Consider the following 138,169-nt stretch of genomic DNA (forward strand, 5'->3'; position numbering starts at 1 on the left):
GCCTATGAGGGTGGATAATCGGGTTAAGAGAAAAGAGTGCGGACAACATAAATCAAGTTATACACTTTAATAGTTCGTACCTAAACGGCTATACACATAATATATAATATTAATATTGGCGTATACCGTATATACAATATTATTATATCCGTAGACCATCGTTTATCTCTATAGGTACTTATATTATATAAAATACAATAAAATATAATACCCGTGTCGGTGGAGAGGAAAAAAAGGGAAAATCAGACTGGACCGTACAGGCGCCAGACGGCTGCTCCCACCCGCCTCGTCAGCAAGAGGTACTCGCGTTGTACCTAATACCTATACCCTATACCCGTATATACCGTATACCTACAGCGCCGCCGAAACGTGTTGTACCTACTTCGAACTCGCGCGCGCGTGCGTACGAAACTAGTCCGTTCTCGCTACAGCGACTGCAGTGAGGAGGAGGATTTATCGCCGGCGACACGTCTCGTCCACGATTTACGCTTATTGCAGTGACCACATAATCGTATGAGATTATTGTCCATTAATTACACATTCATACGACGGCTGCGTCGGGCAACAAGCGCGACCACTGTCCCACGCAATCATACGTGGTTGCATCGTACCAGTAGCGCTTTACTGCGCTGTCCGAGAGCAGTACCGCGCGCAAGCTCGTCGTCGTGTATAACGGCCGGTAAAAGTTTCGTCGTTACCAGTGCCCGCGGTTTGAAATCGAACAATTCGCGCCTTGCGGTACGAACGTCCCCAAAAGCGACGTCACGGTACACCTGCTGAGACTCAAAATCCGGCAACGGCGCAGCGCACGCACCGTCCGGGGACCGTATCAAATGTGCGTGTGACACTCCGTTACAGCGTTGCCACGGTTAGCTCCGGAACGTATCCGTCCGAACAGCCCGCCACCGTCCATCGTTGGATTCTAATCAATGATGCGCGTTTTCCTTTCTCTCTTCCACCGAATAACAATAATAACAATAAATAAATAATATAAGAACTTATAGTAGTGTTTGCTGTTGTCTGTTGTACACTTATCCGGTGTCTAAGATCTCTGGTCTTCGAATACTTCCCGCGCGTGTAAGTTCCGTGTGGCTTATTAAGTTTCTGCTCCCGTGTAATGGAGGTGGACGAGTTCGATTCGGGCCGTTCGTCGTCGACAATTTCGTCGATAAACAGCTTGTTCTCGTTTACTAGCCCGGCCGTTAAGAAATTGTTGGGCTGGAAGCAGGGCGACGAAGAGGAGAAATGGGCTGAAAAAGCCGTCGACGCTCTTGTCAAGAAACTGAAGAAAACCAAAGGCGCTATCGAAGAGTTGGAAAAAGCGCTCAGCTGTCCGGGACAACCGAGCAAGTGCGTCACCATACCAAGAAGTCTCGACGGACGATTGCAGGTACTAACAAACCTAAATTAAACCGCCTGCAGATATTTAATTACTATAGTGGTAATGTACATGTTATGTGTTTTTTTCGTTCAGGTGTCGCATCGTAAGAGCTTACCTCACGTCATATACTGCCGTGTTTGGCGATGGCCAGATCTCCAAACCCATCATGAGCTTAAGCCTCTTGACCATTGTCAATTTCCGTTCTCTACTCAAAACAAACAGAAAGATGTTTGTATTAACCCTTATCATTACAAACGTGTTGAAAGTCCTGGTAAGCCAAGCACAATTTGTTTACACAAATGTATTATATTGCTTTTAGCATTAACAAGAGTTAAAAGCAATAATTGTATTTTGATAGAAAACATTGTATTGAATTATTTTTGTTTCAATATCTTCTGTAAAATATAGGTACAGTAAAAAAATTATTGTTGGCAGTAATTTTCAATATGAACTAGGTACTTATTAGATATATTTATTATTATCATCATTGTTTCTCTTTTAAACAGTCCACTGCATTTATGCTAATATTTATTTAAATTAAATACTTAACTTTATTCACATATTATCAAATTGAAAGAGATATTCTTGATTCATGATCAATGATCATACTTACACAAATATTTTAGTTGGTATACTTACCTAGTTTTAAAATAATATTGGTATTCAAAAAGTAATTTTACCTATAGTCTATTCCAAATTGGTCTCAGGTCTCGTGTTCAGTCTCATTGGTTTCAGTTCGTGCGCTGCCAACTAACGGCCAATTACAGTGGTCCTTTTGTTCTAAGGCTGCGCTGCTTTTCCAAACCTATTTCGAATAGAGTTTACAAGTTTTATGTTTTAAATACTTAATTTACTTACAAATGTTGGATCTAAAATTATTTTTAAGTAACAAGCACAATATTTGAATTATTTCTCTTTACAAGTTATGTTATTTACTTTTCAGTCCTACCTCCTGTATTGGTACCAAGACAAAGTCAGCTACCTCCTATGATGTTCCGTCAAATGCCGGAAAATCTTCAGTACAATAATTATAATCAAGGACCCAATTCTCCATCATCAAGTCCTCCGCCAAATAGTCCCTTTCAGAGCAGCGCACTATCAGGTAAATAGACTTATTAATAAATTGTAATTAATACTTGAATTTATAATATTATATTTTTATTTAAAATGTTTTTAGAATTAGGAAGTTCTCCTGGGCCTGATGATAAAGCTATGAGTCCTACATCTGGAACACAAGTTTTATACCAGGTAAAATATAACAATGTTTAAAATTAAGTTTATTTTTAAATAACTTACTTAAAAATTGTTTACCCACCAGGAACAAGCTAGTTGGGCAAGCATAGCATACTATGAATTAAATAGTAGAGTTGGAGAACTATTTCATTGTCAATCTCCTGTTGTAGTTGTGGATGGTTTCACTAATCCAAGTAATAATTTAAACCGATTTTGCCTTGGACAACTTTCCAATGTAAATCGAAATCAAACAATTGAAAACACTAGGCGACATATCGGAAGAGGTAATATAATATTTAAACATAAATGCAAGATCCGAATATGCCTAATAGTAATTTATTTAACATTTCACTGTTTGATTATTATTCATTTATTTCAATGAACTTTGCTTAAATAAATTAATAAATACTCATTCAATAATATTTAGGCTTAGACAGCCGATACAGAATTACAAAACATATACAAAACCAATAATAATTTAAAATGAATAATGATAGGTAATTAAATATATGTAATATTAATAGAATTAAACAAAAAAAGTAGCTTGTTGGATTAATTGGGTACCTTTAAACTTTGAAAGCAAAGATAAATTATTACATTAAATTGGGCAAATGTAAACAGAGGGTTATATTTTGTTGGAAAATAATTGGTTGGAGCATAAAATTTCAGAAAATATTTTTTCTGAATTGTATTGATATGGGACTGTATTGATTAGGAACATATTTTAAATTCAGAATATATATCCCGGCATCGTCAAATTACAAGAAACACAAAACGAAACTGCTAAAACCTATATTAAAATGCAATATTAATGAATTATTTCATTATAAAACTAGAAAAAAATAATTATTAAAAATCACTTCAAAAATTAAAATATTACAATATTAATGATTAGACAATATACATACTTACTGGGCTTACTGTTAAAATAATTGAAAATATTTTAATTTAAATAAACATTGATTTTATTGTACAAATTTACATTTATAATTACAATAATTAAGATTTTATCAAAAAAAATTAAATTCATCAATAATTAAGATTTTATTAAACAAATTAAATACATATTTTAATACTTTTTTCAAATAAAATAAAATAAATACTATTTGAAAAATCAGGGCAAACTCATAAATTTGAGTATTGCGATATGGAAATTATATTATTCATCAGTTTCTCTATAATTTAGGTGTATGCTTCATACATCTAATATAGCTATGAGCGTATGCCACACTCTATGTTAATTGCTAGTGTGGGTGGGTACTTTTTGAATTTCATTGCCGTCCCAAATAAAATTTAGTTTGGCGCAACTGCTATATTGTGTAAACCTATAAAATAATAAAAAAAAGAATTTATTCGATTATTTAATCTTAAAATATTAAATGTATCATCAATAATATTAAAATTGAACACCTTTTTAAATGTATTGTTTACTATTTAATTTAGGGATTCAATTACATTACATTGGCGGTGAAGTATATGCAGAATGTTTATCAGACTCTGCAGTTTTTGTACAGTCACGTAACTGCAATCACCATCATAATTTTCATCCATTAACTGTGTGTAAGATACCGGCTGGATGTTCTTTACGTATATTCAATAATCAACAATTTGCAACTTTACTCACAGAATCTGTGAATTCAGGTTATGAAGCCGTATTTGAGCTTACAAAAATGTGCACAATTAGGTAAGTACTAAAAAATTTACTTCTCATAATAATGTTATAACATGAAATATAATTAATTTGTCTGTTTAGGATGTCATTTGTGAAAGGCTGGGGCGCTGAGTATCATCGACAAGATGTTACTAGCACACCTTGTTGGATTGAAATCCATTTAAATGGACCGTTACAATGGTTAGACAAAGTTTTATGTGCCATGGGATCCCCTCACAATGCTATATCATCTGTTTCATAGGCCAACATGCTTTTTACATTTATTTGTCTAGTATCAAGGTGTTATTTTTTTTTTTGTTTTAACTAAATTTTCAATATGACTTAAATACACAAGTTATATACAATATTAGTAAAATAATTTTGCTACAAAATACCAGGTATTTTTATATTAAATAAACTTATGAAATTTAACTTTTTGTAAATTAAAATTAGTTTATTTTGCTGTACTATATGTTTGGTGCTCGCTATTCTTACTACTATATATTTTTTTTTTTTTGTTAAAGACCATTTATTTGTTGTGTTTTTTTTATCCTAAATATTTAAAGCTTTTTAAAAAAAATTGAAATACGTTTGAGACTTGAGAGATATACTACATATTTTCTTCTAAAATTTATTTGACATATTAGTTATACATTTTGCAAAATAGGTATGGTAATATTGTTATGCTCTCTAATCAAATATATTATATTTGTTTGATGAATTATTACTAGCATCTATAAATAATCTCACTAGAAAGGCGCAATAGTATATAATTTCTAAAATTTGTTTTACCCCTTCCAAGTATACATGAAAATTATAGAGGATAATTTTATCTAAACTCTATTCAGAAAAAGACTGTCCACTTTCACGCATGACATCCGAGAACAGTTGGACTCCTTTGAGCTGTGCAACCGATGTTGTTCCTTGTTTTCAGCGGCTGCTACCATGTAAATTAGAGGGGCTGAGTGACAACCAGTTTTTGCCATTTGAGTGGGCATTATTATTCTGAATAAAGTATAGGTCTGTAGCTAATGAACTATATTTTATATTTTTATTAATTAGTTAAATAATTTTAAGAATAAAATATAAAAATACTTAAAATTTATCATAAAATATTGTTTGTTTAAAATGGGATACTAACAATTGGGAAGATGAATGTAGATAAAATTTTCCTCCATATTTTTTATAGTAGGTATTTTTACTGTAAGACCCTTCTGTAAGCTGTATTTTTGGAAGGCGCAAAATATGTCATTCTTTAAAAAAGATGTGTATTCATTTTTTTTTCTGTTGCTTTTATTCAGTGATGATTGCATACTTGCTTATAATATACAAAATGATAACTATGTCTTGATAAGTTGTATTTTCCGCTATTTTCTTTTTAACCGATAATGCACTCTGTTCTTGAATTGCATACTTATAAGTTATAACGTTCAAATTTTATTATGAATAATTATTTTAGTAAATTACAATTGCTCATTCAAAATGTTCATTTTAGTTTGTTTATAACTTATTAAATAAATAATGGTATGCTGCTTACAATGACAGTATAAACTATATACAGGGTGTTTTATGATGTTTTTTTTCTTTGTTTCTTTTAAATAGTGAGGCAACAATGTACTTTTGTAGTTTGTCTCAATCGGAATAACATAAAACAATCTGTAAGTTAATAATTTTGTAAAGTCGTTATTATTTTATAGTACTATAGTAGGCGTGCAATAATGAGAATATTATGTAAGCTGTATATTTATATTGTTGAATTTTAAATAAGAGTTTGTTCAATGTTCCCAATGCGTTCAGTAATGTAATATTTATGTTTGGTTTATTATTATATTACATATATTTTTTTTAGTTGTATACATTATTCCTAAACTTTTTAGTTTATTGTCTACAAATATTATTCATAAATATGTTATATTGATCTTATTTTATAAATATTTCGAATGTGAACCATAGTTTTTTGTGAAAAAAAAATATATTTTGCTAGAAAGACAATATTTTTTCCTAATGTTTATTTTTTTATCCCTCGCACTTCAAAAATTGAATGGTGAATAGTTATTAATTAATGACTTAACTCATGTTACACTGGTTGATAAACAAAATATATCCACTAAAGTCTAAAACAGGTATATTTTTACGTTCAAAACCACCGCACTATGTTTAATTGCATTTCAACAACGAGTGTCAAGTGTCGTTAATGATAATTAATTATGGCGTTATTTTAATTACTCAATGTCAAGTCGACAAGACAAGTCAAGTGTCCATTGTTATAATTAATTTCTGTTGCGGTTTTTCTTCTGCACCGGTCCACGTGCCCTCGGTCTTTAACTAAACAGCCGACGGCGAACTACCCCGAACAACACTTCTCGCAGACAAGGATTCGATCTGCGACAATGGTGTTAGTCGTTCTGTCGTTCCTTAGCTTTGCGACGTCCACGGTCGCTGCAGGTATGACGTCGTTAGCCGACGCGGTTTCGATGTCGGTGGTTGCTGCCCAAAACCACGGCGGCGGCGGGTACACTGTCGAGTTGTTCGACTGTCTGGCGAACGTTACGCGAACGTACTTTGACCGGCGGACCGTTTACATGTACTTCCGGCGGTCAGGAACAGTGGAGTACGCAGCCGCGGTGGATGCATTCGCCATGGCCGTGCAAAGCCCCAAAGTGATCGTGCCATATTCGTCGTTCACTGCGGACGCCCCCATGCAGCAGCAGACGAGGGGCGGTGTCTTCGCGTTCCTGGCTGAGGACATGCTGTACACTCAACTTCTGAACGCAACGCAGCGGAGCCACTTCGTGGCAGTGTGGACGAGACAGATGCCCATGAACAACATCCGGCGCACATTCCGACACTTTTGGGACGCGGGTAAGCATGTAAACGTGGTCGGGCTGGTTCGGATGGACGGCGGTGGCGTGAACGCGTATACTTACCGGCCGTTCTCCAACTACGGATGCAACAAACTGGGACGACCGTTCCTACTGGACCGGTGGGTGGACGGGCGGTTCGGGGTGGGCGCTGACCTGTTCTCCAGCAAGCCGAAGACCGGTAACATGCTCGGCTGTCCACTCCGGTGCGCCGGAAATGAACACCCACCCGACACGGTGTTGAGGCCGGGCGATGGCACTGCACAGCGGCCGCTATGGACCACGTCCGGCGTCGGTGGCAAGGTGCTAGAGATCGTGGCCAGACACATGAACTTCACGCCGGTCATCATGTCACCGAAGGGCGGTGCTTCCGAGATGTTCAGTTGGTACAACAGCGCTGAAGTTCTAGAGAACATAACGGCAATGCTGTACGCAGAGGAGGCTGACTTGGCGTTTGGCTGGTACTCGTACGCCACGCACAACAGTGCGTACAACACGGAACTGGCTCGAACCACGAGTATCGACTGTCTGGGGTGGGCTGTTCCGTACCGGGCTGGCCCTCCGCCGCAGTCTTGGACCAATTACGTTTACGAGTTTGACAAACTCGGATGGTTGTTCATCGGCTCGATGTTCGTAGTTGTCGTCGGTAATTTATTTATTTATTTACGGATAAATTGTCTAATTTAAAGTACATTTACAGTATGACAACTGACAATTGCAGTTTAAAAATGTTTAAACTAAATGGTAAATTACTATAAATGAGCTTAATCAATAGTCAACAATATATATAATAATATAGGTATAGAATAATATTATATCTTAATATATATATTTATTCTGTCCGTGTGTAAGTATTCAAACTCCTCCTAAAAAGCTGCACCAATTTTGACGAAATTTTTAGTGTGTGCTTGAGTGAGTCTTTGAATAGATTCACAATTGGACCCGGTAAAGCCGGGGAGGTGCTCAAACAGGGATTTTGAGATTTACGATGGAAATGTTTGTGTCTAAATGGTTGCTATTGGTTACAGGAGAAATAATTAGTAGAAATTAGTATTTATTTATTACTGGTTGCTAAATCGAATTTTCGCACATTGTCTACCAAGGTGGCTACGTTGCACTTATAATAGGAGGATTGCCTAATACTTGATATGTTGTCGTACATTGTCCATTTGTCCACAATCTGACGTAGTCGGATTGCTTAACAAGGTGGCTGAAGACTGAAGTTCACCTTACACTTACTGCTGTGCAAGTTACACGAGTACACGACACCCAAAAGGCGTTGAAAATTCACAATCGTTTTAAGAATTGTAATTTTTTACGGACAACGAAGTGTGCGGGATCAGCTAGTACAATATAAATAATACATAAATATATAGACACTAAACAATGAAATACAAGTTAATTGCATGTAGTACCTAGGTAATTATATTTTTTTATTGCCTTAATTATTCTAGCTCTATATATTTATATATTTTTATCCTATAATCCATTACATTAATATTTAAAAATTGTATTTTCATGATATTGAGTTCTGGAGTTTACCAACTTTTGATTTTTATATTTTACATCGACACCGTATTTTTTCATTTATTTAAAAGTAATTTCAAAAGAAGTCCAACAGACTACAATGTTATGATATGTCAAAAAATAATTTGTTAGAATGGTTTTATAGATTAATGTGCTAATTTTGTAGTGTTAATCCATGTAAATCCAACGAGTTTGACATTTGTATTCGGGAAAAATCACTAATATGAAGTTATGTTATTGGTATATTAGTACCACAAACTTAAAAAAGCTCTGCCAGCAAAAAAAGTCCAACAAAATTTCAGAGTATATTAAAAAAGTGTCCAAAAGTGTGTGACTGTGTGTGTAGTGACTGATAATTTGTGTGTGTGAGTTCCCCGAACGCTTTATATAATTAAAGATAAACTACGGCTTAGATTATTTGAAATCAGTAACGTATACATACGCATACTCAACGTCGCTATATTTTGCGATCAAAATATTTTCAATTTTAATGTGTCACAAAATACCCAAAAAGTGGAAGAAATATTAATTCAGCAACAAAAACCTTATTTTAATTTTGAAAACATATTTTAATTCCTTAATATTTTTTTTCTAGGGTATGTAGGAAATTGATTTTTGATTTGTTGTATTGTTTAATTAGTATAGTACCAAATTTATTTTTTTTTTTACCAAACTATATTTTTGTTCCGCTTATTAGACTAAATGCACGAAAAACAACCAGCTTTCAATAGTCTTAATATAGGTAGTAGGTATATACGAATGAACGACAGCAAATTTTTGAAGGAATCTTAGTTCAAAAATATAATTTCTTTATTCAACATTTGTTTAAGTTTAGAATAGTTTGGAAGTGACTACTTATTATAATTAATTATATAGGTATTAGCCACTAGGTAGGTAGATAGGTAGGTACTAGAAAATGTTGATGTTTGCTGTTTGGGTAGGATACTGGATAAGGGTCCCGATTTACTATTTGGGTCGTGCAATTGGCCCCGATTTCTTTCGATTATGCCCTCTAAAGTGTAAACGCACAAAGCTACAATAAAATAATAATAAAGTAATAAACTGCAGCAGTTGTCGTATATTTATTACAGGTGTGTTCCATTTCTTTCGAAAGCTGAAAAAGCTGCACCGTGTGGACTCTGTGGTATTTTTCGTGTACCACACAGCCATTGACCAGCCGCTGGGCGTGCTGCCTGTCTGGTGTAGCCTCCGGGCGTTTATGGTGCACTGGCTCTGGTACTGCATGGTCATCAATGTGGCGTACAAAGCGTCGCTGGGCAGCTTCATGACGGTGCCCGCGCACGGTGCAGAGTTCACTCGGATGGACGAGATTCTAAACTCGGCGCTGATCACGATGGCCACGCCGCGGTCGATGCACATTATGAACGCGACTACGGCCACCACGCGGATATCGCGGACGTTCATGAAGCGGCTCCAGCTGTTGCCGCCTACCAACTTCGAGCTGGTTATCGACCGGCTGGTGGTGAAGCGTGACATCGCTCTGTTTGAGGTCAAGCGGTTCATGTACTACTACTCCATACCTCAGGCTAAGCGCATCAAAGTCAAAATACCCATACGGTTCCTGCCTGGCTGTCTGTTGCGTACGCACACCACGCAGTTCATGTTCAACGGTGGCTCGTACCTCACCGAGCCGGTCAACGCCGTGCTTAGCACGCTATTCGAGACCGGCATCGTCGACCACTGGATCACGCACTTGGGCTCCAACAAGGTGCTACCGCTGGAGAAGATCCGTGGCCGGGTACTTAAGCTAGTCCGGCTCAAGGAAGCGTTCCTGTTCCTGTTTTTTAGCTATGCCGTCGCGTCCGTCGTGCTCGTCGTCGAGATAGGTTGGTCTACAAGATTGCACCGCCGACTGTGGCGGATCGTCCTGCAGCGACAACGCCCAGATCGATCCTGCACGATGACCACAAGTAGTAATAGCACTGGCAATGGCAGTGGCCGCAGATCCTCTAGCAGTAACACCGTGTTTCCGTTCGTCCACTAATATTATGATTTCACCATTGATCGAACGATGACATTTTGGCATAACAGCTAGCTGAAGATGATCAGCTGATTGTAAAATTGTAAAATTCACTTTAAATTAAATATGTCGTTACTCGTTCTACACTAGCTATTCTTATACATAGGTAGTATAAACATCTTTGTGATGTGTTACTTGAATTTCAATTTGACACGTACATTCAATTTAGAAGTAAAGCAATCAAATCAAAAAAATAAAATAGTTAAAAAGAAACGTTTATAAGAGAACAAATGACTGAGCTTGAACAAATTAAAATAGGACTGTTTGATTTCGAAAATTACGACAAACCCAATATTTGGAGAAAATTATATAATAAAACAATAAAAAAAACATTTTTGGGACACGACTTAGTCAAACTCCCCGTCGTGTCTCCAGAGTCCAGAGTAATGCTTATAATACCAGGATACGTAGTAAATTATTATTGCCACAATTTGTACGTCCCTCTCATAAACCGGCCGGGCTGCAATTTTTACGTCCCTCTAATAAACCCGGGCCGCAGCTATAGTACTTGATTTAGGGATTGGGCTTCAACTCACAAACACCGCGGGTGAACTATTAGTTTTCCAATGTATTATTAATATTTATATTAATTTATGTACACTTCATTTTTATTAATAAGTACTAATTAGTTATTACCAATTAGTACTTACACTGATTTTTCGTACTCTATATCCTAAATATAGGTATTTTACAATAATTGTATAATTATTATACATTTTACTTAGTTTTTGATTATAATAATACACTTCAATATAAATTGGTTGTCATTACTTATCAATACTCACAATTAGAAAAGATGGTTAAGTTAATAAAAATAATTAACTGTGGCAAGTTAAGTTAATTCAATTAAGTTGGCTTCAGATAAAAGTTAAATGTTAATAAAAAAAAGTGGGTAAGTGGATGTCGCTCTGCTGTTACAAGTGGGTCACTGAATGGATGGTGTTAAATAGTATCATTGTATAAGAAAAACGATTCTGAGCGAATACGGTCAGTCAGCCTATGATATATTACTAAGTATATATTTGATGATATTATTGTGAATAAAGTAATTTATATATAACATACTTACGCGGAACCTTGTTAAATTTTCAATCCTTAACTATAAAAGTTGAACATTTTATAAATTTCTAACTCAAAATAATTTGCAAATTTTCGTCATTTTTACGTATTTAGTCAATATTTAAACTTTAGATGCTTATAAAAAAAAAATGAGACTATGGATTTTTAATTTTTTTTATCTGTCTTTAAAACAATAACCTAGGAGCCATCTATTAATGTTTCAAGCTTAGAGATTTTGATGCACTTTGCATTGTTTTCCGAATGTATCTATGCAATGCTCGTTTTAAAACATTTGTGTTTCGTATATTTTCGAACCACCATAAGAAGTTTTTATTTTGCAATTTTTTTTAGGTTATTTATTTATTTATTTATAATATATAAATAGTATAATATATAAATAGGTTAGTTAGGTTTAAAATATACGACCTCAAAAGGCACATAAATCACATAACTAATACCAAATGGCTCAATACTTGGAAACAACAAAACACCAAACTCAACACTATTAAAAGATGCACCAACAGGTGGATTAACAATTCTTTAAAAAGAAAAGAAGAATCGGTTCTAAACCGACTGAGAATTGGACACACACGACTTACCCACGGATACCTAATGGCAAAGGAAGAACCCCCCTCATGTGAAGTCTGTGGTGTCCAATTAACAGTGAAACACATCATAACCGAATGCCTAAAATTCCAACGCGATCGTCAAATCATCGGATTAGATTCATCACTGGACACCGCACTGGGACCCAACACCGAAGAAAACTTTAAGATAATAAAATTCCTGAAATTGACAGGCCTTTACAATTTAATATAATAATATTTAACCCGACTGTACACTATGTAACCACACCTATTCTGTAATTTCAATGTTAATACCTAACTTATATATAAGAATACCTTAAAACTGTAAATAACTATTGTATACTTCATATTTGTAGCTAATGACCATAGTTGTCGGGCATTATATTAGATCAATAAAAAAAAAAAAAAATATATAAAGATTAATAACATTATATTGTATTAAATACTTCGCAAACCTATAAGGCGTGATACCCGGCGTATAGTATAATATGCAAAAAGGTACGTACCTATTAAACTTGGCATGGCGAAACGAAGACCGCCTTTGGACTGTTCGGTCTCGCGTATTTTATATTTTTATACATTGCGCTTTTGGGATTAAACTTATAAATTATTTTAAGTCACCCAGTTAACAGATTGTCCGTGGCAATAACTATTTAATTTAAGTCTATAAAGTAAATGTAAAATAGTAATAATATGAAAACAAACTTACCGCCGTCGCCGAAGAAACAGCTATCTTCATCCATCTTCATCTTGTTCCGAACTGAAACTTGAAAGTATCGAAATATTTTATGAAAATAACCTGATCATAACGAAATGTGCTAGTTTGTGTTTTAACTTACATTATAATATATATGGTTTAACGAACTGTCCATCTATATTGATGGCTTATTATTTTTTTGTTCACTGAAATTTAAACACAATATATTATATTTATAATACAATATAGTATTTGGCATTTGCTGAAATTATTATAATTGTTAATCGTCGCCAATGAATTTTGACAATTGACGATTGCCATAGATATTATAATATATATTATTCTCTATGAATTATGATAAATACATAGAACTTAAATATACCAAATACTATAGATTAATACTAATCTATAGTATTTGATTATACTCAGCACCTATACGGTATATTGATAAATCGAATGTTCTTTTACAGAAATCTTTGTGATCTGTAATGTACCTATTCTGGTTTTATATTTCAGTTATAGTTTGCATGCCAAATTTAACTATACAAACTGGTCAGCAAGTTTATAGACATTCTAATATACCTATTCTCCCGCCAGTGTCTATAGACACAGTGTTTGAGAAGTTATATTTTTTGGTACCTAATTAAATTACAATATGAATTATTATAAGTTACCTATAGCAGTAGTATAAAGTCTTCCAAAAATTGCCATTACTGCTATAGAAGGTTCAATGGTGTCTTATGGGAGGATAGATTGTTGTGTCCCCCGACATCTCAGTGGACAGTTAGATACTGTCCTATAGCAGGAAACCTTACAGCAGTACTAAAAACATTACTGCTATGGCAGTGATAAAAATTGAAGTAATTAGGATGGTTTTTTTTTTAAATAGTAAAATTCACTGTCCATCAACGTCGTAGTAGGTAACCTATTGGCTATTGATCCATAAAGTCTATTATAAAATAGAAACTTAACCTACCAATAATATGACTATATAAAATAATTAAATGTGATAATTTGAAGACAATTTCTTAAAAATCCTAAAATATTTTTTAAATTTAGTGTTATAATCTAGTTTAACGCCCTATATATTCAATGAAACAATCGTAACATCTTTCGGACTTAAAAATGATAAACCAAGAAATAATTTAAAAAAATTACTTTTCTCTGAATTTCGTTTTTATAATTTGTATTTAAGCCAAAGCATTGTATTTTTTTCCACCCACTTTGTCCAAGGTGAAAACGACAACCTTTAATATTAATTACTGGCCAAACTTGTGCGGCATTTGAGTCAATAAAAATAACCTAATACAAATAGTCTACAGTAATTGCGTCGAAATACGATTAGTTTTCGGTGTATTAGGACATTTTCTGTAATTCCCCCCCCCCCCGGATATTTCCCACCCTTGCACGCGTTATCATACCTAATGTTCCGTCTATTTCTATAAGTCTATGGCTAAACCGCTCCTCGATTCTAAGATTTTTAGCAAGGTGGATTCACCTTGATTTTTAGTGACACCAATTTGAAAAATATTTTTAAATTATTTACAGTGATGCACGTTAGTGATAAGGCAGTATGAGGTCTATACATACTACCATTTATCATCCACCGGCACTGGTTTGAAAATTTGAATCCTGATAATAGTTTTATTGTGATTGTATTGCACTATTGCTGATATTTTGCCTCCAATTTTACTCTGTAATATAATAAATTGTGGCCTGTGGGATTGTAGATATTGTTCACTGTTGACTGTCACGGCTCACCACGCTCGGCGCTCGGGTTTGTTCTCTGTTTTGACTTGATCTCATGTTCAATTGTTGATTGTTCATGTTTGATGTTTATGTTTTCAGTGTTCACTCTTCGTCTATCCGACTCTATCGCCAGTCTTCACTCTGCACTCCATTATCGTCGCATTTTCACTTTTCGCACGTGTCATGATTTTTAACCACAGATAAGATTGTACCTAACGTTAGAGCTAACATGTGAAATAATAATTTTTCTTAACAATACACAATTCACTTGAAGTTTCATTGACAGAATTTTATTTGTCACCGTGTTTCCGTAATTAGCGAAAGGTCGAAGTTTCTAAATAAAAATTATAAATATGGAAATCGATGAGTCTCCGTATCGTGCTGAATACGCTAAAAGTGGTAGATCAAAATGTAAAGGATGTAAGGAAGGTATTGAAAAGGATCATCTTAGACTCGCTGTTATGATTCAAGTATGTCAATATAATAAATATATCACATATAAACACATTCAAAAACTCAATTTAAATATCTATTATTTCAATTTTGTTTTTAACTTAAATAATTTGTTACAATTTTAATCTTTAAAATAGATTATTTACATAGACATATTAGAAATTTATCAATATTAAATTATAATAATTTTGCGTTATAATTTTAGTTATTAGATAAATAATGTTACACTTGTATGTATTGTCTATTTCACAAATTCATAATATTGCAAATTGTGTTTAGTACAGCCAATTTTGTGTTGTGCTTTACTATTGGAGTGAATTTACTTAATTAACAAATTAAAGCTAAGAAAGCTGTTTAGAGTATCTTATAGTTAGGGTTTTATTTATATTTAGATTTTTAACCAATTTATGAGCATTTTAAAACTGTTGGTAATAACTAGATATTTTACATTGTTATAACTCGCTTTTAGATTTAAGTGTCAAGAAAATTCTATATTGAATCATACCATTCTAATTATCTCTATTATTATAGCTAAGTAGTAAGAACATGAAATTAATTTTGTTGAAAGCAACTTTACTATGACACTATGTTGTACATTTGTTAGATTAATTAATACATAATACCCCCTTATGTGGGTATGGTATCCTCTTAGAGCTAAATGATAACAATAATTTTCATGTGCACCATCACATTTATGTATTTTATTTGTATCATTAACTCTACTATTCAATTGAAGTGGTTTTTAATTTTTTTATTTTTAAAATATTTTACTCAGTTTTGAGAACACATTTTCTGATGTATGTGATATAACATTTAAACATTTTATAAATATATTTCTAAGAGTTAATCAATATTTAATAATCAACAAACCTTTATCAAAAGATCATTATATATTTTAATAAGTTTTGTTGTAACTTTTCAATTGAAAAAAGATGTTTCAATAGTTATTATCATTTATTTTTTTAATTGTATTTATATTTTCAGTCTCCTATGTTTGATGGTAAACAGCCAAATTGGTACCATTTCAATTGTTTTTTTGCCAAACAACGACCTAAAACAATTGCTGATATTGGTCATTTTGATTCAATTAGATGGGAAGATCAAAAAAAAATCAAGACTAAATTAGGTAATTTTAAACAGAATGATGTATTTAATGTATCTACTAGGTATAAAAAAAAAAGTTATACATTTTACTATTATTTTTTTAAAATATATTTGGAAAAAAGACTGATCTATAACATTGAATATTTACAAAATAATTACTATTTTATACCAATATTTTAGACTTTAAATTAGGCAACCACTCTGTTGTACTGTTGTAGGTGTTGAGTGTACCAGGAGCATTTCACTGTAATGTACAGTTTGTGTTAAATTTCAATTAAATTTTTAAACCATTACAGACGAAACAACGATATTGAGCGAAGATGGATAATCCTATCAGCTTTTAGCCTATATTACTATGCATATTAAATAGACATATTTATATTGGTATTAAAGTAATTTATGTTATTAATAGTACTGTGACATGGTACAATTAATTTTTCCGAAAAAATTGCATTTTAAAATGTCATTATTTTTATAAAATATAATAATATACTTAAATAGTTTCAAGCACCCACAATTAATACTAAAATAGTTATTCTTGGTTTAAATATCTAATTTTGCCCAAATTTAAACTTAAAATGTCTATAGAAAGTGTTAATATATTTTTAAGAGTTTTTGGTTTTAGTATGACTAAGCTACTTTTATAATAAACCTTGTATTATATTAACAACCCATATAGCTACAACAATTTAACAATATATACATTTTTAATCAGAAAAATTTGAACTTTAAATGCCTATTAAAAATCAGGGTAATTATGTATCATTAATATATATATTTTTTTTTTATTGATCGTGAAGCCTGGCAACCATGGTCATTAGCGGTTTGTTTTTTTTTTTTTTGTTGGGGAGGAACTGTAGGTTAGTAAACACGTGTGTTTTGGTTTGGAATATTTTTTAGTGGGCACCCTTGGGTATCTGCCATGCCCAGGTGGGGAATGGCGGCACTTCTCTCCAGACACCGTGACTTGCCCGAAGAAAAATGCCACCCATGAACCGAGATTTGAACCAGCGCTGTTGTGCGTCACAACCGACGCCTTAGTCCGCTCGGCCACTCCGTCCCCCCATTAATATATTTATTTAGCCATAATAAAAACTTATAAGGAATATTACATTTTTTTTTGACCTTACAAAGTTGAAAATCAAAGCATTTTTTCTGTTCCAATAAGTAAATGTTAGGACAATGTTAGTAAGGTATAATTATTTTAAGTTTGAGTATAGCCTAAGAGACCTTGGACACAATGTTATCAGCATTTCAAATATACGCAACCGTACAAACAAGTCGCCACTTCCGTTATTCAATATTTCCCTAGCTCGCAACAGCAATAACAACGACATTTTCAAAATAACCAAATTGTTTTTTCAATTGTGAAATTCGAGCATCCAATAAGGCCACTTGGTCCTCCTCAATGTCACTCTTGTCAAATATATGGACATACACGCAATTATTGCCACCAACCTCCGCGTTGCGTAAAATGTGGGTTAAGCCACCTCACCGTATATTGCACTAAAACACGGGAAGAACCCGTTAAATGCGCCAATTGTGACGGTAACCACACTGCCAACTACAAAGGTTGTCAAATTTTTAAAAATTTACTAAAGCGCACCATTTACAAGGTCGCTTACAAAGATGACAAAGTTGAAAAACCGAAAAAAACACCCCAGCCCACCATCTGCTATACCTGTTGCACCACAAATCTTCAACGTCCCCAGTTACAACTCAAATCAAAAACCGACATCTTATGCCAAAGCCACAGCCAACCCTTCATCAGTCAATCAACCTCTCCACATCATCAACAAATTTATAGAAGATTTTAAATGTATTTTAAACCCTCTTTTATTGGCTCTTACTTCCCTAATTAACAAAATTTCACTTCCCATTTCGTCCACTCCATGACATCCTTTCACCCCAAGTTAGAGGGTATCCACACTGGTGGGCCTCCCTCCTCACGTTATTCATATTTTATTTATCATAGCCCATACTCTTATTGTGCCTTATTGTGTATTTTATTAATAATAAAAAAAAAAAAAAGTTTGAGTATGATATGTGAAGAGGTAGAAAATAATTGTATAGTTTATGTCAGTGGTTTTAAATCTTTTTTTTAAGAGGACATGATACCCGCATGCGTTGTCTCCGTCATACAAATGTACAACATAGCAAAAAACTGTTTTGCGCGGGATTGAACCACTCCCTTGGTATTTATAGTGAAATTACCAAAATTTCACAACGCATAGGGAACAACTTCATCTGTGTCATAGCATTTTTATTTTTAGGATAACATAAATAAAACTAAAGTTATCTGTTTGAGAATATTAGGATTTTTTTTTGTTTTTTTCATTTAATTATTAAAAATTATTGGTAAATGCTATAAAAAAAAAAAAAAAAACGCTACGACACAGATAAAGTTGTTCCCTATGAGTTGTGGAATTTTGGTAATTCCAAGGGAGTGGTTCTATCCCGTGCAAAACAGTTTTTTGCTGTGTTGTACATTTGTAAGTCGGAGATAATGCATACGGGTATCACATCCTTTTAAACATAGGACATCTTTGTTTTTCACAAAATTTTCATGGGAAATGTCTCGGCCAACAACATATTTTTTTTAGTTTCATTATTTAATTTTTTTACTTGAATTTAGATAAACAAAATTGCAATTTATAATACATATTATTAAATAAATTTATTTATTTTTTAATAAATTAATATTATTATAAAAAAAGCTTTAAAAAGCTTGTGGCATACCAGATTACTGGTTGAAAAACCACTATGTCCTCTAAATGTTGTCTGTAAATTATTAAATGAAGGTTGTCATATTTCCAAATTATAGTAATTAACTTAAATTTAATTCATCTTAGAGTCTCTAATTGGAACTGCTGATCCCGTATCAACAAAAAAGAAATCAAATGGAAAAAAAAAGGAGGACGGAAATTTTAATGTGGAATATGCAAAATCCGGACGAGCTGTTTGTTGTGGATGTCAAGACAAAATTGTAAAAGTATGAATATTTAATATTTTTTTAGTATTATATTCTTTATCTAAATTAATAAAAAAAAACTGAGTACGGCTCTGCTATACAGTAGTTGTTGAGTATGTCGTGTTAATGGATTTGTTAAAATATAAATCAACGATAAATCATATATTCTAAAAACAATTCTGAACAGTGTGTCAACCTAGCATACTTTATAATAATATTACCATTTTATAAATACTAGATACCAAATGTTACCTTTAAATTTTCATAAAAATGTATTTAAGTTTCCTACAAAATTTTTTTTTTTAATATTCTTAGGACACTTCAAAGTTAGTATATAAAAATTAGGGGAAATGATAAGAGTGGTTATACAATGGTTACCCTGTGACCAAATTGAGGTGGTGTTGCATAGCAAGTCAAAGGATATTTTTGATTTTTTGTCCGAGCGAGTAGCATTGCAAGCATCACTGGCGTCTCACAAAAAAAGCCCAAAAAAGAGGTGTTCCAAAAAATTGAAAAGTTCCAGAACATTGTATTACATTTATAAGTTTTTTGAGTCTGCAAAAACTTATTTATCTAAAATTTCTCATGGCTATAAATAGCTCTTAAAGAATCAAAATATTTTGAAAATTGTTTTCATGTATGGAAAATTGTCATATTTGCATTTAATGAAGATTTAAAGTATCTACGGTTAATTAGTTTTTGAGTTACACCAAAATCGATTTTGTTTAAAACTATTTTCTCACAAAAAATGCTCCGATTAGTCCTAAATTATATTTTTGTTTTTCCCAATACTTTGGGAATTTTATATTTTTAACCCCTCCAAATACTTACTAGATTCCCTAACATACCTGAAAAGAAAGAGCATTACAAATCAAAAATAAAGTATCCGCACATCATTTTAGCCAAATAATTTATTGAGCATGTATTTTATTAGAACATAATTTAGCTGGCAGTGTTGTAGCTAACATATATTTTGGACGACAGTATTTTAGCAGACAAATATTATAGCCAATTTTTTATAGCCTCTTCCAAAAATGATGCTGAAGTAGCAAATTTGATCATTTTTATTACCCCAAAAGTTGATGACAAGAAAAAAAACATTGTTTTAAAATCAATACATTCTTTTGCTCCTTACAAATATGTAATAAAGTTTAATTTTATGGATACTTTCTACTGTAAATTTTATATTTTGCTGATACATATATTGTTATGTTAAAATTTATAAATTCTCATAGTGTTGATCATTAGGTTTGCATTTAATTTTCAAGATAATTTTGTAGTTTGAGAAATTATTAGTAATAATGATTAATTTATCTACCAATCTTAATAATATTTTGAATTCAATATTATGCAAAAAAAATAACAAATTAATTTTACCTAATATATTTAAGTAAACTTAATTTTCTATTGATCTTAAGACCATCTCGCAATTATTATTGATAAGCCTAGATGAAGATATATTTACCATAATCATTTCAAAATCAAGAATTTGATTTATGAAAAATTGTGTCAACTAATTAAATAAATAAAAAAAAACAATTTCAATAATTCCAATTAAATCTGAATTATTATTTAAGCACTTAAGATTAAAACAAATACCAAGTGGATTCATTTGTATTTATTAGTTGTATTTAATTAGGTACTTATGTTTTAATTATTTTTTATTTTTTTAGGAGGATATTCGTATAGGTAAAAAGGATTATGATAGTGATGAAGCTCGTCGTTTTGGGGGTATAAATAGATGGTACCATTTAGAATGTTTTGTCAAACTTAGGCAAGATTTAGGATTCTTGGATCTTGCTTCCTCTTTAACTGGCTATGGTAATTTAAGAGAAGTAGATAGAACTAATATTAATAATGTGTTACCTAGAATGACTATCACAACTACCGCGTGAGTTAATTTTAATTTATTTATTATTTGTAATAATAACGGTAACAATTATTATTGTTTGTTTGTATGTTGTTAAGTGCTGATAATTTAGATGAAACTGATGGACCCAGTTCAAGTAAAAAAATGAAGTCTAATAATCATTCAGATTTAGAAATAAAAAAACAAAATAAATTGATATTCAAATACAGAGATTTTTTAAAAACGTGTTCTATTAAAATATGTAAAGAACTTTTGGAATATAATAAACAAGAAATACCAGAGGCAAATCATGGAGAGGTATGTAATTCAAATTTTTAATTTAAAATACAATTAACTATTACGTATTTGGTGGCTTATATTTTATACTACATTAATAGTATTATTTTTTATTCTAAGCTGTTAAATTATTTCAATTACTTCTGGGACTTAAATAAATTCATAAAAACATACAGCATTAGTTACTCTCAATAAACTTTTACTGTATAAACGACAAAGTAGACTCTGACATAGTAACTCAGTGGATTTACGCGGCGATTTCAATATGCATCACAATTGTTCTAAATCATGTAACAGGCAGCATTTCTCTCTAGGTAGGTAATTGGTCTGGGCGGTGGTTCTCAACCTTTTTATGTTCGCAGCACATTTTTCATAACAAAACATTTTGACGGAACATTATAGTAATATAGTATATATAATTTATAATATTAATTTAAAAATATTAACTATTTTAAAACCACGATTGTTAGAAGACATTGACGTCTAACGACTAATAGTTGGCCATTACACGACAAGTATAATAATTGTATTTAATTATGTAAATTGGCTTTACGTTTGTTTAATTGATATATATTTATTAATGAAAAATTACAAATAATTTAAAATATAGTTGTTACTGATACATTTTGGTATTCATTCTAGATTTATGATAGATTGTCAGATTTACTGGCGTTTGGTACTTTACTGCCTTGTGATGAATGTGAAGGTCAATTGGTTTTTAGAAGTGGTATTGGATATCAATGTTTAGGATATAAAAATGAGTGGTTAAAATGTGACAAAGTAATGGTTGAACCACGTCGTGTAGAATTCAAAATTCCTTCGCATATTCTTGAAAATGATGATTTTCTGTAAGAAAAAAAAATATTTTTGATATTTAATATTTTACTAATTCTTATTTAATTGTGAAATGAAAATTTGTTTAGTATGAAGTATAAATGCAAAATACAGAATCGTTTATTTGAAAAATCAGATAAAACTTCTATAAGACAATCATCTACAATACAAAACGATAAGGGCATGTAAGTTCAAAATTATTTCATAATAGTATGATGTTATTTATTTGTATTACATTATCCTTTCAGAGCAAAAGTAACACGTATTCTGCCACTAAAAAATATGGAGTTCACAACTTTATTGAAAGGCTCAGAACTAAAACAAATTAAACTTAAAGTGGAAAAATTTGGTGGTACAATGGTTACTCATTGTTCTAATAATATTGCTGCTGTTTTCGCAAACCCAGGTATTATATATTTTTTTTATAATGAAAAATTATTTCAATTTATTTAACTTATTTCCTTTTATATCTTTTTAAAAGACCAAGTTTTGTATAGATAAGTACAAATTTGATAAATTAATCGTATACCTATTATATAAAATACATAGAATCTAGGGGTGGGATGGAGCATAATTATTGTTGTCTATTTTGTTAAGATAAATTGAGCTAAGTATATTAAACTTGTGGTGAATTACAATAATACTAAAATAATCACTTATAATTATTTATCATAATCATGTATGTTTCATATCATATAATTAAAATAATATCTAAGATTCTGAGCTAATGTATTGATTTTTCAATGATTTTTTTTTTTTATTTGAATCTGTACATGCAAAAAGTAATACATAATATTAGAATTTTCCGTACTTGATAATATTTTCATAATATTTTTTTTTCTTTAATTGTTGATAGCATTTTTTTTTGTGGGGTCACATAAAATGTATTACAACGTCCGTTGTTATAATAGAAATTCAATATACATTTTTTTTAAATTAATCTCCAACATAATTTAGATGTATGGTGCTGAGCCCCCCACAAAATAGCACATTGAAAATGTATAAAAGAGCTTATCCCCCCCCCCCCCCCAATATATTTTATCTCCCTACACCTATAATTAAATACTTTTCTCATTGCCCAATTTCATAATATAATCTGAAATAAGTAAGTAAAATTGTTATAAATATTAAATATTTAAATATTTTATAGATTGAAATTAAATAGTAATTATTTGATAAAATTATATAATATGATAAGTTATTTAAAGTAGTATAACATGATTGACTTATAAAACCTATTAAATATTTTTTTTAAATTTATTCTTTGAAGTTAAAAATAATTTTTGATGTTTATTTACTAGTGTAGTTTCTAAATCAAATAATATTTTTGTTTTAAACAGACAGCATTATTAAAAAAAGTGTGAAGATAAAAGAAGTTGAAAGTTTTGAAATTGAAGTTGTTGAACCTACTGTATTTTTTGATGCTATTGATAAAGGTGGCAAAGCAATTGAGTTGATAGTTGAACAAAACTCTGCACCATGGGGAGGAAAAGTAGTTATTGTTTTATTTTATTTTATTGTACAATAAAGTATAAATAATTATTTTAATTCAGGCCAGAGAAAGAATCGAAAAAAGGCAAAAAGAATTGGAATTTGATTATAAAAATAAAAGCAATTTAAAAAGTAAAATATCAGGAAAAAGTATGTATGAGAAAAGTGTGCCAACAAGTGTAAAGTTGACTTTAAAAGGAGGCATTGCTGTTGAACCACAGTCTGCACTTGAACATAAAGCTCACGTCTATAAGCAAAATAATGAAGTATGGAATGCAAATTTATGTCTGTCTGATGTGCAGACCGGTAAAAACTCATATTATAAATTACAATTATTAGAGTCGGACAATAATAACAGGTATTCTATACAATTTGAATAAATTTGTTTATTATACAAGTTAATTATCCATTTTTTTCTCAACAGGTATTGGGTATTCCGTTCTTGGGGAAGAATTGGTACCACTATAGGTGGTTTTTTGACAAATGAGCATAAATCGTTACAAGATGCCAAACAAAGTTTTGAATTATTTTATGAAGATCAGACTGGAAATGCATGGAGAAATAGAAATCATTTTGTAAAAATGCCTGGTAAAAAAGTTCCAGTTGAAACTGATTATGGACAGGTATTTTTCTTCTTTTTTTATAGCTTTATATAGACCATTTTAGAATGGTCAGCCCCTAGTTGCAACCACCTCTCCAACTTCATCAATGCTTATCAACAGCCACCTCTTATATATTGTCCACTAATATATTCATATATTTCTTAATTTTATCCATTCGTCTTTGCCTTAAACAATCAAGCAATTTTTGCTCTCTAGTGTTCATTTTTTTGACATTATCAATTAGTCTTCTTTGTGTTCGCCAAACATGATCTGTCCAACTTTCTTTACAGTGTCGCAATTTATAGGTAGACATTTTCTAGCATATCTCCAATTTCTTGGTGAGTCCCCTAATCATTCCATGTTCTGGTGCATTTTAGGGTCTGCCGTAGGACTTTCCTTGTGAATATTGCTAATTCATTTTTGTCGTTACCCAAGTTTCACAGGATATAGCACACAATAGGGGAATTATTACTTAATGTAGTTTCATAACATGGTTTTTAGAGTTCTAACTGAAACTAGGTTAGATTCAAACACTATTTTTAAGCTACTTTCATAGCATTTGTTTTCATCTGAAGTTCATGGTAATTATTGCTATACATTCTTATTTCTACTCCTTAGAAGTAAGACATTACTCTTTCAATCACCATATTTTCTAATTGCGGGCTGTTATGTAGAGGTTTTTGTTTGATATTAATATTAATGTTGTCTCATTTTCATATATGTTTAAATGCATCTGTTTACTTTTTTTGTGGGCAGGTATTAGAAATGTTTAAGTGTTGTAAAACATTGAAAACATGGATATTTATATTTGTTGAAATAATTAATAATTGTTATTATTATTTTGTATTTTAGGATGAATCCAAAACTCTTGATTCTATTAGTAATATACCATGTAAGATACCTGAGCCAGTACAAATACTTATTCGTTTACTTTTTGATGTTGAATCTATGAAAAAAGTTATGTACGAATTTGAGGTAAGTTATCACAATAAGTTAATTTATTGTAAGGGCTTAAAACCTAATTCTATGGTTATACTCACCAAAACATCACTGATTATAAGATAAAGGATGTACACTTAATATATTTATTAGTCTAGGAGCGGCATAGAGATGTGCAGTTATTGGTGTGCCATGTTGCACTCTCTCGCTGGACAAATATATATGTACTGGACAATAGTAACATTGCTTAACTTAAATCAACTTAAATTTAAAATAAAACATTATAATGATTATTAAGTTAAACTAAAAATAAAACATTAATAGTAATTATAATTAAAACCAATATATATATAAATATTAAATACACATGTTCTTATTGGGTTGTTTATTTTAGTGTTTACTATAAAAACCTAATAATTGAACAAATGTTTGAAACCATTCATTATTTATATTAGAAATATATTTTGATTATAAAATGTGGTTTGAAAATATAAGGAATTATTTTTATTACTTTGATTACTGGTAGGCTGTAGTCAATAACCGTTTTCAGCTTTACAAAAATAAAGGAATTATTGTTATTGGTTCTCAAATTATTGATTTTTCCAGTATTTGTTACAAACCAGTAATCTATTTTAAGCCCTGTTTATTGGATTCCGTATAAAAATTATTATTATGCATTTAATTTATGATGATATGTTTTAGTTGGATTTACAAAAAATGCCACTAGGAAAATTGAGTCGCAATCAATTGCAACAAGCATACACCACATTGAATGAATTAAATAGTATGATAGATTTGAGCAATGAGAAGAATAAAAAAGACAATGTGATCATGGCTACTAACAAGTTTTATTCTTTGATACCACACGACTTTGGTATTAAAACGCCTCAGCTTATTGATTCAAAAGAAATTCTTAATGTATGTAATAGAGTTCATGTAATAATGAATAAAAGGTGACTGAAACACTGATTTTTATATTATTTTTGTTTAGTCAAAGTTAGAAATGATTGGAAGCCTGATGGAAATCCAAATTGCATACAGCATGATGGACAGTAAAACGTCTGAAGACTCAATGTTACATCCTCTTGATACTCACTATATGAAATTAAACTGTGCTATTGATGTGAGTTATAAATTGTCATTGAAGTTAAATCAAAAAAATATCAAATTTGTGTAAATAATAAATATCAATATTCTGATTTCATTCTCCAGGTATTGCATTCGGATATGAATGAGTTTAACATCATTCAACAGTACATAATGAATACTCATGCTGAAACTCATAGCTCTTATTCTTTAAATATCAAAGATGTTTTTAAAGTAGTTAGATCTGGTGAAGAAAAACGATTCAAGCCATTTAAAAAATTGCACAATCGTAAACTATTGTGGCATGGTTCAAGAATCACTAATTTTGCAGCTATACTTTCTCAAGTATATTAATCTATTTTAGAATATATTGAATATAGTACATAAATATATTATTATATATTTGATATACGAATTCTGTTATATTTATCATAAATTGCATTAGAAACGAGTATAATTTTTTTCTTTAGGGTTTACGCATTGCTCCCAAAGAAGCTCCAGTTACTGGTTACATGTTTGGTAAAGGTATATATTTTGCTGACATGGTGTCAAAATCAGCTAACTATTGTATGGCGTCTCATGGCAATAATACCGGTTTATTACTATTGTGTGAAGTTGCACTGGGTAACATGTATGTGTTAACTTAACTGGTGTATTTTACGATTTAATTAAACTATGTTATATTATTTATTTTAGGGATGAGTACAAAGCATCTAAATACATAGAGAAATTACCGCCTGGAAAGCACAGCTGTATGGGAATTGGTAGAACAAAGCCTGATCCTGCTGAATCGTTGTTTATTGAAGATAAGATTGAGGTTCCCCTCGGGAAACCGATTTCTTCCAATATCAACGATACATCATTGTTATACAATGAGTATCCTTTTTTTTTACACTTGGAAATCAAACTTATCTTATTTAGATTTATTTATTGTTTAACACGTTCAACGCCACCCATGATTTAAGAAACGACAGAAAAAAAAACTAAAACCACCCATACCTTTAAATTTAGAGTTCATTGTCAATGGCCTATCTTAGTTTCAGAGTTTATTCAAAAAAAATCCGATTTAATTATAACGTATATAAACGTTTACGTTTTTGACGCGTCACCGGCCTATTGGAATAAACTCTGTTGACACGTATACGCGTCTGCGGCGTTGAAAGTGTTTAACACTTGATGTATTATTACAGTAAAAGTACTCTATAGCGGACATCATAGGTGAATTAAAATTGTCTACGATTATGAGTTATTTTCCCATATTAATGTATGTAGGAAAGTTTAGAAGTGTTCGTAAACAGAAGTTCAACTGTATTATAGCTTTATTGCAACAAAAGTTTTGATATATTTCTTTAACATTTACTTTTTCAGATTTATTGTCTATGACATTTCACAGGTTAAACTTCGTTACTTAGTCAAAGTGGATTTCAATTTCAATTACTAGAAGATGAAACAACATAAATAAAAATCTATGTTGAATTACCTCATTATTATTAATTATTATTTTTTTTTTTTATATACTTAAAAGTACCATTTTTTTTATACTTAAAACTTAAAAGTAACATTTTTTTTATCCATTAAAACTAAATTTGTATTCTGTATTTCTAAAGGTTAATGAAATAAATGTCAAATTTCAAAAGAAAAAATTGAATTAACTCGATCTGTAAACAATAAACATATATTGTAATTTATAACTTGACAAGATGTAATTTTTTAACAGCTTTTAGTTATAGAAATACATCAAACCAGTTAGAATAAATTATAAATGCATAAAAGTCTGGTCCTGTGAAAATTGTTTAATATTTAAATTTTCCATTTCATAATTAATATTATGGTGCTTTTTTTATCACCTTGCAATATAACAATTTTTTTCTTATAATATAAATTAAACTAGTGGATTATTATTATTTTAATCAGGGAACAGATGTTTAAAAAAATGTTCACTGGATTAACAATGTTTTATTTAATACTTTTTATCCCCTACTTACTACTCAACTTCTAAAATAATTGTTGATGGCGCTTATTCTTGGTTTGGTTAAAGTGACTTATGATAAAATTAAAATATGCTCAAAGCTAATAATATGAAATTTAATTTCTTGCACGGCATTAATTCACAAAAAGATTTGAAAATATCAAATTTATTTGGTTCCTAATAATGATAAAACTAATTAATAATACTATTAATATAGTACTTGAGCACTTCTTTGAAATTTGAATAATTAAATTAATCATAAAAATGTGCCAACAAAATATTTAAATTTAAAAAAAGTGGGCAAACAGTTCCCTGCTGCACATTAAGATCAATGTAATGTCTGAAAAATAATTCTGAGCTGAAGACGGTCTGTCAGTCTATATTACTAACTACTAATTATATTTTATATGTTAATTTTAAATTGTTTTTTAGTGATTTATTTTACTATTGTAATACTATTGTATAGTAGTTTTGAATAAATTTTGGCAGAAATGCAAAAAACTGCATTCATTAAATTGTTATTTAATTTATATTATACAATTTAAAGTCACCTCTCACAATGTTTGAAATCACGCTACTTTTTACATTCCTACTGTCTACTTTCTTCAGCCAAAATCACCCCATGCACAGGATGCTTAGGTTGGCCAATCAACTGTGATCTTCAATTCACTTCATATCTCATGTTCATTTGCCTAGTCAAGTTTGTACTCAAATCTGTGCTGTTATCCATCTGATTTAAATATGTATGTACTGTATACCATTCTATAAAAGCCGGTTGGCGTGAATCTTATAATTAAAGACCGGATTTATATGTTTTTATATATCGTTACTGGGTCTATGCAGTCTTATGAGAGCAAAAAATGTGGATGATTTGTTCAATTCTGAATGCATAGAAAAAAGTTTTTTTTGCATATTTGAGAATATTTTATGGGTTAAAGAATATTTAACTTATTTAGCATATTTTGGAATATTTCGTAAATTGTGAGAAAAAATTTGTATTTATTTTTAATTTTAATATTACGGTACCCAGAAAAAATTTTTTTGAACATTTACAATTTTTTATTTTATCATTTCCAACTTACTAAAGTGCAATAATATTCCATTAGAATACGAAACTTTAAATACCTAATAATCAACTCACTATTAATATAAAATTGAAAAAAAAAAAAATTTTTAAATGCATATTACAGTAAATATAATGATGTTTATTGATTATTTTTGCATATTTTTGTATATTTTGCATATTTTAGCATATTTTTAAATTTTTAAGAGAATATAATGAGAATATTTTAAGGTTTTTTCGAGAATATTAGCATCATATTTAAGGTATTTTAAGAGAATATAAATCCGGTCTTTACTTATAATAAATAAAAATTATTTATTATTTTATTAACTTTTGAGTCAATAGTGCCTCACAGTAACCTTGCATACATTTTTAGACTTTTTGACAGCAAATATCACTTGCTGACATGTAAGAAATAAATAAATAATGTATGACTTAAAATAGATCAAAAAGAAAAATATTTTGAAAATTGAACCGCTAAAAGAAATCGATAATATTAACTTTTAGTGAAAGTTTCCAAGTATCTACAGTAATTTGTTTTTGAATATCAGAAAATAAATTTTGGTAAAAAATCTGATTTTGTATAAAAATTAGTTTTTATAGGGCAAGAGAACTGAGAATTTTTTACTTTTGACCCCTCTATCTACCAATTATATCCGCATTACTACCTACCAGAATCGACAAAAAAATACTGAATCATATTTACTGCTCCGAAAGCCAAGGCAGATACAAAAATAAATAAATTTATGGGAAAACCTTATGTAAAATCAATACTATTTATTGACCCAGTCTAAAATGCCCTACTGGTTGTACAAAAGCCTTGTTATTTCTATGATTTTAACATATAATTGGCATACTTGTAATGAGTTTATATTTAATATTTGTCTTTTATAATAATATATTTAATATTACATTGCTGTATATTTTTTTACTGAACATCTTTTAATGGGCAACTATAGGTTATTATCACCTAAATACAATTATTAGTTAAATGTTATAAGAAAATAAATGATGTTTGTTATGTATTTATTATCACTAATTACACAAAAAAAAATTGTAAGACAATGAATATTTATTGTATATACCTAACTGTTGTTCACATAATTAGTAACACAAAACTTTGGACAAAAAATCATGTTACACATAAGTAATACAATTGTAAAGAACACTAGTTTTTATTAAGTATTTTTATAAGTTAAAGCAATTATATATTGCCAGGGAATCGATTTTCTTCGATTTGAGTGTTCCATTTGTCAATCCATGCATTTGGGCATATTGACTTTGAGACACGTTTGTAATACTGGCATGCATCAAACTCTTCGCCTCTTATTTTTTTGCAACGTTGATAATCCAAAAAGCTCTGATAACAGTACCTAGGACATAAAAAATTAAAATATTAATAGTATGTTTTCCTGTTTACACCATGTCAAAGATTAATTTCTCCCTTCCGTTCCTAATTTTAATTATTCCATTCCTAGTTTTGACTTTTGATCTTTTAAGACAATTACTTTTTTTTGTCTGTCATTACCATACAGTATTCAAATTATAACTAGAATATAATTTAAAACATTACTTGGTTTGATTGGTATTTGGGAAACGAGGATCCCATGGTGCAGTTTCAAGTTTGACTCCATCTACTTCAAGAACCATCGTGTTTGAATATGCTAAAAAATAAAAAAATATTTATTTTTTGAAGAGGTTAATTTAAAAAAAATTTAAACACAATTTTTTTATTTCTTTAATTTTTTTTATTTTATACTTCAAAGTTTATTAAAAATAGATTTACATTATACTTTTTTACTTTTCAATTTGTAGTTGTTTAATATTTCTTCTGATATATTTTTAAGATAAAATTTACTTCTATACTTTTTTCATCCAATAACTAATAGTCTAGATATATCACTATATTAAATTTAAAAAGGGATAACTTAAAAGAATGTCAGTACACTATTTGTTTTGTCTTTCTGACCTACGCACAACATAGCGTGTTATGAATATTTCAAATTGTTTGTACATCTTAAAACACTCATAACTTGCTTTGAAATTAAAATATAATAAAACGCCTAAAAGATGCCTCAGATAATAATCTTACTTTTGAATTTTATAAGAAGTCGTTTCACTAAAATTTTAGAAATTATGATTATAAAATTTGCTGTTGCGCATGGTTTGAGAGAAAACAAATAGTGCGCTGACATCCTCTTACGGTTGTATTGAAAATTATAACTTACGAAGGAATTTTCACAGTAAATATAATAGTTGAAAGAAAAGTAATAATAAAAACTATTATTTTAAAATCACCTGTATACACACAAACTCAAAGGTTGTATTATTTTAATTACTAATAGAACTCTATTATTTTCAATTATTTTTATTTAAATAAAATACTTAAGCTTCAATTCACTAGGTATATCATTTTAAGTATAATATAGCGAAACCTTGATTTACAGATATCCCTCAATAGCACATTAATTATTTTTGACACAGCTATCTATTATACAAAGGTTTTACAGTATAATATGACCCTGAAAGCATACTATGAGAAAGATTAGATATATCAAACATTTATTTTATAACTAGTAATGGTTATATTATTATTGCAATATTACATTAAAAACTAGAATTCATTATAATTCATCCAAAAACAATGTTTATTAGAGGATTTTTAATATAAGCGTAAAATATAATACCAGCATAGTTTGTTACATATCTAAAATATAATTATTAATTAAGTATACTTAAATGTAAAATAAAACTTTAAAATAATAGTAAAAACATAAAATGCATATACATTTTTTAAACAAACATACATTTAATAGTTTAAAAACAAAAAAAACCTAGTTTAACCATTGTTGTACACTTATATAATTTTATAACTTATTTTTAAAAAAGTAACAATTAAAGCAATAATGTTAAGTAATTATTTCTGATTAAACATAGGCACAATACTAGTTTGTATTTTATAACAAAAGTATTGTATGTATTTACAAATATTATTTATAGATCAGGATTTTGCAATCATTTTACAAGAGGTCTAGTTTTATTATCCTGTTCTCCCACTGTTTCCTGGTAACGTTTAACTTCATCTAAATACAATGACCAAGCATCTGTAGGTTTAGATAGTTTTTTTTCATCGTCCGGCTTAACCTTTTTAACCACACCCGTTTTCAACGCTTTATTTTTACGTTTACCAATTATTGGCAACGTCTTAAGAGTTTCAGATCGTTTTTCTGAGGCAACTGCTGAAGTAGTAGTAGTAGTAGTAGTAGTAGCAGCAGCAGCAGCATATGCAGTTTGAGATACTTGTACTTCAAGTATTGGTAGTTCTGCGGTTCTGGCTTTCTGCTGCTGCTGTTGTTGTTGTTGTTCAAATCGTTGATATACTTCTAGGAATGATCCATCATTTTTAAATGCATTTTGGGCTTGTTGATTGTTATAGCTTGCCATGATTGCAAACACGCTTTGTAATCAGCTTTTTCACTCAACACCTATAATCAAGAAACTCTCGCACATCACATTACGGTTCCAAAATCTTAAAATTTACTACAGCCAAAGGGAGGCCAAAATCCCCAGTTACAAAAAATATTAACGTCTTCAGCTTAAAGTTAACAAATAAGTATATACACAAGGTAACAATTTTATATTTATATACTTAATAACTACATGAAAAATTAGGATTGAACAGCAATTAGTGTTCACTGTAATAGTTAATAATTGTTCTTATCTATGGTCAGTTTGACACAATAATATACACAAAATTTAAAAGCATGAATATAACATACATATTATTATACATCACATATATATTAAAAAGTACCTATAATAAACCAAATTCATCTCAAACCGTGTTGACCTCTGAAGGTCTTCTTAACTTTCAACCATAAGACATATTAAACTAAGAGCTATATCGGGATATTGTTGGTTATAAATAATAATTTGCGTAAGAACTGAATACTATAGATTTGATTGGATTATTTAAGTCGTCGTTTATTCACAATAAATTACGTATAACGATTAAGAAATAAATGCGTTTTTAGGTGTATGGAATACATCCAATACAAACCAAACGCACATACATATTTTATAATTTATGTAAGCTATAAACTTATTGATACAAAATATAATATAATTAATTTACCTGAGGAGAAGATTTGATTATTGTATTAAGTATTTTTAGATGAACTCTGCGTCTGTGCTAACTTTTAAGTAAGGCAGTAAGAAATGTTCTCAATTATGAATTAATGAACACAGTCACAGAACGAAATTGAGAAAAAAAAATGATAGTGTAATAAAAAAGAAAAAATCAATCTGCTGAGCTCAGAAACAATATGGTTAACTGGAAGAGAAAATGTAAACAGTGCTACCAAAAAAACAACTCTCAAATTGAATTAAACCACAGAAATATATTAAAATAAGTATATAAAATTATATAATTTGTTATATATATCTGTGAATGAAACAAAAAAATAATAAAAACATGTTCGTTAAACCATAAAACATTTAAACATCCATTGTAAATGATTTAAGTACCTATCTATATCCTACTCACAAGTGATAAGTGACAAGCGACTGTGTATTTAAGTTATTTAACTACCGTTTACCATCGTCCATCGTAGGCGTGCCTATAGGATTCGTTCGCAGGTATGACCAAGAAAAAATTTCTTAAAAATAAAATATACAAAAGTGTATATAAAAAAGGTGGATAAGTGGATGTCGCTCTGCTGTACAGTAGGTAACGTTATTTCCTCGAAAACAGATTTTGCGTAAAAATTCCCGTTTTTCCATAATTTTTCTTTTGACCCCCCAAAGTACCAACTAGATTCACTTTCCTATCAGAAAAGTTACTATTGAAGAAAATCCAAGCACTTTTACTGTCCTAAAAGGTGATGACAGACACAAAAATAAAAAAAAAAATTTAAAAAATTTAAAAAAATAAAAAAATTTAAAAAAAAAAAAAAACACACATCATTGTAAAATCAATACATTCATCGCTTCGCTCAGAATCTAAAATAAAATTAAAAAGGAGGTTAAGTGGATGTCACTCTGCTGTACAGTTGATGACAAGTGGGTCACTGTATAATGGATGGTAATAAATTTGAATTCAATGATATAATAATATCATTGTATACGAAAAACGATTCTTAGCGGTGACGGTTTGTCAGTGTGGATATTTTATATTAGATTTATATTGTTATTACTTATTATTAATACGGTAGCCGGTAAGTTATATTAATATTATAAAATTACAACAAAATAACGAAAGTCGTTATTTTTTGGTTATTTGATAATATTATGTAATATCGTCCAAAATTGATCGTAAAATAAGTAACTATAAAAAAAAACTGCGTTTTTATATACCTATTTGATATTTTTTGGTAACAGATTAATCTACTTACGCGGAACATTGTTTTAAATTGTCAATCCTTAGCTATAAAAGTTGAACATTTTATACATTTTTAACTACAAAATCATTTTTAAATTATAATTTTGTTAAATGTTGGTAAAAATCGAACTTTAAATGCTTATAAAAAAATATAAAATTTTGTCTATGTAGGTATTTTTATTATTTTTCAACTATCTTGTAACAATATATCTGGAGGCTTGTATTAAATTTTAACGCTTTTTTACCCAACAAAAACCATTTTATTGACAGTTACATAAATACGAAAACTGAAAATGTCCGTAAACCGTTAAAAAAAATAAAAATATATTCAAAATGTTATCGTGTATAGAAAATGCTAATATAAACAACCAGTAAAAATTGCATGTATCTACGGTAATTTGTTTTAGAGTTACATCAAAAACCAAAATTGATTTTGTCGAAAACCAAATTTGCGTAAAAATTTCTTCCTTAAATTTTTTTTGTTTTTCTCGGCGTTTTTAACAATTACTGGGAATTTTAAATTTTGACCTCAAAATGCACCAACAAGATTCACTTTCCCATCGAACAAGATACTGAAGTCGAAGCATTATTTCGACTATTTTTCGTATACACAGACACAAAAAAAATATTAAAAAAACATATCATTGTAAAATCAATACATTCATCGAAGCGCTCAGAATCTAAACAAAAAAATGTTAACCCATAATTTTGTTGATATTTAATTTTAGTACTTACAATAATTACAGTTTTCCGTATATACTGCATAGGTTGGCTTATTAAATACCTACTCAGATTCATCAACTAGTTATCATATTTGATTCTTAGCACAGATAAATAAAAATGTGATTCTTATTAATCACTTTTATCAGATAGCCAAGATATTGAAAATTGTCTGTGATAAGAATTTAATAATATAATGGAGGGCAGCTAATTTCACAGGTCTGGACATACCCGTAAACACGCCTATGTCTACCATTGACATTGACATTCAACGACCAGTACTATAGTGTATTATATACCGGCAACCAATAACTAGAGAGCGTGTCAACCCCAGTGGCTTGGGGGGGGGGGGGGATAGATCCCCAGAACTTTTAGATTCAGAGTGTAGCGATAAATGCATTGATAGCTGTGATTTTTCAATTATTTATTACGTCAAGTACGATGTTCAACTTTGAGGATGGCTTTTGATAGAAAATTGAATCTATATTGTACTTTTAAGAGGTAAAACTTGTAACCTAACCTACTTTGTGAAACTTTTTAAAGTAAATTTCTTATTATTTTCGAAAGCATTTAATGCTAAATATTTTAGGTGTTATGAAAGAATCTAATTCCGGTGTTCAGATTGGGGCGTCCTATACTGTGACAGACCTACAAACAGTTTCACTTAGTAGCGCATTTCTTCTTCCAATTCAAAACCCAACATTGGCAACAGAAGTAAAGCTCGTCTCCGAGAAAATCGACTGAGGGCATACTGCCATACAGGTTGTATAGTCCATCATGTGTGCGATGAATAGAGAGGCTTTGGCTTCAACATTTTATGCGCTCCCAGAATTTGAACGAGCTATAAGTCTATAGAACTATAGCTGAGTCTAGAATGCCGCTCGAGCTCTGTGGTTCCCCTGGCAGACGCCCATTTTACTGGTGGTCTGAGGACATCACCGTCCTCAGCCGGTTAGTCGTAACTTCTAAGAGTATATGCCAAAAGAGGCTTTTAGCCGGGTGTTTGACGGGAAGAAAAGAGTCCACTCCGTGCAGGAAAGAGCCAAGACTGGAAATCAATCGTTCGCATAGGAGAGGGCTTGAAGCTACCTCTGTATACTCAAGTGGACTCCGATTCCTGGGGAAGTCCGTACCGACTGGCCATTAAGAATTTTGGAGACGACAGGGAAGGATGGAAATCAAGGACCGAGATTCTGAAGTGAAAGGACTTATCATCTTCATTCTAACCTAACCCAAGGGCCGGCACTGGTGCTACTATGCTAGTATATAGGTCTATGGTTATACACAAGACCCAATAAGTAATAATAAAGTGTTTATGAAGTTTATTAATATATACTATGATGTATATGAATGCAAAATTTTACAAGTTATATATTTATAATGGTTCACGATATTTTTAAAAATACGTAAAATCGTGAATAATTAATAATATATATTAGTATAATATTACCTACATCTACATGGGTTGAACTGTTGAAATTTTGAATCATTGACTATAGAAGTATACTATATTAAATATTTAATCAATGATTAAAGTAGGTAACAATACTTATGCGACCGCAGCACAACCGGGCATCCTTTAATCTTGTGACTCTTCATTTAGAAACGGAGTTTGTCTCTTTAGTCTATACACTTCTTATAATAGTCGTACTATTCGAACTGGATGTCTGGATCTAACAGTGAGGCTTGAAACAACTAATTTGACCTACTAGTAAATTCACCGTAGGACCTATATTAATATCAATATTACTAGTTGTATTGATAAAATTGCTTTATCTATGTTAGTAAATTAATATTAATTATTATCTAAGTTCTAATTCAAACTACAATAAAATGATAGTATATTGTACATAAATACTAAATACATAATACTTTTTCAGAACCCACTAGGCGAACCTACCCTCCGCCACATTTTTGGCTGTAAGACAATTGTCTCACAATATCTCGTATCACTATATTATAGTAGATAAAAAGTATAACAAAGTTGTGTTCATTTAGTTTTTATATATTCACACAGGGTAAAAAAATTAAGTAACGATATACATGTATGGACAATATTAAAATGTATATCAAAATTTATAAACAAAACCAATACAAAAATAATAAGAGCATATTATTATATATAATTTTTGGACATAGTAAATAGTAATAGACTAATAGTTAAATTTGTATTATATAAAATGAGTAAATCACACTTGAATACACTGTTAAAAATTGAAATGATTGATCAAACGTCTTACCACAGTATAGATTATTTGCAAAGAGCATATTACAATATAGAACATAAATATAAGTATAACAGTATTTTTTTTTCTTGTCAAACTTTTAATATTAAATAATTTAGGTAAAAAGAATAACGTAGTAAGTAATCACTTTTCTTTCACGGCATGTTCTTTGACAGGCTTAAGATTGGTTGTTTCCGCGGATAAAGATCTACAAAATAACATATATAAACTATTAGTCTTTGTAGAAGTGAAATTGTGTATTCTGTTTAAAATTAAATTATAATTGTAACAAATTATGAACTTGGACTCATCATTCAAGAGTATGAGTAATGAACGATAGATTTTTATGTCCTAAACTATATGATGTAATAAATAGATATACCTAACTGTATAAGGTATATTTACTTATATAACTGTGTGTAAATGAATAGCTAATTGAAATTCCAAAATAAATTGTACCTTAAGACAGCAGAAATATATATGACTTTTTATTACATTCAAATAAAATTGTATGCATCTTAAAGAAAAAAAGGTGGGTGAGTGGATGTCGTTCTGCTGTACAGTAGGTTACAAGTGGGTCACTGTAATGGATGGTGTTAAATTTGAATTCAATGATATAATATCATTGTATAAGACAAACGATTCTGAGCGAAAACGGTCAGTCAGCCTATGATATTACTAAGTATATATTTGATGATATTATTGTGAATAAAGTAATTTATATATAACCTATTTACGTGGAGCCTTGTTTTAAATTTTCAATCCTTAGCTATAAAAGTTGAACATTTTATAAATTTTTAACTACAAAATAATTATTAAATTTTGTCAAAATTCGAACTTTAAATGCTTATAATAAAAAATGTTAATATTTTTCAACTGCTATTTTAACAATATATCAGGAGCCTTGCATTAAATTTTCACGCTTTTTTACCCAACAAATACAATTTTATTGATATTTATAGAAAAAAAACTAAAAAAATTGAAAACTGACAATGTACCTACGTAAACAGCTCAAAAAGATGAAATTTTGACTGAATGTTTATATAAGCAATTTCTATACACCATAACATTTTCCAAATATTTTGACTTATTTTGAGCTGTTTACGGACATTTTCAGTTTCCATTTTTTTTAGTTTTTTTTTCTATAAATATCAATAAAATTTTATTTGTTGGGTAAAAAAGCGTGAAAATTTGATATAAGGCTCCTGGTATGTCGTTCTAATAGCAGTTGAAAAATATTAAAAATACGTAGGCACAATTTTTTTTTATAAGCATTTAAAGTTAAGGATTGAAAATTGAAAACAAAGCTCCACGTAAATAGGTTATATATAAATTACTTTATTCACAATAATATCATCAGAGCAATGACACTGTTATGTGTTATAAAATAGCTATTCTCAATAACAATGAAATTCGAATAATAATAACTAATAATTAATAACAACACAAAATATTGTTTAATGCGTAGGTACTGTGTGTCTACTGTCTGTGTAGAATGTAGACAATCATTAAAATGTAGTTTGATAAAAAACCAATAAAATATAAAGAGAAATATATAAAACTATACAATTATACACAATTATAATACAAGGGTTTAATTTGAATAACACACTTTTAAATTTCGTACTATACACTTAAATTTTCGTACTACACACAATTTTAGGGACTGCTGGAGTCTGCTGCACCAATATTATAATTTGTAACTATATACCTACCTATTGATGTGTCTGATAGTGATATACTCGTGTGGGAAAATTGTTTTAAATTTTAATCTTTACCACACACAAAATATGATATTTATACCTAAATTTACTATATTATTATATATAATATATATATACTCATGCAAATATTATTATTGGTAAAACAATAACCGAATCTATACCTTGACCCAAACCAAGAGCACGCTCCGGGTGCGGAATGCGAACGGTTGGATGACTGAAGTTTTCGTTTTGATTCGTCTGCTGCAAACGGATTCTGAAAACGACACGAAAACAATATTACGTAACAATATGGTAAATATAAGTTCAAGTTCAAAAATAAATGTTTTATGTTTGAACAAATGTCCTAGTTCCCCTACCGAGGATCTGTCCCTGTACGTAGGTCCAACATTATCGTTTTAATATCTATACACATAACATACCTAGTATTACCTACTACCTATTAACCTTGTACATTTATACATGATGTATTATAAATTATAATACATAATATGTGGACTCACGAGGAACGAGTGATTCTTCAGCATTGCTTTGATCAATATCAATGTGTTGAGCTTAGGTATGGACTTTACGACATTCATCATTTCCTCCTCGCTGACTTCGACCGGCTCCCGGCAATAGTTGTCTCGCTCGGTGGGTAGCGCCTCGGCCCCCGCCCTAGTCACCCAGTCGTGCCGTTTGACGGCCGGCAACGTGATCCTGGTTTCCGGGTCCTTGTCAAGGAGGCGGTGTAACAGGTGCACTAATTGTGGGGATGTTTCTGGTTCTACTGGCCACTGCACCGGTTGCGTGCGGATCTGCTCGTGCACCGCCAGCACTGTGTCCGCGGTGTACGGCAGCCGGCCGTAGACAAACGCATACAACGTGCACCCTAGTGCCCACACGTCCAGCGCTCGACCGCTGTACGTTTTCGTCGACGGGTCCAGCACTTCAGGAGCCGCAAATGCCGGTGTACCCGCGCTCGAACTCAACAGGTCGTCGCTTCCGTCAAACTCGTTGCACACGCCCAGGTCCGCGATTTTCACGTGCCCGCTGGCGTCGATCAATAAGTTCGACGGTTTGATGTCCCTGTGTACGATCCGCTGAAAGTGTACTGTAGGAGAAAAAAAATAGCTGGACATTAAATAATATTATGACGTATTATTATTTATTGTATACCCAATATTATGACGTTGAGTGATTCTTATTTAGCAGTAAACATGCTCATTATTTCGAAAAGTTCCCACATTATAATGTTAGGTAACTGTTAATTGTGATGGACATTTTACAATATAGTCAAAGATACTTGAAATATTAACTTTTATAAAAAAAATTGAATTTATAAATATTGAATAAATAGTAAATATCCAAATAAGAAAATTTTTATTGGCTATTGTTTAGATATACAGTTTCAAGAACAATGATATAAATTATCATTGTATTATTACTAATTAGTACTTACAATATTCTAGGCCCAATAAAATATCCCTGAAGTATGACCTGGCTTTTGATTCAGACATCGGAGGATCACCAGGAACTTGCATCACTTCCCCACGCTCCAATAATTCAAACACTTGAATACAAAAAAAAAATCGGGTAAGTGGGTAATACTCTGCTGTACATTGGGTTTCTAGAGTGTCACTGTAACGGATGTGTTAAATTTAAATTTAATGATATAAAATCAAAACGATTCTGAGCGGAGACTATATAATAATATTATTAAGTATATTTTATGATATTATGATTGCAGTGATTAAAGTAATCTATTTTACTATTAGGCATATTCAGTACTAAAATAGGATAAATAAATTTGTGTATAAAATATAATTATATAGGTACATACTTTATACGTTTTAAGTAACTAAAATCTAAATTATGATAACTAAAATCGTTATTTTCTATTTAAAATTTAAAATATCTACAATATCGCCTAAATTTGAAGTTTGAACTTAAAATGTCTAGAACAAAAAAACTGTTTTTAATTCTTGAATCTTTGCTTTAAATGTTCAACCTTTAACTATAAAAATGTAACATTTTTAACATTTTTAACAACAAAATAATTTAACTACTTATGAGTTATGAGGAACCTTGTATTACATTTTTAAGCATTTTGAGTTTTGACACAACGAAAACATTTTATTATTTTATTGACAAAAAAAGAAAAAATTTAAAAAAAAAATTGAATATTGAAAATATCTATAATAATGCTCAAAACGAGTCACAATATTTTGAAAATTTTTCGTGTATAAAAATGATAAAATAAATTATTAAATTTTCAAGATTTTTTGTCCGAGTGGATATTTTTTTATCAACAATCGTTAGAAAAAAACCAATAAAAATCAAAATTCTCTTATGCAGTTATGCCTATAAATAATTCAAAAATAGTAAAAATATTTTGGTTTGTAGAAAATGATATTATGAACTTTCAGTGTAAATTTCAGTGAATGTTTCATATTTCTGAGCTTATTTTTTTAGAGGTGCACCAAAAAACAACATCGGTTTTGTTAAAAATCTGTTTTGCATAAAAATCTTAATTTTTGCATAATCTTTTGTTTGTTTTTCCTGAAACTTTAAAAAACTACTTGGAATTTTTTTATATTTGACCCCCAAAGTATAACAAGATTAAACTTCCTTCTAGAAAAGATGCTGAAATAGAAAGTTGAGGCATTTTTACTTCCTCAAAACGTGATGATAGACAAGAAAAAAAAATAAGAAAAAAACACACACATCATTGTTAAGTCAATACGCATTTATTGCTTCGCTCAAAATGTAAAACATAAATAAAATACATATAATAAAATATATTGAAATATTTACCCAAATAAAGATGATCCTCATCTGGATCCTCTAAAACTTCAACTAGTTTCACTACATTAGGATGATCAAGTTTTTTCAACAAAGCTATTTCCCTGTATACTTTGTCTAAAGGATTGGCCCCTTTACGTCTGGCGTTCAGTCTGCCTATAATTTAATATAGAAATGATAAAACTGTAATTATGCAAAGCAAATAATATATAATTTTTTTTTTTTTTTTATAGTAATTTATCTTAGCATCAAGTAGGTAGCTGTTATCTCTGAGGATTTAACTGTAGTATAAAATGTATAATTTCATATAATTATTATTTATCACATTGAATATATACGATATACCTACACATTATGTATAACAACTTACTGCATAATTACGTCCAAAATGTAAGATTTTATAGGTTACGAAAACAATTACATAAAGAGGTATAGTGTGAGTACGTGTGTGATTTATGTCGTATGACTATTATAATAATTATTACCTATGGGCTATGCCTATGACTTATGACTTACAAGACTTATAGTTATAACTTATATAATTATAATTTATAATTTATATTTAGTAATAAATTGTTGTATAGTTTTTATAGCAAATCATAAATCGCTGTCGAAATGAATTCATTCTTCAAAAGGCCATCTTAATATTAATTAGGTATTATAAAACACTACATATACCTACATATTTATTCAAAATATCTAATGAAATATAGGGTTTTCAATGTTTAAGTGTTGTACCTATACTGTTGTTGTTTATTTTACATCAATTTTCGTATTTGAAACATAATATTCATTCTTTTAAAAGAAGATTTTAATTTACATTTTCCTTTATCGTTGAACCTCAATTAAAAGTACAAACGTTTTTCTGGGTATGTGAACATTTTCATTAGAACAAAACTATCGATTTTGGTCAGGAGCATATATGTATGCTATAGTATGTATAGTAAGTTGGAATATATCTACTGAACTCTAAGGGAATACTTGAATACATATTATTGCGCTTCACTTAATAATGAACAAAACTGTACACAAAAAGGTTATCTAAACAAGACATGGTAGTTTATATTTAACGTAGTAAACTGTAAACGTCTATATTCTTAGTGTAGGTAACATAGTTCGTATTAATAGTAAATATACATTATTATGTATTTTACTTACAAAGAAAAATAACAACAATGCGAATATTATAATTAGGCAAACCTTTAGTATATTGTGTATTTGTGTGTATAATACACAGCGTAGTAATACAAAAGTTGAGACATTTAAATTATTTTGAAATTTTGTTTACATAATGTAGATATTACATGAAATCGTTATAAATTATAATATGGTATTTGCCTGTTATATTTTCTTATAATTGTTTACGGTTATTGTTATAAAATACTTAGATGGGTATAAATTATAATACGAGGGAAATTAATTCAAAAATATAAAATTAAATATCATCATGCTTTGATGTAATTATAATTTAATAGTTTAAAACTGTTTAAAATATAATAATAGTATTACACATTAAAATATTCAACTTATATTCTGTAAAACACAATACTACATAGTACCTATTAATTTGTTATTAAATATTTCATTAATTTTGAAAATTGTAGTATTTACTATTTTTAAACCAATGTAAACTTTGCGTTGTTTATGAACATATTATTATCTATTTTTTTTTCTGATTATAATTTATGAATAAAAATTTAATTTTTAAATACATTTGTCAACACCAGTAGTAAATTGTATGAGTATGACCTATTACCTATATATAAAGATTACCATAAAGGCTTATAATATACCTAATATAGATATAATATAAATATATTTTAATGATTTTATAATTACAAGTGTTTTATACTTTTATAATATAAGATGTTTTTATATTGATACCATAGTTGAATAATGTGTACCAGTATTTCCAGGTTATCACGACTACCTATCCATATTTTTACAAATAGACAATAATTCAGACACATACCTATTACTTATATAAATTATATTGAATTATAAAAAATGCAGTCATCGCTGGATTATTCATTATTATCGTTATTACATAGATGATTATGTTATATTTAAATATTCAATTTATATTGTTAATCCGATTGATAAGTAGATATAGCCATATAGGTTACTTTATAGTTATTTTAAATACAATTTCAATTGGAAAATGTAACAGTTAATTATTTGTTTTAAGAATACATTTAATTAGGTACATTTAAAATAATAACATGAGTTTAAATGTAAAAATATCGATAGTACATTATGACCACTATTTATTTTTATAAGTTTTTGAAGTTAAAATGTTGGTTAAGTTTAAACATTTTATGATTATTTTGTAGTTAAAAATGCATATTTAAATTGTAATAGGTACCTATAGGATAGAATACATTTTAATACAAGGTTCCGATATAATATACCAAAATAATATATTTTTCAAATTGCTGTGAGAAAAACGTATAAAATGAATATCATGCGTATAATTATATTATATTATATATGCAGATAGGCAACGTATATTTTTGATATTTTTAAATTGCTATAAGAACGACATTGCGACGAGGGGCTTACATTGTATCAATTTTGTCAAAAACTAGTGTACCTACAGTAAATATTCTCGTTTCACCACTGTTTTTTTTCTGTTTTTCCTAATTATTAACAGTATTAGGAATTTTTATACTTTTGATCCAAAGTTCCAACTAGAATCTATTTATCAAATTTTGCACACCAGAAATCTTTACAAATATTGAAGATTAAAGCAAATTTCCTCCGACAAAACGTGACGTCAAACACAAAAAAAAATTACACACATTATTGTAAAACCAATACATATAGATTCCTTGCTTAAGGGTCTCGGTGCCAGTTTTTCAAATTTTCCACAATTCTATAAAATTTGAAAATTAAATTTTATATTATAGTTGCCACCTCAATTATAAGACTTTTCCACGAATCTACTGCCCGATACCTATTTAGGGGGAGGGGGGTTTATAAGGTGTATTATATCGAAAAAATGACCTTATGGAAATAACTCTCAAGCTTTGTATACTCTGTCCCACGAGAGAACATAACGGTTCTGCGCATCTCCCTGCGTCACCCTGCTATCGAAACTGGTTCCTCTATGATAGGGTGCGGCGTGGGAGGACCAGTTTTGGTCGGTGCTCGGCATGATCTCTCGTGGTACAGAGTATAGAATCGTCGGTAAATGATGACTATTTTTTAATCTGAAAGAAGAAGACTTCCTACAGCCCGCATCGATCTCTGATTTTGTAATTCATTTCAAATAATTGTATTGAAAAAATTGTAAAAAAATGCTTTTTATCTTGTATTTTTTTAGACATATAATAAAGTTTGAGAATAAAATATTGAAAAACAGAGATTGATGCGGGCTGTAGAATATTTTCCTCTAGCAATTAAAAAAAAAATTACAAGACGGTATCGTTATTCCCGCCGAGTGTATTTTTGAGGACAAAATGGCATTGGCACCGGGCGCCTTAACCCAGAAAGCAGATATAATTTTCTGTTAAATTGTTGGTAATAAATGTGAATAAAACATAACTATGTAATTAAAAATAAGCAAAATCTTTGAAAATACCAAATGATACTGACTACTGAATATGCAAATGCCTGATTACATTTTTTTCCGAGCTAAAATCTTTTTAATCTTTTTAATATCAAATTTAATATGACATTTTAGAATGCTATTTTTAAAAGTGAATTACAACGTTTTTCTGTGGTTACAATTTCTTACGTAATAAATAATATAATACCAAACAATCTTCAAGTCGACATTTTAGTTTTTAATAGTTAGGTACGATGCTGGGGTAACGTTACACTGACATCCGGAACTTATAGCATGGTTTTCCAGGGCACGGGCATCGGTGTGGTTACAAGATTATGTTTTGTGGTTACAAATTGTTTCATTATAAATAACATAATACCAAACCATTTTCAAGTCAACATGTTGACCTTTGAGTGCCAAGGAGTAACGTACCTCATTTTTAACATATATTGTAAATAATAAACAATCAAGCATTATTTTATTAATTACGTACAATTTAAACAATTACCTATTATGTTCGTAAAATATTAAATTATTGCAAAAGACAGCAAATATAAATCTTATATTTTTCTATAATTATGAAAATATATTATTTATAATGTAGTTGTTATTTAAAAACTGTACAGTTTAAAGGTACAAAATAATTTATTTTAGTTTAAAGTAAAAAACGCTTGCCAAGTCAGGGATCGGCATGTAAATTTTCTTGATTTTTAATTTTTAGAAATGTATTAACTGATATCACACTTAAGCGGTTTAACAATATGAATCTAGAAAAATGTCGGTGTGAACAGGCCCACAAAAAATCATTTTCATTTTCATTTAGTGAGATAGATTTTGTGAGTGGATTTCGTTGTTTGTGGTCTTGTTAGATTCACATTGGTTAGGAGAAGTGCAATGAAGATTTTAAGAACTTTATTTTTATGGTTATTTCACTACAGAACATAAAAAAAAATTATTGGGTGTTTTTTGATGTTTTTCAGCTTTGTAGTGAATTAACGATTGGTGATAAAGTTTTGAAAATCTTCACTACACTTCTCCTAACCAATGTGAATCTAACAAGTTCCCAAACAACAAAATCCGATCACCAGTTTCAGAAATCTAGCTACCTCTTTAAATAAAAATCTAGCAAAAAATAACTTTTTTTAATCTGTGAAAAAAATTTATTTTCACATTTAGTATCTACTTGATAATTCCTTTTTAATGAGTTATCAACCAACTTTCTAGCTACCATAGTTTAGGAGAAAAAATAAAAAATAGAAATTTTGGGACTGTTCACGCCGATGTTTTTATGGATTCAAGTGGTTATCCCGCTTGGGTGTGATATCAAATCTATATCTCATTAATACTTTATATTAAAGCTAGCTAAATTACCAACCTACTCTTCCTTACTAAATTACATCTTTATTATTTTCCTATTTAATAAAAATACATGAAGTTTTCAAAATTTAGACTTTTTTAATTTCAATTACCATACTTACTTAATTAAAAATCAAGAAAGTAAAAAATATAAAAACAGTATTATAAATGATAATATCCTAAACAAGTTGATAAACGTAATTTATATTCTTAATATTTTTTAACTATGATACAATTTATGTTTGAAATAAACATATTACACAAAATAAGTAAAAAATATCTTGGTTTATTAATGAATGTTTATGTATTATACATTAATACTTAACAAAAAGAAACTTACCAAAGCAGCCAGCCTTTTTCATTAACTTTTTCTTAGATAATATTTTCATAGCCTAGTAAAAATAATTTGAAATATAAATTATTATTTCACATTAAAATAGGTCATATATATTATGTACTTTTAAATATTTTTGTGATTATTCACAAATTTAAATTTAAATCAATGCTAATTAAAATTAAATATCATTCATAAAAAGTAAATATTTAATTATTGTTATAATAATGGTTATTTAATTATAATTTTTTTTGAAAGAATAACAAATGAACACAGTTGGATTTAATAAGCGAGGATACAAGGGCTACATTAGCACAATAGCTCCTTCATATAAATATGTAAATTAACTTCCTTAAGATATTTTAGAAAATATTAATAATTTTACCTATTTTTAAATTTTAAACACGAATTTAAAAAAAATCAATATTTTATAAATTGAAAACTTATAATTTATAAACTTTGTCCATACAATAATAATACATTTATTTGACAAGCCCATTCAACCTAGATTGATTAATTGTGGTATTATATTTTAACATGGTTAATGGACAAAATTACAAAAACTATTTACTGTGGAGGGTTTCGTTTAATTAACTTGCTCTCGATTGTTTACGTTCGTTTTAATTTCATCTGGATGCTTTTGAAACCGATTAGAGTAAATTATAATGTCACCAATAAATAATGATCATGATTCATGACTCATGAGTAATGTGAATGTGTCCTAAATCATAATTCCTTCATACACAATTTAAATAAAATTAAAAAATGTTTACATCTGGAACTAAATATCTGATCTTTTGTCGCTTTGATCACACATTTATCTAATGACCAAATATTTGTCTGTGAAAATTATTCAAAAATGTTTAAATAATATTATATTAATTATTAATACTCACGTAATTTTTGTCATCTAATTCGTTATACGCCAATTTGACAAGCCCATAGGATCCCTAAACAGATAATATAATGAGTATAGTTAAAATATATTATATAGTTCATAATATTTACTTAGGTAATATATACTGATATGCGTGTTAAAATGGTTTTATTTAATAATAAAATCGTAAATTGTACTTATTAAATATTTAAAACAAAAATATTTTGAATTCAAGTTATAAATGTAAAAACAGAATATAAATAATAAGTATTTTGTTTATTGTGTAGGTATTGTCTGTAAAAACAGTTTTAACTTCTAAAGAACATGAAACGTCACGAACTCGACATTTTAAACATGCAAAAACAACATTGTTATTGTACCTAGCTTAAATCGATCAAAGAAATGTTATTTACCTTTTTTTCGTTCAAACGGTATACTGTTCAGAATTTGTTTTCTGCTTCATTAATTTCAATAAAAATATAATTGTGCATACAAGAGTGTTGACTAAGGTGATATTAATATTACAATATGTCATTACCGGTTATCCGGCTATCAGATTTCAACATGGTTAATAAGTATTAAACAGTCGTATGCTTTATTAGATCTACGACTTCTTTTAAATTTTATAAAATACAAAAAAATGTATAGCAACAAATAATAATAAAAATATCTAAAAAGTCAGTAAAAAGTTGATGGAAGTTACGTACTATTATAAACCAATTACTCAATGCCAATTTAGTACCTAAATTCAGTTATGGTGAGTAATATTATGTTGAATTAATACAGGAATAACAGTTTTTAAAAAATGTTATTCAATTTTATGAATACTACGTATTTAAATGTGTATTTTTAGTACTACGTGATATTTCGTCGTGGTCGATCTTGGACGATTTCTAAGTCGATTCTCCTTGTTAGAAATTATTAATTATTGTTAAACATTTGTCATTTAGTAGATACAGTTATCACTTATTAAATACATATTTTGGATTAACTGGTTGGTGTAAAATGGCATTTTCTCACACGAAGGTTATAAAAGCTGAATAGGTACCGGAGCTATACTTTTTGATGATAATTTAGGGCAGCATCTTCGTTTAGCAGTTAGTGACTATTAGGTACCGAGATTATATTAATTGGCCATGATTTGCAATGACACCCTTGCACATCAACAGTACAATGTTAACATATGTTATACATTTTAAAACTATTTAGAAATTTAATGTGAAACCCTCATCTTAGATAACTTAACACTTTTATTTTATTCTTTATATAATAATATGTTTATTAATAATATAAAATAATTTTTAACATTAGTTGATCCTAAAAGAAAAAATATACCCTCAGTAGATCTTAATCAAAAAAAGTTTAGCCACCCCTGAATTCAATAATATTATCAAGTTGTGTCATTAATGATTCGAACAGTTATAAATTCTAACGGGAAAATACTTCTCCTTCCATTCACGGCAACATATGATGAATAATTCACAAAAATATCAATTTCATAATCAAAAATGTATAGACGTGTATAAAGTTGATTGTCCCTACAAAACAAAAGAGAAAATGTAGATGATTATTTTCAAACTTATATTATTTTAAATTGTATTATTTTATTACATCAGTAAAATCTGTGAACGTTTTTAGTAATAATTAATAAACAAATGAATCATTTAGATATTTTATTCGATAGATAAGTACTATTTTTATTATTATTATGTGGGATTGGGATATGTATTAACTATAAATTAAAATCATGATTATAACTGCTCACATAATGCTTAAATAATTTGTAAAAAAAAAAAAAGATTGACAAGATATTTTAGGGACAGTTCAAATAAACATGTATTTATTTTTAATTAGTTAGAAAGAATTATTACATTTCTAAAATAAAACTAAATGAAATCAGTAAAATATATCAGTTTCATCAAAATATTTATAATTTTTTTCAGTTATATTTCTTTAATATTTCATTGATGAACGATTAGAAAATAATTTATTTAGATACTATTACTTATTTTATTATATTACATTTAATCATTTTAATTCGTTTATGTTTTTAATACTTTCAATTTCAAACCGAGGTGTATTAATATAATAATGTATAAATAAGTTGTATTACCGAGTGATTCACCATGAGTGACTTGGTGATTGTAGTAAATATAGTTATGGCGTTTATATAACATAATTAGGTACCTAATAGTTTTCAACTGCATTTGTTATGTTATGAATTATCACTGCTTTCAAATTTAAAAAAACCTGCTGCTGCATTAAGCCACCCAAAATTACCTAGTCTCACATTTTTTTAAAAACATTATTTTGTACAGGGAATGAACTCAATTTAGTCTCTAGCTAATTTTTCAAAAGCTTATACAGTCATACTAATAAATGTAGTTATAGTAATCAATTATGATAAATCAGTTTAAATTAGCAGCAACCAATTAAAATATGTGTAATATTCAAAATTCTATAAAAGAGTTATTGGGATTATTGATAATTTATATATTATTGTGGGCGAAAAAAGTAGCAAAATGTCACATTGTCACATTATATAGATCACATTATCACAACAATTATTTGTGGGTTTAAATTTAGTATAAAGTCACCCCGAACTATATACTAAGAAATTAGGCAAAACGTCATTCAAATATATGAAAACTGTACGTATTAAAAATAATTTAAACAATATTATTGATGTACATTTTGGAATTTAAACAAATAATATAGCCGGAAATATATTTCTTTATTCGTCAATTTACAATTATATACGAGCATATATAATATTATACCTAATACCTATTGTCTGGATTCTTTATGACAATATGACCGATGAGTGATGACAATGAGTAATGACTAATGAGTAAAAATGAATATAAAACCGTTCGCTGCAGTATATATTATTGATGTGTGTTTATAAAATGTATACCTGTCCGATGGAGTCGATCAGTTTGTACTGATTGAGCTTTTGATGAACATTCGGATCGTCCAAGCTTTGCACGTTGACGGACACGCGGCACTCGCGCAACGGCGGCCGACGTCTGGCGAACCGCGGCGAACACGCGGGCGAGTAGGGCAAGTTGGGACATATCGGTCGCGGGGAAGATGTCGCCGCCGCCGCCACAGATTCGGTCTTGTTGCAAGTTACCGCTTGCGAATCTGACGGGCTGTCTGCAACCGCAGCGGTGGCCGACACCGACTGTTGCGGATCGCACGGGTGGTGATCGTTTACGGTTACCGCCGAGGCGCATTGTTGCTGCTGAGTGTCACCGACCACAGAGGTGGAGGTGGCGGCAGTCGTCGGTCGTTCTGGCGATGTCGACGGATTCGCGTCCACTGACACTGCCGCATGTCTGCTGCAAAACGAAAAAAAAAAGAATGAGACAGTTTCTTTGTTGTTGTTCTGAGCTATGTTTCGTTTAATATATGACTACCAACTCGAGTTGAGTGTACTGGACGATTCTATTAAAACAGAAAATATCACTATCTCAATACGTATTAACATTTTTAAAAATATTAATTTTCATAACTTGAAGTTGTTACAACTTACAAAACAAAATATTTGGAAAATGTTATGATTTCTTGGCGGTCAGAATTGGAGAATACCCTGTACTTTTGTACTCAACTAGTCAACTACAAATTAGAATTGATTTGACAAAATTACAGTTGATTTTTTTGATTATAACAGGACAAGTTTTAATTGTATATTGGTACGTAAGAATTACCAGCATCACAAGGCCACAGAATTGGTTGCAACGTGCAGAATTCTTGAATTTGTTATAAGCAGCACTATATAATTCTCGGTGGTATCCAGTGGTGGCGTAGCCAAGAATTTTGTATGGGGGGGGGGGGGGGCTAAGTATACAAATACAATATGTCTTTTATTTATACTTTTTACTTTTTTTTATTAATTTTGATAAAATTCTAAGGTCAACACACAACACGGTCAATGTGAGGGGGGCTATAGCCCCCTTAGCCACTCCCCTGGCTACGCCACTGATTGTACCAAATGTGTAAATTCGTGCTATACATAATTTTATAATAAAATTTGCAGCCGAACATTTGAAAAAAAAAAACAATAACAGTTTTTCAATATAGGAGATAAATATAATAAATCCATCCTTGAGAGACCTGGAAGCTAAAGTAACATGGATTTTATCAGAAAGATAGTTTTCATTAGAAAATTTGTGTTCGATCTATGAATATGTGGTTCAGCAAACTCGTAAGTTTTAAATTGATTGAGTAATCCTATCGAAAGCTTTTTTCCATATCATTCATATCAATATAAAAACATCAGCTTCTGATTGCATTTAAACAACTTTAAAATTGAGTGTTTACATATACATAAGACATTAAGCCATAAAGCCAGGTTGACTGCGTAAATAAATAGACCAATACATAGACGTAACTGTAGGTATTTTTCTGTAGTAGTTAGAATTTTATCAGCAGAACAGACCCTGGTGAATTGTGATTGATATTTCATACTAAAATATGATAAAAACTGAGGAGCTATTGATACAATTAGAGTGCAACTAATCTAATCATACAACACGCATGACTACACGTAAAAATCACGACAATTTGCAAATTATTTCGAGTTAAAAATTCATAAAAATTTTTATTTTTATATATCTAAGATTTGAAAATAAATTACAAGATTCTTCATAATTTTGTAAATTTTTAAGAAAAAAAATGTCTACTGGAAAGTAAAATTAAATATTTATGAATATTTGAATTTCAAATTTTTACATTGGATATTTTGTATTTTTTTTTTTGTTACAAATTATGAGAGTTTTTAATTTTATTGTAATTTGAAAACGATTAACCGTAGATACTTGTCTTAGATACCATCATTTTCTACACTTAATAACATTTTCCAAATATTTCTACTAGTTATAAGCTGTTTGTGGACATTGTCAATTTTCAATTTTTTTTTCTATAAATATCAATTATTAATAAAACTTTATTCTTTTGGTCAAAAAGCTTGAAAATTGAATCACACACATTGTTACAATATCAGTTTAAAAATATTAAAAATACATAGGTAAGATATTTTAAGTTCAAATTTTGAACAATAAACATAGGTATTTAGTTATTTAGTTATTTTCTTATAATTCAAAAATATTATTCGTGGGTACTTAAAACTTCTAAAGTATATAATCATAATATTATATTACAAATAATATTAATTCAACTTACTGGCTACCGTATTAATAATAACAATATAGTCAATATATACCTAAATATAATATACGATATCGTAGGCTGACAAACCACCTCCGCTCAGAATTGTTTTTCGTATAAAATTATATTATATGAATTTTCATTATTATTATAATGAATTCAAATTTAAAACCATTTATTATAATTTATAATAGACTACAGTGACCCATTTGTAACCTACTATATAGTATTAGTATATATTATACAACAGATTGTCATCCACTTACCCGCTTTTATAGTTTTTTTTTATTATTTTAATATAAGTTATAACTTATAACTATGCCTAATAGGAACATGAACAAATGAAAAAATTAATATGATATATGTATTATTGAACATTTATTTTATAAAAATATTATCATAGAATGGGTATTGACCACCAATTTTATTTGAAGAGTTATAGCGTAAAGTGTATACAGGTGTACCTATACAGAACCATCTGACAGAACGTGACGTCTGCAGTAGGTATTAATCTATGTAGGTTTATACGTTTATAATGTTACTTAATTTTTTTTTTTAACTAGAAAATTGTACAATCTTCAAATTAGTGGTTTATAATAAGCACAAGTAAAGAGAGAATTATAGAAAAAGAAAAAAGAAAATAATATGGATAACATATGGGTTACTTAATTTAAATATTTAATATGTATAGAAATATAGAATTACATAATGTATTATACAATATAATATTATATTATTCCTAAAATATTCTTTCATGTCCAATATCTTATTATGATGTAAACATGGGTGGATGTCGAATTAGTTTAGTGAACCATCAATCCATCATAATTTATAACATATATGTAATATTCGTGTAGGTACTATAGGTACATGCATTTTACAAACGATATTTAAAATAGTATACATTGTATAGTGTATATATTAAATACATATATTTAAATAGAATCAACGAATAACCCTATATTAGATAGGTTCCTACATAATTGTATATTAAGTATGATTTAATTCTGGGATTATCTATTTAAAATTTGTTTTGTTTTTAGCCCATACAGGTTAAATTGAATCTATCATCTAGTATCTATGTTTTATTATTAAAACTAGTTATCAAATAAATAATATACAATAATGAATACATGGTCCAAATAATATCAGATATTATATATATACTTTAGTATTATATCTATATTTAAATATTTTGTTTTATTAATATATTAAACTAAAATAATGAAATATATTTAATTTTGAATAATATTAATGAAATATATTATAGGTTTACAAATAAGAGCTAAATACAATTATATATTATAATACCTACATTATACACACGATAGGAAACTATTTATACGGTATTTCACGAATACGAAATATTTAAAATATTCAAAATCATTAGACCTAAAAAGTTATAATTCATATTATAAAGAAGATTTATTTATTGATACATATATTATTGCAATATAATATTAGGCCATTACTTAATGTATTCACGTCGATTTTGATTTTACCGAATAACCCTTTACAATATATAACCGTATAATGTAGGATGTAGGTAGCCTTACGGCACGCGAGTCACGTTCAATTGCTGCCTTATATAATTATATAATATCGTGTTTATTGTCATTTGTACCTAATTTAATGACTATAAGTCGTTTCATACTTTTGAGTAGCTAGGTTACCCAAGTACAATATTTTTAAAACACGTTTCATCATTAGCTATTAGTTACTATTCGAATTAGTCTCATAAATAATGTCACCTTACTGATCACCTTTAATGCAACATTATTTATATAAGTATACTTGTAAATAACTATAAAATACCTAACTATAACTAATGGCCAGTGGCCACAGGATGTCGAATTTTTTTTTGTTTTGAGATCAATAACAAAACCACTTTTCCGCTTCTTTATTCAAATTGCCATAAATATAATGATTTATTGTAATTTGTAACTGACATTGGTTTTATCGAACGAACGCACCTCTACTGGCTAGTATAATATATAAAATGCACACAACAATGGTTTTCACTTACGTTATTTGGGCGCTGATGAGGCGTGACGCTATAATGCCCGTTTTGATAGTTGGGAGCCAAATACACATGTGCGATAGTCACATACTAATGTAAGACGGTGCATGCGATTGTTTAACTATCAAAACACTTTTAAACAATTGTCGATCAATGTTGATGAAGTTCGTACAAATTTTCGATTTCTACACGTCGATTTCTTACGGAACCGCTTAGTAGTAGGTATATACTTTGTGGTATAATTATAGTACAGCCGTTAAAATAAATCAAGCCAAATTGATGAGTCGAACGAGATTGCGTGGTAATCATAACAAATAAACGAATAAACGATGTGGTATTGCATATAAATTGATTTCGGAATCGGATGGAAATAATTCGGACATTGTCATCGTGGGCGCTCTGGCACAACGTTACGTTTCAGACAACGAAACGGTACTGTGCTGTGTGCGCTGCCTTAACGATGAGCTGTATAGTATAGTCACAACCCTTATAAGCTTTTATGCGCATGTCAGTATAACAATAATAATATGATGTAGATTCACGGGGTGGTGAGAAGCGATAGTATACTCCCGGTGAGTCGCGTAGAAGAAATGGAGAACCGACACACACACACACACACACACACATTTATTAATACAAATAAAAACAGGGAATTCGTTAAGCCGTTTTATAGTATATTTCAAGTGTATCTCGCCATTATGTATAGGTAAGTAAATCTGTAACTGTAATTATATATCTTTAACTGTAATGGATGTATTAAATTTGAATTCAATGATAATTCATTGTATACGAAAAATGATTATGAGTGAAGGAGACGGGTAGGTCAATATCTATTTTAAGGAAAGTCTATGTTAAATTATATATTTTATATTATTATGAGTATTTAGTATAATTAATGGTAGTATTTAGACATTTAGTAAATGTTACTTCAGTAGATTTTACACCATATTTCGCCAAAAATATCACATAGGTATAACTTTTAATTAAATTATTACTTATTCATCGTAATGCAAAACATTTCAACATTAACAACTAATAGTCAACACCGATGTAACCGTATAATGGTGTTAATATGTTCATGAAATAAATCGCTTAAAATTAGTCTAAATATTTTAAAAATTGTATTGCAATGGCTATAGAAAATAACAATAAACGTAACTACGTAATGAAGATTAAAATTTTTCGAATTCGAATAAAATAACTAAATTATATTATATAAAGGAAAGCGTTAACTTACTTTCGTTTAAACATCAAATATTCAATTTTGTCAAAATTTGAACTTCATCAAAAGCTTATAAAAAAATGTGACCATGTATTTTCGATATTTTTAAGTTTTAACTGCTGTAAGACTCTTGAGCAATATTAAATTAAATGTTGAAGCTTTTTGATTTAGAGACAATTGATTTTGTCAAACACTGGTGTTGAGTAAATTGTAAATTTTATTCTCGTTTTCACGCTTTTGTTTGTTAATTTTCCTAATTATTATAAAATAGTACCTATCCAACAATATTAAATTGACTCCTAAAAACCACTCTTAAAGTTGAAGATTGAAGCAAATTTTCTGTTTAAAAACGTAATGATAGACAAAAAATAAAAACATATCACTGTAAAACCTCCACTAAAAATCTAAAATTAATGGTTAGCATTTGAAAATGGAAACTTGCGTTTGATTGTGTACCTATTATATATTACTATGTAATATGATAATATATGATTTCCATAATCAGGAGCAGTGGCGTAGCGAACTTTAAATCATATGGAAGCGAACAAATTATTTATGACCTACCCCATCTTACTCCAACTGATGTATAGTGTATACGATACTCATATTCTCAAATAGGGGGGTGGGGTAGTACCCAAAATAAAGTTCAAATACTGACCATATATGTGGGCTTTATGAGGTTATGACTCACCACCACCCCCCAGAAACCAGAAGCAATTTCTTCTGAAAAACATGATTCGCTACGCCACTGATCAGGAGATTGATATTGTAGCGACAATGTAGCGTGTATTGAGTAGTGAGTAGCGACTGTAATTTCTATGCATGGAATTGTAATTTGTAAATATTAAAGGGAATGTTTATGGGACTGACTGAAATTATTACAATTGTTGTTAATTCTTATTACAATAATGTAGTATATACTATTATAATAAAAAAATAACGGACAAATTGTACACCTAAATTCATAGGCAGAGATCTGTGAAATACTTTGTGGGGGGCTTATGTGTTTGTTAGGAAACAGGTCCATGGGGGGCTTGCCCCTACACTTCCACCTAACTTACCGTCACAATATTTTAAAAATATACCCCCCCCCCCTCATAGGTTGAGTCAATATTTTTCATTCCACTGATGATATATTTTCCATCCGCATTTTTAAATTGTAATAATTTGCATAAGTATAATTTTCACCTACTCATATAAGTATATAACTAACTAAAAAAAAAATAACGCAAAAATCCACCGTTCAAACAGATAAATAGATAGTAAATTAATTAACAACATTAAAGCCAACACTGCATTGGTTAAACTTAGATAACGAATATTAACTAGGCACGTTATTTGTTGTACGTTTGTAAGACAAATACCAGATGCGGGTGAGATGTTAGTTTTCACTTCTCTTAAGGAATAATTTAAAATTTCGAACCAAAACACAAAATCACCACCACCACCACTTCCCCTCCCTTTGGCTTACTTCTGGATCAGCTACTGAGACTAATAAATTAGATAGCATTTTGTAATGATAATATTAAAATAGTATTATAATAACGTTATACTATTATTATTCGTGATTATAATGTTATAATAATATTATTAAACAAAAAATTGCTATCTGGAAATACATACCTACTTCATAGTTAATTCTATAGTACTTTTAGGTAAATACATATTATTAGTATTAAATATTATATCGAAAGAGTTTCAGATTCAAGGTTGATATTTTTGTTTAATGATACTAAAGTTACTTACGACATACATATAGTCAACAATTTTTTTTACTATAATATTATAATATTATAGTCTTATATAGAAATGCAAAAAAACCATACGTCAGAAATATTAAGAGTGTCTTTGCATAATAACTTTCTCATAAACACGTTTTAGTAAAGTGCTAAAAATACACGTATTACTGGTTTTGATGAATTAAACTTGTCAATATATTAAAATGCATTATACAAAGTACTACCACTCGTCCACCCAAAGACCACAACAATTCCTACTTAAAATAAAACCATCATAATAATATATAAAGACGCCGCCTTACATACACGATACACGCAGACGCAGTGATGTGCTATACGAAACAAAGTCAAATGACATTGAGGCACATACGCATACTATATAGTATATTTTACAGTATATAAAACATTAAGACGTGTACGATGTTTAATAGTGTGTAACTGTGTAAGTACCTACCTGATTGCATCTGTGGAGGCGGTAATGCTACTCGTTAACCTACAGCTAGCAACCACATCTACTGTAGATGGTTTCCAACCTGTTATCGAAGTAGCTGTAACATACAAAAAAAGAGTTTTTTTTAATAATTATTAAAATATATTGCATAGTAGGTACCTAATTATTATTATTATTAGGTATTATTATTAATTTTTAAGATATTATTGGACTTACGTTAAAACTTAAAAATACAATAAATATAATAATTTTATAAATATTATTGTTATATTAATTTTATTAAAATATCACATTGTACATATTGTAACTGTAATAATTGTATGGCAAAACATTGAAAAAAATCGTTAAATAATTATACGATAATTAATACAACAATACATGTAGATGTAGGTTAGGGGTATGGTGGTACATCTCTAATGGAAAATGTTCGTTTTTTATCGTCATAAATATCATATTTAACCATAATGCAATAATAATTATTATAATACAATATTAGTAAACACACAATGTTTATGCACCTTTTGCGATGGGTAGCCGCCAGCCAGTGGCGAATAAATATATTATGACGTATAATACACTATTATAATATGCCCAGTACCCTAATATGGTCGTGTTTAATATTTAAATGTGTTTATTAAACGTTTGAGTTAAATGATTAGCATTATGCAAATAGCAGTACATATTATATAGGAAGCTAGATACGTCCGGATGATTGACGCCCAGAACGCCACCATACAATATGCATATTATACGTACATGGTACATATTATATTATGATATGCAATATTTATCGCATATACACATTATAGTGGCAGATAATTTGTGTCAATGGTGTATTATTATAATTAATACAAATATACAATAAATTAATAACACGAAAACGATTGTGTCCACGCTGATCTATTCCAAAATAATAACAATTAATTATTTTATAAATCATAATATAATATACAGGTTCACCGCCAATGACCTGTTGTAGTTTGTATATACCTATAATATATATGCCGTATGCCTGTATGTAATATAATAATATAATATATATTATATATGTGTATAATATTGTGTATATGTGCAGTGTGCACGTCACGCACGTCGGGGCGCTTGGGGCAAAATGTTTTTAGGCTAAGTACACGGGCATAGGTGGTATATACTAAACAGCGTAATTTTATCGTAACAAAATATACACAGCCACTTAAAATAATTATTACTTTTTACATAAGTCATCAGCATCACCCCCAGCGAAAACATTTTAACCACAAACCTTCATATTATATTATATTCTGCTTTATGTAATAGGTACCCTGGTACCTATATAATGTATTATAATAATTAATAGCCATACATAAACCTTCTATAACGGACTATTGTTGGATATTATGTTTTAATGTGTACAGACGTTTCTACAAAAATAACGATAATTATGTTTGTGTATAGATATAATGACTAAAAAAAATAATAATAATAATATTTCGATGTAGGTTAACAGAGTACAATAGTGACCCTGCACGCATGAATTCGCAACTATTATGATTGAGGCAGAATAGATAATTTTATTTTGATATTCATACCAAAGTCCGAAAAAAAAAACTATAAATATAATAATGACCGTAACGAACATAATGTATGATAATACATATTGCTTCAATTACAATGCACGCGTCATGCTATCTTAGTTTTTTCGTCATGTTATTATCAATAAAATAAACAATGATAAACAATATTATTTTAAGGTCATTTAACATTAAAAACATGTATAGGTATATTACATATAATTATAACTACCTAATGAAAAAGTATTATTAATTAGATAATAATTCTTCTCATTTAGCATTAAATAACTTAAAATATTTCTATGTATATTTACGATTTTATAATTACGAAAGCAAACAATAAAAATGTATTTAATTAATGCAGGCTTTAGAAGACTGAGGATAACTCAAAATAAGTGTCAGCTTATTGCAGAAACTTTAAGCTTCAATTCGGAGAACGAAAGTAATATCATTCAGACCCAAATACTCGGCATATAGTTAAAAAGTAATAATAATAACAAATACTCAGGAAACTATTGATACCAATATATTATGAGTATTTATGACTATATCAATCATTATTACATCACTGTTATTATAAACTATAATCATCACTAATATTATACTAACAATCAATCCTATTGTAAATATGAAACTAATAGCTGTACTCAGTGGCGTGGCGAACGGTAATTTCAGAGGCGATTGCCTCTGGAGATTTTTCTTAAATAGTGGGGTGGGTGGTAGCCAGTGGGTCCCCTAGTAAATGTAATATGATATACTCGATAGGTAGTCAATGACGATCTGAAATATAATTAGTTAGGTATATTATATTAACACATTATTATGCATTAGTACTTGGGATATTTGTAACTTGCCTTTGGAAAACTTTTAGTTAGCCACGCCACTGGCTGTACTTTAATCTTAAGTTTGTTCTATTGATTCTATTTCTTATTATTTAAGCATCACTTCCATAACTTTTTAAGAGGACATCGCACCAGTCTGCATTCAGTTTTAGTAACAAAAACCCATTAGCGTAGATTTAAAATAACATATTCCCGAATGGTTTTAGAGCTGAAACACCTACCTACTATAAAATAAAAGAAAACATTATTTTTTAGGACATCTCTTAGGGGTTTAATAAAATATTTAGTATGAAAAAAAATACAGCCTTTTAAATAATCAAAAATAACTAACCTAACACTAATATTTTAAGGAAATGTTAATGCATTATTATATAATGTAATGTTAATGGACTAATTGTCGAAGTACTTTAGCTATAGATTAGGTTTTTTTTTTGTTTTGTTTTATCGACCGTTTGCTAGCCTTAACGTCTGTTTATCCGCTTATATCAGCTAATTAATATCGGTTATCAATGATTATTATTACCTACTATTATGACGTGACGACGTAGTTACTAGTTACCCAAAGTGTATAGATAATATTCTGTTTATTATGTTATGTACCTACTTGTATGTGAGTATGACGCGATGGACGTACCTAACTAACATTATTCATGGATTTGTTGTATAATGATATTGTATGATAATTTATATTATCTATTACCAATTATATATATAACATAATAATATTATACATTTAATTATTTTAATCAAGTACACGGGTAAATTGTGTAACTATTATAAATTTACAACTATAGGTAGGTACTTTTAGTATTTAAAATCCTATTAATTAAGTACTTAATAATTTTATATAAATTATAAATATAAATAGTACCTACAGAATATGGTATTTTAAATTATAATTTATAGTTAAACTTTCATATTATTGTTTCATTTTTGTAGACTAAAGGTTTTGCCACTTTTCATTAATCCTATTGTATTTTACATTATAAAATATTAAGAATTTTCAATTCAAAACATTCACAGGTACACAGCTTTGTATATATATATATGTATAACTCATAGTTCAGCGTACAACAAAATATTTTAGTTTAATAATTTAATATACTTTAAAAAGTTTTAAACTGTATAAAATGCTGAAATTCTGAATTCGACGGAATCTATTTAATTGGCCTCTGTAAATAAATCTGATATTCTGATCAACCTAATTAGAATTGAAGGATTAATTATTATTGTATGCATCGTGTATGTACGTACCAACATAGAAAAATTAAAAAACAAATTGAGTTGTAACGTTTTAAATTCGATTTCATATTTACATTTTTCAATTGTTCGGTACCTACCGGGTCCAATGACCAATTGTGAATCTAAACTTTCCTCTTGAATTACTCTATCAATTAAAAAAAACCACATCAAAATCCGTTGAGTAGTTTTAAAGATCTAAGCATACAGACAGACAGCGGAACTTTGTTTTATACTATGTTAAGATAAGATGGTAAACTGACATACTGACATCCAAGGCAATATTATCTGAAAATGAGTTTAAGCGTACCTTCCAATATTATGATTATATAGGTCCGGGAAAAATACACACAAATCATACTTGAAAAAAATAGTTACTCGAAAATTTGAGATCATATTTTAAAAACAAATTATTTAAGGGCACGTTTTATGATGAGTTTTTAAATTGGGTATGATATTAGATAAACGATAAGGTTATATTATATTATATTTGGTCATTTAGCCATCTTTTGTACCCACCAACCATGTTATACGTGCACATGTTACGCGCGTTGTATACCTAATATATCTACACAGTTATAAACATAATATTATATTATAATTTATCATTGATGAAATAGGTAACAGTGGCGTAATTTGGTCATGTTTGTTGAGAGCGATTGAAACATTTACCCCAACACCGGCACCACCCGCCAAAAGAAAAAATTGGTTTATATTATAAAAACCTCTCGGTGACTCAGTCCAACCATTGTGATCTGTAATCTGTATAATGTAAGTAAGGTAAATGTATAAATGCATGCATATACATGAAAATAAATAATTACATACAATTTAATTTAGTATTAAATGTACTTTTTTGAGTAGATTCGTGGAATAATTTGCGTAGACGTAAAATACTCAAAATTGCAATCTTCAAATGGTTATAACATTGGTGCTAAATCTGACCAACAAATTCTGATTTCAGCATTGTACTTAACTCACTGAAATATATAGATTTCCAAAAAACAATTTCCAAAACTTGTTTGGGAGCTAAACTGCATTTTCTATGTAGATTCGTGGAATAATTTGAGTATGCGTAATGTACGCAAAATCCCGAACTTTAAAATGTTACAACCTTGGAACTAAGTCCGACCGATAAGTTCTGACTGTATCATTGTGCTTAACTCGTTGGAATATACCTATTAGGTTAACACACTCTGAAAATTGTGATTAGTGTTAATTACGAAGTAATAATATCTTAGTTACAGGCTACAGATACCATAGGGGATTTCGGTTTTTACTTGTTGTTTCTATAAAATATACTATACTAGTATCAATAAATAATAAGAAAATAAATATAGTTCACCAATTCAAATCCCCCCTCGTAATTACACCACTGATAAGTAACAATAATTTAATATCGGAACTGAACAATGAATTATAATGCGGCCGAAATTGAATCCTTCGTGTGGGTGTACTAGGACCTATAACTTATAAGTAATATAGGCACCTCGTCTATAGCTTTAGTTCGCATAGTGCTAGGTATATAGGTATAGGTACTGCATGTTAGAGAAAATTGATATTATAATTTACATCGCACTGAAAGTAGGTTCCCGAGTCGAACACTCGGATATAATATTATAGTATAATAATATATTATATTGTATGTCTATTCTCTATAGATGTTATATAGTAGATACCTACATAATATTATTTATGTGTATACTGTATATTATAATAGAATATTTTGATAAAGAGAGGTTGTTTGATTCATGTTTGTTAACATGATGGTTACGTAGGTACATGCACGCGCGCACGCTAAAAACTATTCGCGTTATAAAATAGAATTTTACAAAATTTCTTACCCTAACCTACTATTATACATACATGTAAAAATAATTGTTTCCGTTGCAAAAACTACATTAAGTTAATAACTACATTAAGTGGGTCGCGGCGATCTCGCAAACAAAATAACTGTTGACATCAATATGTATAATAACCTTACATATATATATATTAATATTATTATATATAAATATATAATATGTATAATATGACGTATCGTGTGCGCTTTGCACAACGATATTATGTACATAATATATTATTATATTTTACACTACTCGCGAAATCTGTATAAACATTTATTATTGCAACGTCAGCGGCAAAAATATTTGGAAAAATAAATTATGTTGTTTTTTTGTAATTTACGTATAATGCAATCATACCTTGTACAGTAGTCATAGAGTCGCGTTGCATGCAAGCCAGTACCGTTGTCGATATGTATGTAATAATGATGTTTCAGGTTTGTGTGGTCCGTCACTGTAACACAAAATTATCAGTTAGCCTCAAAAAATAATTACATGATATTGTAATAAAAAGAAAAAATCTCAACATATTATATAATACATTTCACAGGAAACAATACATTATTATTTTATTTTGTGGATGATTACACCATATTAAGTAGGTATGTTCTCTACGATTGCAAGCAGATGTAACAATAACAAAAGTAGGCACATAAAAACGACGGTGTCATCGGATAAAACGGACTTTGATCAAATATTATATAAATTACAATAAGACGTGCGAATTTATATTCTATATACACGCACATAAATAGGCAATAATTATGTTATCTTATCCGGTTGTTTTTGTTTGAAAATGAATACCAACCATATAGACATATAGTACCATATAGTATACAATTTATAATTATGCGTGTAGGTACACATGAACGCCTCGAATATGACGGTATTATTTTTCGTCAACAATAATATTTGCGTAGATCTACCGATTTTGAGGCCACTGGTCAAGTATTGGGTTAAATCGTGTATATCTCATTATACAGAGTGATTCGTTAAGCATGAACACTCACCATTTTTTCCTTTATAAATAAATACATTTAAATTCTGATTTTTGGAATTAGTAAGTACACTTAAACTAGTTAAACTTAAAATACCGTAATTTTAATACTAAGATTTTTATACCGTTTAAAGATAATTCTGTGGTGAACTAAACTTTTTTTTAAAAGATAACCAACGTTTTATATACTGTAAATTGTTAAGCAGATGATTTTATTAAACATGTCGATGTGTCTAAAACAAAATTCAAACGAGGAGTTTCTGAGCTATTAAAATGTAATGTATATACTAAGGATATAATAATATAAAAATGGTTGTACATACCATAATATTACCTATTGGGTCTAGTATTTATTAATTATTAATTATTATTTTCTGGACAACTTTTACAACAAAGTTTAAAATGTTAATAGATTAATATTAATTACTTCAGTCCTCAAATCATCTTCTAAACCTTATTAGATATCCTTAGTAAAGAAAGTTCGCTAACTCAAAAACTATACCTGTTCGAATAATTTCAATTTAGATTTTTAGATAAATCAACATTTTTAAAATAGTCATCTTATAATGATAATCAATTAACAATAAAAAGGGTGATTCTTATTTGATAAAAAGTTGGCAAAGTAAATAATAATTAATATTTTAATTGATTATGTCGTATCTAAGTAATTTAATATTACAGAAAATGTACCTACCGGCTACCTACTCCTTTAAAGCCCTTGTTATGTTGAACGTATTGTATAATTATCGTATTTATGAAAGTTATTTAAAATTAAAAACGAGAATAGTTTCTGCAATATTTAATTAATAAGATAAGACGTAATTGATCTGAATATTGATCATAATTTTAGTAGTTATTCATTATTATTCTTTAATACGTATAAATATAATTGTATGACTGGGATATTGATATTCCATTTGTTGTATATTATGAATAACTAAGATAATGTGAAAGTACCTAGCTGTTATTTTATTAGTAAAGATTCATCTTAAATATTAACTAGCCAGTGTTTCTCAAACTGTGGTCCGTCGACCCCCAGGGGTGCACGTGTATACCAAAGCGGGTCCGCGAATTATTATTGTATTAATTTTATTTTTTAATTATTGTAAGGTTAAGTTATTTTTATTACGGGGTCCGCAATCATTTTTACTATATACTCTATATAAGAGTCTAAGGGAAGGGCTCCGGTGGCGGGTGGAGGAAAAGTTTGGGAAACGCCGTACCAGCTAAATAATATTAATTATTTATACATAAACAATTTATTACAATTTTGTTCAAAGCGATGAAAATCATTTAAAATAAATTTGCAATGATCTGTACACACTATACACGATTTATAGTAGAAAAACCTCAATCTTCAACTATGATGGAAGTTTCTAATAGAAAATTAGATCTATGAAGTAGATACTTTGGAGAGGTCAAAATTGAAAATTCTCATTATTTTTCAAAATATACAGATACAACATTTAGGGATAACAATTTTCACGCAAAACTAGTTTTTGACAAAATTGATTATATTTTTCGTGTAACTCAGAACTATATAACCGTAGTAGGTATAGTAGGTACCTCCTCCTTGAATACTTGATTTTCACTGAATGTTTATATTATCATTTTCTATAAATGGTATCATTTTCAAAATATTTTTATTTTTATTTAGCTAGACATCTAAAATTTTCGAATTGTATTAGTCTTTTTTCTATAAAATATATTGATAAAATAATTTTACGTAGTGAAAAAGATTGAAAATGTAAAACAAGTTGCCTCATAAGTAGTTCATATAATGTAACCTTAAAAATCTAAATAATTTATAAACTTGATGTTTATATTGACATTTAAAGATTACATTTGGATAAAACTTGTTATTTAAACGAAGAATACTGGTTTTAGTTATTTGATAGTACTTCAAAAAGCTTTTTCATGGGGATTTGATACATTTATGAATATTGTTAATATTTTATTGAATACACAATGTCATTTTTATGCTATTGCCTATTTATAGTTTATCCCGAATTACTATAATTAAATATTAATAGTAAAAACTACTATAATAAGTAATAGGAATATAATTATAATATGATAATGGGCTGACAGACCGCCTCCGCTCAGCGAATCGTTTTTCGTATGAAATGATTTATCATTACGAATTTACACATCCTTTATAATAGTGACCTACTCAATGACGATGTTTAGTCACTAGACTCCTACTACAAAGCAGTAATGTAAGTCTGTACCTTATAGCTGTACCTACTAAAGGAATTAAAATATCTATATCTTTATATTTATTAACTAAAATAATATTATTTCTATATTACCTATTTGCTATATTACATTGCAAATAAATATAAGTACAAAAATAAGATTCTAAACGTTTTATAATAAATTTACCAGTTCTTATTGTTCACACAAAGTGATGGCAATTTAATAAAGAAAATAGAACGTGTCTAAAATAAAAAATGTGGTTTATGAATAAAATCGATTTATTTTATTTTTTATTCCTTTGCTCAATGGCTTCTACTCATTAGGCATTCACGTGGTCATATCAATATGTTTTTCAGACCATCAACGGTTTATTTACAAGCCAAGACACGATTCATTTACGTCATAACCCATATCATATACTGGAGTGTCTAAAAACATAACTTTGAAAATAAATAATATTTTTAGAAACTACGATATACTTATTATCGCTTAAGTATATCAAATGTATCTAAATATGATAAGTACTAAGTAGATATGTATCAATAAATATAAATGCAATCATATTGGTATAAGTAAAGACAGTAAAGACGTAAAGTTACCTACCATTACCTATAATTATAAAAGTATATATAATATAAAAAGCAACAATTTAAATACTAAAATTATCATTATTTTTCATTAAAATAATAGTTTAAGAAATTAAGTACATTAAATAATGTTATACAAAGTATAATATTATATTCATGCAATTAATTAATATGTATGGTTAAATATTTGGCTATTTAAAATTAAAATATAAGCCTTTCGTGTATCAATACCTAATTCTTTTTTGTTTTTATGCTTAAATTATAAATTGTAATACATTTTTAGAAACACCGATAACCATAGCAGTTGAGGCGTATTTATAAAAAGAAAAAAAACTTATGAATTATGATAAAATGTCACTGGGAAACGAACAATATTATAATATATATGTATAGGTAACCCTTAGGTACCTACTTTTTTTATATTGTAGTCATAGGCGCATAACTAGTGTGAAAATTCTAGGGGGGAGGGCTAACAAAACTTTTATAGCTACTTTTACTATACTAGCAATATTTTTAATTACCAAAACTACAGAAAAAAAATGTTTTTGGTTTTGATGAATTTCATAAAATTTGAACTTATACCCACGATTATGAAAATAAAATTATGTATTTTCAATTTTTTTCCATTTGCAGTAAGAAACTTATGAGGAACCTTATAATAAGATTTCCAGTTGTAAACCCATAAACAAAAATTGTATCATGCTTAAACTGAAAACAATTTTAAATATCTATAATAAACTAATATTAAAATTTGGTAAAAGTTTCAAGACTATATATAACAAAATAATAAAATCGATATTGTCAAAAACTGGTTTTGTGTAAAAATGCATGTTATTCCAGATTGTTTTGAAAAGTTTTAAGGATTTTCAATTTTCAAAAATCAAAATATTCATCGTTACGCTCTGAATTTAAAATACTATAGTAGCCAGTAGGTATACCTATTGAATATTAATACTTACTAAAATTCGTTTCCTAAATATTTTGATAGTTTAATTCTTTGTTATAATATAATATATATTATAGTCTACACACGAGGTAAGCAATCGAGAGTCTCACAGTTTCAATAGTTGAATACCTACTGACAGTTTTTTTAAAAATTAAATGCGATTAATATTGTACTATCGGAGAATATAGCAAATTTATTTTCATAGGACCAACACTGCGGGCTATAGGTCAATATAATAATTATGTTATAATGTCATCATTAAAAAAATAATAAAATATATAGGTATAAATGATTAAAAAACGTTATCTTGCTATCTGGAAAAGCTATTGATAATTGACGTAGATTTTTTAATTTGACGATGAGGAGATTATCTATGATCTAATAATTGTTTTTCGAATACGATATTTGCCGCGTAAAAAAGAAAAGGTAGGAACAATGTACATTGTACATATATTGGTATTACAACTATTATAATTTATAATATCTTATGTGGACAAATCGAGTGCCCAATTATATAGGTTTCGTTTTTTTTTGTCATAACTATAATGGGAATTGGCCATACCTCTAATTCCGTCAGTTTTTACTTTATATAGGTAATTCCTACATTAGATAATAATATGTAATATTATATAACCTAATATTTCAAACTCAAACACTAGGCGAAATTTTTTCTACGAATTATATTATAAAAATTAAATAACTTAAATCATAATTAGCCAATTAGGTATATATAAATTATAAATACATAATAAATAATTATTTTATTTACTTGTGATACTTTTCTGTGTTGTTTTCTAAGAGCTTTTTGGTTTTAAAAAGTAAAATATAATAAATATTTTGTTCAAAAATTATTTAACCCGCAAAATTATTTAAATAATAACCTTCATATTATTTCAATTTTTTTAGTTACCTACTAGTCTAATGACTTGAAAAAATATATTTCATGTAGAAGTTTAATCTTATCAAACCTATATGCAATAAAAGCACCATCTTTTTTCCATTGTTTTTTTACATAATCTACAGAGAATAGAAATTAAAGAAAACTAACCTTTATTTGCTAGTTGTATTTTATTTATTTTTTACGAGATAATAGAAAAAGCTATATTGTATAGTAATAGTCACTATACTCACTATTAATACTTAAGTCCAAATTGATTATATATTTTATTAATTTGTAAAATTATATCTACGAATAACCACCAAACGCCCAGCGTGTGTCCTGCATTCTGCAACAATTTATTTCAAAAGAATATTGTTAAATATACGATTAAAATGGCGTGAAAAGCTCTCGTGAAATCCCAGATCCGCGAATTGAGTACCGCGTTCAACTGATGACTGACGCGCGAACCTAACTTAGACAAATATTTATATACCAGTATAAAGCGTGTCTGTTGACTGCTGCAGTGTGTTAAACATCGCAAATATTTGCGACCGTAGGAAATACGAAATGTTTTTTTTTTCATCAATATTAATTGAGCACCTACGCGCAAAAATCCAAAGTATTGTAAACATTATAATGTAATAACGATGTATACCTAATCGTATAATCTTAGAAAATGTCAATTATATATTATTAATTAGAAATTAAAATTACCTAACTTTTATTATTACAAAATTATGTCGGTATAATTATGTTGGTATAAATAAGTATTAGGTATCTACAACTTATATCTATACTGGCTACCATAAAATAGTATATACAAAATGTCAATATACCTACAACAGTAGTACAGTGTGTTCAACTAACTCACTCTAACTAAGTCAATTTTTAATAGAAAAAAATTCATAATTCAAGGTTGTTTAAAAAATGTATTTAATTCAAATTACAAACACAGGAAAGGGGAGGGTGCAATTAAAAAACTTTTGTTTTGCTGCGTACGCACGGATTTTTTTTTGAAAATTGAAGGACCAGCGTGAATTTTTACGTGAAACCTGTTTTTGACAGCAGTTCATATACCAGGATACGCACATTACAAAATTAAATCAGAGATGAATGGCTGATCAAGTAAAGTTAACTTTAATGTAAATTGGACAGTCAATATATATAAGTAGGTAATTACCTCTGTCATTAAAAAAATCACACTAACTTCAACAACCTTTATAATTTTACGAACATTCTTAAAAAATGTGTATGAACAGTTATTTAAGTATTAAGTATACGTATAAATGTATATTTATATATATTTAAATGTAAATTTATTGTATAGATTACATTCTGTCATTTAGGTACCTATACTTATATTATAATATACATACCTACAATAATTGATTTAAAGTAGGAAACGTATGCAATAAATAAATTAAAATTATAGTATAATAAATGTCGAACATTTCTCTTTAATTGATATGAAATATTTATTAGTTTTTTATTATTCACTGTAAACGTTGAGAACAATAGTCAATACATATGTATAACTTATAATTAATTATCCGGTGGCTTTATTTCCAGCATTTATTATGAATATGCATTGCTTTTGCCTATAATACAACTAGTCATACCAAGGCATACAAAAGGTTGTACTATTATACCTATATGACGACGAAAATAATATTGATGTGTGGTTATTTTAAAACTGATAAAATCTCGAGAAATTAAAATAAATTATACTACGGCTACATAAATTAGTAACTTAAAAAAATCCGGTCGATCGGGGAAGCTTATGCCTTCCATGACTGAACGCCATAGCAACTAAATATCCAATGATTTATTTATTTATCACTAGAATGTACCATTATAAAATATGTCTTATAATAAATATTACATTAAGATTATTTATCAAATTAGTTTTCTTATAGTAGGTAAAAAACATTGTTATTAATTACTTATAGTTTTTTATTGAATTATTATTTTGTCTGCTACGAATTTTAGGATGTCAACAATTCTTACATTTTTTGTATTATAAGTGCGGTAATATTACCATACTGTTTTTACACTTTTTACTTAAAGCAAAATATACAAATATATAAATGTATAGGTATTTAATATTTATCTAAATTGAGTTTATCACATTATTTTTTTTTTTTTAATTAATTAACCCGTTAGGCCATTGGGTGGTTTTTAACTCTGCATGGGGGAGGCTTTTTAGTGGGCACCTGTAGGTATCTGCCATGTCCGGGGGGGGGGGGGGGGGGGGGGGAGATGGCGGCACTTCTCTCCGAACACTGTGACTTGCCCGAAGAAAAATGCCGCCCACGGCCGAGGTTTTAAACTCCGTCCTCCATATCACATTACTATTATTTCCATTTTAAAGGTAAAGGTTTTTTTTTGGTCATCAATAATGGGTAGGTAGTAAATTTCAGTATAAATTGCAATGAATAATACATTAATTATATAAAAAAATCATAAAATATATAACTGTTAATTATGTACTTATTTAAATAACATGATTACAATAACATATTACAGAATTATATGATAGGTAGGTAGTATTAAAAAAAAAAATTAAAAATATTTTTCTGAACTAGTAAAATGTATATATATATATAGTCATTCTTATTATGTTATTGAAAATTGTACCGTCTGTTAATTAAAGTATACTATGTTTACCTATATTATGAAAAAGTAAATTCAACATATATAATTGTTATCGGTGCATATTTAAAATAATTTCAAAACTTTGATGTTATACCTATAACCTATCTAAATTAACATTTTGATTTCCTGCCATAACCTTAGAGTAAGTTTTTATAGTTTTATATCCTTCATTTTTTTCAAAATAGTATTTAAATTTATCTTTAACTATTTTCACATTGGGACCCGGAATACGTTGGCCAATAAATTATTATTACCCATATATTAATAATATATCACGACATTCGTATTAATGCATGACCGTATCTAGCGAACGCTTCTCTATTAGGAAAACTATAATGTGAACGTTTAGATAGTATTTAAATTTTTATTAATCAATTTTTTTTTGAAAATCCACATTTGATACACACAGTGATGTAAATTTTCATGAATATTTTCAAAAAGTTGAAAATTATGAAAATTATATAATCTCATATTTATTTCTTATCAAATAAATCTCTTGATTATTATATCGTTATAGTATATTTAACCTACATAATTGAATAATTATATTTAAAACTGCACTTGTATTACCATTTACCCATTTTAATATTATACTATTAAACATAATATAGGAAATCCAAAATACAAATAAATTTATCCCGGTAATAAATGTTCGTTTTTATCCATTATTAAAAATGTTGTATATTAATTCAGTATAAATGTTAAGTGTACAAACGTTTTCCTGAAGTTATTGATTTTGCCAATTTTCCGGAGATTATGAAAACCAGGAGGAGCCCTATTGACCCTATTGACTCCTTCCCCAGGTACGATCTTGTAAAAAAGTATCTATTTAAATTAAAAGCCAATGCCACATTATTTATAATTTCGAGGTTGGTATATTAACAACCAAAAGGTTCTATTGAAAATTTTTCAAATTTTTGTTTTTTTTTACGTAAAGTTGTGATTAAAAAAATAAAACTTCTAGTGTTAACGCAGAACTTTGTAAATTTTTGGATTTGTCAATCATTAAAAATCATTCATTACGAAAAAAGATAATAGAGTTTCAAGTTTAAAATAGTTTAAAATGATCTCTTGATTTGTTGTATGTTTGAATCAAAGTTTCTATTGTATCAAATATCAAAAAAAATACTATATGTAGACCTATATTATACCTTATACCAATATTTGAAGAAAATAAGTGTTTACTTTGAAAATAATCACACTGTATATTTGAAAAATTATTTATTTATTTACTTTTTGACGCAGCTAGTCGAACAGAATTACTTTGTTCGATTTCATTAAAATTAAATTAATTTGAGAAATAAATGTAAAATACAATAACGTTTATTGTTTATTTGATTGTATTTCTTTACACAGGAAATCAAGCAATCTCAAACTCTTTCCATTTAGTATACTAAACACTTTAATAAATTATTATTTTATGCCAATCTTTCAAATGGCACTAAATTAATTGAAATCTTTTACGAAAAAATCAAACGTTGATCGAACAATTAATCTCAATATTTAAAAAATTTCACTGTATCAATTTATAGTACCTAAATAATAATATAGTTTGTAACAAAAAGTTTCAAGTCCCTACGAATACTAGTTTTTAAATTACAATAATAATATCCAATTTCGTCAAAATATGTACTTGAACAAAATAAAATGTCTATAAAAATTTTTGTTTTTTTGTTTTTCTTGATTAATAAAAGTGCTGGGAAATGTAGTCTTTTAACCAACTAAATCAGATTTTCTACCAAAACCACCCTCAAAAGTCAAAATTGCTCCACTCTTAATAATTAATTATTGAAAATACCAGTTAAATATCAAAATAAATTTATTAAATGAGTAAGAAACTTAATCTATAGATTATTTTGTTTATTTTATGTATGATCACACAAAATCATTTTATTTATTTATTTTACCAGCCATTATCTGCTAACACAATATTCAATATTCCACTCCACAGACCACAACTGTACCTATATCTAATCGTGTATTTGTGCACAGTATAGTATATTTATAGTTGGTATCCAGTAGCTACAAACATTTAAATTTTTGGAAAATAAAAATATTATTTTTAAATATTAGGTAAGTAACCATCACAAGTTATTTACTAAAATATAATAAAACTGAAAACAGAAAATACAACTACCTAGATGACATAATAATAGTGTTTTTAATAATATTAATCGATGTGTTAGTGGGTTTCGATATCTAAAATAATTTCAAGGTTTAAGGTTTTGTATCATATTATATACATGTAACCGTCTAACAGATAAAACGTATGGAATAAAAAACAAACATACTCACACACACACACATAAAATACTGTATACAACTAGCTATATCTAAAGGTCATGGAGCCGACCTCGACACCTCCGCGTCGTTTCACAAAAAAGACAATTCCCTTGTTGTTTCTGATATTTTTTAGTGTCTACGTTATTGATATTCAACTTGAATGATATAAATGTGCCAGAAAAACATTAAAATTATCGTTGGGATATAATATTATAATACTGTATTACAGTTGCTAAAAATTACAAAATAGATTTTATAGACGAAATTATTTTCTCAATATATCTACATTACCTATAATATTATGTAAATATTTTGAATTGTATAATACGTGAATACTTGTTTATATAAAATATTTTTGGACAACGATTTTACGTAATTAAACATCTATTGAGAAATGATCACAATTTGTATACACAAGTAAATATTATAAATTTAACCCACGAAGATGTATTAATTTAAAATCCTTATAAGTAGGGGAAACGAGTATAGCTTGATAGGTGGGCCGTGGGTAGTGTGATAGATACTGTGGTATGGTAAAGCCATAAATTATACTCTAAAATGATGGAACTTAATATCCAAAGAAATGTAGGGCAAACAAGTTTCTAAGAAATCAAAATACATTTCATAATCTATGTTTTTTCACTTCTTCAGATTATCGGTTTAATTATACGCGTCACTGCGATCTATTGTTATTTATTATTAACAAAATAATTGTTGAAATACAAAAAACAAAAATATTAAGATTGTTCTATTGATTAAATGGATTTTAGATTTGTTTTATGAAGTAAAAATCTCTCATTTATTATGCAAGTGTTTATAGTTTATGCGTAGGTCCTAGACGTTGTTCCTACAAAAAACTCATAGGAATCCTTCCAAGATGAAATTCTAAATATGACATATTGCCTAAGTTACAACCGTTTATAAATTCTTCAATTTTACAAGAGTGTAGACTGTATAGAGTGTATTGCTATTTGCTAAGTTTGATTGCTTTAGTAAAGTACGTACATTATAATAGTGTATATTATTATAAGAACTATTAAACATAAACTGTAAGTCTATAGTGAAAATAGTCATGTTCTTGCTTTATACTTTATACCTATATGTTATTACAACGTTTTAGGTTAAGGTAATATCCCGCTTTTACAGTTTAACATCCATGTTATCTAACTTGATTTTATTTTATATTGTAAGTGTTACACAACGGGAGAACAAAAGTAAAAACATAAAAACAAAACAAACTGGGATTTGATGAAAATATTTAATAGGTACCTACTACCTATGTAGTATTATACATGTATAGGTAGATATCTATTTTATACTATGTACCTAGTACCTACCTACTAAAGTATAATAATTATACAGTATACTTATAAATATATTGGCCATAGTTCACATCCTAGAAGGATTTCAAATCAATTATCATTAGGTACCTAACTAATATTATAACGTATCTTAATATCATTTATGATAAATACATTAGTAGGTATCTATACACAATTTAGGTACTTATATAGGACTAGGTAGTAAGTACTAAACTACTAACTCAAAACTAAAGACAAAGAAGATACGCGTATAATGATACAAACTATACAACAAATGTGTTGTATGTTAAAGATTTATTTGTTTTTTTTTTAACTTGAAAATATTTAGTATAAATTGCTTCATAAGAATAATATTTTAGTGAGTTACTGAGTTCCATAACTTGACTTCTGTGGTTTCTTATAAATGTATTTATTTTTACATATTATGTGATTTTGACTTTGAAGATTCTATATTTGTATTTCCTAAAAATTAAAATACTCAATTATATGTTATAATCACGATTAAAGCTATATCTTAAGGTATATATTTTATCGTGGTTATAAGTTATAACTTGTAAGATATTGCGGTGCCGTTAGGCGTTATCAACTAACCGGAGTCCGGATTTAAATTACACTAATTCGTTACATCATACTCCTACAGTCCTATCATAATTATTTATATTAAGGTAAATAATTCTTGTTATAATTTCTTAATACCTAGGTACATGTAAAATCTATATCTATAATCTATATCTATAATCTATATCTATCTATAAAAAATAAAGTTGAATTTACAATACCTAATAGTCTTAGGCGTGCGCACAAGGCGATCCGGCAGAGCACTGCAGGCTCGACCGGAAATTGTTTGGAAGCCTGGTAAAATTTGCGTATAATATGTTATTATAATGATTAATATATTCGTGGAGATTATGGAAATTTTATTTGTGATTAAATCAAAAATATTTGTGTGTACGGCGGTGTACCACTTCACCAATTTTATTTATCCAACAAAAACATTGTGCACTTATACATCTATGACATATCGTGTTTATTCAATATTAAGATAAGCAGTATATGTTCGACTGCAGTTTACTATTTAGTGTTAACGTTGTTAGTTAATAGACATAGATTTTTGATATGCACTGTGCCGTGAAATATTATGAGACATTATTATTGCTTATTATTAATTGTATTCTTAACTAACTATAATATACAGTTATTAATTTACAATTAGAATGTATGCTGATGTAGGTATTAAAAAATAAATAAAAATAGGGGCACTGTCTGAACAATGTACATGGCCAGACATTTAAGTCTATACGCGCGATCATGCTAATAGCGGATACTAAGTTAATTAATTATCATGGAATTCATTTTTCATGATTAATTAGTTTTTATAGTGCCTTATGCCCTAATATGTCGGTAGGTATATGCGTATAGCAATAAACATGCAATAATACAAATTGTACTCAATTTATACACGCATATATAAATATTTAGTTTATAAGTTTGTACAAATCCACAGAATTTATATATAATCCCAACATGTAAAAACTTTTCATAAGATAGTTAATACCAATAAAACGTTAAAACTTTAATACATTTACTTTTAATTTTAAGCTAATTATGAAAAATCTAGGTTACACGAGAGGTTTAATAGTTAGGCTTAGGCATGTACCTAAAGATTAAAATAAGTAATACGAATAAAGGAAGAAATTAAATTGATAATAGTTTATGAGAAATAACATGGTTTAAAAAATAAAAACTACCTTTAGCACCTACCTTTTTTAAGTTGATATTATTTTTAATTACCTATGTGTATTTATGAAAAGTTAAAAACTTGGATTTTTAAATTTAAAAATTAATAATTACACTTGTATATTTACTGTGTTTATATAAATTACTGTCATAACTATTTGCCATTGGATTTTGTCTAACTTTTTTCATACGAGTTTAAAATTATTTAGTTATTTAAGTCGTGTGTTTGAACTATAAATACGCCTAGTCAACAAAATAACATCTCTTAATAGTTAATATTGATGAAAATATATAATTCAACCTTTTACATATTTTATATTACCTACTAATACATACATGATAGTTCCTTCAATTACACAAATTATATTGAAATTCTAAGCAAAATATTAAAAAAAAATTAAGTTAATAAAAAAAAACAAGTAGATACCTACAATTCATCTATTAAGGCGGTTCACATGTTTTATAATTATTGTAGTCAAACTTACCTATATTCAACTTCAACAACGAATGGAATCTTCTATGCAGCGACTTAAAGCATTCGAAGAATATTGATAAAAAAATACTATCGAAACTCAAGAAGTTAAAAATAAAATATATTTACAAAATATCATACATCTAATGCGTACGAATTGCATGGTCCGGGTATATACTTAGAAAATACTTTCCGACTGCCACGAGGCCTCGGCAAACACTGAATTGTTTACTGTTGGCCGGTCGGCAGTAATATACAACCAAACACGCTCACTACCTCTCCTAATACATGAACTTCAATATAGAAGTGTGGCTGACCTTGCTAACTGCTTTTGGCCAATCTGACTCGCGTAGTCGCGTCATGATAGGTGATATGTTTCTACTTTTTTTATTCCACGTACAAAACTGTAAAACGTTAAAACATAAGAAAAAACAATTCGATGTCACCATATATATTTTGTGGTTTTTGCTTGTGTATATTTCAAGAACACACGTTTAGTTTATTGAAAAAATTATTATAATGAATATCATGCCGGTAATGTAAACATTGTAATTAAAATAAATATTTTGGTAAAAATAAACCATCTTTATATATAGGTATAACAATAATTAAAAAATCTATCGAACTTATCAACCATAGGTACCATATTTATATCCGCGAAATACGTAGTCGTATAGTAAAATAATTGAATGAGCACGTACAGGTTAGGCCAAACGATCATATATACGCGCTACAGATCTGAATGAAAGATCGCAAACAAAACGATCGACAGAACGCCGTTTGTCACTATCGAAACGCACGTGTCCCGTATACGTGTTTACGTACTCATTGGAACGCCGCCTGTTTCGTTCGGCTGTCCGTGCAAATTATGCACGTCATCTCCAACCCGTCCGCGGGTATGCACTCCTCATGAAACACGTGTTGACAGCAGAATATCAGTGCGTTTCCCACGGTGTCCTGGCCGACGATGCACTTTTGGCAAGCGCTACATAAGTGCTGATCGTCTACTCCACACCCTTTCCTCCGGACGTTGTACAGCCGCTCGTGCAGGTCGAAACAGTCGGACACGACGATTTTTGCGCATCCGTCTTCCACGGACACCTGTAGATTGTAGTCGGTCATCATCTTGACGAGTGCGTCTTTCAGCCCCGGTATCTGTGTCCGCTTACCAATCCGGCGGATCAGAATTCGTGGGTCCACGTACGTGCCGATTTTCCGCAATAGCACTTTGAGAAAGTTCGGCTGGTCCAAGGACAGGCCGATTAGGTCATGCCACAGGTCGGCGTCGTTTTGGTCCTTGCAGAACTCGATGGCCTGCTCGATGTCCTGCAGTTGCGACATGACCAGGTTCAGCGCGTCCTTGGTGTTGCCCATCCGACCCAACAGGTACACCATTTCGGGATAGTACTCTAGCCGCTTGCATTCTTCTAGCGCTAAAGCGATGGAATAATTGTCACTCCGCTTCAGTAGCGGCAACAGCTTTTCTCGCGCGAATGCCGCGTATAGCGACACCAAGTCTTTGTGCAAGTTCCGCCTAGCCAACATCCTTGTGTCTTTCTTCTCTAGAGCGTCCAAATACGTGTACAGGTAGAGCCTGTTGTCCTGTAACTTCGCCACGGCCACGTCGATGGGGACGGTGTCCTTTTCCAAAAGTATCTTGATCGTCTGCTCGCAGTCCAACTGCATCAGATCTTCGATCATGTTGTGTATTAGCGGATACAAATTTTGTTTGGTAATCAACTGAAATATACCTTTATGGTTTAGCTTCAAGTACGCCCCTAACGCTTTATCGAACTTTCCGGAATGAGTGTACAGAATAGCCAAAGCTTCTAATAGTTCCGAACTCGAGTTTACTATTAAATGTTCAATTAGCGCGTTCGTAACAGCAGACACATTGTACAGTGATGGCGACCATTGTTTTACGATTTTCAAAAATCCTTCCGGTTCCAGTTTTAAGTACTCGTATAATACCATTTCATAAATGTGAGGATCTAGAGTTACTTCACCCCTTGGTATGTAAGCACTTACTTGACGAAGTTGATGAACTTGGGCAAATTTAAATATTTCTTCTTGCCAAAGTTTTTTATCGTTTCCGAAAAGTTCAGCCGTCAGCTGTCCAGCCTCAACATATTCTTCAACGAACAATAAATGATCTAAAAATTTTTTGCCCACAGATATTCGGGAATTTCGATTTAAAACTATATTTTTAGAATTTACTATTTCCATGGCTTCGGCATATTTGTTGTGTTCAATAAGCCATTCAATTCTGTCGTCCGCATCACACGGATTTGCCACAACTATATCTTTTGGACTAACAATGACGAATAGATTTTCTACGACTAAACTTTCGAGGGCATAATCGTTACAACCAAAATCTTGAAAATCACGTAAAGACAAGTTATCAGTACACAGCTCAACGTACTTTGATTCTTTTGCTTCAACTACATATAATTGTGGTCTCATTGCTTTTTCGTTTTCGTCTTTTTCTTTTGAATAGCATAATATTACTAATTGATTATGGTTAAGTGGTCCAATACCGGAAATAAAGTAATCAATACGAAACATAGACAGTGGTTCTACTATGTATTCAGGAACGTCCTTAAGTCTTTGTAATCGACGTTTAACACCACAAATCCTTACTGTGTCAACCCAACCAACAAGTAATGTTCCACTATCCTTCCACGTCAAGTTACATCTGTATGTACTAGGTATTATGTTGTTTCTTTTATCCCATTTAATAAGGCCTAGTGAGCATCGAGATATTATATCATATACTCTAAGACCTATATTTGAAGCCCAAGCCACAAAACGATTATGCCACCTCATATTATGTACAACTCCTTCAACGTCACACAAAACCACAGATTTTGTACGTCCAAGAAAAGTTCGCTCATGAAGCATAAGACGATCATCTCCAGTAATGAAACGCCGATAATTGCCGGATTTATGATATAACGGGTCTATTGCGACAGACTTTACACAACGACCTAATGAGACCTCTTGAGAATCTTCTGTTGTGTAAAGACCATAAACAAATACATTACCATCATCAGAACAAGTGGCAATGAATTCACCACGACTATCTATACTTATTTGATTAACTGCTACAGTATGTGGACGTAGTTGCCGATTATTTACAATGTTACCTTCAAAATCCAATAAATGAATAGAACCCCAATTAGTACCAATACACAAGAATTTGGGATGAGCAGCAAGATAACTAACACCGTCTTTGGTTAAAATAGTTTGAACGTCATTAGTGAGACGAACATATTTAAGTTTTGGTTCAACTTCTTCAACTGTTTCTATGTCAGATTTTTCATCAGATTGATTTGTCATTTTTGGATCGTTATACCTGAAATAAAAAATGGATTTGTATAAATATAACATTACCTAATATTATAATAATAAAAAATGAATTTCATTTCAAAAAAATAATTATTTCTCAATAATACTTAAATAAAAATCCTGTTAAAAAAATTCAATTTTGTTAATTTTATAAAATTATAATGCTTAATATTATTTTATTTGTTTTATGCGGGGCCGGAGTGGTGCAGTGGTCACGCAGTTGACTACGACTCACACAGTCATCGGTTCGATTCATAGCAAAGTGCAAAAAAATTGTGTGGTTCTACGCAACCACCAAAAATCCCCATGCTGTCGTCCGATTGCGTCATCTGGTTTCCAACTAGGTCCCACTCCACTGGGAGTAAAGACCGCACATGTCTTCTCTTGGAGAAGGGGGGTAATATCATGTATATAGTGATATATATATACATAGATAAATAGATCACATGGTCTCCCTACTACCCACTTGTGATAAGCCTTGAAGTCGTTTCAATGAACAAATACAAAAAAAAAAATTTGTTTTATAATATATAATAACTATAAGTCTATATGAACAATTGTATGAAATATATAAATTTTTTTATAAATCATATGATAGCTATACCTAAAAATACTAATTTTTGGTATCCCAATTAATCTTTAAAAAAATGAAAATATGAATAATTAGTGGATATAATAAAAAAGATTATAAAAACAAAACTTTTCAATTTCAGCATCAAGTATGAATATAAGTAAAATACATTATATTATATTTTAAATAATAACACAATATATAGGGACATTAATCATTAGTTAGTTATTGAATAATAATAGTCATGAACAAAACTATACTCAATTAGTGGTTGTAATAAATGTTAAGTCTAAAATGCAAATGTTATATGTGTACTTATACACACATATCAAATTAGGTTTTAATTATACACAGCTTAATTCAAAGATAAAATATAGTATACAACTTTTTACAAGCCCACATTCAGAATACCATGATGAGGGATAGAGAAAGTGTATATTTAATTCAAATATTCTATTAGTTTTTTTTTTTGAATAGCCTATACTAAAATACAATTCAGTAGTCTCACATCATTCTTAACAGTAGTTTTTTTGTCATCAAAAACAGGTTCCTTTTATACATACAAAACTTGAAAATGGGATTGATCTTATTAGTCTATTTAGTAAGTATAAATGATAAATTATTTTTAACCTAGGTTACATTAGAATTATATCCCTAATCCATTATAAAATAATATAATTTATGAAAGTGATACCTATTTTTACATGTGTACATATTTTTAAATATTTGAAATTAGAATCAATTTTTTATAAATTGCTCTATGTAAAAATTGTTTGATTATAACTATTGTAAATAACTCCGTTCTGGTATTTAGTTTTTTAGAAACAAAATTTTTTTGTGTAACCCTATCTAAACAAAATGCTGATTTCGTTTCTATAGCAATAAACAAAGAGTGAAAAAAATCGGCCTCGAGAAAAATGTAAGAAAAAAAAATTGTGCCCAGCCCAAAAACACAGTTATCTATAACTATGGTTAAAAAAAATGTTTGTTTAATAAACCAATAAAATCTAGAATTCAATATACTTTGAAAAGAATTTATTCTTGCCAAGCCTTAGTCTTTCTTACAAATTGTTGAATTATTGAAACAAATAATTGTGAATTAAGTTGTATAATTAATTTGGTTTATTTTATATTTTAACAGATATTAATAACAACAACAGTTATTAACATTATGGCAATTACTGTACCAAAACAAAATGAATTAAATAGGGCACAAAAATCACTTTTGGAAAAAGTTTTTTATCCTAGAACTAAAATCCATTCCACAATAAACCATCATTCTACCGAACTACAAAATTCATTTGGTGTTTCTGGAAATGTAGGAATTGGATTTCATTTTGGGAGTGGTTATAGAATAAAAAACGGTGATGGAAAAGGAGATCAGGAAATTGTGCACAACAAAATTTATGATAAGTATTTGGGGACTAGTTTTGGTTTTGGATCATTGGGAAATAACAAAAAAGGTCATGTTGAAAATGTTGAACAATCAGTTACGGCAGACCAGAACACTATTTATCATGACGAAGTTAATTTAATAGATCAAGAGTCAGACAGTGAAATAATTCCAACTACTACAGCAACAGCAACACCAAAGACTGGAGTCTTCCGAAAAATCAGTAACTATTGGGCCGGTGAACAGTCAGAACCCAAAAGTAACTATACTAGTAGCGGTATTTTTAAATGGAGTATGCAAAATTTAAAAAACAAAAATAATGTCGGAACACCTAGATAAAAAAAAAATGTTAAATGCCTATTATTGATGTAAACCTATAGTATTGTTATTAGCCATTTGGTAAAATAATTAGATAGGTACTTACAAAAATATATTTTTATTTTAATATCACAATGGTTTTAGAAGCACTAAAATAATATACATAGTTATTAGTTATTAATATACTATAATTTCAAATATGTAATTAGAAAACCATATTTAACAATTAACTATTAAGTATTAAGACAATAATTGTGAATTAAAATCCAAATCTCAAATCGGTATCGGTATATTTTCACTGTTCTATTTGTTTTTTTTTTATTGATAACGCAGATAACAATACCACAGAATAAATGTGACAATTTTTTTGACTTTTTTGATAACCAAAAAGGCTCTCTGTGCAGTCAATCCTATTCCTATAATCGTATAGGCTATTACTAGAGAGCCTATACTATATACCTTATATATATGTATTATAGTATATATCTGTGGCTATTACACTTTTGACACAAAAAGTGTCAGTGTGTCACATGTGGAATTGTACCAATACCTATTTTAATTTATAAACATAATTGATTAGTCGCCAGCTATGTAGACCAATATCAACAATTTGTGCACATTAAGGAAAATTATGTTGTTCATATTTAATGATTCGTTACGTGTCAAGTATTGTCAACACTTTAAACTTTAAAGTAGGTACCTTCCTGGCCTCCCGATATAAATATATTTTGTCTAAATTTGATTTACAGTTAATAGTCATGAAACACTGAGAAATTTTTTATATAATCATTGAATCATCTATGATGATTAGAGCTCGGATGTTTATGACTTAGCATTTTTTTTTCGCGCAGCCAGAATTACACCGGAGTGAGATATAAATTTGATTCTTTAAGTCTATATTAAAAATAGGCAAACTTTTTTTGCATATTTGACATTTTTGAGCATATAAATGCATAGGTATATTGCTAATTTCTAGATTTAGAGGCATTTAAAATATTTAAATATAATATAAACATAACACTTTTTACTACCTAATATGTATTTTAGTTAATATATTTATATTTATAGTATTTTATTTCTTTTATGTATTTTGCAATGAATTTATTTTAAAATCATTTAAAACAAAAGTTATTCTGAATCACTATTATACCATTTTTTGTAATTGTTTAAAATAGATATAATATTTAGTATACATTTAATAGTGTTCATAATTTATTTTGAATTAATATTAACATCTTTTTTGAGTATATTTTTTCATTTTTGATATATTTAAAGGCATATATTAGCATATTTTGAAATTTTTAAATGCATATTTTAACATATTTTAAATTTTTTAAATGCATATTTTAATGACATTTTGGTCATTAACATCTGAGCTCTAATGATTATGTTAATTTTGATAACGAGTCCTCTAGGCTCTATAAGGTTGTAATGTTAAATGGATCTCAAAAATGTTATAAGATAATTATTAATTAGATATAAGAAGATCTGGGCTTCTTATTTTTAATATAAAATCATTTTTACCGAAAAAAACCGGGACCAGTTTACAAAAGACCTTTTGAACTTTTTTTTTCCAAATCAAACTCTGAAAAAAAATTGTGTTTATCTGCCTATAATAGGTGCTTCAAAATTATTAAGACACATCTTAAACATAATAATAATACATACACTATACAGCCTATAGATAGGAGAGAAAAGTAACACTATGATAAGCAATAACACTATACATAATTACTCTTTTAATTTTCTAGTCAACAACATGGTTGTTTATAACTTTATAAGAATACAATTAAAAGTATATTAATAAACAATAATTTATTTAAATAAAATTCTCATCAATAATAAATAAAGGGTTAGGATAAGTAAAAATTAAATTTAACATTGTAAATATCAAAAAGAATATTTTGGTAAGTAACAAAAATAAATAAACATTAATATTAGTCATTACAATGAAATGTAATGACGTAATGTTAAGAGGATGCTACACAGACATCTATTGTCTCCGTCATAAAAGTGCGTAACTTAGCAGATTTTACGTTCAGCAGATCACATTTAGTTCCATTAGTTTAAAATTTAGAGTGAATTGACCTCATTTAAAATTTAAAGGTAAGATTATTATCTAGGGCATATCTCATAGGATTTTTATTTTAAAATTATAGATTGTTTGTACATGTTAAAATACTCATAACTCAATAAACTTACCTTTAAATTTTATAAGAGGTAAATTCACAATTATTAAACAGACGGAGCAAAACGTGATCTGCTGAGCGTATAATATTCTATGTTATGCACTTGTAAGACGGAATCAACAAATGTCTGTATAGCGTCCTCTTAAAATATTCATAAGAAATTTATAAAATAAAAGTTAAGTATAGAACAAAATGTAATTAATTTTATATGACTAGAAGGCAGTGTTTCATATATTAAGATATTGAGTATAAAAATAATACTTTTCTTTAAAATGTAATACATATCAAAACTATTCTTGTTGAATACCCTGTAAATATTATATAATTCAAATTAGCTATACACTTACAATTGAAATATCATATTGCTAAATTAAAATATTACCATGTAAGATAATATTGTATTATTGTACTACAATTTTTAAAACAATAAAAGCAAAACATTATTTTCACAATGAATATAATAAATATGGTGCTTTAAATGATAAAATACAAATAAAATCATATCATCGATAATAATTAAATAATACTAGAAACAATAATATTATAATTAATAATAACCTACTCCTTTTCACGAGAGAATGGGGCCATTTAGTGCCTGTTGAATGAGCTCCATTGGCTCATTCAGTTGTGAAATCTCCTCCATTCAGTCAACAACCAAAATTATGTGTTTTGGTAAAGGATTAGCGGCGGCAACCATTTTTGTTTGAAACACGGTCCCATTCTCTCGTGAAAAAGAGTATAGTTGTTTGAATTTCATAGGTAGCAATACTGGATCTAGGACAATTGATCCCCGGACAAATGGCCCCTGCAAAAAAAAGCCATAAGCAGAGACAATAGGTCATCGTCATAAGTTTTTACATAAACAATTGGTCCCCGGCTTAAAAGTTAAATACAAAATATTTTTTTAATAGAAAATATTCTTACATTTAATATAATTCAAATAATAATTATTAAAACGTTCATTAATATTTAATTGTAATACTTAGTAATACTATCAATACCAATAATTTAAAAATTCATCTTCTAAAAAGTTAACAATAAAACTAATTCAAATAAATAAAATGTATTTTTCTTTATAGCTTAGAGGTTTCATAAAATTATTTATAAAAACATTAAAAGATATGGTAGTATGTTTAGTGTCTCAAGAAAAAAATTAGCCGTGACCAATTTGTCTATGTATAATATTATGACGAAGACCAATTGTCAAGCATACAGCATTTTTATACGGGGGATTGTCTGTTTACTGTTAATAATATAATGATATTTGAAGATTTATGTAATTTATTCTTCTTCAAAATCGGGTTTTTTTATAAGTTTCAAACTTTCTGCTAGTTTCAAACATTTATTGGCCATTTCTCTAATCTCTTTTTTCTTCTCGTCTTCCATTATTGACAGTGCCATTAATACTTCCATGATGTCGGTGGCAAAAATTTTTTCTGCAATATCTTTGTCGGTACCTATTAAACTATGTGCAATCACTAAAGCTCTGTGCTGCATAGCATTATTGGGATGTGCTAATAAAGCCTTCAAAGATTCTTCCCAATTGTTAAACTTCATTAATTTTTGACAGCATAGTACACTATTTGACACAGCTATTGCAACTGCTCCAGCAGCAGCTAATGATGTATCCTCATCCTCTTCCTCACATAACAGGAATAACATTTTTAATTTGTCATTTTCACCCTCAATTATCTTTATGACATCATGAGACATCATGAGATTAGTAAAACATTGAGCAGATGCTCTCCTAAGCATTTGGTGTTCTTCAAATAAATAACTCTCTATGAGCTGTAGACCCCCAGTGTCTAATATCTTCTTTCGTACCCTTTCATTCACAGACGCCATGTTACAAAGTGCCATCATCGCCTCAAAGTTCTCTAATGCTGTACAGTCCGGGTGCAATAAACCAAGGAATGGCCGAACAGATTCTAGGCAACGTTGTTCTTTGAAAGAGACTTCTGGATTGATGGAAATTCCTATTCTGGCTAGAGCTTGAGAAGCTTGTCTTTTGCCTTTGGGTGTACCTGAATGAGCAAGTTCCAAGAGAGATTTTAAACCTCCCAATTTAGCTACTTCACCCCTGATTTCTGGTAGAACACAAATAGCGTTGAATAGTCGCGAAATAAGTTCTTTGATGTTTAAACTTTCTGTTTTGGACAATTGTACAAGGACTGTTATGACACCATATTTACATAATAACATAATTCTCTTGTTGACAAAATCAATATCGTCTAGTTCATGGTCTTCTGGTACATGACATTTAGAGAATTTTGCAAGTTCAATCATTTCTGGAATAACCTCTTGTTTTTCATATGCATTACATAAATTTACAAATATTGATACTAGAGCATACATTGCTGATGTTTTTTCTGATTTAGCTAACCCCATAATGGCTACCAATGCTGCTTGATCTTCAACTAACTTTTCTTTAACCTCTGCGTCTAATGTTAAATAAGATAACCCTTCTACAGCCCATCTTTTTGTATCCGGATTGGTATTTGGATGTATTAAAAATCTACGGCAAGCTTCGGCTAATTTAAGAGTAGAGCCTTCCGAGAATGGACGGATTGAAGCATCACTTCCACCACTACTGCCGAGTTTGCATAAGCCAACCAGTGCACGAATGCGTATATCATCATCACCACTCTTGTACAGGTTTTTAAGTATTTGGGTACCTTGCTTCACAATTGGTGTAATCTTACTCTTCTTTGATGTAGCAGCAATAATACATTCACATGCAATTTTTTGCTGTACTTTATCATTTGTTGTAGCCATTGTAAGAATCATTTCAATAATGCCTGCCAAAAAAAAAAAAATATATTAATACTTGAAATAGGTACACCGACATACATTGTAAAATTAATTAATTAAATATTTAAAACGTACCATCTCTTGATATAATTGAATTTCCAACATCTATTGGACCCATAAGCAATACTGTTATGGTTGATATAGCTCGGACTTTAGATTCTATATCTGGGTCTAGTAGCTTTTCCTTCAAGAACTCATCAACAGCATTTACATATTTCTCCCGGGATTTATCACAGGTCATGTTGTCATATATTTTTGACAAGCAAACTGATACGTTAGTATGGGAGTATTCAGTGATTTCCATTTTTGATTCATACTGGGTTTCAATGAGTTCAGCAGCTACTTCCAACAATCTCTGTAATCCCTTCTTATCAATTAAACGTTCAGCCCAATTTATATTGTTAAAATGAACATTTCTTGTCAATATCTCTATAATGGAGTCTCTTGCAAACTTATTAATAGAATGACGGTCCACAGAACAGACTAAACAAGTCAGAATAGCATCTATTTCTTTAGAGTTCTGTGTGCATTTTTCTTCGTTTGGCGAACTATCTAACGTGTTGGACATGCCTGTTAAACTATTCAGTGCTTCCTGTATAATGAATGTAACACCGTTTATTTCGTTTTGATTTTCAGTATTTAACGCATCAATAAACCAAGGAACACCAAGTTCGACCAAAACTTGCTTAGTACGAGTCTCATCATTTTTGCACAGTTGACCAAATATTCTCAGGGCATTTATTCGTACTTCAGCATTTTGATCATTTTTTAAGAGACCTTTAATTTTGGTAACAATACCAGATTTCAACAAACCAGCACTTCCACTACTTGATTCTTTAGATAAAACCAATAAATTTTTAATGGCTGTAGTACGTTTTTCTAAACTCTCTTCGATTTTAAAAGCATATTTGAACATGCTTTCAATTTTATTTGACAGTTGAGCATTTTCTCTCACTTTCTCTTGTACAATTGGATGCAATCTCGATAAAACAGGCTGTATTTCTTTATTCGATGGATCAGAGGACAAACATTGCTTACCATCTATGTATGCTTCTTCGTATTTTCCAAGCTCTTCGTAAGCACAACAACGGCGGAACAATGCTTTCGGATCATTTGCAACAATGTCCAATGATGCACTACAATCACGGATTGCATTTTCGAACTCACCCAACTTAATGTACACAGCTGCCCGATTTTTGTACAATATCGATTTATCACGAATGTTTTCCTTCAGTAGATCCAACGCAGAAGTGTAATATTGCAAAGCTTTTAGCCAATTTCCATCCTTAAATGCCACATTGCCTTGATCCTTCAACAGATTTGCATCTTTTGTAATGTCTCCCGACATTATAGACTGCGACTGCTAATATTTTAAACGTAAACTGATTAAAAACGATTCGTTCGGATTTAAAAAGGTAAAAAGCCAATGCATGAGCTTTATATAAATAAATATATTTGGGAGTGCGCCAAGAGTCAAATTTTGAAAGAGATCTCTAGATTTCAATAGAAGATTCTGGAATTTAAAACATTATATTTTTAACACACTCTTTATCAGTTATTAATTAATTACGTTATCACTTATAAATAAAATCAAAAATAATTTGATATTTGATAACAATAGTATGATCTATCACTAAAATATAAATTATAGACATAAATAAAAGGACTGAACATAAAATACGTGTTTTCGCAGAGATAACTAAAAACCACGGACTAAGTTATAAATTTATAATGGACTGGAAGTCTGGAAGCGAATACGAAAAGCCAAATCAACGGGCCTTTTAAGGTCTTGAGTTGTCTTGTGCGCGGGGGGGGGGGGGATGTAGCAAGTCATCTAGCGCTACCTATACTCATCATAGAACCACGGATTATGGCACTAAAGTACACATAAGTACCTATATTCTGTCTTATTGTTCTGTGGTTTTATATAATGTGCTAGAACTACAGCAGTTTCACTAGTGACTAGCAGCTACATTTGATAAACTTATCTTATTTCCGCCCCGTAGTCCGCACAAGCATACTCAAAACCTTTAAGTTATTACTCGGGCCGACTCCCCATCACCCGCCAATTCGTTTTCAGTCCATTTTGTTATTCGGGGCACGATTAAACTATTTAAGATATACATTATCTTAAAGCATGGGTCCCTTATGGTTAAAATTAAAAATATCCCTCAACTTGCTATGTTAAACCCATAAACCTATGCCCTGCCATCAGGTGATCATAATATAACCATGTAACTGAGAGAAAAAAAAAATACGTAGTGAAGGAGCCCGCATAAGGAACTATACTCTGTTGTGAGAGACCGCTACTACTTTGTTTCTTTTCTCGCTCACTCTATATTCTGCCCATGACTTCTCTCTAAAAGTGCTGTCCATTATTTATAGGTCTATGGTTAAACTGCCTTAGTAAAAACTATTTATTTTTTTATAGTTCCTGTGGTATAGTTAATTGTTAAAAAAGTTGGTTAGAGATAGGAGCAAACATCAGTTAACAGTTCTGACATATGACTAGATTAAATTTCATCTATTGTGATCTTGACAAAATGATCGCTAAAACAATATTTAGTAAACCGTTTGCTTTCAATACTTCCACGAAATACGCTTAAATATCATGTTTATGACCACTCATATTTTATTATCAATGTTGTCATTCAACAAACAATTCCTTCGATTAGAATGTTTAGATGAAACATAAAAGATTATTAATTTTATTAAAAACTTAAAAAGTACAAACTTTTAAATTAGAAATAAAAAGTAAAGACCTGTTAAGATTGTAATAAAAAATATAGGTACTTTCCAAATAAAACTGCTAACTCCTCAATTTCATTGCAAATCGCAATACAAGGGAAATTCTTTAGCAAACCAAATTTAGTTTTATCATAAATTAAAGAAAAATAATTATTATCCAAAATTGTCAACATGCTTAACAGATTGTAGACATAGTGGGAACCTAAGTGTACATTAGTTCCATTGTCCATTCAAATATAATGGAAGTAATTTTTTTCGTCATTCAAATTTCAATTATAGCAAAAATCTTAAAAAACTAAATATCCTATGAAAATTCATTGCAAATTACTTCATATTTGTATACAAACTGAAACCAAAGTTACAAAGAATTAATTTTACTATAATTTTTGTAAATAAAAGAAATTTATATATAAAGTCTTTCTTTAATTTACATATATTCAAAACAAGGGTCTTCAGTCGGTAAGATAAAATAATAGGTGGTCAACTTCCTAAAAAGACTAACCTACCCCGACTATAAAAGATATTATTATTAAAACTTAACTAAATATAAAATGTTAAGTTTTATTACATTAAAATTATTTATCAACATTTAATGTATTTCCAAGCACATTAGTGTTGTTAGATAGTAAATATGAACATTTTATAAATATTTACTACATATCATAAAAAACTAAATTAAAACATAAAATTAATTACTACTGGATATTTTTTTTTCTTAAACCATTTGCTTTATTAAATTACACCAATTACTAGTATATTTTCTCAAAATGTCTTAGATATTAGGTAAATATTAAAAAAAAAAAAACGCAAGTCCTTATAAGTCATTCATTAGGAATAAAATTTAAAAAATATTTAAAAATACGATACCATCTGATCATTGTTGAGGTAACTATATAAATCATAACAAGAGATTACTCTTGAAGTAAAAGGGAAATACTATAGGACTACATAAAATTTACCTACAAACTAACTTATAATTAAGTTATTTACAAACTTATTGTTATTTACTTAACAATATTATCAAACTACCTTAATACTATTGAGATGATACACTTTAAAATTTATGTTCTAAATTCAGTAACAAAAAATATATAAAATCGGAGAAAATTTCACAGAACTTTAATTAATTTAAACTCCTGAGAAATCTAATTTTAAAATAATTTAATTCTAATGATGAATAGATCATTAAGTCTTATTAATTAATTTTCGATTCTAATTAACAAATTATAAAAACTATCTTTTTATTATACTTTAGCATTATAAAATGTGTAGGTAATGTAATTTACATTGAAAACCAAGTATCTGCACTCTTTAAAAAGTAAAAACTATAAATTAACAATTATAATTATTATTTAATTTACTTAGTATTTCTTACAGTTAAAATGATAAGATATTATTAGTATTTATAAATACAAACAATATAATAAATCATAAAATACCAGTCTACCACGCTAAAAAAATGGAAAATATTATATTTTGCAAGCATAGTGATAGGAAATACTGTTATATATTATAAATTAGGTGTTGGTCACACCAAAATATAATTTGTTCTGATAATTAATTATAGTCAAAAGTTAAGTTTTTCAATTTAGAAAATGAATATTTTTCATTAAACACTAAAGTAGTAATTTAAGTAGTATTATATTAAGTGCTAGAGGATAAAGATATAAAAGAGACTAGGTTAAGGAAAATATAAACTACAAAAGAAAATATATATTTATATGGTGGGATTTTAAATGGTCACATTATAGAGAATACAATATTTTATAATATAAATTATAAATATAAAAAATTATATGTGAATCGTAATATTGACAAGGATGACTAAGTTTTTTTTCATTTTTCTTTTTTTTAATAAAAAATTAAACATTTTTAATAAACAAAATGCCGTCGTCAGTTCTGTCAAATTTCAGAAAAAAATATTGAGAAATCAAAGGATCAATTTCATTAGGGATTATTCCTGGACATTTTATAATACAGGAATTTTATTACATCCTTGAAATTAGATCATCATAATTCCTTAGAAAGTAAGTTATCTAAATTATAAACATTGTAGTTTATACAGTTTTACTTATAAATTAGAAACGCGTTCTTCTGTTTTTTCTGCATCTGAACCTAGATCTTGTCTTAATGCTTCAACGCATGACTTAGGTATCAACGTACCTGTAATGTATTAAATATTATTTAAGGCAAGTCCATTGATGTTACAAAATTGGACATTTGAAACATCAAAATTACATACCAACTATTTTTAATCCTTCTGCAGTCTTTAACCTGACAACTTGCATCTTATGATGAGAACCTGTCCGAGCTAATAATACATTTTCTATTCTACTCCATACACTCAACACTGATCCAGACAAAACATTATATGTACGGCGTCTTAAACCTACTTCACAATCTTGACCAACTGTAACAAGCTTACAGTTGCCACGCCTAAACAAAATTATATATTTTTAGAAATTGTATTTATAAAAATATTTATAAATATGTAACTACCAATAGGCATGTGAACAAACAGTTTCAGATGAATCATACTGTTCTTTCCAGTGTTTTTCTGCTTTAGATAACTCGACTTTAAAATATTTCTTTTCAAGTTCACTCAGTGACTCTTGCCTTAACTAAACAAATAACAATAATGTCATAATGATTGATATTTAAAACTTAAATGAATTCAATTTCACTTATTAAATAAACAATTTTTGAATGAACATGTGTAGTCTTAACATATTTAATTATCTTACCTGTAATCCTGTGTTTGGACGGAATATAGTGAACATAATGTCCTTCTTAGAGGGTGTTTTTGTTGTTTCGGCTTTTTTATTAGCACTATTATCAGCCAATAAAGCAAGTACTGCGGTGCTTTTATTGTTTCTTATCTGAATTAAATGTTATGTAATGATAGTGCACTTAATAAAAATATAAATCAATTCTTACCTGATGTGAAAGATAATATCCTTCAGTAGGTGCTTTGGCTTCTTTACACCTTTCTATAGATTCATCCCAACTCATACCTCTTTCAACATGTACAATATGAAGTTCAGTAGTAGCTTGACCAGTGGCATGTTTTCTAAGGAACGTATACATTTTTACTCGTTTCACATTTTCACCAGCAGTACCCAAATCTAAAAAAAAAAAAAAAATATAAACATGAATGAAATGTCATTAAATGCTAAATAGTTTGTTACATACCCAAGATTCCCAAATCAAAGCGACCAGATTTTTTTGCTTGTGTAATAATATGGTGTAGTACATCGGTGAAATATTTAAACAGTCTGTTTTGAAGCTCAACTGGCATACCAAGGATACGGTTTAGGAACTTGCTTATGTTGTTGTAATCCTTGTCTAATGTTAAGTTACCAGGACTGGCTTCATTATTGATAATCATACCAACACCTACAAGAGCACCACCGACATCTATAGAAATAAAAAAAACTTTTTTAATTTTATTTTTAACTAAATTTAGTTATGTTAAATAACTGTAAAACATTTATTTTTTCAAAGCATTTAGGAACTATCACAAAATATGTCTAGTATAAAATATATAAGCATAGTAAGGCATCTGCTAATAATCACAACTCACCCTCCCTTAAGAGGAAGTCACACCAGCATGTGTTGTCTCCGTCCTACACACGCACGATATAGCAAATTTTTGTTTGCTAGTTTCAATAGGGTGCCGTCATTTTTGATATTATAGTGAATCATTATCATACTTTTAGGTAACTATTATCTGTGTTATCTCATTAGTTTTTTTACAATATTTTAATTTTTAAGGGAGTTATCAGTATGTAAAATATTATTGTTGTTACCTATAAGTTTGATAATGGGTCAATTCACTCTAATATCATTAATGACAGCACCCTATTGAAACTAGCGAACAAAAATGTCCTATGTCGTATGTGTGTAAGACGGAGACAACACATGCAGGTATGACATACTCAAAAATAATAAAAAAGAAATATGGAACTCGCTTCTGTAGAATTTTGAGCATCGGGTCATGGTAGAAGATATGTTAAATTTTAAAACAATAATAACTAATTGAATACAAAAAAAAAAAAAATATAATTTTGAGCCAACAGTTTAAATTTCAAACTCTTATATAAAAAAAACAATTATAAAATTTTTATATTTTTGAAACAAATTTTAAGTTTATAAAACAATATCGGTATCAATTAACTATAAAATATGGAAGAATAAATACAAATAATAAAAATATAGAATAAATATGATAACAAACACAGATGATAATACAAAATATTAAATAACCAGTGACTAAAGAGATTTAGTAAGAGTAACTCACATTTATAATTATAATTTTTAAACTATTTAATACCTTCAAAAAAGTGTCCTTTGTAATCATCTGGGGGTGGTACTATAGGACTCTCATAACCAATAATAGTTTTCATTGTGGTTTCTAAAGCAGCACGGCCATACTTATTATCAATATTAAATTTTGATAAATCTCGTGTTTCAGTTGCTCTTCGATCACCGTGAGTAAGAGCACCCTAAATTGTTGGGACAATAAATAATTTAAACATTTAATTATAATATAAACGGCTTTTCTTCATTTATACTTACAAGACTTTCTAATCGTTTGGCCACTATAGATGCAAAACGTCTTTCCCCAGCTAAATCTGATATTAGGAAAATATATTCTGGAGCATTAACTTGGTTAGAACGATGAGAACGACCAAATTGCTGAATAGCCCTATCAGCACTCCAAGGTAATTCTAAGGTAATATGTACTCTACGGCGTTGATTTCGGGCTCTTCGGTCACTTTGTAATGATATACCGGAACTGGCAGCTTCTGATATGATAGCTACATCCTTTTCACCATCCATAAACCTTTGTTTTTCTATTTAAAAATTTAAATAGATAAAATACATTTTACTAAAATATTAATGTTTATTATAATAACAAGTTGAGTTGAGCTTTAATTTTTTCAAGCACTCAATTTAAAAATTACCAGAGTACTTGAAAATGTCAGTTTGCACAAGGAAAATACTAATGGGTGGCTGCTTATTCACAACATTCATGTTATTCTAGTTTTACTTTTATCATATAAACTTATTGTGCTAAAAATAGTATAGATTGTTTATGTCAAATAAAAATATATAAAAAAAAAAAATGTTAGAAAAATATTAGGGATGGATATCAATTTTTAAATTTATTTTGCTATAGTATAAGAGTCAAGTTAAGCTATCATACACTAGAGTATAAAAAAAAATGTGTAAAAAGTATTTGAACTAGACATGTTTTCAATGTCTACTACTACCACAACTCTAGATATTCAATGACACTAAATTTAAAATAAAAACGACAAGTGATTTTCATTATTTGTATACAAATAAAACTTAATACATAAATATAATTAATTGTTTTAAGTTCTATATTTAAAATCTAGTTTTTTAATTAGTGAAGAGTATATATATCATGACAAAATAACATGGTTCTGAAATATTGTCAAATCTTTGTATCTAGTTCACCTCATAATGCACAATGTATATAATATTATATTAATCATGATCACTAATGAAAAGTGGCAAACTAGATACTGAATACTGATGGTTTGTGAGGTATATATATTATTAAATTGCTATCAAGCCATGTTATTTTATCATAATAATCACATTTGTTATCAATTCCTGATTGACATCAATAAATAAAATTTTTAATTTAGTATATTTTATAACTTTTATGCTTTTCACTATGTTTGTCATAATATTAATACTACACAAATATACATACCTACATGAATTAATTATTAAATAATTTAACAAAAAAAAAGAAAAGATTGGTTTGGATATAGGAAGCACGAGTATGAATTAAATTTAATTTGTATACCGATTTCATTGGTTTCAAATATAAACGTTTTATGGAGTGATCTTATCATCTTATTTGATTCACTATTTACTAACATAAATTGCAGTTAACTAATTCACAAAAATAATATTTACCAATAACATTTAATGTTTCCAAAGGTGCGTCAACTTCAGAACGAGATTCATACTGTATACCCCCATCTGTTTGAACAACTCTACCTTTTCTTCCTGTCATCTAATTGCATACATTTATATAATTTAAAAATCTGATAACCAATAAAATAATTTTTTTAAGTACTTACTTCAGCAACATTTTCAGGCCCACCAAGTTCATCAATTAGCTGATCAAGAGTATTTGGTGGCAATTTATCTCCTAATCTTTCAATCCTTTCCATCAATTCTTCTTTCATACTACAAGCACGGTCAATAGCATCTTTTTGGTGGCTATTATTAGCCATGCTTGACTTTAATACAATTTGATGGATTTTGTCTTTTGCTGTCTGTTTCTTTTTAGCGGGAACTTTATTTTTACGTTTTTTTGCTCTACCTGCTGCCCAAGGTTCTAAAGTAAAATTTTAATTTAATATATTATTAAAATAGAAGTTAAAATAATAATAATAATTAATTTACCATCACTGTCAGTATCATCTTCACCAAATGGATTAAAGTCGCTACTTGCTTCAGAATCATCACTATGTTCTTCACTAATTTCAGACTCAGATTCTGACATTTTAAAATCGGAATCATCATTATCAGATTTTGAATCAGAATCGCTAGAATCTTTGGCACGTTTTACATGTCTTGAAGATGCTTGTCGGCCTAGTGTTTAAAGTAGAAAGATTAAAATGAATTTAGAAAACCAGGGAATTAAAATATTTATACCTAAATAAATAAATACCTGATTTTCTTTTTTCTCCGCCTCCACTAGAGCCACTAGGTCCTTGAGAATCACCATTATGATGTTTGGAATGTTTTAATTCGATACCAACACTTCCTAGTAGTTTTTTTATTCTATTACGATCTGGAGCAGGAAAATGTTTTTCAACTAAAGACTGTAAAACACCTCTAAAAACATGGAAATGTATATTAGTTTTAACATGAACAATCAACGAACTCTTAATAATTTAAGAATAACCAACGGTGGCGGGGCTCTCCTGTGCAGGGCTCAGGAAATGGTTAAACTACTAATGGGTTCCAACATCCCCAAAGGTTATATTTTATAATATTAACTCAGTAAAGCAATTGTAGAATTCAGATGAATGACGGGAACAAAAACTGACAAAAATAGATATAAAGAGAGGCATGGAATAATCATATCAGAGGTGACCAGAGGTTAAACTTATATTAGACAGAGTAAAGAAGTTTCATAAAAAAAGATTATTAGTTACTTTGCAGTGGATACAAAATCAGTTAGCTCTCCATCATCTTTTTCCAGTTGTTCAAGAGTTCGGGCTTCCCCTGTAGATTGTAATCCAATAATTACACATTTTCCATGTTTTATTGCTTCTCTATAAAATTAAAATTAAAATACTTAATAATTCAACTAATAAAATCTTAAGTACAAAATACCTAGCCACATCTACTGCATGTTTAACTTTTGCTGCAATACACAAATATTTAAAAAATCTTTGATGGGAGGACCAAAATTGACCCCACATAGTTTTTCTCATGCGATTCTCTGCATCGATTAGTTCTGCTGCTTCTTGAAACATATGCATTGCATCCACCCACTAAAAAGATGAAAGTATAGATAGATAGATAAATAGAGAGTTAAAGACCTCTAACATTAACATATTTGTTTGTAGTATGCTATGAATAGATCCAAAGCGAGTAATAACAGTTTAATACTAAAAGGATTTCAATATCAATAGTTTTAGTTAAGTTTGGGATTTTGCATTTCAGATTCTGTACAATATGGTTTTTTTGTCTGTAGATATTTTTATGTATAAAAAATATAAATTCATCAATCTTCGATTGGTTTCTAGCAGCCAAATTAGATCTAGTTTATTCTACGACATAATAAGGAGATAATAAAAAACAGCCAGTAATTCTTAAAATAGTCAAGGAAACATTCTGAAAAAACTGGTATATATTTATATTTGCATTTTCTAGAAATAATGAATTTTCAAAATATTTTGGATACTTTTAAGCCATTTAAAAATTAAAATGTACTACTTATTTTAGTTTCATTCCTCATAGGATTTGAAGTTGTTTTTTTTTCATGAGTGTGAAATTCGACAATATTGAATATTTTAAAGTATAATAATGATTTGTCCGCAAATGATTTTTGTTATTTCATTATAAATTATTATTCAAAAAATTATAATCATACAAATTTGAACATTCCAATATAACTTAAATCAGGGGTCCAATCTTTTGTAGTTGGCCATTTTTGGTCAACACTTTCATAAAAAAGAAAATAAAATTACAAGAATTCATATTCACTGTGGCTGCAATACAAATACGATACCTACATAGTACATAGTAAGCTGAATTGAATCATAGTTTAGGAGTTTTGGACATTACTCATTGCACATATACCTACGTTTCATAGTTATTTTTAATATGCGGGCTGGACCCCCATGACTTAGAAATGTATTAGTTTTTGTACACAATTATATTTTAAAAATCTTTAAAACCATTTTTCCTTTTGACTCCTGTGATCCAATTTGCTACCAGAAAAAACCCACAAATTTAAAAATTGAACATTAATACTTCTCAAAGGTGGGACACACAAAAAAGCCCACATATCTTAGATAAAATCTACAAATTACAAATAGCAATTTAAATGTATAATAAAATATCCCCAGAAATAAAGTTTGACAGAAATATTACACATTCACTACATGTACGTCTTTACTGAACAGTGAACAATTTTTTGCTTCTATTTTTATAACTATTTATTAAAGCACAGCTTTTTAATGTGCGCTGCGATGAGGAGTAAAATCAGAAAATTTGTCATGTAACGTTCTGCAGTAGCTGGCTCTCCCTCTTCAGCCGTGCATACTGCAGCCGTCGGTCTATCTCCTCTCTCTTATCGCGAGTGCTACTGCAGAGCGAGATAGAGAGAGAGGGTATCATATTTATAAATATATACATATATATATACAGTGTCCTGCGAGGATTTACCCATTGTGATATCTCCTGAGATAATACATATATCATAAATCTGTTTGTTTTTATTAGACTCAGAGACAAGGATTGCACGTCATATTTTATTTTAAATTTAATTACATTGTTTGGTAAAAAAGTTTAAGTTATTTTTTTATTTTATTTTTAAAACAATTGAAAAGAGCCATTTTATAGTTTATTTTTGTGAAAATTTTGAGTTTTCAACATTTTATTTTCATTAATCTCATGATTTTTAAAATTTTTTTTAGTTTATAGATAAAACAGAAAAAAACCAGTTTTGTACGGACGGCGAGTCCTCCTCTATGGCTAATGGGTATATCCTCACGGGACACCCTATATATATAATTTATATATATATGTTAAGGGGAAAGTAGGAAATTGGGCATCGTGCACAATACCTGTTTTAAATAATATGCAAGAATAGTTTTGTAGTGTTATTGTTCCGTATAAATACCATTTGACATAAATGTGAGCAGTAATTAATTCACTTTGCCCGGGCAATCTCGTACAATGCCCGTACAATGTTTTGAACTGTTTAGGAACATTTTCAGTTTCCAATTTTATTAGTATTTTTTTCTATGGATGTCAATAAAACTTTATTTGTTGGATAAAAAAGCTTGAACATTCAATACAAGACTCCTACTATATTGTTACTATATTTGAAAAATATTAAAAATCCTTAGTCACAGTTTTTATTTATAAGCATTTAAAACTTTAAATCTTGACAAAATACAGAAAAATCATGAAAATTAGCAAATTATTTTGAGTTGAGAATTCATAAAAATTTTTCTTTTAAAATCTAACATTTGAAAATGTAATACAAGATTATCCATAAGTTTGTCGATCTTTATCAAAAAAAAAAATGTCTACAAGAAAGTCAAATTAAATTTTTATGAGCGTTTGAAATTTATATTTTTACAATATTTAATATTCACTCGATTTCTCATGTAACGATTTTCTTATTTTGTTGTAATTAAAAAACGTATGATTGTAGTTACTTGAAAATTTCACTGAATGTTTATATTAGCATTTTATATGCACGATAAAATTTTGAAAATAATTTGACTCTTTTTGAGCTGTTTACGGACATTGTCAGTTTTCAATTTTTTAGTTTTTTTTTCTATAAATATCAATAAATTTTTATTTGTTGGGTAAAAAAAGCATGAAAATTGAATATAAGGCTCCTGATATATCGTTCTAAAGCAGTTGAAAAATATTAAAAACACATAGGCATATTTTTTTTTATAAGCATTTTAAGTTCAAAATTTATCAAATTTATAATTTAATAATTATTTTAAAGTTAAAAATTTATGATAAGGATTGAAAATTGAAAACAAGGCTCCACGTAAATAGGTAATATATAAATTACTTTATTCACAATAATATCATCAAATATACTTGGTAATATCATAGGCTGACTGACCGTTTTCGCTCAGAATCATTTTTCTTGTACAAGTATATTATATCATTGAATTCAAATCAACACCATCCATTACAGTGACCCACTTGTCATCTGTTATACAGCAGAGCAACATCCACTTACCCACCTTTTTTTTAATATGACATTTTTAGAAGTTTGGAGGATAATATCAATAATGTGGGAAAGTCAATTTCAAGTAGACTTGACGACAAATTCAAATCTGTTTTTAGAATTCTTATCGCTTCATTAGATCAATTGGTATTATTGGCAAAAAACACGTCTAAAATACTACGTCACGCGTGTGTTAGACAAAAACAGAAAACCACGGTATCAAATCCCCTTAAAATAAAAATTCTAACTGCTTGTCAGTTATTACAATTGTGGGCTTGGTGAGTTTTTCAAATTTTCCACAATTGTATAAAATTTGAAAAATAAATTTTTTTTTTAGTTGCCACCTTAAGGGGATTCCATACCGTGATTTTCTGTTTTTATCTAACACACACGCGACATAGGATTTTTGACGGATTCTTTGCCAAACATATCAATTGATTTAACGAAGTGATGAGAATTCTGAAAACAGATTTGAATTCATCGTCAAATCTACTTGAAATCGACTTTCCCACAATTTTGATTTTTTGATTTTAGCTTCTCCAAAAATGTGGGAAAGTCGATTTCAAGTAGACTTGACGACAAATTCAAATCTGTTTTCAGAATTATTGCTTCAATAGATCAATTGGAATGTTTGGCAAAAAACAAGTCTAAAATACCATGTTGCGCGTGTGTTAGAGAAAAACAGAAAAATTACAGTATTGAATCCCCTTAATTATAATACTTTTACACTAATCTACTACTGGATACCTATTAAGAGGCAGGGAGGGGGGTATTTTATCGAAAAAAAAAATGACTTCACAGGAATAATGTTGGTTTTTGATAATTATTTTATTATCTGAAAGAAGAAGACTTCCTATAAGCCGTATCAAACTCCAAATTTTTATTTCAAATAATGGTATAACAATATTTTTTTATAAATTATATTATCTATGTATATAAAAATAGGGCGTGAAAAATATATGTTACCTAATAAATCAAGAACGGCTGGTCCGATTTGGCTCAAATTTTTTTTCATAAATACCAGAAGGTATTTACGAAAGAAAATTTTAGGAAAATCCACCAGAAAAGTAGGAAATCTGGATGTCAAAAATACAATAGTGGTGCCATCTGTCCAGAAACAATAAACTAAATAATAAAAAATTTAGTTTATTGTTGCAGATTAAAATAATAATGTAGAATATTATCCTATTACAGGGGCGTCCTTACGGGTGGGGATGAGTGTCATGGATCCATGGATTTTAAAAAAAAAAAATCATTAACCATTCTATGATAATATACATATTTGAAATAATATCTATATTGTTATTTGCTTAGATCATATCATACTATATCAAAATAATATAGAAAATTGATTGAATCAATCTTTGTTATAATAGCAATTTCAGTTTTTAGAAAATTAGAATTAGAATTAGAAAAAGCATTGCACGCAACTGCCAATATAAAAAAAAAATTATCAAGTAGCTTAGGTAACTTAAGGTATTTTCCATACAGTACTATAACTGGAAAATTATAATACTTTTTTTAATTTTAACTAATAATCCATATTTTTCATTTTGTTGAAGCACATCATAGCACATATTCAATCATATATTAGTGTTAAACATAATTATTATGAATGTACACATATAGAACCAAATAATTATAACTTATTAACTTACCAATTTTACAGCATTGTCATAGACATTAGTAAACTCCGGAGATAGCGGTACTTCATCAATTTTAAAAGATACACCATGGAAACTTAATTGTCTAGCTATATACATGCCTCTAAGCTTCATATCCATTGCAACTATTTCCATAGCACCGACACCACTGAAAACAAATTATAATTATCAGAATAAATAATTAATATTAAAAATTAACACTAATGTTAATGAATACAATTTATTACCGTTTTTCAACTGCATTAATAAAATCAAGAAACTCCGGAAATGTTGTCCCTTGTCCCCACATACCTAGACGCACCATATACGCCATATTTCGAGGTTCTGAAGCACCAGTAGCTGATGCATAAACTACTCGAGCATTGGGCAATTTATTTTGTAGCTCAAGTACTGTTAATCCAGTTTTTGTAGGTTTTGTGGAACCAGTTGGACAAAGATTTTTAGCACGGTGACACTCATCAAAAACAATCTGATATTTACAATTAAGGAAAAAGTATGTTCATATAAATTAACTTAGGATACATTACATAAATAATGCATAAAAATAAAAAACAAGTGTTTAAAAGAATACAACTCCATCAAAATCATCACCACACCAGTTCAACAATTGCTTCAAGCGACTTTTGTATTTTCCTCCACCACTTGATTCACCAATGAGAGCCGAATAAGTAGAAAATATAACTCCTTTAGATACATTACCATTTGTTGGACAATTAATTTTGGCATATTTAAACTACAACAAATGTCAACACATAAGTCATAAGATAATCTAAAAAAATAACAAAAGTACCTTATTCAGAGAATAAACTTTAATATTTGTTGTTCCAATATCAGATAAATCTCGTTCGGCATCAAATTTTAAGTCATTAGAAACTGAAACCCAAATGGCTTTCTTGCGACCTTTTACAAAGTTCTCAAATATTAATCCAGCAATTGTTCGACCTTTACCAACACCAGCACCGTCACCAATAAGAAAACCAGCTCTTGAACCATCAGGTAAAATATGATCATGTTGTTGGCATGTATAAGTGATAGCTTCTAACTGAAGAGCCGAAAGAGATCCAGAATTTATGGTCTCCATTGGAATTGACAATTCATACTTAACATCCGCAGGTTCAACACTTGACAATGAAGCTGTTTCCACTACTGGATCAGGATGTTTCTTACCAAGTTTTACTAAAAATGTTATTGTGATTATTATATTTATTAGTCATTGGTTCAATTTATAATATTTACATTTGGAAGGCATATAATCAGCATATGTCTCAGCAACTCCCATATCCTCATCCTCATTATCTTCTTCGTCTTCTCCAGTACGCCCACCACTAGACATCTATAATAAGTGACAATATTATTATTGTAACTTACTATCATAATTAGCAATGACTAATATGATTAATTTAAAGTACATTTTTAGCTTCCCTCCAAGCTTCTAATTTTTTTCTTAGATATACATATAAGAGTATCTTTTAAAAGTTAATAACATTACTTATTTATAAACTTTTCTCTGCACATAATCTAACCGCCAAATACAATTTTTTTTTGTGGCAGTAGTTTAGTTAATTAAACCAAATCCACAAAAATTATAGAAAAACATGATAGTGTGAGTGTGAATAAGTAAGATAGTGTGATAATAAATATAGTAGAGTTTATATGGTGACAGTATGCTGTTGCGAAAGCAACTATCGCCTATTACTATCATTGTGTGGACCCCCGGCTATAATAACTAATAAATATATAAATTTATAATATTTAAAATACTTAAATATCGCTTTTGTACTATGCTATATTTCATTAAAAACATTAATTACTTTATTATTCATTGATTGATTGTACCAATATGGAGATACATTTTTAGGTGCCATTGGAAAATTTTGTTGGGTAAATGGTTGTTGCATTATATTTTGTAACAGCATAGATGCAGCAGGTCCTCCTGAACTCAGTAGTTGTGATATCAAGGCAGCATTATTGCCACCATTACTCATTAATGCTTGTAAAAGAAAATTTGTTGCAGCATTGCCATCCATCATTCCAGCTGATCCACCACCACCCATACCTAATTATAAAGAGAAAATTGATTACTCTTAAGAAGAATACTTTTATTAAGTATGGATTTACTTAATTCAATTCAAAAAAAGAAACATTTTAACTAATAATTATTAGAAAAAGTATTAAATATAATGTATACATATTGCATATTGTTGTAAGTTTAAATACCTTGTAAAAATTGAGCTTGATTTATATTAGGAGGCATCATTCCTGGATAAGGCATATTTTGAGGAAACATCATATTATTCATATTTGAAGAGCCTTGTGCCAAATTCATAAAAGGATTTCCCATCATGGCGCCCATCCAATTGTTCATACCGCCCATATTTTTCGCATAGCCTAAAATAAACGTTTTATTTAAGGTATAAATTAAATATGTATATCATATTATTAATCATAAAATTTCAATAATTTTTCTTATAACTAAAAATGTATTATGAAGCATACCTAATAAAAACAATTAAAATAATAATAATCAAAGGCAACATTTAATATGAAATTAGTAACATTTTTATCTCAGATTTCAAATAACAATACCAAAACTATAAATTATATTAAAAGAAATCTGAATTAACATTTAGTTGTAGAGAAACTTGTGATGAATTTAACTGTCAGAATTTAAAAGTGAAGATTGTATAGAAACTATATTATTTTAAATAAAATATGTACTTCATCATAAACAAAATTTTATTTTGTTCATTATTGTAACTTAAAAAAAAAAAACTACTTTATCAAAAAAATAATAATATATATATATATATTACTTATATTAGTATTAATTACTAACTAAATTATTGATCTTAAAAGTTGCTAAATTAAAGTATGACAACGCTTCTGCTCCCAACAGTAGTGCAATAACCAGTGGTACAACTTTGTGGGTGCCATGTCGTTGTAATTTCAAATATCTAATCTTAAGCAAAATTTATTTTTTAAAATGTATTATTATTATTTTTCTTATCTTATTATCTTATATTATATTAGGAATAATCATAAATTATAAAATGTAAATTTATAATTTTAGTAATTGTTTGAAGAGATTTGTTAGAAGTTAAATACATACTAAGTACAGAACTACTATCAATAACAGCTAAATTATAAAATGCCAAAATAATGGTGTTATAATTTTAATGTCATTGAGTCATTTCAAAATATGACAACAGATGAATCATTTTCAGAATTATAGTTTATTGTATAATTTTGTGAAAAATTAGATATTATTGGAAGTTTTCCATCCAGATTAGTTAGCTTCATGTTCATACTAAGACTATGATGTTTAAAGCAAACTAATTCATAATTGTAGCACCACTAAGATTACATTCTAACATCATGAATTTTGAACCAACATCAAAGTTGTAAAATTAATACATGTTTTTGCTTCATTCAGAATCTATTATAATTGTGACATACATCTAACAAAGAATCGTAATATGTAAAATTTGAATTACCCATATTATTTGCATTCATTTTAGATGTTGGTTCTAAAGGTTTGGTTATATTAGTATTAATACTGGTACTAGGCGGCTTTTCATCGACAAAGGTTGACTTAATAGTTGCTGCAGTTGCCAAGTCTTTTCCTCCACCTGATAATAAAAATCAATGAAACAATAACTTTTTTATAAAATTTAAAATATATTATAATTGTATAGGTTTATTTTAATAATCAATAAATACTAAATAGTCATATAGATTAATAATTCATAATTTAAACTTTTTTTTTTTTTTTCTTTATTAGTAATATACAATCTGTACACAATCGGCACAATAAGAGTATGAGCTGAGACACAATAAAAAACATGAGATTATGAGCTAAGAAGCCACCCACCGATGACACTTATGTATAATTTAAACTAATTTGTAATAAAGTGTATTTCCAATCCATTTTTAATACTTCAGGGTATTAATATATTTTATTTTAACCTCGTGTAAAAGGGTGTAAGAAAAATATTTTACTATACCAACATTCAATATATAATTTATTTCATAGGCAACTACATATATTTTGAATTTAGTATTGTAGTTTTGTTGTTATTCACTAATAAATAATAGTATAATAAAATTAGAAACAAACTTAAATAAGTAACCAAAACAGTAAAAATCATTAATCAGATAATTAAAGCAATAAGAAAAAAAAATGTTAAAATGCATTAAAAGGTATGTCTAGAATGATCATTGCATTGTAAAACATTTATGATAAAAATGTGTACTTTCTTACTGTTAAATAATTAGTAAAAAATAGGTCTTCCAAAAAATAAAAATAATTTTTTTTTGTGCTCTTATTAGCTACTAAAAATAATTTTTCATAGTATTATTATTTTTATCAATATTGTATTCTTTGTCATTTAGGTTAATTTGTACATATTACTTAACAATTTAAATTTAAATTTAATACTCATAATAAAAATAGAATAGAATAGAATAGAATATACAATCAGACAGGCACAATAACTAGTGGATAACATGTGAAAACTATTAAAAATTAAGAAAATAGACCAATATAACTCTTCTTTTTCATATCAATTTGCAAATCAGTAAATTACAAAGTAAAAAATGTTATAAAGATAAAATTCTAATAATTTGTATTCATTTTCAGCTATCAAAAGCATATTTAAAATATTTAACAATTCATTTAACTTGAAATATGAAAACTATTTATTGATAAGCTACCTAAATATTTGTTGTGATAGTACTGACAACAATGGACAAAAAGCCAAAATAAAAAGATTATAAAAAATATCAAAACCATGGTTGACAAACAAGGGCCAAGTACAAAGAATAAATCTTCATTAAGTGACAATAATGGTAAAATAGTGGTCCCGTGACTAATAAAAATATGAAAGTATTAAGAAATTAGATGTTCTGAACTCAATTGATTCAAACAGAAAAATTGATAGTTATCGTTTTAATTATTGGTAAGAATAATTAATGTTTGTTTAATAATTATGAGGTGGTGCTTGTGTTTCAATTATGTTTAATAACAAACAAGTATCACAGAGATGAAGCAGGGTGATATTTGCTGAATAAAAATAAAACCAGGAAAACTTAACTGAGATTGATTTTATTTCTGAATGGGTTACATATCAAGCTACTACTTGTTTAATTTTAATTCTACGTACTATTATAATTTGTGATTAGGTTAAATAATTTGAATATGTACAAATACTATCCTATATTATGATTTTGTGTTTAGAGTACCATTAACTATTATTGTTTATTTTTTGATGGTCAGAAAAATTACAATTTCTATAAGGATGTTATACCTAAATCCAATGAACATACAAGGAGAAGTTTCATACAAAATAAAATAATAATAAGGAAAATTTAAAATTATTTTATTGACAAAATAAAAATAAGAAGGAAATGGACATCCAGGGAACGTTGCAATGTAATTTAATTACCCGGAACTTCAGTTTTGTCTGGATCATCGTCTTCATCAAAATCACTACCAGAATCTGGATTTTTCTCTGCTTTCACGATCGTGTCTTTAGACGCCTAGAAAACCAATGTCGCATTTCAGTATTTTAGTTAAAAATGTTTGGCATATAATTGATTGTAAGGGTAGGTGGCCAAAAGGGGAATTATAAACACATAAAAATGGGACTACAAGATTATTATAGGTAAAACAGATATTGGTATTTCGCTTAGAAAACTCGGGCAGGTATCACGGTAAGGTGCAGCTATAATATAGTCTCCAAGTACCATAACATTACTAGAGGAATGCGTCGCAGTGGCGTTCATCGGCCGTCGCTGTGGACGGCAGACTTACGTGCGCGCGAAAACCAAACTTTCGCTGGCCGACCTGAGGGCAAAACGTACGCGCGCGTCGGCCAGCGAGTTCGCGGACAGCATTTACTAACCATTTTATCGGACGGGTCCATAGGGCACGGAGACGCGGCTGGCAATGATTCACGGAGGGGTGGCCAGAGTTCGAGATTTCGGCGGCGTCGGCGTCGGTAGGTATTGATTATCTACGGTGGATCATAATAAAAAAATCCGGCTGCAAGCTTATTGGTGGAACCGCCCTGGGACGGTACGGGGAACTTTGTGTCGGGCCACGAGCAGTGCGAACCGGGCGACTGGGGTCGGGGAAACGAGTTGCGATGCGCACGTCGTGTTCGTTCGTACGGCGAGTACCGCGATTGTTGTTGTTGTTGTGGTGTTTATGAAATTCTGGGCTCCCGGGGAAAAAAAATATAAACTTCAACTTATTCGGTTGCGGGACAAAAGAATACAGGTTAGAATCAATACAATAGTTTCGCCGGAAAGAAAAAAACAACGCAGGCTGCCAGATGCTGCGAATAACACGACGCCCGCCGCCGGGAGCCGACAGCAGCCGTGCGCTATACTACAATACTATTCAGCTATAACTGTACATAAATATATTTTAAATTATATATAATAAAGTATGAAATAAGGGTAAATGTTGATGTTACGACACGCGTTTCATCCTATTATACCAAACAATTAGGAAATGTAACGATTACTGCGGAAAATCTCCAAGAAAAATATCTGTGATCAAAACTAATGATATTTATCCCAGATTTGGTTTGCGCAGTATTAAGAGACAAATAAATTTGAGATCATTGATCATGTAATAGTATAAACTTTATCCGGTACCCAAAACATTTGAACAGAGTACACAGACTTTGAAACGGAATAAAAATTGGAATATTTATTTGTAATCCGTTCGGGTATTTAAGAATTTTGAAAAATAATTTTTTTGTCTTCCACTTCTAGCCGACCGCCGTAAGCAATAGCCTTGAATGGAGCTTGCGATTCTATAATGTTGGCAATGCGTCAAAATTAACCGAAAAAATGATAACATAGTATCGACCAATGGGACGTCGCACTATGGCGTTTGATTTGCATTTTCATTAGATAATTTGTATTCTACCATTTCTCCGGATGATTTTTAAAACAAAAAAAAAAATGTACAGAAAAGTTACAAACCACAATTTTTTCCCTTCAAAATGTAAATGCTATTAAGCGTTCACTTTCGACCTATGAGCTGTGAGCCCAAGAGAGGTTGATGAGTTGACATCTGACAGTTATTAGTTAAGTGATACTGAGATTTAAAATTAAAAGAATTAGGTACCTATACTTGTGTTTAATTCCAAGCACCCTCAAAATGGTTAAAAGTAAGTAATTATCACGTAGTGATCGTGTTTTTACATAAGTATATTCTGAAGTAACATTTCTAATGGTTCAATTGAAAATTGTATCATTTCAGATAAAAGTAGCCGATTGGCGACTCAAAATAGCAGTGCAACAAATAAACGCCCTCAAGGATCAATTAAAAAATATTGTACCGAAAAAGTTAGTATCGCTTTTTTTCTTGCCTTGCCATTCCAAAATTAAAAAATATATTTTAAGGGTGTGGTATTATGGTTCTTGTTACAAAAATTATTTTAATTTGGTATTTATTTTGTAGGTATATATTTTGCTGTTTTAATTTAGTTACATGCATTAATTAAGCTTGATAATTTTGGCTTGACTATTTAGTATAGACATTCAACCTACAACATCATTCAATGCAACGTTATGTTAAATTTAATAACATTTTTATTATTATAAATTTTTCATGGTATTTACGGTTTTATGAATACTTTTTAATATTAATTATTAAAGCAACTTAATTTATTGTTTTATTCATAACTACATAACATCTTAGATTTTAACCTGTATAACGATTAGGATTATCTGATTTCAATTACCTCTGACAAAATCAATGATAGTAGTTACTAGTTCATCACTTATTATTAATTGAAAATTTAAACATATTATTTATTTATAGGAAAAATCTTTTTGATTATATTGCCTTGTAAATATTTATTTTTTGAGTTATAAGGAACAATTTTTGTTCTTATATTCTAATGGTGTAATACAGGGGTCATGGGCCTTTGACCTAGTCCACTAATAAATTTATTTTTAGAATTAAAAACTATTTAATAATTATAGTGAGAATTTTTATATTTTTTTATATGTAATATTCTTTAAAACTCAAATAGGTATTTTATCTTAATTTAAGGGATAATTAGTTATATTTTTAATTTCTATACCGTTAGGATCTATTTACTATTATTTTTTTTTTTTGTAAATGAAGAACAATAATATAATATAATAATAACTGTGTATATACTTAGAGCATATGTATGGTACCTAGATATTAACATTAAATGCATTTAAATGATACTAATCAGGAACCAAAAACTTAAAATAGGTAGTGTTTGATAATATTTTATCATAATATAATTTATTCATTTCTCTGAGTTTCTTATCCCATTAAAATATTATTTGTGTACAAACAATTTACTCAAAATGTAATGATGGTAAGAAAAAAAATACATAATTTGTTCACTCAAAACATGTTTATTTTATATATTATATACGTCAAAGTCTAAAATGTAAAGGTGCCTAGTAAGTAGTATTAGATTACTAACTTGAGTATTTCCCCCCAATGATCAAGATTTTTTAATTGTATTTGTATGAAGATTTTGTAACATTAAAAAAAAATTTAATTCATTATTAATGTACCTTTAAATTAAAAAAATTAAAACCACCCCATTTATTTGGTAAATTATATTCATATTTTTTTTTTAGTGCTTGTATATATAAATGCTGATATTAAGTGTATGGTATAACTATATATATAAATATATTATTATTTTTATTAAAAGCTTATAAGTTATAATAATAGTTTATGTAGCTTTGATTGCATGAGCTTAAATAAATTAATATATTCTATAACCATTATTTTTTTCATAAATATTTTTAATTCTTCTAGAAAATCAACAAGAAAAATAACCTTCGCGTTAAACTTAGGAAAAATGTAAGGGACAATGATGTTCAAAATGCAATTAATTCTACTCCAAATATTTTAAATAGTAAAAGTATGCATTGCATTTTAAATTTAAGTGTATCTATATATTAATATATTATTATATCAATATTAGGCTATTGGATTTAAATAAAACATTGTGTCTAAAGTTAATGTAACTCTAAATAATTTTGTAGAATAAGCTTCAATATGAATTTAGATTTTTTGATAAGACGGAGGAATATTTTTTAATACATTTTTAAACAAATTCAAATTTTCATCACTATCATTGGTATGCACTAGCATTCTAACTAAATTTATTCGTCTAAGATAACTTGTAATCAAAATTTGGAGATATATCTACATTTCTTATCTTGATATTAAATCTCGAAAGGAAAAAGAATTAAATAAATGAATAGAACTAAAAGTGGGCATCAAAGAATTTCTTTGCCATTCATATACAGTTTAATATCAAACTAAATAAAAATATATTTTTATTTATAAAAAGTATTTACATACTAATAATTTAGATTTTCCGTGTTAAGTTACTTATACCATTTTGTTAAGTATTAAATTATTATTTGAAAATATGTATTCTACAATAAGATAATATATTATAACATTATTTTTAAAAAAAGATCCTATGTTTTTGGCATAAAATCGCCATGATGTAAACATCAACAAATTTAATTAATCTCTACATTTTCATTAATTTATTACATTAATCCATATATTATTATATTAAAAACAATTCAAATTGAATGTTATTCTACAAAAATATTTGTTTCCTCTTACATATAGTAAAACGTATATTTTACTTATATTGAATTCTATATTTGTTATAAAAATTTATTTTAAAATACTTATATCATCAATATTTTTTACATTTAATCAAATTATTGACTGATAAAATAATTGCAATTAATTAAAATTACTACAATATATACAAAATATGTTCATTGATTTAATTTAATTCATAATTATGACTTTCCAATAGCCATAATAGGATTTTGTACTTTGTCTTTGTCTATTATACAGCACTACAAATTGATTATATAATATAATCAAAACTACATGTTCCATATTAATTTTAAATATAAAATTAGTCCATTATTAAATATCAATAAATCTTAATACAAATATCTTCATTTTGTTAATATCATATTTGGACTTTTCATCCCTATGTTTCATCATAGAATAATATATAACAATATATAATGGTTTCATTCAAGTTTATTTATAGTAGTATTAATCGCCCCATTTTTTTTTTATTATTATTATGTGAAATGTGAATTTGTTGCGTATGGTAAACAAAAACAACTAGATGTGCCCACATATAATCATAATTTTTGAGGAAATTTTTTTATTTTTAAGATAATAAAAGAAAAAAATCTTTGGAAACTGTTGAAAATAACCTAATATTATATGAAATCAAACCATTAAGTCCTACAAAACTCTCAATAAGTGTTAAAAAGTTCTACAATAATGTAAGTACATTCACACGTAATAAATATTGTGCATGCTACATCCAAACCTATAATTTCCTGATAATAATAATAATAATAATAATAATTACTTTCTTGTTATACTTATCCAGAATAAATTCAAACAATATGAAGACAGTATACATTTATACAACAAAAATAATAAAGTGCATATTAAGGAAATGATGACTATTAATACAAATAAAAATGAAGGTTTTGATATAATTATTTATTTTAATACTGATATTTTTTATTTAACCTTTTTTAAAAAATATTAAAATAATAGATAATAACCATGTCAAACATAAAAGTATTTTGAAATGTGAAAAAAAATACTGCAGAACTAAAAAGAAGTTAAGACATTTTAACTATCATAAACCTTATGATTTGAATCCACAACTAAATAAAGGTAAAATTATTACATTACATTTTAAATGAACAAATAACATTATGTGTATTTAAACATATTTCCTAGCATATATTTTAATACATCTATGTATACTGGGTGATTCTTTTAACAAAGTACATTGATTATTTAAAAATGTATTTACGCGGTGACAGGAGTACGCCACAAAATGTTTGTCTGCTGTAGCAGGGTGCTCATCTAAACTTTTAATACTTCTAACTAATTAAATACTTGTCAACAAAATTATAAGTTTGTTCATAACTGATTTTGTATTAACTTAAGGTTATATAAAATATTTATATTTTTTGAAACATAGTATTCATTGATGATTTAATAATATAATAAATGTTTGATCAAATATAAATTTCATTCATTATATAAGATGAAAAAACCAACATATCTGTGGCTCAAAACCTTTCCAGCCAAACTATATGGTAAAAAATTGAAAAAAAAATATTCTAAATTCTACAGATCTTATGATAACAAAGTTAGTAAGAAGTCTTTTCCAAACTTAGCACCATTATCATCTTTGAATATTAACTAATACATATAATTTTATGTTCATATGTATAATGTATAAATATTTTTTTAACAGAACAGTATAAAAAGAAACACACATATAATAAAAATGAATCTACAAAAGTTTTTAGTAAAGAGGGTGACTTAGAAAATGATGAAGTGCATTTGAATTCTTTACAATCACAAAGTAGGTTTTCTACGTTTTACATTTAAAATTAAGTTTTAAATACCAATAATTGTTTTTATGGGATTGAAATAGTAACAAATGAAACTCAGACAAATGAATATCTTGTTGAAGAATACCAAGTAACGCAATCTACAATTAATGCTCTCTCAATATCTGTTAAGCGATTTTACAAAAGTGTAAGTTAATTTTTTGATAGGTTTAACTTTTTGCTTATCACATTGCCTTTAGTTAAATTACAACTTTTATTCCATGTATAGTTTTGTATTAATTGCATTATTTTAATAATAGTAGTTAGATTAACTCATATTTTTAAGGTTATTTTTAACTAAATGATAGTCTTTAATTACTTTTAAATATGATAATAATCTGGTTCAGAATGACTTATAATCAACCATAATTTTAAATTATGCATTTAGTTACTTGTAGTTAGTAATTGTAATTCATTTTATGTGATATTATCTTTATTGAATTTGCTTCTCGACCTATTTTTACATAAAATGTGGATATCTTAAATTACATATTTTCTCCATGTTGTATTTAACTGTATTAGGACTAAATTATTATTTAATGGAATATATATATCATATTAATATGGTGTCAGTTATCTATATTGTATCTATAATTTTTTTTACATATAAATATTAATTATTAAGTATAATTTATTTTATTTTTATTTTAATCAGAAGACTCCATCAAAGGATAATGAAAAAGTCATCAAGGATATGCCACTTATTTCTGATACTGCATTTAATTCAAGTAAAAACTTTGTGCATCACTGTATTATATTATTTTGTAAATAATTATTTTATTTTAGAAGCAGATTTTAATCAGTCTCCACTATCATCAAAATTAAATAGTAGTCATAAAATAAGGTATTTTAATAATTCAATATTAATTTTAATTATATATTTGCTAACTGCCCTTTTAAAGATTATTGTAGTATCTTAAAAATTTTTATGCCTTTTGTTCTTATTGTAATTGTTTTTCATAATTTTTTTTATTTTTATTGACATATTAAACATAAACTTGAGAATAATTTTATTCTTTTATAGATTATTATTCTCATTCTGTATACACCATTAGCAATTACTATAATTAACTTAAATACAGTATCATTATATCTTTTCAGTTTTATGTTTAATCAGTATAGTATAGGTAACTGTTATAACTGTAATATGCTAACACGTTGAATGCGTACTGACGGCATTTGGCGTCTAATATACATTTAAAGTGAATGGTTTAAAATTCCCTATGCATGGCTAAACGTTATTTTATTATTATTTAGCATGGATTAAACATTTAAATGCATGTTTTTAAATATGTATACATACGTCGTTATGAGTAGTTTCTTTATTTTTTTTTTTTTACATTTATCATACACGCTAAGTGAAAATACACGCAAACAACATGTTAATGAAAAAATGAAAATACACAATTACCGTTGATTGATTCATATTTTTTGTTATAATTTCGGTTATTTATTTTTATGTGTTAATTATTACAAGTCTATTTAGGAGGGCAGTACGCATAGACAATAGACTTATATAAACATAATATATATGTATTTTTGTAGTTTAAATGTAAAACATATAAACGATACATCTAACAATAAGCAACAAAAAGTCACTGCATTTTTTCCTATCCGAAGAAGCGCTCGTAAAACAAAAAATGTAGTCAATGAAGAAAAACAATTAGCCTTAGAAAAAGCGATTGCCTCACAAAATGAAGATGGATTAAAAGTAAAAACAAAATACATATAATATATTATTATATTTGTGAGTTAATATTTTGTTTTATTTCAACAGATAACTGTATTTCCTAATAAAGGTCGTGGCATAATAGCAGGTAAAGATTTTACTCGTGGTGAGTATGTTGTTGAATATTCTGGAGAGTTAATTTATGTTCAAGAAGCTCGTAAAAGGGAAGCCATTTATTCTCAAGATACCACCACCGGTTGTTACATGTATTATTTCAAATATGGTTCAGCACACTACTGGTAAGATAGAAAAAATTATATTTATTTATACTATATTGTATAATATTATGCTTTTTATTTATTTGGTATGGATGGTATACAATTCAACATTAATAAGTATAAATGGTAACATGATTACAAATTTAAAATATAGGATAAAAATATAAGTCAAATGTAATATAACAGATATAATTTATTAAATGTTATAGTATTGATGCAACACCTGAAAGTTCAAGACTTGGCAGACTTGTAAATCATTCAAGATTTGGTAATCTTGTACCTAAAATTGTAGAAGTAGCTGGGCTACCGAGGATTATTTTGATCGCAAAATCTGATATTAAACGGGATGAAGAATTAACCTATGATTATGGTGATCGTAGTAAAGAATCTCTCATCAATCATCCATGGCTTGCTTATTGATAATATAATTCATTTTATCTTAACATTTTTTTATTACTAATAAATTAAACTTAAATAAAAAAAATAATTTAAATTTGCACTGCCAATAAATTATAATAACGTTAATTAGCTTAAAAGGATGACATTTTTTTTTAAATATTCACCTATTGAACATTTTATTCGAATTATCTTTTATAATGTCAAACATATGTTATATTTTTTTAAGTTCACCTTTTTCATATTAATCTTTTAGGCCAATTAAATTATTTTCTAGTAAATTGTTGTTAATTATTGATAAAAAAAAAAATTAACTTATACTTAATAATATAATAAGTGAAGGGTCAACATTCACGTATTTGTCTGTTTGGAGGGCAGATTATTTCTGATACGATTTTGATTTTTGACAGGTAACAGAGTAATTCTGTCCTTCTCACCGGCAATCTTACCCCAACATTTGACCCTCGCTTTGTTATAAAAAAAAAAAAAAAACTAAGAATTTGTATCTTAATTGGGTCCAGTTCTTATTAGTTACTGTTACTGCACACATAATTATGATCTGTTTTCTTGTTTTAATTATACATATTCATTGTTCAATATTATAAATTGCTCAGTTTAAAACAAAATATGATTTTAATAACTTTATGCAACAAATGTTCATAATTTTTGTCTCAATGATAATGGTCATATTTAAGCGTAATATTTATTGTATTGGCCTTATTACTTGAAATTTTTTAAGCATATGAAATAGCCATATTTTTTTACTTGTTATTTATATAATGTATACATTTTACATTTATACTATGTATATTTAGATAATGAAAACATTTTCAGTACTTCCGTTTTTACTAATTATTTTTATTAGTTAATGAAAAAAAATTGTTCTATTAAAAATTTTGAATAATAGCCACCTGATTTTTTGAAACTAATTAGTTATTTTCTATTATATAAAATTTGTTAAAAGTGAATTATTTGGTAAGCTTTAACCAAATAACCTACATTTCATTCTTTAAATGATTTTATCAAAAGACTGTACATTCATTAATTTATTATTATTATTATTTATTTATTGTATTTTTTTTGAGACTGAAAGGTTCATTATCATAAATGTGTTGTAGTATTTATCTACCAATGTATTTTGTTTTTGGTAAATTAATATACATAAGCTTCCAAACTATGACAACCAAAGTCAATTTAAAAATATGTACAATAGTATTTTGTCAACAAATTAGTTAATCTCATTAATATTATTGTACATAGCAATAACTTGTGTTCTATATTCATATTGTGTTTCAAATATAAGTACTGTAATAATTTATGTAGTTTAAGAAATTGTGTTATATTGTTATTGATTTTTACCATTATGTTCTATTTTGGACTGTACAAAATGTCTTGGCGGCATTAATCAAGACTTATAAATGTTCATGACAAAACAAAATATATTTGACACTATGAAATATTATTCTTATTGTTGTTTTATTAACAAATAAAATTACAGTTAAAAGTGTAATAATTGTTTCTTGTAATATCTTCACAAATTTACATTGATACTAACTGATCACATATGCTTTGTTGCCCTTAAAAAATGACAACTATTTAAAAAATTGTGATTGTTCAAGTCCTTTTGGATGTAACTCGCAACAGTAAATGCAATTCAGCCACCTTGGTAGGCAATCCGATTACGTCGGATCGCGGACAATTTGCAACAGTATATCAACTACACCTGCAGTGGATTGCGGACACGGCAATGAGTGGCCATAAATGCAACATATTGGTAGGCAATATGCGACAATCCGTTTTGATGCATAATTGATTATCCAATATACAAATAAAATACTAATTTGTTATTAATAGTAATATTATAACTTTAAAACCTATAACAACCATTTATAAATAAAAATTTCCACCTAAATCTCAAAATCCCCGTTTGAGCACCTGTCCAGGTTGGACGTAGGGGATATGATAAATAGTTTACTTCACTCTCTCAGACCTACTAAATATACACATGAAATTTCATAAAAATCGGTCAAGCTATTTCGGAGGAATGACATACATTTTCCATATTGTGACACAAGATTTTTATATATTTGATGATATTCAAAATAAATTCTTGTGATATATTTATTATATATTTATTTATTTTGGGACATTTAGATGTGATAGTTAGTTTTAATTTGATGGATCTGGGTACTGTTAGTTCAAAATACAAATTATAGAATAAGTAGATTAATATGTTTATGCCAAAAAATTGAATAATATTGAGTACGTATATAGTATATTACATTATGGCTCCCAGTATTACATTACTCTCTAAATTAAAATTGATAAAATAACATTAAAGTGGGTAAGTGGATGTTACTGCTGTACAGTAGGTTCAGGTGGGTCACTGTAATGAATGGTGTTAAATTTGATTTCAATGATATAAAATCATTGTATACAAAAAACAATTCTGAGCGAAGACAATCGATCATCCTATATATTACTATATTAGTATTTATTATAAGTAATTAATTTTAGTATTAGGCATTTATTTATTTAGCATTAGTATTTAGTATCTACTACAGTAGGATTTTTCCCAAAAAAATACATTTGAAAATGTCATTGTATGTACAAAATATAATTGTATGTTATTCATGGTTATAATATGTAATTTCGTCCAAATTTGAATTTAAAATAACTGTTTTTATATGTGTCTTAGATTTTTTGGTTATAGGATGAAATATTTATGAGAATCTTTGTTTTAAATTTTCAATCCTTAACTTTTAAGAGGATGCTACCCATGCATTTGTTGTCTGTCTTATTGTTCTATGGTCTTAGTGTCTTACACACGAACGACATGGCAAATTTTCGTTAACTAGTTTCAATGGTGTGCTGTTAGTTTTGATATTAGAGTGATTTGACCTATCATACATTTTTTAGATAATAACAATATCTATGCTTAAGCGTTGGATTTTATTCAATATTTTAATTTTCAAGCGAGATATGAGCATTTTTAATTATTGATATTTCACATAACCATATCTAAATATCTTATTTGAAAATAAAAATTTTGAAAAATCGGCAACTCTTAAGCATAGATAATGTTTTTACCTTAAAGTTCTATAATAGGTCAATTCACTCTAATATCAAAAATAACAGCACACTATTGAAACTAGTCAACGACAATTTGTTATGTCGTATGTGTGTAAGACGGAGACAACAAATGTATTGGTAGCGTCCTCTTAAATTATAAAATTGGACATTGGATACATTATATAATTTTTAATTACAAAAATAAATTGATAATTTTTGAGATTTGAATGAATTTTGTTCAAATTTATAACATAAAAAAAAAATCATAGACCTATAGATCTTTAATATTTTTCAATTACTATTGAAACAATAAATCAGGAACCTTATTGTATTAAATTTTCAAGATTTTTGACCAAACGAATAAAATTGTATTGACATTTATAAAAAAACAAAACTAAACAAATTGGAAACTGAAGATGTCCGTGAACAGATCAAAAAAAGTCAAAATATTTTGAAAATGTATATTATATGTATTTGGTGTATAGAAAATGCTAATATAAACATTCAGTGAAATCTTCAGTCATTACTCATAATTTGTCTTAGAGTTACACCAAAAACAAAAACTTCCTTAATATTTTTTTTGGTTTTTCCCAGGGCTTTTTAAAACTATTGAGAATTTTGTATTTTTGACACCCGCTAAGTTCCAATTAGATTCACTTTCCTATCAGAAAATATACTGTTGAAGAAAATCTATAAGCATTTTTACTGTCCTAAAAGCTGATGACACACAAAAAAAATAAATAAACACATCATTGTAAAATCGCTCCGCTCGGAATCTAAAACATGCCGTGAAATCAAACGGAAGCTTTTAGCTGATTTATGAAATTAGTATGTTTTTGATACTTGTATTGGTTTACCGACGTATTAAAAAATATTAAATAAGTATTATATGGAAGCCCGGATTAATGAGAGTGTGCTTCAAAACTTGACACTGCGTAAATTATGAAAAAAAAATGCAGTTTTCTGAAGCGATGCTCTTTTTAAATATACACGGTTCATATTGTAGTATTTAGTCAGAATAGAAGATTTTTGACAATTGTATGGGGATTCCACGTAACCGTTTTTTGCAGAAAAATCCACCAACGTACTGACTTCAGTTTTACTCCGATAATGATTTTGAAAGCAAATTTAAATTTATTATGAAGTCTACTTTGAATCTTTCACAATGAACACCGGTCAGCGTAACGTACGCATGCACGCGTAACGTGTCACACACATAGATAATATAAGAATATAAGAATTCTTATATTATCTATGGTATGGTCACACAACGCTGAAAATCGAAATTAATTCGCAGCAAATTATTGTAAATGTAAATTAGACCTAGGCCTATATAAACATATTATATGGTTATGATAATATTATTATGATGCGATGGTAAAAACCACGATAAAATAACAGATAAGAAAAATAATTGTAATATAGTGATTACTGACTATAGTATCATTTTCAATTTACATTTTAAATAATATATAGGTTTAAAATTTTTACTTTTTCAAAAATCTGTCAATTGTTGTAAGTGTGTAGCTATTTTTATGGATCTCAATTAGTGTCGTCGTTAAAAAATATCTAAGCTCTATAGCACATAAATCTATAGTCCGTGTTGTGATAACATAATCTTTTCTCATATTTTTTGTTTATGATATAAAAGATAAACAGAATAAAAAAAAACATTAAATTATTAATTATTTGTACAGGTACTTAGTACTTATTAGTTATTACATTTTATCTTTTAGTATTTAGAGTCATTAACTTTTTAGATGACTGATGATCGTTTATTAAAATTCTTTTATATTCTAGACTATAAACTAGTTAATCATTGGACAGATTAAAATTGATTAAAATTAAGAATTAAAATATATAGTTGATTTTATATTGAATATATATAAAGAAATTGTAATATCAACAAGTAAGTTTATGAACATAGTTGTTTTATTTGTCTGTATTAATTTGATGATTTCTATCTTTCTAGTTTTTTATTTCATCATGGCTGCACCAATGGAACGTATTCAAGCTCTGGAATTAATTGAAAAAGACATAATAACATGTTTACAAAGCGCTGGTCAGGCATTATTGGAACTTAGTAAGGAAAAATCCAGCTTGAAACAAGTAGAGAACCAATCGCACCAGTTCTTAAAGAGTTTGGGTAATGTAGAGTCAAAACTAACCGAACAAATCAATTACTTGACTCAAGTATCTACTGGACAGCCATATGAAAACAGTGGGTATGCATCACAAAAAGTTCTCCAAATGGCTTGGCACCGTCTTGAACATGCAAGAAGCAGGGTGAAAGAATTGGAACGTTCTAAAAATAAGTATCTTCAGGATCAAGAACAATTGAAGGGAAATGTCTCAAATCTATCATAATACTTTTGTTTTGTAGACTTATAAATTCTTAAGCGATAAATGATAATTTAACTTAATTGTAATAAAAACTATGTGGAGTAAATAAACTAATTAAAATCTATGAATTTATGACAATATTATGTTTTTAAAGAGTATAAATAGGTATTTAATAATTGGGGCAACAATAATAAGTGATCATCTTACTTGCTGTACATTAGGTATAATTTAGCCGTGTAGGTAACTGTAATGGATGTGTTGAATTTGAATTCAACGATATAGAATCATTGTATAAGAAAAATGATTCTGAGTTTGTTACCCTATATTACTAAATACCTATATTTTATGGCATTGGAATATTGGATTTAAAGTAATTTATTTTACAATTAGTAATAAATACAGGTTCAAGGTTGAATTCATTTTTGCTGAAAACATTGCATTTAAAAGTGTCATTGTGTGTATTAAATATAATAATTTAAGTTAAAAGTTTCAAGTACTCTCAAATAATGTTTTCAAATTGCAACAAAATAGGTAACTAAAATTGTTATTCTTAATTTAAATATCTTATTTCATCCAAATTTGAACACAAGGGATGGTGAGGGGAAATGTCTTCACAGGAGTAATTCTAAGGCCTTTTCAAATTGTTGGATTTTTATCTGAAAGAAGAAGATTTCCTGCAGGCCGCATTGAATTCCAATTCTTTATTTTATTTCAAATAATGGTATTATGATAATAATATATGGAAAAAAGCTTAAAATTGTATTATTTTTGGAGACATGAAGCTTGAGATGAAAATATTGAAAAACTGAGTTCAATGCAGCTTGTAGAATATTACCCACTATTAGTTAAAAAACGTTATCAAAGTTGGTTGATTCTTCAGGATAGGATCATTCTTCCCGTTGAAAGTATTTTTGCAGACAAATTTACAATGGCACTGGGCGCATTAAAATATCTATTAAAAAAACTTATAATACATTTTTTAGATATTTTTATTACAGCTTGAAGTTCTAATATTTCATAATATTTAAGATTTTCAATCCTTAGCTATAACAATTGTATATATCATACATTATTAACTATAAAATAATTTGCAAATTTTTGATATTTTGATGAATATTGTCAACATTTGGACTTTAAATATGTATAAAAAAAATTCTGCTTATGTATCTTTAATATTTTTGAACTGCTATCAAAACAACTTATGAGGAACCTTGGATTACATTTTCAAGCATTTCAACCAAACGAAAAATGGACTATCCACAATAATTTAAACAAAGTGAAAATGTATTATCGATACAATCTGAATTCAGTGTTGGCTGTTGGGTAGTAACGTAAACAATTTATAAATTACTTTAGCTAAATAACTTTTTCAGTAACGCTATAGTAATTTTATTTAAACTAACGGAATTGTGTACTTTATGCATTGTTTTCAACGTTATTAATATAAGTTATAATTTATAACTTATGAATGACAAAAACATCAAAACCTAGACCCTAGGATATTCGATAAATAGTCTAAGTCAATTCAATTTAATTACGATTCCCAAACTTTTAGACTTTTTGATAATAATTAACATTATTATTAAAGAAATTAATGTTATTAGTGGAATATAAAAGAGTTCAGATTCAAAAATAAAATTGAATTCAACACAATTATGACTTACCTATAAGTAAACCAAAGTCTAAAATAATACATAATATTATTATTTGACATGTATTCCTGATATACATACCTATACACCTTAATGTTGTACGGTTATACCTTACCAATACCAGACAACCCGTATAATAATAAAATTATACATTTTGTTCATAAATAACATTTAATTATTAAATATTAAACATCATGTGCATCATCAATAATATTCCTATAAACCACAAATTAAGATATATCTTAATTCGTGCTATAAACCTATTCTGCTATACAAATGTATATAATACTATAATCTACTATAATATAATATTGTTATATTCTGTGCTATAATGTACAACATTTTACCATTACTTATTAAGTTGTTACTACTTATTAGTATATTATATGGACTGATTTTGTAATTTATTTATAACACCTTATCCTTTTTGAATGAAAAAGAAATGTAAGGTACCTAATAAAAATAATGTATAATAAAATGCGCATGTAATTTAAGTAAAAATATTAAATATAACGAGTAACGTATAATGTTATTACTTTTCAAAAGTAATTTACCAAATACTAAATTCGCTAAAATACTAATATCCAATATAGTAAAAACTTTAATTCAAACGCTGATGAAAATGTGCTGTAAATTTGATTATATATAAAAGTAGACACAATGTCTCCGCTCAGAATCGTTATTCGTATACAATGATTTATCATCGAATTCAAATATAACACATCCATTTACAACGACATGCTCGACAACTACTGTCTACTGTACAACAGAATTAAAAAATGGTACCCGCTTGTCCACCTTTTTGTTTATTGTAAGGTTACTGGTTGCAGATTAAAATAGAAATAGTAGATATTAGTATTTTTATTTTTTGTATATTGGTTGCCATTGGTTATTCGGGCAGACAGGTACAAGCATGCATCAAATTTAATTTTCGCAAATTGCCTACCAAAGAGGTTGAATTACACTTATAGCCGCTCATCGGCGTGTCCAGTGTCCACAGTCCACCCCACCACAGCTGGTGGATTGCCTACTTGGTATTATGGTGTCGCACATTTCCGCGATCCAACGTAGTCAGATTTCCTACCAGGGAATTCGAGTTGCATTTACAGCAGCGATTTACACCTTAAAGGAGTTGAACAATCACAATTTTTTTAAGAGTTATCATTTTGTACTGTCAACGATAAGTGCTTACAATTTCTTATGTCTATAAATAGCACAAAAAGTATATCAAAAATCAAAATATCTTAAAATTGTTATACGGTGTATAGAAAATTCTAATATGACATTCGGTACTTTGGTGAAAATGTCATGTAAGTATCTACGGTTAATTTTTTTAGTTACACCAAAAAAACAAAATTGATTTTGTTAAAAACTATTTGACATTTATGCGTAAAAGATTCAAGTTTTCACCCGACGCTTTTAAAAACTTCTTGTAATTTTCATTTTTCAATAGTACCAACTAGATTCACTTTTCCAACAGAAAATATTAATTTAAAAATCGGAATATTATTTCGAATACTTATTGCAGCGTTTACAGACAAAATAAACACATTGTAAAATCAATAGTTTCAGCCTGAATGATTCAGGCACCTATGTAATTTTGGTTAAGATTTAGTACCTATTTATCAAAATGTAATTGGCCCATACACAGAAAAAAATCCATATAATATGCACGCCAGTACGTTTTTGTAGTCTTTGTACTATAATATAATGTACTACTGTAGTACTGTAGTCAATACTCAATAGTCCATATAACGTTAGATACTTTACATAAAATATTTAAGAGTACCTACGCCCTTATATTGTGTTGTCTTAGTCTTACAAATACGAAATACGTACGTAAAACGAGTATACAACATAAACAACTTTCGTTAAGCAGTTCGTTGACTCGTTGTGTATTGTGTTGTTAGTTTTTTAATTTGAGTGAATTGGATTTAATCTATTATCAAACTATTAAAGGTAAGAACATTATCTATTGTCTATCGTTGGTTTATTACGTTTTCAAGCGAGTTATGAGTAGGTAACTAAGTAAAATATTACAATATAAAAACAAATTTTTGGTATACCGCAGTATATGGGTCTGACGTTAAAAGTCCTAAGTCAAACCAGGATAACTCCAGTCAATACGATTGTTGAGAAACAGCAAATAATGTTTTTAACAGTAAATCAAGCCTTAAAAAAGGTGGACAAGTGGGAGTCGCTCTGCTGTACAGAAGGTTACAAGTAGGTCACTGTAATGGATGGTGTTAAATTTTAATTCAATAATATAATATCATTGTATAAGAAAATCGATTCTGAGCGAAAATGGTCAGTCAGTCTGTGATATTACTAAGTATATTTGATGATATTAAGGTGAATAAAGTAATTTATATATAACCTATTTACGTGGAATCTTGTTTTAAATTTTCAATCCTTAGCTGTAAAAGTTGAACATTATATACATTTTTAACTACAAAATAATTATTAAATTTAAAATTTGATAAATTTTGTCAAAATTCAAACTTATAAATTATAATGTTTATAAAAAAAATTGTGCTTATGTATTTTTAATATTTTTCAACTGCTATTGTAACAATATATCAGGAGCCTTGCATTAAATTTTCACGCTCTTTTACCAACAAATAAAATTGAATTGATATTTAAAGAAAAAAAACAAAAAATTAAAAACTGACAATGTCCATAAGCAGCTGTCAGTATGGTGTATAGCAAATAAAATACAAACATTCAGTAAAATTTTCATGTATCTACAACAATTATTTACAGTTACTCGTTTTTGAATAACAATAAAATAACAAAACCGCTACATGAGAAATCGAGTAAATATCCAATATTGTAAAAATATGAACTTCTAACACTCATAAAAATTTAATTTGATTTTCTTGTGGACATTTTTTTGCAGGTTGATAAAGATAGACAAACTTATAAAAAATCTTGTATTACATTTTAAAATCTCAACTCAAAATAATTTGCTAATTTTCGTGATTTTTCTGTATTTTGTCACGATTTGAACCATAAATACTTATAAAAAAAACTGACTGAGGATTTTAAATATTTTTCAAATATCATTGTAACAATATAGGAGCCTTGAATTAAATTTTCAAGCTTTTTTACCCAGCAAATTAAGTTTTATTGACATTCATAGAAAAAAGACTAATAAAATTGGAAACTGAAAATGCTCCTAAACAGTTCAAAACAAATCTAAATATTTTGAAATTTTTATTGTGTATAGAAAATGCAAATATAAACAACCAGTGAAATTTTCATGGATATACGTTAATTTGTTTTAGAGTTACACCAAAAATAAAAATCGATTTTGTGTAAAAATTCCAGTTTTTTCTTAATTTTTATGTTGTTTTTCCCGGCGCTTTTGAAAACTATTGGGAATTTTAGAGTTTTTAAGTTTTACTGCCCCAAACCGTGATGACAGACACACAAAAAAAAAAAAATAACACACATTGTAAAATCAATACATTTATCGTTCCCTCAGAATCTAAAAGCAGTAAAAGCGTTTATACAAATAATTTATTAAGACATGCTGATATTTCTAATTTTATACCTAGAATTCGTTGAACATTTTTAATTACGGCTTTTTTGAGTTTTTTAAGGAGAAAATGGACCTAAAATAAATATCGTATTACTAAACGAAAAATGTAAAACTCCATAATAATAATGGAATTACCGGGTTATGGCTTATTTATCCGCTTAGTCTTTTCTGGAAATACCTGGTTTTAGCCTAAATATTGTTACTATATGTCACATTAATATCCTTTTCTCCAACATTGTTATGAAGTATGAACCATTTTACAAGCCAAAACACGATAACTCCAAACTCCATTATTTTTTAGGTGATATAAGTAGTTTTTGCTTAGTATTTGGATTTACCGCGTTTTTGCTTATAAAACATCTAATAGATTGGACTTACCGCATATTTTCTTATTTTAAAATGCATTTTAAGATGTCTTTTAATAGGAAATACGGGGGACGGAGTGGCCGACCCGAGTTCGATACCTCGGCCGTGGGCGGCATTTTTCTTCGGGCAAGTCACGGTGTCCGGAGAACAAGTGCCGCCATCCCCCCACCCGGGGCACGGCAGAAACCTACAGGTGCCCCATTAGAAATTCTGCCAAAACACAACATACACGTGTACCAACCTACTCAATTTAAAAACCTACTGTGCCCTCCCCCACACCCAATGGCCATTGTTGCCGCGGGTTACCCAATAAAAAAAAATAAAATAATAGGAAATACGTTATTTTTACAACAGAAATCGGTGCAAAACCATTAATATTATCTATAGACACAAAAAAATAAATTTTTACGAAATATGGAGGTATCCTGTTTTTGGTTAACATGACAGATACTATATTCAGTTATTATAGCAATATCAGCTATTTATTATTACCTATATACAATATTTAAATATATTCTTGCGAATAATATAATATGAAAAACATAAAACTAAAATTTCTAATAATGTTTTGAAATTATAAATATGTTGCAGTTTTTTCTTTACTTGTCTAGCAGTGTCGTTTTTACTAAGATTCGTATACAAAATACAACGTTTTTTATGTGATTTACAATTTTAATTTTTATCATAATTGATAGTTAAGATTCTCATTGACGCATTCAGGGCAACCTTGAAACGTCGTATCTTGATTTCAAATACACCCACGACGCCATATATAGGTATAGGTATACTGTAGGTAAATTGTAAGTACCTGTAACCTATCTCAGCATATAATCTAAAATTCTAAACCATAGGGTTGCGTAATTACATAAATGCATAATTGCATGAATATATTATATATAATACATCATGGTTTAAAATTTTAGATACCGAAAGGGTTTTTTTTTTAACCTGACCAATATACCTTCAATGAATTGACCGTGTTGGTATATTTATAAAAAAACTAGCTGATCCCGCTGGCACTTCGTTGCCCGTTAAATGTACCAATTCTATATTACTCAAACTTTGTTCAATTCGTTATTTAATATTCGGCGTATGGTGTATGGTGTTCAAAATTTATCTTAACTTTTCTGTTGCCCGGGATAAAAGTTCTGATTTGCGGCAGTACATTATCAGGTAGGCAATCTACCTGCGGTAGATCGCGGACCCCGGCGTGCTGTTTGTACGTAAGTGTACGATTTAACTCTAAAGTATCAAAATTGTAGTACTAAGTTTGTCGTTTTTACTTAATTCCACATACGGAGGATTTATATAATCAATTAATGCAAAAGCCTAACGCAACCGTACTGAAATCCGATGAATAAAAAAAAAAAAACAAATTTAACACTTTTTATAATTAGCCTATCTTTTCCCCAGAGGTCTAATCTACACACAAACATTCATTTTTATCTATACTAATATATAAAATGATAGCCATAACTCCGGAACCACTTATCCCACAGCGAAAAAAACTTCACAGAAACCATCTACATATTATGAATCTTAATATATCCTGAAATTTTCATCGAAATCGGTTCGGAAATTGAAGCGAACAAAAATAGCGATACAAATTATATTATTATCTCGATTATCACATATTATTAGTATTGTACGCATTCCGCGTACGACGTCGATAAATAACAGATTATTAATAGATAATAATAATAACCTATTCGCGTTATCGCATGGAAACACACGCACGCACGTCGTACGCTGAAACCGCGGGCGCGAAACATCGTACTAACTTAAGAGGCCATAACTCCGGAACCACATATCGCACAGCGTACAAACTTTACAGAAACCATCTACATATCAATCTTAATATGCCCTGAAATTTTTATCGAAATCGGTTCGGTGGATCTTGAGCTATAAGATTTATTCAAAATGTACACTTATTTTTATATATATAGATTGTTTTTTTCTTGTATGTTCAAGAGTTAGGATAATGTTAAATTGTTACCATTGTGAATAATTATTATTATTATGGTTTATTAAACGTCAAAACGGCAATTTTTCATAGTTTACAAATATGGTAATAAGGTGTAGGTGTGATTATATATTTACATAATAAACATAATTAAACACAGAAATAATTTAGATAGCAATAATTAAAATGTTAACTAATGTTAACAATAACCATTTACCACACAATACAAAATTAGACAAGCTTTTTTAGATAATTTCATAAAAGATAATATGATTAAGTTATGAAATATGAATTAATAATAGCCAATATAGGTAACACAAAACACGTCATGATAAACCTATAAACTATTGATTATATTATCATGTCTGATCATATAATATCACGTTTAATGATTAATATAATATATTAAACTAATTGTATTTTATGAAATGTATTAAAAATAATACTTAATAAAATAATAAAAAAGAGACAATATAATATAATAATATTACCTATATAGGTACATAATATTATGTAATAAGAAAAAAAATAATAATTAATAAAAAACAAAGTATTTTATTTTTATACGATTCCGTATCCGTGACATTTTAAATTGCACAAAACGAAGGATTTACACTTATAAAAATGTACACTTACTTATAGGTATTTAATTCTATTTGTATCACATTTTTCTTTTCAATAACACCTTTTATAACCACTTTAGTTTGACATCTGGGCTACTGATGACCAGCAATTTATTTCCCAGAATGATTTGGATACACGTTTGAACTTCATCCAGAATTATTAAGGGCAAGGCTACAAACACCTGAAATTGTGGCAAGATACCATATTTATTATTACTAAGTTTATAGAAACGTATAGTCTATAGCCTATATAGGTAACAGAAACGTATGAACTATGAAATTTAAAAATGTAACATTTTACTCACGACACACTTGCTTATATTAACATTAGCCAGATAATATTAACAATGTATAGTATATAGGCATGTAGCTATAAATTATAATAACTAACTTACATTAGCCAAAGTCCATAGCCATACAGGTGCGTCATCTGCGGTGTTGTAGGGTATGCTTATATGGGTAAACGACGTTTCGCCCCCGCCGTTTCGTCCCCGTCGAGTATTAATATGTAATGAACAATTTAATCTTTAAATGACAATACTACAAAATATACAAACACATAATCAATATTCATACAATACAATTACAAATAGTCAAGATTTAAATAAATCACAACTGTATTAAGTCAACATAAAATGTAGTAAAAATGAATAAATTAAAATTAAAAGCTATAATATTAAGATAAATTATATATTTATTTTTAGGTCAACTGACTTATGTTTTTTAAATAGTATAAAATATCATCATCATCATTATATTGAAATCTCGTACAATGTGATTGCAATTTCTTTTCCTTAAAACTAAAACTAACTATTTTCGGTACATTTATTATTTAATTTTGTTTTTGTACCAATGCAGTCGTTGCAGACGCATTGCACATCTGTATTGATTCAATAAATATGTACAAGTTAGGATGTTTAATTCTTACAATATTTTTTAACTTATTGTTGAATCCTTCTGACACGTTGTTGGTCCGACCATTTATGGCCTTTTTTTGTGGCATTGTAAATGTTCCACATGTGCGGTGAAAATATTGGTGGATATCGTAGAAAGCGAATTGTACGAGTTGTACCGTACTCCGTTGTTATGGATTTGTATGTCCTGTTGACGTAAGTTGAATCAAAAATACACCAAAATATCGTCTAATTCTTCCAATGATTTAAACGAATTTGGCCAATTGGGGGGTGAAACGTCCGTGATTCACTTATATGAATACCTAAAATTTATCATAATTGCATTTTGGCCTGACTGATTTTTTGGCGCCGGGCAAAAATAATTTTGTTTTTAATTAGTCTTAAGTATTGGCAACTACCTATATGGCCATGTAATATTATTGTTAATGTATTATTTAAATGAAATATAAAAATGTTAGGTGTGTATTAAATTATTTTGTGTGATTATTATTATTTATTAGGTATAAGTACAATATTCATTATTCATTATATTAGATTATTAAATGGAAAGTATAAAGATTCTAATTTCCGAACGTAGCTAAAAAAAATTTTTTTTGTAAAAACTATAGTACAATACTACAATATATATTGCTGAAGTTATGGGCTTATGGCCATGGTTAGTAGTACCTAAGCCCTAAGGTATAGCAACCTGCATTTTCTTTCTTAATATACACAATTTAGACCATGCGAATTGATAGTTTTTCTCAATATAAGTACCTATTTGAACTTTTTTTCTTAGTAAAATATGTAAAATGTTTACGTTTAAGTCTAAGTATAGCGTAGAGTGATTGTATTATAATTTATAATTTCATAATAATATATCAAAAACTGATCCTGCCCATAAGGCCCAGTGGCGCATTTAAGGGGGGGGGGGCACTAGGGCAAAAACCCTGATCTTTTAAAAAATAAATACAATAGAGATTTGGGAACTTAATTTGCCAATGAATGTATTCATTTTAGCAGTTACTTAAAAGCCATTTCCAAATTTGTCCTCCAAATATACAAGACATGTTACTAAGATTATGTTAGTGTTTATAAGCAAAAATTATTTAAAGGACATTTTACCTTAATAGGTATTAACTTGGACGCTACACCCGCATGCGATCTCTCCGTTTTACAAGCGCATACCATACCTACCTAGCAAATTATAGGTATACGTCCTGCAGATCACATTTAGCTTTGTTAGTTTAAAAATTAGAGTGAATTGACCTCTTATAAAATGTAGAAGTCAGAATATTATCTAATGAACCTTATACAGTCATACGGCTTTTTTATATTTTAATTTTAAAGCAAGTTATGGATACCCGCAGACAACAAAAAAACATTGCTATAAGATTTTATAAATGTTAGTTATTCAACTATGATATTGAGCTATAATCGACAATATAAATACTCACTATTCCATTTTAAATCCATCAGCAACTTCACATAGATTGAAAACTTGTGTATAAATGTATAATATTATGCACATAGGGATCGCTCATAAAAACTGTATGTATATATTTTTACATTATTTTATATTTTTTTTTTTAAACTTTTTTAAAATTTCGAGTAAAAAAAAACCATTTAAAAAATGTTGTTAAAATATAAACTTAAAATGCTTATATAATAAATATTGCTACCATGTATTATCGATATTTGTTAATTGGGGTTCTAAGGATCCTGTTGTATTCAATTTTCAAGCGTTTTACTCGAAAACAAAAATATATATCATACTAATATATAAATATCTATATATAACACAAAAAGTGACAAACTATTTTTAAAATTATATCAGGTTTAGTAAATGTTTATAAGAATATTTAGAATTATTCATTTTTAAGTTCGCACGCATTTTTGCATATCTATAACGAAACCTATACAGGATGTAACAGGAAGCCCTGACAAAAAAAAAAAAAATGATGCTTGTTAAAATTATATGACTAATAAAAAATTTAAGAAATATACTCATATTAACAAATTCCCAAAAATAATATTTTGGAAAAAGTTATGACGATGACGTTTCAAATTAATTTAATCAAAAATATATTGATATTTCAAACAATTCTTTGAAAATTACTTTGAAATTAAAAATATTCAATATTATTTATATGCATTTCAGTTTTAAAGTTTTCTTTTTTTTAGTCATTAAATTACCAAAACCAAACCACTTAAAAATGCTTGTGCTGACATCCTCATATTGTTTAATATAGGTAAATTAATATAATCTGTTAGTTAAATTGTTATTATAGTCTCTAGAAAACCTAAGGTGGTGTGAGAGCGAAGCTCCGATTTAAGATACTGTTCAGACCAGTGACCAACCCCTCCCTCCCACCCACTTGAAATTCCTTTAGCAATCGAACACGCCTCTGGTGTTTATACATTTATAATAGGTATCGTACGCGTCTATAGGCCATTTTATATTGTGTGCTGCAAGTTTGGAGACTAGGAGATTTGGAGTATTCCTTATGTAGTGATGTACGTATAGGTAATACTGTAATAGCAGTAATAGCACTAATGCACTTTAATATATGATATTTTATTTTAATTTTATTATCAATCACCGTCACCAGGTCTACTCCGTTTTTTTTATTCTTCTCCCTTCCCGCCAGATAACCTTCGGAACAATTATTGTACCTACTACCTATACATTTGAACACATACATTATATTTTTGTTATATAACATAAAATACAAATTATATAAACTGGGTGTAGCGCACCTACAGGTTATGTATCACGTCAACCACTGGTATAATATAATAATGGTATGTGTATGTCTACCAGTCAGGTTAAACTATATATAAGTTTATAAAGTTATGCGCTTTTTCGATAATAATAACATTATTATTTAAGAGGACGCTAAATACACCCACTACCATGTGTTGTCTAATTTAAATGTTCAATATTTTGGTTTATTTTTGAATTTTAAAATAAAGATATTTTCAAGAGAATCTTGTAGGCTAGAAATTATACTTAAATTTTAAGTTAAATACAACAGTGTAAATTATTAAAACTTTAAAATTATCATAATTCTATTTTAAATTTAAATAACAATAAAAATTGAAAGTATTTCCCAAAAATGTTATTCTTATCTTTAAATTTGATGGGTCAATTTTATCCTTATATTATATTAAAATTAACGACACAATATAGATTGTACAGAACAAACATTTTTCCAAGTTATTTAGTTATTTGTTTATTTTTTGGAAAGTCGGAAACAACAAAACATTCGGGTTTAACGTCATACTCGACTAACGATCAACACTTAACAGTTAACAGTCGATATTGACTACAGTAGTATGCTGCATGCCAGTACTGTACGTCTGTACTCAACATTTGTTTTTGTTGTGTACTTTCTACAATCTACATAAAACTGATACCTTTCTTCAGTGTCGGTCTGGCCCGCCCGACTATACGCACGGCGATCGCCTGGTGCCCTTGGATATATTTATATATTGCGGAGGTCCCTAGCCAAATGGGAAATTAACTTAAAAAAATCTAATTTATCTCACGGTTCTCACGAATTTTTAATGTTATATAATATGACAATTATATATTCATATATTAATAATATTATGAGTTATGACTAATAGCCTCCCTTTTACCATGGTCTCGGACAAAAATTCGAAAATGTGGAGAAAAAAATAATTTTGAAATTCGTTGAATTTTGAATGAATAAAAAGCAACTTATATTTTAAAAAATACAGCATATTGCATATAATAATGTACATTTTTTTGGTTCTCACACTTAATTATAACTTATCCTAATCCAATTAGTTGAAAAAACCAATTGAAAATAATTTCTAATAAAGAAAAATAGTTAGGTACTCATTGAAATTGAACCTATGTAGGTATTATTTATTTGTTTGTTTTATAATATTGTTCAATATGACAATATATATCATCCATGCTATACACAATACATAAGTCAAATTTTATATTTTTATAGACCCATGGTGGCATGACCCGTGTAATGAAATTAGAGCTATAATTAAAAAATGTTCGAGTTATACCCAGTGGTCAGCGACATGTTAATTTCGTTACAAAAATCATGGTCCTATGGGCTATGACCTATATGTGTTAATGGTGAATAAAATATAATATACAATTTTTAGGAGTATATTGTGTGTTCTGTATAAGTTATTACTTAGTTATTCGATTAGCATTAGTTATAAAAGTATGTGGAAAGCAAAAAATATTACAATATTATATTCAGAGCGGAGCGATGAATGTATTCGTTTTGCAATTATGTGTGCTTTTTAAAAATTTTTTTTTATTTGTGTCATTACCAGGGCTATGAATTTAATGCACTAATAAAACTTAAAAAATGCATTAAAATGTCAAAAAAATTCAATAAAATATGCACTTAAAATGCAAATCATGCAATATAAAATGCCAAAAATTATAGTATAAAATTCACTTAAAAGGGTTTTTAATTTAATTTTTATATTTGTGATATTATAGGATATTATATACATTAGTACATTATTACATTTTACATGCATAAAATGTGTTTATTTCAGGGCGTCAAAACGGGTTTGAATCCGGGTTGTAAATTTGGGTTAGATACCCGCAAAAAAATTTACCCGGTTTTGAATACGAAACCCGAAATATTTTAATCCGTTTTGACTCCCTGGTTTATTTAATAAAATAAAAATGTTCATAATTTTTACGTATTTTGTCAATATTGAACTTTAAATGCTTATAAAAACAATTGTGCCTAGATTTAAAATTTTTTTCATCTGCCTTTGAAACAATATACTAGGAGTCTTGTATCAATTGTATCAATTTTTCAAGTTGTTTTACCAGACAAATAATATTTATTGATATTTATAGAAAAAAAAAAACTAAAAAAAATGGCAACTGAAAATGTTTGTATAAACAGCTCAAAATAAGTCAAAATATTATGGTGTATAAAAAATGCTAATATAAACATTCAGTCAAAATTGCATGTACCTACGGTCATTTGTTTTAGAGTTGCACCAAAAACCAAAATCGATTTTGCGTAAAAATTCACGTTTTTCCTTAATTTTTCTTTTGTTTTTCACAGCACTTTTGGAAACTACTGGAAAATATTTACTTTTGACCCCCCAAAGTACCAACTAGATTCACTTTCCTATCAGAAAAGATACTGTTGAAGAAAATTTAAGCATTTTTCTGTCTTAAAAGGTGATGACAGACACAAAAAAAAAATAAATAAAAAAAAAAAAAAAAAATCATTGTAAAATTAATACACATTGCATCGTTTCGCTCAGAATCTAAAATTAAAAATCAAAAATTAAAATAAGACACATCATTGTCAAATCAATACATTCATCGCTCAGAAACTATATATCAACTGAGATGAAAACACATTTGGTTTTAATTTCAAATACAGGATTACAGGAGGCCTAGCTGTGCAGCATAAATTATTTGATCTATTTTTGTAAGTAAAATTAATTCAAATAAAGTGATAAAAATTGTTTTGCTTTTTAAAATTGTACTTGGTATGCACTATGTATAGACATTATTTGGAGAGCCAAAATAAAAATGTTTAGCCTCCTGAGATGGGAAACCACGTGTCTTTATTATTTTATAGGTTTTTTTGTTACCATGGAGTTGCAACTTGCAAGCCCACCCTTAATTTCGCTTTTAGTGCTATGCAATTTTGTTAGACAAAAGTTTGAAATAGGGGGCCCCAAAATTTGACTAGCACCTTGGCCTCTTTAGTTGCAGCACTGGACTCAACACTCAACGGTGGTTTCACTAAAACTGTTGTGAAAGGATT

The 138,169-nt window shown here is 28.5% G+C and overlaps 11 protein-coding genes and 1 long non-coding RNA gene across 23 annotated transcripts; 6 read left to right on the forward strand and 6 right to left on the reverse strand.

Moving 5' to 3' along the window:
* Positions 1-369: 369 nt before the first annotated feature.
* Positions 370-6,259, forward strand: LOC132941194 (protein mothers against dpp-like). Its single transcript, XM_061009134.1, has 7 exons — positions 370-1,390; positions 1,475-1,652; positions 2,325-2,483; positions 2,559-2,629; positions 2,700-2,898; positions 4,058-4,298; positions 4,368-6,259. Exons 1-7 carry the CDS (start codon positions 1,118-1,120, stop codon positions 4,525-4,527), a joined length of 1,281 nt encoding a protein of 426 aa, XP_060865117.1. The 5' UTR covers positions 370-1,117; the 3' UTR covers positions 4,528-6,259.
* A 200-nt stretch (positions 6,260-6,459) lies between these two features.
* LOC132941955 (uncharacterized) lies at positions 6,460-10,665 on the forward strand. Its single transcript, XM_061010220.1, is given in 3 exon segments — positions 6,460-6,575; positions 6,577-7,772; positions 9,745-10,665. Coding segments are annotated over 3 exon segments (2,226 nt in total). The 3' UTR covers positions 10,659-10,665.
* A 4,030-nt stretch (positions 10,666-14,695) lies between these two features.
* On the forward strand, positions 14,696-28,104 carry LOC132940402 (poly [ADP-ribose] polymerase). 2 transcript variants are annotated; one of them, XM_061007997.1, is made up of 19 exons: positions 14,696-14,814; positions 14,886-15,256; positions 16,224-16,365; positions 19,196-19,335; positions 20,988-21,205; positions 21,283-21,481; positions 22,103-22,308; positions 22,384-22,479; positions 22,543-22,700; positions 23,635-23,786; positions 23,848-24,143; positions 24,210-24,408; positions 25,240-25,362; positions 26,029-26,244; positions 26,318-26,449; positions 26,539-26,757; positions 26,883-27,043; positions 27,109-27,288; positions 27,781-28,104. In XM_061007997.1, exons 2-19 carry the CDS (start codon positions 15,140-15,142, stop codon positions 27,851-27,853), a joined length of 3,027 nt encoding a protein of 1,008 aa, XP_060863980.1. In that variant the 5' UTR covers positions 14,696-14,814; positions 14,886-15,139; the 3' UTR covers positions 27,854-28,104. The 2 variants fall into 2 exon arrangements, with proteins under 2 accessions (XP_060863980.1, XP_060863979.1); XM_061007996.1 differs by lacking the exon at positions 14,696-14,814 and having other exon boundaries at positions 14,821-15,256.
* Positions 28,105-30,453: 2,349 nt separating this feature from the next.
* LOC132940403 (cytochrome c oxidase subunit 6B2-like) lies at positions 30,454-33,738 on the reverse strand. Of its 2 annotated transcripts, XM_061007999.1 has the most exons (3): positions 33,580-33,738; positions 31,018-31,108; positions 30,454-30,817 (listed from the first exon to the last, which is right to left on the reverse strand). In XM_061007999.1, exons 2-3 carry the CDS (start codon positions 31,092-31,094, stop codon positions 30,649-30,651), a joined length of 246 nt encoding a protein of 81 aa, XP_060863982.1. In that variant the 5' UTR covers positions 31,095-31,108; positions 33,580-33,738; the 3' UTR covers positions 30,454-30,648. The 2 variants fall into 2 exon arrangements, with proteins under 2 accessions (XP_060863982.1, XP_060863981.1); XM_061007998.1 differs by lacking the exon at positions 30,454-30,817 and having other exon boundaries at positions 31,027-32,929.
* A 3,846-nt stretch (positions 33,739-37,584) lies between these two features.
* LOC132941245 (calcium/calmodulin-dependent protein kinase kinase 1) lies at positions 37,585-78,768 on the reverse strand. Of its 5 annotated transcripts, none has more exons than XM_061009202.1 (11): positions 78,562-78,768; positions 64,831-64,924; positions 58,999-59,092; positions 51,309-51,735; positions 48,411-48,464; positions 47,521-47,572; positions 42,287-42,430; positions 40,932-41,042; positions 39,994-40,583; positions 39,655-39,746; positions 37,585-37,977 (listed from the first exon to the last, which is right to left on the reverse strand). In XM_061009202.1, exons 2-11 carry the CDS (start codon positions 64,859-64,861, stop codon positions 37,914-37,916), a joined length of 1,659 nt encoding a protein of 552 aa, XP_060865185.1. In that variant the 5' UTR covers positions 64,862-64,924; positions 78,562-78,768; the 3' UTR covers positions 37,585-37,913. The 5 variants fall into 5 exon arrangements, with proteins under 5 accessions (XP_060865185.1, XP_060865188.1, XP_060865186.1 ...); XM_061009205.1 differs by lacking the exon at positions 78,562-78,768 and adding an exon at positions 70,331-70,484; XM_061009203.1 differs by lacking the exon at positions 78,562-78,768 and adding an exon at positions 65,012-65,082.
* Positions 56,075-84,520, forward strand: LOC132941246 (uncharacterized). Of its 2 annotated transcripts, XM_061009208.1 has the most exons (3): positions 56,075-56,289; positions 63,247-63,397; positions 83,609-84,520. In XM_061009208.1, exon 3 carries the CDS (start codon positions 83,639-83,641, stop codon positions 84,197-84,199), a length of 561 nt encoding a protein of 186 aa, XP_060865191.1. In that variant the 5' UTR covers positions 56,075-56,289; positions 63,247-63,397; positions 83,609-83,638; the 3' UTR covers positions 84,200-84,520. The 2 variants fall into 2 exon arrangements, with proteins under 2 accessions (XP_060865191.1, XP_060865190.1); XM_061009207.1 differs by lacking the exons at positions 56,075-56,289; positions 63,247-63,397 and adding an exon at positions 82,750-83,068.
* Positions 78,649-84,449, reverse strand: LOC132941244 (vacuolar protein sorting-associated protein 41 homolog). The gene is made up of 2 exons (XM_061009201.1): positions 84,285-84,449; positions 78,649-81,903 (listed from the first exon to the last, which is right to left on the reverse strand). Exon 2 carries the CDS (start codon positions 81,885-81,887, stop codon positions 79,374-79,376), a length of 2,514 nt encoding a protein of 837 aa, XP_060865184.1. The 5' UTR covers positions 81,888-81,903; positions 84,285-84,449; the 3' UTR covers positions 78,649-79,373.
* A 1,378-nt stretch (positions 84,521-85,898) lies between the features above and the next one.
* LOC132941243 (protein unc-45 homolog A) lies at positions 85,899-90,911 on the reverse strand. Its single transcript, XM_061009200.1, has 2 exons — positions 89,254-90,911; positions 85,899-89,165 (listed from the first exon to the last, which is right to left on the reverse strand). The coding sequence occupies exons 1-2, from the start codon at positions 90,524-90,526 to the stop codon at positions 87,649-87,651; spliced, it is 2,790 nt and encodes a 929-aa protein (XP_060865183.1). The 5' UTR covers positions 90,527-90,911; the 3' UTR covers positions 85,899-87,648.
* Positions 90,912-92,467: 1,556 nt separating this feature from the next.
* On the reverse strand, positions 92,468-110,368 carry LOC132942158 (protein strawberry notch). Of its 2 annotated transcripts, none has more exons than XM_061010472.1 (24): positions 109,980-110,368; positions 109,521-109,614; positions 107,571-107,705; positions 106,294-106,464; positions 105,888-106,132; positions 105,313-105,409; positions 104,867-105,252; positions 104,648-104,809; positions 104,304-104,545; positions 104,071-104,224; positions 99,319-99,479; positions 99,138-99,257; positions 98,648-98,814; positions 98,380-98,568; positions 98,052-98,311; positions 97,885-97,984; positions 96,505-96,782; positions 96,260-96,431; positions 95,119-95,343; positions 94,864-95,051; positions 94,671-94,805; positions 94,426-94,547; positions 94,169-94,362; positions 92,468-94,089 (listed from the first exon to the last, which is right to left on the reverse strand). In XM_061010472.1, exons 1-24 carry the CDS (start codon positions 109,998-110,000, stop codon positions 93,998-94,000), a joined length of 4,110 nt encoding a protein of 1,369 aa, XP_060866455.1. In that variant the 5' UTR covers positions 110,001-110,368; the 3' UTR covers positions 92,468-93,997. The 2 variants fall into 2 exon arrangements, with proteins under 2 accessions (XP_060866455.1, XP_060866454.1); XM_061010471.1 differs by lacking the exon at positions 109,980-110,368 and adding an exon at positions 109,822-109,875.
* A 579-nt stretch (positions 110,369-110,947) lies between these two features.
* Positions 110,948-119,368, forward strand: LOC132942159 (histone-lysine N-methyltransferase PR-Set7). Of its 2 annotated transcripts, none has more exons than XM_061010474.1 (13): positions 110,948-111,260; positions 111,353-111,438; positions 112,907-113,012; positions 114,314-114,426; positions 114,537-114,636; positions 114,710-114,832; positions 115,425-115,535; positions 115,608-115,711; positions 116,222-116,291; positions 116,350-116,407; positions 117,109-117,274; positions 117,341-117,531; positions 117,720-119,368. In XM_061010474.1, the coding sequence occupies exons 1-13, from the start codon at positions 111,251-111,253 to the stop codon at positions 117,928-117,930; spliced, it is 1,449 nt and encodes a 482-aa protein (XP_060866457.1). In that variant the 5' UTR covers positions 110,948-111,250; the 3' UTR covers positions 117,931-119,368. The 2 variants fall into 2 exon arrangements, with proteins under 2 accessions (XP_060866457.1, XP_060866456.1); XM_061010473.1 differs by having other exon boundaries at positions 110,949-111,260; positions 116,219-116,291.
* Positions 119,369-122,427: 3,059 nt separating this feature from the next.
* On the forward strand, positions 122,428-123,449 carry LOC132941094 (mediator of RNA polymerase II transcription subunit 11). Of its 2 annotated transcripts, XM_061008973.1 has the most exons (3): positions 122,428-122,675; positions 122,779-122,887; positions 122,951-123,449. In XM_061008973.1, the coding sequence occupies exon 3, from the start codon at positions 122,965-122,967 to the stop codon at positions 123,343-123,345; it is 381 nt and encodes a 126-aa protein (XP_060864956.1). In that variant the 5' UTR covers positions 122,428-122,675; positions 122,779-122,887; positions 122,951-122,964; the 3' UTR covers positions 123,346-123,449. The 2 variants fall into 2 exon arrangements, with proteins under 2 accessions (XP_060864956.1, XP_060864955.1); XM_061008972.1 differs by having other exon boundaries at positions 122,429-122,887.
* Positions 123,450-131,235: 7,786 nt separating this feature from the next.
* Positions 131,236-133,948, reverse strand: LOC132940082 (uncharacterized). 2 transcript variants are annotated; one of them, XR_009664059.1, is made up of 3 exons: positions 133,820-133,948; positions 131,865-132,685; positions 131,236-131,651 (listed from the first exon to the last, which is right to left on the reverse strand). It is a non-coding gene; the product is annotated as an uncharacterized LOC132940082 (long non-coding RNA). The 2 variants fall into 2 exon arrangements; XR_009664060.1 differs by lacking the exon at positions 133,820-133,948 and having other exon boundaries at positions 131,865-132,009; positions 132,398-132,972.
* Between the last annotated feature and the right edge of the window lie 4,221 nt (positions 133,949-138,169).

Source organism: Metopolophium dirhodum, chromosome 3 (genome assembly GCF_019925205.1).
Source record: "Metopolophium dirhodum isolate CAU chromosome 3, ASM1992520v1, whole genome shotgun sequence".
Lineage (NCBI taxonomy): Eukaryota > Metazoa > Arthropoda > Insecta > Hemiptera > Aphididae > Metopolophium > Metopolophium dirhodum.

Excerpts from the sequence above, each read along its gene's own strand:
- LOC132942159 (XM_061010473.1), top strand. Across the intron at positions 111,439-112,906 it reads AAAAATATTGTACCGAAAAA|AAAATCAACAAGAAAAATAA; the intron begins GTTAGTATCGCT and ends TAATTCTTCTAG. Across the intron at positions 116,408-117,108 it reads AATAGTAGTCATAAAATAAG|TTTAAATGTAAAACATATAA; the intron begins GTATTTTAATAA and ends GTATTTTTGTAG.
- LOC132941244 (XM_061009201.1), bottom strand. The coding sequence starts at position 81,887 with ATGACAAATCAATCTGATGAAAAATCTGACATAGAAACAGTTGAAGAA.
- LOC132941094 (XM_061008973.1), top strand. The coding sequence starts at position 122,965 with ATGGCTGCACCAATGGAACGTATTCAAGCTCTGGAATTAATTGAAAAA.
- LOC132941246 (XM_061009207.1), top strand. The coding sequence starts at position 83,042 with ATGGGATTGATCTTATTAGTCTATTTA. Across the intron at positions 83,069-83,608 it reads TGATCTTATTAGTCTATTTA|ATATTAATAACAACAACAGT; the intron begins GTAAGTATAAAT and ends ATATTTTAACAG.
- LOC132941194 (XM_061009134.1), top strand. The coding sequence starts at position 1,118 with ATGGAGGTGGACGAGTTCGATTCGGGCCGTTCGTCGTCGACAATTTCG. Across the intron at positions 1,391-1,474 it reads GTCTCGACGGACGATTGCAG|GTGTCGCATCGTAAGAGCTT; the intron begins GTACTAACAAAC and ends TTTTTCGTTCAG. Across the intron at positions 2,484-2,558 it reads TCAGAGCAGCGCACTATCAG|AATTAGGAAGTTCTCCTGGG; the intron begins GTAAATAGACTT and ends AAATGTTTTTAG.
- LOC132942158 (XM_061010471.1), bottom strand. The coding sequence starts at position 109,860 with ATGAACGCCACTGCGACGCATTCCTCTAGTAATGTTATG. Across the intron at positions 97,985-98,051 it reads GGCCTGAAAATGTTGCTGAA|ATGACAGGAAGAAAAGGTAG; the intron begins GTAAGTACTTAA and ends GTATGCAATTAG. Across the intron at positions 95,344-96,259 it reads CAAAGGACACTTTTTTGAAG|ATGTCGGTGGTGCTCTTGTA; the intron begins GTATTAAATAGT and ends TTATTTCTATAG.
- LOC132940402 (XM_061007997.1), top strand. The coding sequence starts at position 15,140 with ATGGAAATCGATGAGTCTCCGTATCGTGCTGAATACGCTAAAAGTGGT. Across the intron at positions 19,336-20,987 it reads GTCAAGACAAAATTGTAAAA|GAGGATATTCGTATAGGTAA; the intron begins GTATGAATATTT and ends TTATTTTTTTAG. Across the intron at positions 22,701-23,634 it reads TGCTGTTTTCGCAAACCCAG|ACAGCATTATTAAAAAAAGT; the intron begins GTATTATATATT and ends TGTTTTAAACAG.
- LOC132940403 (XM_061007998.1), bottom strand. The coding sequence starts at position 32,888 with ATGGCAAGCTATAACAATCAACAAGCCCAAAATGCATTTAAAAATGAT.
- LOC132941245 (XM_061009202.1), bottom strand. The coding sequence starts at position 64,861 with ATGCAACGCGACTCTATGACTACTGTACAAG. Across the intron at positions 51,736-58,998 it reads GCCTCCACAGATGCAATCAG|CAGACATGCGGCAGTGTCAG; the intron begins GTAGGTACTTAC and ends TTCGTTTTGCAG. Across the intron at positions 40,584-40,931 it reads TTTATTGGGCCTAGAATATT|TACACTTTCAGCGGATCGTA; the intron begins GTAAGTACTAAT and ends TTTCTCCTACAG.
- LOC132941243 (XM_061009200.1), bottom strand. The coding sequence starts at position 90,526 with ATGTCGGGAGACATTACAAAAGATGCAAATCTGTTGAAGGATCAAGGC. Across the intron at positions 89,166-89,253 it reads TTCAATTATATCAAGAGATG|GCATTATTGAAATGATTCTT; the intron begins GTACGTTTTAAA and ends TTTTTTTGGCAG.